Raw genomic sequence first — 138,433 nt, 5'->3', positions numbered from 1 at the left:
CGGTGCTTATGCTGGTTTCTGTGGCGTGAAGCGACAGAGTACGAGACTCTCCCCCCACCCCCAGATAGGATGCCAGTCTATCGCGAGGTTAACCCCCAGCATTTTGCCAGTACCCATTTTCAGCTGGGTGGACTGGAGCAGTGTGTGGTTAAGTGCCTTGCTCAAAGACACAACACGCTGCCTTGGCCGAGACTCGAACCCACGACCTTCAGATCGTGAACCCAACGCCCTAACCACTTGGCCATGCACCACACTTAAAGAGGAAATCTTGCGTGACAAATCTGTTGGAATTCTTTGAGGAAATAACAGGCAGGATAAGGGAGAGTCAGTGGATATTGTTTACTTCTCTTTTCCGAAGGCCATATATGCATACCACAGTTCACAAGGCGATATTGGATAAGTAACAGAAGAGAGTTAGAGTGGGGAGTCGATGCTTTGGCTCACGAGGCTTCAACAAAAATGGGCAAAGACTGCAACTAGTTTTTTTTTCCATTTATTTTTCTTTCTTTCTCATTACAGAGCAGTGGGATGCTAGACAGGATAGTGGAATGTGCCTCTTGCAGGATGTGGGAAGGCAGGGAGACCTTCAGTGTCCCTGACGACAACACCTGCAAGAAGTGCGTCCAGCTGCAGATTTTTACAGGCTGTATTAAGGAGTAGGAGTTGGAGCTGGATGAACTACAGATCATTCAGGAGGCTGAGGTTGATTGACAGGACATACAGGGGAGTATGACAGAGGTAACTGGGTGACAACCAGGGGGGGAAAGGAGATAGGCAACCAGTGTGGAGTTCCCCTGTGGCTGTTCCCCTTAACAGGTATACCTGTTTGGATATGACCTAGCAGAGGAAAGCCACAGTGATCAGGTCTCTAGAACTGAGTCTTGCTCTGCGGTTTAGAAGAGAAGGCAGCAGAAGAGGCGAGAAGACTGAGATTCCGGCTGGTATGTTTCATCCCGGATGCCAGGATCAGGGACATCTCAGAATTATCCACAGCTTTCTTGAGTGGGATGGTGAGCAGCCAGAGGTTGTGGTCTATGTTGGTACCAGTGACGTGGGTAGGAAGGGTGATGAGGTCCTGCAATGTGGAGTTAGATGCTGTTAGTTTAGGACCTCCAGGGTTGTGATCTCAGGATTGTTACTGGTGCCAAATGCCAATGAGGCCAGAAATGGGAAGGTATTACAGTTTAACATGTGGCTAAGGAGTTGGTGCAGGAGGGAGGGCTTCAGATTTTAGGATCATTGGGCTCTCTTCTAGGGAAGATGGGACAGTTTGCATCTGAACTGGAGGAGGACTAATGGCCTTGCAGGAAGGGTTGCTAGAGCTGCACTGGGGAAGGGAAGGGTGGGGTTTAAACTGGAGTTGCAGGGGATGGAAACTAAAGTGACAGAGCAGATAGTGGAGTAGTTGTGGGGAAAGGTATTGTTAAGCCTACATACAAAGTCAGGAAGCAATAGTTTGAGTATGGTAGGACTAATGTTCTGAGTTGTGTATATTTCATTGCAAGCAGTTTTAGATTAGATTAGATTATGAGGACACTCAGTCCTTGTTTATTGTCATTTAGAAATGCATGCATAAAAAATGGTACAATATTCTTCCGGTATGATATTACAGAAACACAAGACAGACCGAGACTAAAACTGACAAAAACCACATAATTATAACATATAGTTACACCAGTGCAAAGCAATACCGTAATTTGATAAAGAGCAGACCATGGGCACGGTAAAAAAAAAGTCTCAAAGTCCCGATAGCCCCAACATCTCACGCAGATGGTAGAAGGGAGAAACTCCCCCTGCCATGAGCTTCCAGCACTGCAAGCTTGCCGATGCAGCATCCTGGAAGCACCCGACCACAGTCCGACTCTGAATCCATCTGAAAACTTTGAGCCTCCGACACCGAGCACCGTCTTTGCCGAGCGCTTTGACCCCGGCCCCGACCGCCAAGCAACAGACAAAGCCGAGGATCTGGAGCCTTCCCCTCCGGAGATTTTGGATCACACAGCAGCAGCGGCAGCGAAACCGGCATTTCAGAAGTCTCACCAGATGTTCCTCCGTGCTTCTCACGTCCGTCTCCATCAAATCAGCATTGTGCACGGCCTCCCATTTGATAGGTTACAGATATTCATCGCTGGAGAAGCCGTGTGCGCTGCGTCATGCCGCCATCTTCTCCTCCTCTTGTAGGGAAGCTGGATTAGCAAGTGGATTCCGCCATCATAACCATTTGCTGAGACTTTGTTGTAGGAGGGTTGGGACTGGCTGTTCAGTGTTCTGTGATTCCATTGTGTTAGACGTGATAAGAGCAGGGGGAGTTGAAGGGGGAGGGGTGGCATTACTAGTCAGGGAAGATGTCATGGCAGTGCTCAGGCAGGACAGGCTGGAGAGTCGGTCTTTTGAGTCTATATGGGTGGAACTGAGGGATGACAACATTAATGGAATTATAGACGCCCAATAATCAGCAATATTTAGAAGAGCAAATTTGTAGAGAGATTGCAGACTGCTGTAAGATTGTTGTGATTTTAACTTTCCACATATTGGCTAGGACTCCTGTAGTGTAAAAGGGCTGGATGGGATTGTCAAATGTGTTCAGGAAAGTTTCCTTAATCAATACATAGAGGTGCCAACTAGAGAAAGTGTGATACTCCTATCAGGGAATGAGACAGAGCAAGTGACAAAAATTTGTGTAGAACACTATAGCTGGTGATCATAATGAGAGGCCTTCCAAGGTGAAATTTTGAGAGTACAGGGTTTGTACATTTCTGTCAGAATAAAAGGCAAGGATAACAGTCTTAAGGAGGTGCGTAGCAATTCCTTAGGCAGGAAGGAACAAATAAGGTACTTGAGGAGTTTAAAAATTGAAGAACACTTAAGAAGGAAATAAGGATGGCTAAAAGAAGGCATGGGCTGCTCGCAGACAAGGTGAAGAAGAATCCCAAGGGCTCTACAGAAATCTTAAGAGCAAAATGATAGGGAGGAACAAAAATCATTCTCTTGAAGATCAGAGTGATCATCCATGCATGGATTTGAAAGAGATTGGGGTGGGAGTGGGCAGAAGGAGATGTACACAAAGTCCATAGAAGTGAGGCAAAACAGCATGGAGGCCATGGACTCTACACATTACAGAAGTAATCTGAATACAGTCCATGAGGTGTTTGCTATCTTGAGGCATATTAGAGTGGATGAATCCCTGGGGCCTAACAAGTTCAGTGTTCCCTTGGACCCTGTGAGAGGAGAGTGCAGAAATTGCAGACTCCCTAACAGAGATACTTAAAACATTCTTGGGAACAGGTGAGGTGTGAAAGGAATGGAGGATAGCTAATAATGTTCCATTGTTTTAGAAAGACTCTAAGGATAAACTGGGAAATTATTGGCTGGTGAACCTAACATCATAACTAATTATTGGAAGGTACTCTGGGAGACTCGATATAAGTATTTGGATAGACAGGGACTGATTAAAGCTAGTCAACATGGCTTGTGTGAGTGGTAGGTGGTGTCCAACCAATCTTAATTTTTGAGTGAATTACCAGGAAAGCTGATGAAGTCAAGGCAGTGGATGTTGTCTGCATGGAGTTCATCAAGGCATATGATAAGGTCCCACAAAGGAGGTTGGTCAAGGAAGTTCAGCCGGTTGGCATTCATTGGTAGTAGATTGGATTAGATATTGGCTTTGCAGGACAAGTCAAAGAATGGAAGTAGATGGTTGCTTCTCTGACTGGAGGCCTGTGCCATTGGAATGCTGCAGGGATCGGTGCTAGGTCTGTTGTTGTTTGTCATCTGTATCAATGAGCTGGATGATAATTAGACCATAAGATATAGGAGCAGAATTAGGCCATTTGGCCCGTCCAGTCTGCTCTGGCATTCCATCATGGCTGATCCATTTTTCCTCTCAGCCACAATCTCTTGCCTTCTCCCTGTATTTGTTCATATCCTGACCAGTCAAGAATCTATCAACTTCTGCCTTAAATATACATAAAGACTTGGCCTCCACAGCTGCCAGTAGCAATGAATTCCACAGATTCACTACTCTGTGACTAAAGAAATTCCTCCTCTTCTCCATTCTGAAAGGATGCCCCTCTATTTTGAGGCAGTGTCCTCTGGTCTTAGACCCTCATAGTCAACATCCTCTCCACATTCACTCTGTCAAGGCCTTTCACCATTCGATAGGTTTCAATGAGGTCACACCTCATTCTTCTGAATTCCGGTGAATACAGCAATCAAACACTCTTCATATGACAAGCCATTAATCCTGGAATCATTTTCATGAAACTCCTTAGAACCGTCTCCAGTTTCAACACATCTTTCTAAGATAAGGAGCCCAAAACTGCTCACAATACTCCAGGTGAGGCCTTGCCAGTTCTTTATAAAGACTCAACATTACACTCTTACTTTTATATTCTGGTCCTCTTAAAATAAATGCTAACATCGCCTTTGCCTTCCTCACCACAAATTCAATCTGCAAATTAACCTTTAGGGAATCCTGCACAAGGACTCCCAAGTCCCTTTGCACCTCAGACTTTTGGATTTTCTCTCCATTTAGAAAATAGTCAACGCCTTACATTTCTTTGATCAAAGTGCATGACCACACACTTCCCAACACTATTCCACCTACCATTTCTTTGCCCATTCTCCCAATCTAAGTCCTTCTGTTGCCTCTTGATTTTCTCAAAACTACCTGTCCCTCCACTTATCTTCATATCGTCTGCAATCTTTGCAACAAAGGCATTACTTCCATCATCTAAATCATTGACATACAATGATAAAATAATTGATCCCAACACAGACTCCCATAGAACACCAGTAATCACTGGCAGTCAAACAAAAAATATTCACCTTATTCCTACTTTTTGCCTCCAGCCATTCAGTCACTGCTTTATCCTTGCTAGAATCATTCCTGTAATAGCTTGTAAGACATCCTCATTTGTGGCACCTTCTCAAAGATGTTCTGAAAATCCAAGTATTCAACTTCAACCGATTCTCCTTTGTCTACCCTGCTTGTTATTTCATCAATGAATTCTAACAGATTTGTCAGGCAAGATTTCCCCTGAGGAAACCACACTGGCTGTGGCCTATTTTATCAAGTGCCTTTAAGTACCTTGAGACCTCATCCTTAACAATCCAACATCCTCCCAACCGCTGAGGTCAGATTAACTGGCCTATAGTTTCCTTTCTTCTGCTTCTCCCCCTTCTTGAAGAGTGGAGTGTCACTTGCAATGTTCCCGTGTTCTGGAACTATTCCAGAATCTAGTGACTCTTGAAAGATTATTACTCATGCCTCCACAATCTCTTCAGCCACCTCTTTCAGAACCCTGGGGCATACACCATCTGATCCAGGTGAATTATTTACCTTCAGACCTTTCAGTTTCCCAAGAACCTTCTCCCTAGTAATGGTAACTTCACACATTTCATCACCCAACACCTGGAACTTCCACCATACTGCTAGTGTCTTCCACAGTGAAGACTGATGCAAAATACTATTCAATTTGTTCGACATTCCTTTTCCCCAATTACTACCTCTCCTGCATTGTTTTCCAGTAGTCTGATATCCACTCTTGCCACTTTTGTTTACACTTTATGTATCTGAAGAAACTTCTAGTATCCTCTTTAATATGATTGCCTAACTTACTTTCATATCTATCTTTACCTTCTTAATGGCTTTTTAGTTGATTTCTGTTGCTATTTAAAAGCTTCCCAATCTTTTAACTTTCCACTAATTTTGCTCTTTTACATGCTGTCTCTTTGACTTTTATATTAGCTTTGACTTCCCTTGTTAGCTATGGTTGTGTCAGCTTGCCTTTAGAAAATATCCTCCTCTTTGGGATGTATACATCCTCTGCCTTCCAGACTGCTTGCTGAACCTCCAGCCATTTCTGTTCTGCCATCATCCCTGGCAGTGTTCTTTTCCAACCAATTCTGGCCAACTCCTCTCTCATGCCTCTGTAACTTCCTTTATTCCACTGTAATACTGATGTATCTGACTTTAGCTTCTCCTTCTCAAATTTTAGGGTGAATTCTATCATATTATGATCACTTGTCCCCAAAGGTTCTTTTACATTAAGCTTTCTAATCAATTCTGATTCATTGCACAGCACCCATTCCAGAATACCTGATGCTTTAGTGGGCTCTATCGCGAACTGCTTTAAAAAGCCATCTCGTAGGCATTTTAGAAAATCTCTCTCTTAGAATCCCACACCAACCTGATTTCCCCAATCTACCTGCATATTGAAATCCCGCATGACTATTGTAACATTGTCCTTCAGGCATACATTTTCTATCTCTCGTAACTTGCCAACTACATCCTTACTACTGTTTGTGGGTGTGTATATAACTCCAATCAGAATCTTCTACCCTTGTAGTTTCATAGCTCTATCCACAACAATTCAAAACCTTCCAGCCCTATGTTACCTCTTTCTAATGATTTAATCTCCTTTTTTTTAACCAATAGAGCCACACCACCCCCTCTACCTTCCTGCCTATCTTTTCAACACAATGTGTATCCTTGGACATTAATCTTTTTTCAGCCATGATTCAGTGATGCCTACGTCGTCATACTTGCCAATCTGTAAGTGTGCTACTAGTTCAGTGACCTTATTCTGTATATTGCACACATTTAAATATAACTCCTTTAGTCCTGTATTCACCCTTTTCAGTTTTGTCCACCTTTTACATTGCAACTCATCCCGTGACTGTAATTTTGTTCTCTCATCAGCCTCTCCTTGCTAGGAGTCTCACTACACGTTGCCTCTGCTTGTATATCAACTACCTCATCTTCAGCACTAACTCTCTGGCTTCCACCCCTTGCCAAGTTTGTTTAAACCCACCTGAATTACTCTAGCCAACCTGCCCACAAGGATATTGGACTCACTCAGTCTCAGGTGTAATCTGTCCCTTTTGTATAAGTCACATCTTCCCCAGAAAAGATCCCAATGATCCATAAAACTGAACCCTTGCTCCCCGCACTAGTTCCTCAGCCACGCATTCACCTGCCAAATCATTCTATTCTTACCCTTACTGGCACATGGCACAGGCTGCAATGCCTAGATAACTACCCTGAAAGTCCTGTTTCTCAGCTTTCTACCTAGCTTCCTAAAAATCTCTCTTTAGGGCCTCCTCACCTTGTCTACCTATGTCATCTGCCAATATATAACCATATAACAATTACAGCATGGAAACAGGTCAGCTGGGCCCTTCTAGTCTGTGCCGAATGTTTACTCTCACCTTGTCCCACTGACCTGCACTCAGCCCATAACCCTCCATTCCTTTCCTGTCCGTATAGCTCTCAGCCATCATCATGATAGTGGTGTACATTCCACCTCAGGCCTGTGAGAAACAATCTCTAGGACACAAACTGAGCAACATAATCAACAGGTATGATACAGCACACCCTGATGCCTTCCCCAAGATCTTGAGGGATTTTAACCAGGCCAGATTGACAATGTCTCAAAATAATTATCACCAACATATCACTTGTGGAACCAAGGAAGCTAACACACAGGATCACTGTTATATTACCCACCATCCCATGCCAACACTTTGGAAAATCTGATCACTTACTCTGTATTGTTCATCCATCGTCGTCATTGGAGAAGACCTCGACACCATCGATGGTGTCGAGACTTGTGCATGATTTGGATTTAAATGAGGGAGAATTGCACAGTGTCAACCTCACTCTCTCTTCCCAATTCCCATCTGGATCCAGCAACAAGACACAGTATGAGGCTCTTGGCTGCTCACCCTTGCCTTTGGGAATGCCGTGAACACAACACTACAGTCCTTTCCTCTACTTTTCTAAATCATGGCACCAGACTCAGTGCCAGAGACCTGGTCACTGTGGCTCCCCATGGTAGGTCATCCCCCTCAACAGTATCTAAAGTTATCTGGTCAGGTCACTCGTCTGAGTGTTACTGGTACCACATAACCCAGTACTACCTGCCGCATGGTCGGGTGGTTGGCAATTAAACCGGCTCCCCCACCAGGCTTGCCTGGTGAGGAGGTTGGCCAGACACCCTGCAGGACGAAAAACAAGACCTGTCAAAGGACAGATGAATCCTCTTGTAGGGTCATTGGCCATCGAGCAAACACGTGCCATGAAGCGCGGAAAGGGCATCCCTTTCATCGAAGCTTGGTCTGGCCATTCAATGCAACAGAACTTTCCCCCAGCCGTCTTCGACCCCACCATGCCGCTGGATCTGGGAGGGGATGTCGAGAGGGTGGGTCTGGACCTGTGCAACCCCCTACTCACCAAAAATCCACTCACGCACACACTGTTCCTTTCTGAGGAGGGGGGTTACCACCCCACTAACTGACTGAAAGGAACCATCATCATCCTATTGGGATGGGTAGCCAGAGAAGAGAGAATCTAAAGTTATATACTTATTGTCGAGGGGAATGGCCATGGGTGTACTCTGTACTGACTGTGCAATTCCCCTCCTTCTCCTGACAGTCACCCAGTTACCTGTCTCCTGCAACCTATGGGTAACTACCTCCCTGTAGCTCTTGTCTATCACCTCCTCATTCTCCTATATGAGCCAAAGGTCATCGAGCTGCAGCTCCAGTTCCTTAATATGGTCTTTCAGGAGCTGCAGCTTGGTGCACCTGGTGCAGATATGTTTATCTGGGAGATTCCCAGACCTCTCACATCCCACACACAGTACAAAACACTGCCCCTAGATCCAGTCTGACTTACTGTGCACTAATAGATGAGGAATAAACAATTAAGAACATAGAGAGAGTAACTTACCGGAGAATCTACCTCATCCAAGCCTGATGAGCTAAAACCACTCTAAAAACTGGCACACTCCAAGACAATGGCCACTTGGCTTGTACCTGTGCTATTCTTATTTTCCCTTTCTAATAAATCCCTCTTGTTGATTGGTCGCTCAACTCAGAAGTTCTGCCTTTGAAATCTCAATCACTGTCTGGGTTAAAAAGTAGTTCTTTTCACAAACCCTTGCTGTGGATTGTCCAACTAAGAGAAAGCCGGCTCAAAGCTCTGCTTTTTAAATCTTGTGGTTAACTGGATCAGCAAATTTGTGGATGAGACCAAGATTGGGGGTGTAGTGGACAGCAAGGAAGAGCACCAGAGTTTGCCGCAGGATCTGAACCAGCTGGGAAAATAGGCTAAAAATGGCAGGTGGAACTTAATGCAGATAAGCGTGAGGTGTTGTACTTTGGGAGGACCAACCAGGGTAGGTCTTACACAATCAGTGGTAGGGCACTGACAAGTGCAATAGAACAGAGGGATCTGGAAGTACAGATCCATAATTCATTGAAAGTGCTATCACTATTAGATAGGGTCATAGAGAAAGCTTCTGTCCAATTGACCTTCATAGATCACAGTATTGAGTACTTAAGTTGGGATGTTATGTTGAAGTTGTATAAGACATTGGTGAGGCCTAATTTGGAGCATTGTGTGCAAGTTTTGGTCACCTACCTACAGGAAAGATGTAAATAAGACTGAAAGAGTGCAGAGAAAATTTTTAGCTATGTTGCTGGGACTGGAGGACCTGCGTTGTAAGGAAAGATTAAATAGCTTAGAACTTTATTCTTTTGAATATAGAAGATTGATGGAAGTTCTTGTTAGATGTATGCAAGATTGAGGGATATAGATAGGGTAAATACAAGCAGGCTTGTTCCACCGAGGTTGAGTGAGACTACAACTACAGGCCACGGGTTAAAGGTGAAAGGTAAAATGTTTAAGGGGAACCTGAGGAGAAACTTCACTCAGAGGGAAGTGTAAGTGTGGAACAATCTGCCAATGCAAATGGAAGTGCAATGTCTAAGAGCTGTTAACATAGGTACTTGGATGGAAGGGGTATGGAGAGCTATGGTCCTGGTACAGGTTAATGGGAGTAGGCAGTTTAAATAGTTTGGTACAGACTAGATGAGCTGAAGGTCCTGTTTCTGTGTTGTAGTTTTCGATGAGTCTATGACTCTGTAGGATGTGATAGGATGTTTTCTATAGCATGAGATAGGATGTTTTCTATAGTGTATTGTAAAAAATAAGTGAATTCATTGGAGCCAAGATGAATTTCTTTAGCCTCCTGAGGAAGCAGAGGTGCTGGGGAGCTTTCTTGGCCGTGGTGTCAATGTGGTGGTGCCATACAGGCAATTGGTGATGTTCACTTCTAGGAACTTTAATCTCTCAACCTGATGTAGACAGGAGCATGTGCACCTCCCACTTTCTTGAAGTTAATAGTCAACTTTTTTGTTTTGCTGACATTAACAGAAATGTTGTTATCATGACACCACATCCTAAGCTCTTCTCTCCAACTCATTGTCATTTGAGATGTGGTCCACTAAGTTGGTATCAACTGCAAACTTGCAGATGGAGTTTGAGCAGAATCTCTAACAACCTTGCACTCAACATCAGTAATACCAAGTAAATGATTGTAGACATGAGGGTATGGTCAGGGAGTTGGCATCTGCCATAGACCTATTTAGACAAAAGGAGAACTGCAGTGAGTTAAGGTTGTCTGGGAGGCTGGAGTTAATGCTACCATTACCAGCCTTTGGAAGCACTCCATAATGGTAAATGTCAAAGCCACCAGGCAGAAGTTATTAAGGCATGTTACCTTGTTTTAGATAGATAGATGGATAGATACTTTATTGATCCCAAAGGAAATTACAGTGTCACAGTAGCATTACAAGTGTATACATATAAGAAGAGAAGAAAGAATGAAAAATAAGTTGCCTCAAACAGTCTAACAGGAGGTCATCACTTAGCTGGCTGAAGGTTGACTCATTATAGAGCCTAATGGCCGAGGGTAAGAATGACTTCATATAGCATTCTTTGGAGTAGTGCAGTTGTCATACTCTGTTGCTAAAAGTGCTCATCTGTTCAGCCAAGGTGGCATACAGAGGGTGAGAAACATTGTCCAAAATTGCAAGGATTTTCCAAAGGGTGCTTTGCTCTACCACAGCCTCTAGTGTGTCCAGTTTAACTCCTATAACAGAGCCAGCCTTTCTAACCAGTTTACTGAGCCTGTTGGCATCACCCATGTTGATGCCATTGCCCCATCACACAACCAAATAGAAGATTGTACTGGCAACAATAGACTAGTAGAACATGTGAAGGAGAGGCCTGCATACTCCAAAGGGCCTCAGTCTCCTCAGGAAGTAGAGGCAACCCTGGCCCTTCTTCTATACAGCCTCTGTGTGGGTGCTCTACTCAAGTCTGTCATCCAGGTACTTGTAGGTCCTCACCATCACTAGTAACAGGGAGCAGTGCAGGCTTAGTCTTCAGTAGTCTCCTTTGTCTTACTGATGTTGAGCTGCAGATGATTCAGCTTGCACCATTTGACAAAGACCCCACCAGGTCCCTGTATTCATTTTCCCGTCCTCCTTTTATATACCCAACTATTGTTGAGTATTCAGAGAATTTATGCAGATGACATGACTCATTGTTGTATCTAAAGTCTCAGGTTGTCATGGTCCCTTCTGGCAATCCCCCACCTTGCTAGTTACCTCAGGAATTGGGCTTCAATCCCCTCGTTGAATTTCCAGTCATTCCCAGGTTCCTACACACACCTGCTTTCCATCAGAAAAAGCAGGATAAAGACCCTGTGATCACAACAAGGAGCTGCCAGTTCGTTGGTCAACTCTAGTGTGAGTAAACCTTGTTTCCTGATTCCTGAGAACTGTCAGTTCTAAATTCCGCATCATATCCTGGGTACTCTACGTGACCCCCATCTCTGTGTAAAGACTCTCCTGGATACTGGTTCCCCGTTCCCGGCAGTGCTAACGCCTTACGACTTTGCCTCAGCGTCTGTGTACAGGAAGGGAGTGTGTGGGGCTCCTTGTAGCCATGTCTGACACAGCTCAGATGCTGCACAAACTGTGGTTTGCCAGTTTAGGTATTGGGATGAAAGTGGTGAAGTAGGTGAGAACCTCAGACTTAAATTTGTCTACAAGCACCCCTGTGCAGGATCTAAGGTCACGGCCAGAGATACTGTACCATCCAGGTTAGATGCTTTGTGTGGATAGACTCTCTGGAAGACTGATCTTATGTCCACAACAGTGACTGTGGGTTTGGGAGCAATGCAGGCTGTCTGGGTGGGTTGTGGCACTCCTTACCATCTATAGAATGTGTTAAGCTGTGCTGTTGATAGCAATGCTGCCTGACTTCCTCTTGTACTCCATTACTGCATGCAATCTCTGCCACAATTGATGGGTGGTCTGGAATTCGATTTTGGACCGGCTTGTCTCTTGGAATCCTGATGGGTTTAAGAAGTATCTCAATTTCTTGCAAAGGTCAGGGCATCTTATTTTGAAATCAGTAGATCTAGACATCAGTAGGGTGTGGATCTCCCAGTTCAAAGTGCAACGTAAATTTATTGTAAAGTGAAAGTACTGAGAACACGAGTTGCAGAGCCCTTGGAAGAGAGACTGTAGGTAGCATAAGCAGGTCAGAGTTGAGGTGAGTGAAGTTGCTGGTTCAGGAGCTTGATGATTGTAGGGTACTAACCATTTCTGAACCTGGTGGTGTGGGACCTAAGGCTTGTGTATCTCCTGGAAGATGTTAACAACAAAAAGAGAGCATGGTCTGGATAGTGGGTGTCCCTGATGATGGATGCTGCTTTCCTGTGGCATCAAACCTTGTAATTGTTCTTAATGGTGGGGGATGGCTTTGCCTGTGATGGACTGGGCCGTATCCATCACTTTCTGTAGACTTTTCCATGCCTGGGCGTTGGTGTTTCCATTCCATGCAACCAGTTAGGAAACTACCTGTGTATCAACAGAAGTTTGCAAAAGTTTTAGATGACATGCCAAATCTATATAAGTAGAGGCACCGTCATGCCTTCTTTGTAATGGTACTTGCCTGCTGGTCCCAAGACAGGTCCTCCGATATGATCCACAGTTTTTAGTTTGGGAACACTGGGAATTTACTCTTTGGTACAGTTCCCAACACATATGATAGTGGTGACATATTCTCGTATGCTAGCAGCTGAGTATTTGAACATGAACCAGTCTACTGGTTTAAAGCTGTCATATAGCAGTTCATCTCTTTGCTCATACCAGCACTGTATGACTTTCTGTACTGGATCCTCATGTTTCAGCTTTTGTTTGTGTGCAGGGAGAAGCACAGTCCAGTGGCCTGCTTTAACAGTGGGAGGGAAAATGGCTCAGTACATTTGTTTGAAGTTTGTGTAGCAATGATCAAATGTGTTTGTGCCCCTTGGGGACAGATGTGCTGGTAGTATTTTGGTAACACACTCTTGAAGTTGGCCTTGTTGCAGTCACGAGCAATGATGAAAAGAGTATCAGGTTACCCTGTTTCAAAGCTGTTGATCACAGAATATCTTTTACTTAGTGCAGGCTTCACATCTGCCTGAGCTTGGATATAGATCGCTGTCAGAATAGCTGGTGAACTCCTGTGGTAGGTAATATGAGTGACACTTCACAGTTAGATGTTCCAAGCTGGATGAACAGAGTTGTACGGGGTTTTTTTGTATGTTAAAATTAAAATGGCTTCTTTGTTATGTTATACTTGGGAATGCTTCTTTGTTATGTTAAATGCTGAGAAAGCCCTCCCACTAGCAGTTTGTTGAATCACGTTACTGATAAGAAGGTGTTATGAACCAATTGGGATAGTTATGTTTTTGGTGTATCTGTAAGATATTGTATGCGCAGGGTTTTGGGGCAGAAGGCGGGAGAGACAGAGGATGGAGCAGGTGCTGTGAGTCCGCTAATGGGGTCGGACCCAGGCAGCTGGTCGAGGCGGTCCGAGGGGTCGCAGGGTGAAGAAGAAGGGTCTTGAGCTCCAATTTTTTTTTGTGCACGAAGAGATTGAACTTTGATAAGTGTGGCGCCTTTTATTTTCCTTTTATATTTTATTCTCTATTAATTATATAGTTCCAGTAATATCTATAAACTGTAAATCATTTAATGGTATCTGGTGTATTGTCTGTTATTTGGGCAGGGTGGGGTACGTCACACAGCATCCACACAAACTATTACCCAGTTTGGCGGGGCCGAGGGCTGTTTCCCTAGACGACAGCAAGCCGAGCAACCCTGACGGTGGCCGGGGGGCTACAGAGTCTAACCAGGATTATCACATCCGAGCACGATGAGATATTGATTCAGGAAAAAACCCGCTAAATTTAGCTTTACCCCATGACTCTACAGTCCATCCAGTGAATTATCTGTGGATTATTATCTATGTTATTATTATTATCTAATTATCTATGTTATCTGGAAATTGACCTAACTGATCCCCTATTCCATTCACCATTAAGTCTGATCACCTGAAGGTGCTAGGGATCTGGTTCAGAAGACCTGGTGTACATGCTAAGATGTGGCTAGAGTGGATTACCAAGGTAAACCAAAAACTGGGACCCTGGAAACAACACTGTTGATGGTGAGAAAGAACCCACACACCAAGTGCTGGGTGCTCCTGGTATTGCTGTATGTAGCATGGATGTGGTCCATGGCCCATACACTGCTCCTGCGCTGTAGATGTCATCCTTGAGGCCTTCCATTGATCAGGGTCTACTACAGATGTTGTGCCCAAGCTCTCTGTGATATCATACTCTGGCTTGCATATGAAGAGCAAATTATTGCTCATGTGTCTGGCTTCCCTCTCTCCATTTAGCTGATGAATCCAAAGGAACAGCAGAAACCCATACAGTTTGGTATCAGCGGCATCATCAGAATTGCCAGTCAATGTTAAAGTTAACATAGGACTGCCTTAGGGATCCCAGCTCTGGAATTTTCCTTGGGGTTTACTCCCAAGCTTTCCCCAGTAGTAGCTATAGCTGTAAGGCAGCAGAGGTTTCAGATCAGTTTTCCTTCTCCTAGATGAACTACCAACCACAGCTGACAAGCTCCATTGCCTAAGGCACCAGTAACTCACCTTTGCCCCATCTCCTGTCAGTAGAAATGCTTCTGCTGGGCTTATTAGCTAACCCACATGTGAAGGCCAGGAGCTGGACTTGGTTGTCAGAGGCTATTTGAGATGCACACCATTGGGAGATTTACAGTAATAGGTAGTGGGAGTTTATCCCCACTATCACCCCCGCTACAGCAGTCATCCAAGCCATCAAGACAGACAAACAACCAATCTGCAAAAGGTAACAAGTTGTGCAAATACGAAGGAAGAAAAAAGAAATTATTATAATAAATAAACAAACAATAAATATTGAGAACATAAAATGAAGAGTCCATGAAAGTGAATCCATAGGTTGTGGGGACAGTTCAGTGATGGGGTGAAGTTATCTTCACTGGTTCAAGAACCTGATGGCTGAGGGGTAATAACTGTTTCTGAACCCAGCGGTAGGTATCCCGAAGTCTCCTGTACCACCTTCCTGATGGCAGCAGCAAAAAAAAACATGGCCTGGGTGGTGTGGGTCTTTGATGATGGATGCTGCTTTCATGTGATAGTGCTCTGTGTACTTGTGCTCAATGGTGGGGAAGTTGTTACCTATGATGGACTGGGCCAAATCCACCACTTTTTAGGATTTTCTGTATGAAGGCATTGGTGTTTCCTACCAGGCTGTGATGCAACCAGTCAATATAACCTCCACCACATTTCCGTAGAAGTTTGTCAGTTTTAGATTATCATGCTGAATCTTTGCAAACTTCTAAGGAAGTAGGGGCTCTGCTGTCCTTTCTTCATAATTACACTCTTGTGCTGGGCCTAGGGCAGATCCTCTGAAATGATAACACTGAGGAATTTAAAGTTGTTCACCTTTTCCACCTCCTATCCCTCTGAATGAGGACTGGTTCATGGACCTCCGATTTCCTTTGTCTTGCTGACATTGAGTGAGAGGTTGTTGTTGTACCACTCAAACCTTCCTCCTTATGCTGATTCATCAACACCTTTGATTCAGCTGACAATGATTTCATCAGCAAATGTAAATATGGCATTGGAGCTGTGCTTAGCCTCACAGTCATAAGCATAAAGTGAGTAGAGCAGGGGCTTAAGCACACAGCTTGTGGTACATTTGTGCTGATGGGAGTGTGTGGAGATGTTGCCAATCCAAATTCACTGGGGCCTGCATGTGAAGAAATCGAGAATCCAATTGCACAAGGGTGCATTGAGGCCAAGGTCTTGAAGCTTATTGATTAGTTTTGATTGGATGATGGCATTGACTGTAGCTGTAGCTGATAAAGAGCAACCTGATGTATGCATCTGCTGTGGACCTGTTGTGCCAGTAGGCAAATTGGAGTGGATCTACGTCACTTCTCAGACAAGAGTTATATATTTCATCACCAACCTCTCAAAGCATTTTATCCCAGTGGATACAAGTGCTACTGGATGATACTCATTAAGGCAGATTACTACATACCATCAAAGTGATAGTTCAAAGATGTCGGTGGACACTTCAGCCTCTTGATCAGCACAGATCTTTAGTAGGCAGCCAGGTACCCCATTTGGGCCAGAAGCTTTCTGTGGGTTCACCCCCCTGAAGGATGCTCTCGCTCTAGTCTCGGAGACTGAAATCATAGGGTCATTGGGGCTGTGGGAGTTTGTGAAGGTTCCTCCATGTTTTGATGGTCAAAGCGAGCATTGTGCTGATCTGCACTGAAACCTTGTCATCTTCTATGTTGCTTGGTTTTAACTTTGTAAGAGTTAATAGCATTCATAGTTGTTGAGCATCCTTCAGCGATTCATTTGGTCTGGAATTGCCACTTTACACCTGAGATAGCTTTACAGAAATCATTCCAGGATGTTTCGTATCTTACTTGATCACCAGACCTGAATGCCACTATTCTAAACCTCAGCAATTTGCAGATCTCATGATTCACCTAGGGTTTCAGGTTGAGGAAGACTCTAAATGACTTTGTGGGGACACATTCATCTACAACCATTTTTATAAAAAAAAGTCTGTGACAACCAATTCAGATCCTCAAGTCTTTAAATATGGCCCAATCCACTGACAAGCAATCCCATAGCTGCTGCTCTGTCTCCTGCAATCGTTTTCTCTGAAGCTTTGCTCCTTCGCCTCTGCCTATAAGCAGGTAGAACAGCCAAGTGTTCAAATTTTGTGAAATGCAGTCTAGGTGTGGAATGCTAGGCATTCCTTATTGTAGTATAGCAGTGGATGAGTATGTGTTGGGTCCCCTGGTGCTATGCTGATCATAATTGGGCAAAGATTTCTTCAGACAAGCCTGATTGAAGTTCTGTGATTTGAAATGCATTGGGTGGGCTGTTTCTTGTTTGGTAATGGCAGTATTCAATATCTCGAGTGCCTAATTAATGTCAGACTTTGCCCGTTTGTAACCTGTGGTCAGGGTCAAGGAGAACTGCCTTGATAAGTAGAACATTTAGCACTTAATGCTTAGATGATACAGGTCGGGAAACAAGAGAACAACAAAACCATCACGTCTGAGCATCACAGAGGGTTTATCGTGAAACAGATTCCCTATCTTTTGCATTTTCTGAATGAGCAGTTTGATCCATTTTGTGTATCGAGAAGCCTTCAGGTCTTAGCACCACATTCAGAGAGTGAACCATGTCTTTGCGAAAAAATGAACACAGCAATTCCTCATTTCTGCCTAATATAGCAATCTTCCTCTCCAGCAACTGTACATTTGCTAACAAGGCGCTGGATAGAGGGAGTTCCATTCCTCTGCATCTTAGCTGGGCTCTGAGTCTTCCCCTCCTCCCTCTTTACCAGTTATGGTGATGTATCTTTGTCTGCTTAAAGGTGTCGTATCTGTATGCTTGAAAGCTAATTTTGTTGAGTCCTTCAGAAGATTGTGAAATAGCTAGTTCATTAAGACTGTCCAAAAGTATGTTGCTTAAAGGGAAATTACAGGCTGCAGATTGCAGCAAGAGTAATTCAGAAGAGGTATATTTAGAAACTTAGTAAGCAGATTGTAACATGTCACCATGGTTCACAGGTGTCATCTTGTAATCAAGACAGTTGGAGTCTATGGACTGAGACGACCATAAAGGAAATCAATTTACTGTGCTGATTTGTGGCTGGGATAGGAACAAAATCAATATCCTAGACTTCCCAGAGGCTTCAAATGAGTTCTGGGATAGAGAAGCATTCAGAAAGCCAGCATTAATGCTAACCTGTCAATTAAAATGCATAAGGTGACTCAAAGCAAAGTACTTTTTCCCCAGCCTCATGCATAGGATTACATGGAGCCACGACAGAACAACTTCCAGCCTAGAGGTGATATACACCAATGGTCTTATTGTTGGCTTTCATGGGAGCAATTGATGGCTTAGGTTTCAGTTGCATTGGAGTGCAAGCCATTCAAATTCCCTGCTTTTAAGACAGGATGATCCAAAGGGACACTAATTGTTACGAGGGAGGAGGCTTCTCTCCTCCGGTATCTGGAACTATTTTCTTCCTTTTCTTGTGACCTCTGTGCATACACATCTATGCACTTCATCTCTTAAATGTATGTCCCACTCTTGTGAACACGGTTTTGAGGGATCCAACTTCAATTTTGGGTCCCAGGGGAGTAGACAAATGGTTACCTTCAATCCCACTGTCTCTGCTTGTATGTAAAGGTCTTGATGAAATAGTTTTTAATAATGTCACAGCATATAAGCAAGCTTAAATATTAAAGCAAATTAATAATTTAATCAAAAATGAAATTTTTAATTCAAACTTGTACTCTTCTACATATTTCCTCAAATGGATCAAGATAAAACTCAACAACTCTCCAAATTTACTAGAAAATAAGTTACACAATGAAATTTCTAAATCGTTGAAACATTCAATCAACAAACAATGCATTTTTTATTTGGTAAAAAATATTTTGTCCTGGAAATATGCAAGTTAGCAATTGGTATTTGAACAAGTAGCTTTGCACTACAAAATCAAAAAAAGCTCTAAACACTAGAGCTCAGCTTTAGAAGTTTTAAGTTCATACTCTTTCATCATACTTATGTATTTATTACAAAAATAATTTTAACATATATTCTTGCCCATTAATCTGAGTTGTCTTTTGTGAAAGTTACCTTTTTGTTAAAATATGAGTCCTAGAAAAATGAATTCTGTGGATTCAAAATGTTATGGAAATAAATTTTTAGGATAAGAACGAAGAGATCCTTTACTGTGATTGTTCCATCTAATCTGTGTTTGAAGTTTTCGGATTGAACTCATCCTTGACACTATGCCTGTTACCTACTTCTGCATAGGTCTTAGCTAAATTTGTGCCAAGATTCCAGTGAGGAACAAACTGATCAGAATACACAGGCTCATAATTTAAGTAATTACACCCAAATTCTCAAATGATTTATACAAAGGATTGAAGAGGTTCAGAAGTAGACTTTATAAACACAAGCTCCTATTTACAGCATGCCAGTGCCATAACGTGTACATACTTTTTTTCAAAGCTTTTACCCTATGATAAAAATCTTAACATTGTTTATGGATCTCAACTAATTTTATATAAAAACAGGCAACTGAATTTGTTTTTGTTAACATATTGAAAAAAAATTAAAGGTGAATTTTTCATGCATCTGCACTTACGTCTCCCAGAGCTCCAGTAGACTTTCTACCTAAAGAGCAAGGTAACACTATTTCTTCTGATGTTATTAAGAACATTGATAAGCATAATTTGTAAATGTAATTTTAATATGTAGAATAACCATATACATGATTCTATACAAATTGCTAATTTGACATTGCAAGCTCTTTACTGTATTTTGTTCAGTTATATTTCTCCTCCACAGCATTTCTTGAAAACGTGTACTTTCCAAAGGCTTTCCTCAGCTCAAAAGTCAAAAATAGTAAAGATTTTCTTCCTTTTTTATACCAGACTGAAACCTTCATAATGATCTATGGCTTTAACTAGTTTGGCTTTAAGGATTTCCTTGTCTGTGTATTTTGGCAGATCCAGAAGATTAAAACAGGTGTGCGCTACTGGAAGGTAATCATCTCCACCTCCAGTTGGTTGAATGATAAATTTGAGGCTCTTCATACCAAGGATTGGAATTCGGTCACTACCTGTTAGAAACACTTTAGAATAAAAGCATTTTCAGATTTAAATGGAGCACCAAGCACATAAATACTTAAAAAATACAAAATCATACATAGTTAATGACCAGAATAGTTGAATTAATTTAAACTTACACAGAAAACGTTTCTTCTTTTCCAAAGGTAGTTCATGGAACACTTCCCAGAAGAATTTGATAGTAGGATGTTCTGCCCAATATTCTCCTTTATATTCAGTATTCTATATTAAAAAGTCACTTAAAATCAATAGGCTATAGATGAAAAAGTAATGTTTTGAAAATGAACATAACTTTTTATGGGAAATATCAGTATGAAAATTACTTGAATGCAAAATCCAGAATTATCTCTAAAACAGCTCTAATTGTACAGGATATGTGCTACAACAATGTGGTTTTATTAGCCAATAATGCTAGGAGTATCCTTAAGAATTTGCACAGATTAGGTAATTGAACACAGTGTTTGTAGTAAGAGTACAAATTAGATAATAAGAGTACAAATAAGAAATTAAGCAGGCAGTGGTGAAAACAGAAGTGGGTGGTTATAAAGGTTAATGTGTTAGAAATACTAAGGGATTTGGAAAAAAAAACACTTAGCCTTGAAGAGCTTCATTTTTGCACTACAGAAGGAACATAATGCAGTATATCTGCTCTAGCGCCAACAGATACACTGAATTTTAGCCAGGCATCACTGTGATGACCCGGTTACCAGTGTGGTAAAAGCCTAAATCACTAGTTCCACCACCCATTTTGTTGCCACAGTCTACCTCTCTAGTACTCTGATGACTCCTCATGGACTTCAGCAAGTATGAACTTTTAGGACAGGAATGAGGAGAAACTGGTTGCCCTAGAGTAGCGAATCTGTGGAATTCTCTGCCCAGGAAAACAGTACAGACTAACTCATTAAATATTTTTAAGATACAATTATATAGATTTTTGCTTTTCTTGTGTTTAGGTTAGGAAGTCTGTCTGCCAAATTTGTGACCAGTTAAACTTGGTGCAAGCACACCAATTTCCATTCAAATTAATGATATCAGCTCTAATTAAAATTGTGTTCTTTTCATTTAGTTTCAATTTTTAATGCTAACATTAATTTTTAATGTTTTAGTTCTGCAGGTTTTGAGTGTTACTGATTGTAAACACTGAAGATTTAGCTGCAATATTATGCCCCACGACAAGGCTCAGACATCACAAAACAAGGCCAGCTGCTGTCAGACAGTTGTTAGAAAGAAACAGACTGTCTATTTAGATACAGCATCTATACGCCGTTCTGCCATGTTGAGAGGCTAATAGAAATAGCAAAGGCTAGAGGAAGCTGCAGAACACCTAAATGCTACTAGATCGTATGCTCCAAAACTGTATCAAGTTGCCTCCGAGGATGTCCATGGGCAAGTTAGAAGGTTTGGAAAGTTGGACTTCTCTTGACCTCTTTTGTGGCTGGTTCAGAGGTCCAAAATAGGAGTTCACTGCCATATTTAGTCAATCATTACTTAGATCAACTCATGATATGATCTAGTAAAATGAAGTCACTTGGATGTTACGGTTGCAATGATGGTTAGACTTTTAGCAACAGCATTATTACATTATGAAACCCCATAATTATGGAGTTAATTATGCAAAAACATAAGTTGGCATCAGCAATTCTTTTCTCCCTCCATAGTCATAGTCATACTTTATTGATCCCGGGGGAAATTGGTTTTTGTTACAATTGCACCATAAATAATAAATAGTAATAAAACCATAAATAGTTAAATAGTAATATGTAAATTATGCCAAGAAATAAGTCCAGGACCAGCCCATTGGCTCAGGGTATCTGACCCTCCAAGGGAGGAGTTGTAAAGTTTGATGGCCACAGGCAGGAATGACTTCCTATGACGCTCTGTGTTGTATCTCGGTGGAATGAGTCTCTGGCTGAATGTACTCCTGTGCCCACCCAGTACATTATGTAGTGGATGGGAGACATTGTCCAAGATGGCATGCAACATGGACAGCATCCTCTTTTCAGACACCACCGTCAGAGAGTTCAGTTCCATCCCCACAACATCACTGGCCTTACAAATGAGTTTGTTGGTTCTGTTGGTGTCTGCTACCCTCAGCCTGCTGCCCCAGCACACAACAGAAAACATGATAGCACTAGCCACCACAGTCTCGTAGAACATCCTCAGCATCATCCGGCAGATGTTAAAGGACATCAGTTCTATTTTATAATATCCGCCATCATAACCCCCAGAAATTGGAAATCATATTAAACACTTACAAAGCATCCTCACTGTAAAAAAAAATCTGAAAATGTTATGCTTTGTTACATGAGGTGCAAGTGATACTCTACTAAATCATAAATACACGTTTATTATTCTCTCAACTATGTCAAAGTTAAGCATATTTAAAATCAATCTTTTTTCTTCCCTATTCTCAACTGAATCTTCCACATTTTTGTTAAGTTCACCGAAAATGTTAGTTAAAATTGTGCTGCTTACTTTCTGCTTTCACGACTATGAATTTTTCAGTATGATTGATGCCATCTCAATTTTAGAGATCCTCAGAAATTGAAATTTGACACCAAGTGACACCAGGAAGGGTGAAATCCACACCACAGAGAACTTGGGCAACTTTGTTACTTTGTAATCAAGTTGGCAGAATAGAGTATGATGTAAAACCAAGAACATGTTACATTTAACAATATTTTGTGTCATAACTCTTAAACTATTTTAAACTATTATGTTAGCCCGTCAAAGAATTCTTCATTAAGTGTATCATACTACCAAAGCTATAAAACCACAGGCCATCTGGTCCATCAAGTCTGCTCCGCCATATAATCATGGTTAACTTAATTTTCCCTTTTGACCCCATTCTCCTGCCTTTTTCCCCAAAAACCCCTTACTATTAGTGCTATGTGGTAGCTGGTAGCCATTTTCAAAGCTAGAAGCCTATAAACTTGTTTTGTTCTTCCTTCTACTATCCTTTGTTATCCAGTTTACTTGTTCCTTCATCTGTTGTGTGGTTACACTAACCTTTTCCCATTCTTTCCAATCATAATTTGTATTTCCTGTAACCATCGCCTGCAGTTCATTAGGCTGGAAGAGTTGAAGTACTTTCCCTCCACATACTTTGTGAAAGCTTTCATAGAAAGCGTCAAATAATGGAGCAATTGACTGGTTGAACAAATAGTCGACATATGCATCCACAAATTTATGTCTGGAAAAATACAAACAAATTTTTTTGTTAACTCACATAAATATAGACACAAGAATGAACACTTAACCATTAAGTCACTTCTTACACATTTTTCCCTCAAGTAACTTCTAATAAAGTAACATTTTAATCTGTGAGCATTTTCAGCATGATACCGAAGCATTATGCTGTCTCCAGTAGAACATTAACGAAGTGCAAGTTTCACAACTGGATACTCAACTCCATCATTGCCAAAGTTAAGTGATTATTAGTGATGATCTAGTAACTTAACAGAAATCTGCATTAAGTTTTTCTTTAAAACTCAAGATCAAGACAGTGGTGATGCACAGACAAATCAATGTGTCAGATTAAAGGTGGTGTTGAACAAAATTTACTGTAACAACTGACACTAGAGATTATCTATGCAGATTGGAAGACTGCTAGAATGCACCGGACTAGATACCTTTCAAATGCCCACACACCACTTTGACTGAAGACTCTCCTGGCCTTTGGATCAGTGGGAAAAGTCAAACTAAGTAAGAGCTGCTGGAAAAGAGTGGATTTCTGTCTTAATTTGGGATTGTGGAAGAGGTGGGAAAAACAGCTTTTGATATTTTTTTTGCAAACAACAGGAATTCTGCAGATGCTGGAAATTCAAGCAACACACATCAAAGTTGCTGGTGAACGCAGCAGGCCAGGCAGCATCTATAGGAAGAGGCGCAGTCGACGTTTCAGGCCGAGACCCTTCGTCAGGACTTCGGTAGTCCTGACGAAGGGTCTCGGCCTGAAACGTCGACTGCGCCTCTTCCTATAGATGCTGCCTGGCCTGCTGCGTTCACCAGCAACTTTGATGTGTGTTGTTTTGATATTATTTATTGTTCTTGAGACAGTTCACCTTGGGATGAAGTAGACGTGTGTAATGGCTTCTCTGTATTGTTAACTGCTAAAGCTAATGTAATGGCTTCTCTGTAATGTTAACTACTGAGGTAATGGTTTTTCTGTAGCAGCAGTGTTTGAGATATAACTACAGATAACGGGTGGATAACCAATGGGAGAAACGTTATTCTTTCTTGTATGTCTGGGAGCCAGGGTTTTTGCAGGCTTTCGTTCAAGAAGGAAGAGGAAGGACGTGTGGGGAGCGCTGGTAGACCACCAGATAGTGGAGACTGAAATCCGAGGGTCCGGCGGTCGGTGACGTTTTGGCAGGGTCATTTATGAAGGAATACCTGAGGCGAGAGCTCCAATGATTTTGTGCACGAACTATTTAATAAAAGTGGCGCCTTTTTCTTTGATATTTTGTTTCTCTACTAACCACATAGCTAAAGTAAGAGTTGTAAAGTGTAATCATTTAATCGCATATTGTGTACTATCTGATATTTTGCGTTATGGATTTGTACGGGGGTATATCACACAGTATCCACCCAAACTTGTTTGGCAGGGCCGAAAGCTGATTCTCCGAGACGAACTTGAGCGGCAAGCCAGGTGGGCTACATTTGTGGCGGCTATGTCCGGGATTTGATCCCGTTGGATGCCATGTGATCGCCCTGTTTAAATTAGATATGGATGTTGCTGGGGTAGATATTTGTACCCCAGGTGAATTGTTAATTTGACAATTGAGTATGGTTAAAGCTGTCAGCAAGGTTGAAATCATAGCGCGATAGTTTGATAAAACAGCGAGCTCAGACCTGGTGTTAGTGCAGACTAGCATTGACTTAATGGGGGTGGAACTGTCAGAGTCTACTGGTGACCCAAGGGAGGCGGGACCATGGCATGTTCATATTGTCAGGGAGGGGACACGAGCTGAGTTGCTAGCAGTTAAGGGCGGAGATTTTAGAGAATGGGTTCTCTCATTACTGAGGGATGAGGGGAAAGAGTGGTCGGATTTGGAAAGTTTGATTAGTTCCCGTCCCCCAGTGAAGGGTGAGAGTTCTGAGGTGGCATCCGCCATTACCTCCCTAGTGAGTAAGGCAGCAGGGCCTCACCAGAAGCTAAGAATTTTCTAGCGAATAACGCCCACCCCCGAGGGGGAGGAGGATTATGAGATGTGGGTGGAGAAAACCTCTCAGTTGTTAGGTGAGTGGCATTGCTCTGATGATGAAAAGCGACAGAGATTGGTTGGAAGTTTGAGGGGGTTGGCAGCTGAGGTAGTAAGAGACATGAACGTTAACCAGCCCTCTGCTTCCCTTGCTGAGTACCTGGATGTAGTCGAGGGCACTTTTGGTCTGACAGGGAGCTTCTGGGAAGGTTTCAAAACATGCGTCAGGAGAAGGGGGCAAAGCTTTCCGCATACCTTTTTTGGCCTGACAGACAGCTAAATGGTTTGCGGTGCCGGGGGGGTCATTCGGGTGGCTGAGGTGGATCAGTTAAGGATGGACTAGGTAATTAGGGGCGCCCAGCCCAGGATTGCTTGGAGTCTTCGGCAGTCCCGTAAAATGCACCCCCCCTCCCCCGCCCCGTCCTTCGTTCAGCTGATCAGAGAGATGCAGGAGGATGAGAATGTGTTGGGGCCACGAGAGGACTCTGTCAGCAGGGCGCAGTCCTCGGCAGTAGCCCCTTGTGGTGAAGTGACCGGGACCAGCTCAACCCAGGTAGTGGCAGAGCTGAGAACTGAGAGGTCACAGGGGTTCATGGTGGGTGTGGACTCTTCGTATGATAGGACTGGTGGAGAGGCCCCACACCCTCAGGGGACAGACAGCGCAGAGGGCTGCGGGTGGCCGGTGTTCTGCGAGAAGAGGGGCGGCCTGTAGTGTGTGCTATAACTATGGGGAAGAGGGACACTTCCGGCAGGAATGTGAGTGGCAGCAAGCCCCCGGGTATTCAAGCAGGGAGGGGTGTCAGGAAACTTAGAGGAGACCCAGTGAGGGAACAGCCTGGTGTCTCTGGGGGAACAAGTTCCCAGCAATGTACCAAGGAACCCCTGAAAGCAAAAGGCCCTATTCCTGAAGGATTAGTGGGACCCCATTCCAGCGTGGCGCTACAGATAGAGGGAATCTATACTAAAGCCATCCTCGACACCAGGTCGCAGGTCACATTACTGTACCATTCGTTCTACAACCAGTATCTGAAGCATTTGCCCTTGACCCCATTTAGAGCGCTGGAAATTTGGGGTATCACTGCTGGCAATTATCCATATGATGGTGATTTGTCAGTGGAACTGGAGTTCTCGGAGGCTGATGTGGGAGTAGCTGAGGTTCTTGAGACGTTAGTGCTGGTTTGCCCGGATCCGGTTGAGACGGGTGGTGTTTCAATACTGGTGGGGACCAACACCCCTCTTGTACGGAGGCTCATAGGGGCCCGCAAAGAGAAGGCGGGTGAGAGCTTTTTGGGGACTTTGTCTGTGCACCCAGTGTTTCAAGCTGCGTTTGAGGAAGTGTGTGGCCGCATGGGGCCGGATACTGAATTTAAGCCAGGGACTGTGTGGTGCACCCAGTCGAAGCCTAAGGTGATACGGCCCGGGGAAGTAGTGAAAGTGATGGGGACCCCTAGATTTCCTGGAGCGCCTGAGGACGAGGCCCTCTTAGTGGTCTCTCTGGAAGACCTCCAGGGGGAGTCGTGATTTCCGGTGGGGGTGCTGGTGAGGCCCAAATTGCAGAGGCCCTCGGTTGTACAGGCGAGCAGGATGGCTGTGATCGCCAGGAACACTATGAAGAGGGAGGGCACCTTTGTTCCAGGTGATCGTAATGTCTAGTGCCCCCGTGAGGTCCGCTGTGGAGAAACTATTGGGAAAAAGGGAAAAGTTGACCACTGAGGCATTTAACTTCGGGGACTCTCCTGTGCCGCCGGGCTGGAAGAGGAGGCTGGTAGAGAAGATGGTGAAGCTGGAAGGTGTCTTTTCCATTGGCGAGTTTGATGTGGGTTGTTCCAAGAACACTTGTCACACCATCCAGGTGACCAAGGACACCCCATTTAGAGAGAGGTCGCGGCAACTGGCACCTGCAGACGTGGAAGATGTGTGGCAGCATCTGTGTAAGCTGAAGGAAGCTGGGATCATCACTGAGTCCTGAAGCCCCTACGTGTCCCCAGTAATAATGGTCCGGAAGAAAAACGGGAAGGTACGCATGTGTGGGGACTATAGGACTTTGAACAGGCGCACCGTTCCTGACCAGTGTACAGTCCAGAGGGTTGAAGACGCGCTAGCCTGTCTGAGTAGGGCGAAGTGATTTAGTGTGCTGGACTTGAGGAGTGGATATTATCAGATCCCAATGAGTGAGGCCGATAAAGAGAAACCAGCATTTATATGTCCCCTGGGATTCTTCCAGTTCGAAAGGATGCCCCAGGGCATATTGGGAGCCCCTGCCACCTTCCAGAGGGTCATGGAGAAGATGTTGGGGGATGTGAATTTGCTTGAGGTGTTGGTATATTTGGACGACTTGATAGTATTGGGATCCACCTCGGAAGAACACGAAGCGAGGCTACTGAAGGTGCTAGACTGCCTGAACGATGAAAGGTTAAAACTTTCCCTGGACAAGGGCCAGTTCTGCAAGACGTCTGTGAGCTATGTTGGGCATATAATTTTGCGAGATGGAGTAGCTACCAACCCGACTAAGATAGAAGCGGTGACCACTTGGCCAAGGCCCCACACTGTGAGCGCTCTGCGCTCGGTCCTTGGGTTCTGTGGTTATTATTGGAGATTTGTGAAGAGCTATGCCAAAGTGAGTCACCCCTTAAATCAGCTCTTTTGTGGTTACCCTCCCTCGGGGAAGAAAGGGAAAGGAAAAAAAGGACGGGAAGTTGGAGAATATCTAAACTCGTCGGAGCCCTTTGGACAGAGGTGGGATGCAAATTGTGAGGAGGTTTTTCAGTCGCTGACCCGGGCACCGATGCTGGCTTTTGCGGACCTCTGATTGCCATATGTACTACATACAGATGCCAGCTGAGAGGGATTAGGGAGCGTCCTGTATCAGGATCAGGGCACCGGGTTGGGGCCTGTGGCGTTTGTCAGCCGGAGTTTGTCACCCTCCGAGAGAACTATCCCAATCACAAGTTGGAATCTCTGGCATTGAAATGGGCGGTGATGGATAAGTTGAGTGACTATCTCTAATTGGCCAAGTTTAAGGGCGGACTATGTGAAGACGGACAACAACCCTCTAACTTATATCCTGACCTCGGTGAAACTGGATGCCACAGGCCCATCAGTGGTTGGCAGCATTGTCTGCAAATGATTTCAGCCTGAAGTAACGGCCGAGAGTCCGTAACGTCGATGCGGATGCTTTGTCCTGACGGATGCATGAGGGAATGGACAGGGATGATGAGTGGGAGAGCATTCCTGCTCCCAGGGGTGAATGTCATGTGTCAGTTTGCTATCACCGTGTGGCTGAGGAAGAGGAGAGGCCAGATTGAGCAGTGGATCAATTGGGGGCTCCTGATGATGCCCTACCCCCAGTTTACCTGACTGCTCTGAAGACGAAGCAGCTGCCAGAATTGAGTTCTGGGGAAGTGGCAGCTGCTCAGAGGGATGACCCGGGCATTGGCACTATTTGGTATGCGGTTGAAAAGGGGGATATAGCTCAGGCAGAGAAGACAAAACACGCTTCGGTGCCTCCATTACTCAGAGAATGGCCTCGGTTGAAGTTGAAGAACCAAATCTTATACCGCCACCCCTGGACCGACCTTGGCGTTGCCAGCTGGTCCTGCCTAAGAAGTATCAGAAGATTGCGTTGAAGTCACTTCATGATGATTCTGGACATTTAGGGGGTGGAAAAGACCTATGGATTGCCCAGAGACTGGTTTTACTGGCCCCGAATGAAGTCGAAGGTTGAAGAATACTGCAAGTCATGCATTCGCTGCTTACACTGGAAGACACTGCCTAAGCGGGCAGCTCCTTTGACCCACTTGCAGAGTGCAGGGCCCCACGACCTGGTGTGTATGGATGTCTTGGTCATCACGGACCACTACACCAGATATGCTCAGGCTTTTCCTACGAAGGACCAGAGCGCGACTACGGTGGCAGAAGTGTTATGGGAGAACTATTTTGTGCATTATGGCCTTCCCAGGCGGATACATACTGACCAGGAAGGGGACTTCAAGAGTAGACTCATCTGAGTTACTGGGCATGCTTGGAGTTGAGAAATCAAGGACCGCGCCCTATCACCCGCAGGGCGATCCTCAGCCTGAGAGGTTTAATTGGACCTTGCTAGACATGCGGACCATGGAGATTAGCAAGAGGAGTACATGGAGTCAACATATTGAGCATCCGGTTCACTGTTACAACTGTACATGCAATAAAGCTACTGGGTACTCGCCATATTATCTGATGTTTGGGTGTGAGGCGAGGTTGCCCACTGACCTTTGTTTTGGGACTAACACGGGTGACTTATCACTGAAGCCTTATCTGAAGTATGTGTCTGATATGAGGAGAGAGCTGAAAAGGGCTTATGAATTGGCTGGGGTTGCGGCCGGCAAGCAGAATCGAGGAAATAAGAGGAGGTATGTCAGAACGTGAGGTTCTCCCAACTCCTGCCGGGAGACTGAGTCCTCAAGGAATTTGGGACTACCTGGAAAGCACAAGTTGGCTGACCGCTGGGCGGCCACACCCTATGTGGTGGAGTATCAGATGCCAAACCTACCGGTTTTCCAGGTGAGACTAGAGGAGGGGAAGGGGCCTGTCAAGATTCTCCATCGGAACTACCTGTTGCCCCTGGGACAAGAGCTGCAGGTAGACCAAGAGCCTGACTTGGCGCCGACACCTAGTAAGAGGACTCTGCGAAAATATGGGGCAACTGCAGGGCCCACAGCGGGAGAGGCTGGGCCAGACCCCGCCCCTGAGAGGGATACTGATTCTGAGATTGAAGATCTGGATGTGTGGTACATGCTGCCTTTCGCTCACTCCCCATTGATTGAGGACGAGACTCCTGGCCCACTGAGTCAGGTGAGGTGAGGGGGGCTATTGGTGGGCAGCCTGGGGTACAGCAGGACTCTGAAGGAGAGGGGGCAGGGCCTGGACATGAAACAGGGGGCTCTGAGAGATAGATCGCGGGAGGTTTCGCCAAGCAGACCCGAAGTATCCCCAGTAGCATCTGAGCTGGAAGAGTTAGGTGAGGAGGTACGGAGGTCTCAGAGAATTAGGAACCCCCCCAAATAGATTGGTCTGTATAGCGCCTGGGGAACAGGGCGTAATTTCTACTGTTTTGGGGAGCTATGTCACTGTTTTCTGCACCTGGATTGGGCTTTGTGTTTTGCAAGAAAGTTTGGCGAATTATCTCAACAACATGAGGGCATGACTAAATTCGGTGGGGGGAGAATGCAATGGCTTCTCTGTAATGTTAACTGCTGAGGTAATGGTTTTTCTGTAGCAGCGATGCTTGGGTTATAACTACAGAAAATGGGAGCCTAACCAATGGGAGAAACATTATTCTTTCTTGTATGTCTGGGAGCCGGGGTTTTCGCGGGCAAGTTCAAGAAGGAAGAGGAAGGTCACGTGCAGGGAGCACTGGCGGACCACTGGACAGCAGAGCCTGGAATCCAAGCATCCAGGGGTCAGCGACATATCGGCAGACGTTGTTTATGGAGGAATACCTGAGGCGTGAGCTCCAACGATCTTGTGCACGAACTATTTAATAAAAGTAGGGCCTTTTTCTTTGATATTTTGCTTCTCTACTAACCACATAGCTAAAGTAAGAGTGTACTGTCTGATATTTTGCATTGTGGGTTTGTACGGGGGTACATCACACAGCATCCACCCAAACTTGATTACCCTGTTTGGTGGGGCCGAAAGCTGATTCCCCTAGATGAACATGAGCAGCAAGCCAGGTGGGCTATACGTGGGATTATAAACAGCAGGGGTGACAGAAGATGGCAAAGACTGTTGTCCACTTAATGTTATATCCCCTTCTCAGAGCACCCTTACTATTCTGAGTGGATACCATGTGAACTAGGAGCAGCATCTAGGAATGGAAGGAACCTTCTTACTGACAACTATCAGGACTCCTTTTCCCACCAGGCCCGGTCTGATCTATCAATACAACTTTACAGAATCCTGGCAACCAAATTTCTCTCTTCTCATTCATGCCTATTTCATATGTCACCAAACAAAGCCTGCAAATGGCAGGGTTGCCACAATAAGTACTGCAGTGATGGCAGTAGGGTAACCACAGTATGGAGCAAATCAGGACTATTAAGGACACTTGGTTTGTCTCAGGCCACTAACCACCATTCAACTAGTTGCCATCATAGTTGGAAAAGTTTCTTGTATTCAGTCAAATTACAATTTCCCTGTATCATCTTAAACTTACAATTGCAACTCACATCATAAAGAGATGGCAATTAAAACCAGGACTTGACTGTTTTCACTATCAAGACTATAATCATAACATTTCTTTTTATGGCATTTACACTCCACATATGTATCCCTCTAACGATAAACTTGAACTTGACTAACTAAATACTGCCTTGAATTTCAGTACTATTTTCAGTTGACGAAATCAGCAAGATGTAGAATTTCCTTACACTGACCTATAAACTTGCTGATTATCCCGATTACCCTTCTTCACAAAGGAACAAGCATGTTTATTCTCTAGTCTTCTGGAGCATCTCCTGTGGTTACGGATGATACAAAGACCCCTGACGAGGCCCAAGCAATCTTATCCTTTTGTCTCCTTCAAAATCCTGCACTAGATCCCATCATTCCTCAAGCACCCAACATCTTCACCTTCTTATATCACTGCACTCTAGTATATCAAAACACCCCTTCCTGATCTCACTATTATCCAGGTCCTTCTCTTTGAAGATTACTGATGCAAAGCACGCATTTAGAACCTCAACCATTCTCTCTTCCTCTAGGCAAGAATTCCATCCAGTGCTTGAGTGAACCTACCTGTTTCCTGGCTACCCTCTTGTTTTTAATAAATAAATAAAATGCTTTGAGATTTTTCTTAAACAAATGAGATCCAAATAAAACCATCTTAAAAACCTTTCATTACCCTGGAAATCAAAAGGATTACTCTCTGCATCACTTCTCAAAACAAAACCAATTTTTAACAAAACTAACGTCTTCTAAAAGTAACTTATACAACTAACAAGAAATAAATTGCAGCACAGGGAAAGATTAATCAAGTAATGCAAGAGCAATAGAAGTTGGAAGGAAGCCAGATTTAGAAGAGCTACTTTTACATATAGTTTACAACTGTTAATTTAAAATTTTTACTTAAAATATCATTGATTCATACAGCACAGAAATGGGATCTTCATCCCACCATGTCCATGCAGACTATCAAATACCCTATTATCAGTACTTCATCCATAGCCTTCTATGCAATGGCGATTCAAGTGCTTGCCTAGATTCTGCTGACATTTGTGAGTTTTTTCCCCATTATTACCTTCTCTGGCAGTGCATTCCAGATTCCAACCCCTTCTGGGTAAATAAAAATCCTTCTCAGATCATCTCCAAGTTTATGTCTTTTAGTTTTGGATCCATGTGTTATGAGGAACTGTTGCCTACCAGCTATGCTTTCTATGTCTCCCATAATTTTAAACATTTCTAATAGGTCCTTTTACGTGTTACTGTATTATTTATACATCACATGAAATAACTTTAGTTTTAATTAAACAACTGGAAGTAAACATGGAACAAAGGACAGTACAGCACAGTAGAGGTCCTTTGGCCCACAATGGAGTGCCGAACCTTTAACCTGTCTAAGTCTCTTAACTAATCCTAATGTTTCTGCCTCTGCCACCACACCTGACAGAGGGTTCCACAAGCCTACCACTCTGTGTTAAGAACAAATACCCCTCGCACCTCCCGCCACAATTTTCTCTGAACACCTAAAAGTTATATCTCTGTCGTACTAGCCATTTCTGCCCTGAGAAAAGATGCTGGCTGCTCACTCCATCTATTCCTCTTATCATCTTGTACACCACTATTGTCACCTCTCATCATCCTTCATTCCAAAGAGAAAAGCCCCAGCTTGTTCACCTATCCTCAAAAGATATGCTCTCTAATCCAGGCAGCATCCAGGTAGATCTCCTCTGTACCTTCTCTAAAGTTTTGACATTTGTCCTATAATGAGGTACCTGAACTGAACACAATACTTCAAGTGTGGTCCAGCCAGAATTTTACAGACCTGCAGCCATGGCTCTTGAACTCAATCCCCCAACCAATAAAGTCTAACACACTGTACACCTTAACAACCTGTATGGCATCTTTGAGGGATCTATGGCTGTGAATCCTAAAATCCTTCTATTCCTCTACACTGTCAAGAACCCTGCCATTAACCCTATATTCTGCCTTTAAATTCAACCTCTTCTCTTCACACTTTTCTAGATTGTACTCCATCTGCAGCTTCTCTGCCCAGTTCTGCATTCTATTTATGTCCTGTTGTAACTTATGACAACCTTTGTGCCATCTACAAAGTTAATATCTCATCCTTCCACTTCCTCATCCAAGACATTTATAAAAATCACAAAGTGCACGAGTCCCAGAACAGATTCATTACTGAGCACCACAGATCATCAGCCTCACCGGCTATCTTGTCATTCTCCGGAGCCTTCTTGGCAAGCCAACTCTGAATCCACAGAAACAAGCTTTCCTGGGTTCCATGCCTTTTACTACAGGGAACCTTGTCAAAGACCTTACTAAAATCCATATGTATCACATCCACTGCCCTGGCATCAATTTGTTTTGTCACTTTCTCAAAGAATTTAATCAGGCTTGAGAAGCATGATATGTCCCTCACAAAGTCATGCTGACTATTCCTATGCTTTTCCAAATGATCATAATTCCTGTCTCTAAAAATTCTCTCCAATAGTTTGCCCACCACTGATATAACACTCACTGGTCTACAACTCCCAGCATGTAAAGATCATCACCAAAGGGCAGCAATCACATTCTTCAATTCCTGTAGTAACATGGGTAACTTATGTTCTCAATAGAGTAATTGCTCCCTTCCCCTGACTTCCACTCACTGACTCAGTAGATGGTCCCTCCATGACATCTTCCCTTTCTGCAGCTGGTGATATCACCTCTCATTAGCCATACAACAGCACCCCACCCCCCGTGTCTTTTACTCCCTGTCCCTTTTGCAAAAATCTAAACTTCAGAACATCCAGCATCTATTTCTGCCCTTGTGGCAGCCAAGTCTCTGTAATGACTATAACCATGAGACATAGGAGCAGAATTAGTCTATTTGGCCCATTCAGTTTGCTCGGCCATTCAATCATGGCTGATCCTTTCCCCCCCTCAACCCCATTTTCTGGCCTTCTCCCCTTAACCTTTGATGCCATGTCCAATCAAGAACCTATCAATCTCTGCCTTAAATACACCCAATGACCTGGCCTCCAAAGCTGTACGTGGCAACAAATTCCACAAATTCACCACCCTCTGGCTGAAGAAATTTCTCTGCATCATCGTTTTGAATGGACGCCCCTCTATCCTGAGGCCATGCCCTCTCCTCTTAGACTCTCCCACCATGGGAAACATCGTTTCCACATCTACTCTGTCTAGGCCTTTCAACATTCGAAAGGTTCAATGAGATCCCTCCCTTATCCTTCTAAATTCCAGTGAGTACAGTCCCAGAGCCATCAAACGTTCCTCATATGATAACCCTTTCATTCCTGGAACCATCCTTGTGAACCTTCTCTGGACCCTCTCCAATGCCAGCACATCTAAGATGAGGAGCTCAAAATTGTACACAATATTCAAGGTGAGGCCTCACCAGTGCCTTCTAAAGCCTCAGCATCACATCCTTGCTCTTGTATGTTAGACCTCTCGAAATGAATTGCACATTGCATTTTCCTTCCTGTCCACTGACTCAACCTTCAAGTTAACCTTTAGGTAGCTGCACAAAGACTTCCAAGTCTCATTGCATCCAGATTTTTGGATTTTTTTCCCTGTTAAGAAAATAGTCTACACATTTATTTCTAATACCAAAGTACATGACCATTCATTTCTCAACATTATATATCATTTGCCACTTTCTTGCCCATTCTCCTAATCTGTCTAAGTCCTTCTGCATCCTACCTGTTTCCTCAACACTACCTGCCCATCCACCAATCTTCGTATCATCTGCAAACTTGGCAACAAAGCCATCTATTTCATCATCTAAATTACTTATATACAGCATAAAAAGAAGTGGTCCCAACACCGACCCTGCAGAACATCACTAGTCACTAGCAGCCAACCAGACAAGGATCCTTTTATTCCCACACGCTGCCTTCTTCCAATCAGCCAATGCTCTAACCATCTTAGTAACTTTCCTGTAATACCATGGGCTCCTAACTTAGTAATCAACTTCATATGTGGCACCTTGTCAAAGCCCTTCTGAAGGTCCAAATATACAACATCCACCGCATCCCCTTTATCTATATACTACTAAAACTCTCATGCTGTTTGTGACCTCCAAAACGGTGCATTACAGCAGCACTTTTTTTGGCTAAATCGAATTAAAATGCACTAACTTACAGAACGCAGGCAAAGTTCGGGATAATATATTTGTATAAAATTGCTCATTTGCAAAAATCAACAGGCTCCCTTTCACTTGAGAGCCGATCAGCCATCATGGAAATTGGGACGCGACAACCCGACGCATGTGCATGGTCAGCCTCAGCAGCGACACCTACTGGAGCAAAAGGGCAGGGCAGCTCTATTTCGAAGGGTCACATTCTGCTAATCACCATCAGCATGTGCAGGATTGGGACAGATCTAACCGCCACCCATCAATAAGAGATAATTAAATTTTATTGTAATGGCGTACTTTGAGACACCCATAAAACCCTTTGCTGCAGTCAAAGGACAGCGGTGACTATATCACGTTCATTTAGGAAAGTGCCAACCACATCATCAAGAATAATCAGCATCCTTTGGTGTTATTGCTTCGTATCTTCTATCCAGCATTAGGGTTAAAAAAGAAAATGGTCAGCCTAATTATGCCGCGTGGAAAGGGAAGGGGGACATTATGGTCAAGAGATGATGCCAGACATCGTCAGGAAGTGGCAAGGAGAGGGAGAGAACAAGAATCGGATGAGGCCAGGGCCACACGACTCCAGGATCAAAGAGTCAGGACAAAAGCAGATGAGAGAAGAAGAGACAGAGGAGGAGAGGCATGCACGTCTCCAGACAAACAACAGCAGAAGAGATGAAGAAACGGGGGATGAATGGACTGCACTCTAGAATGACAACGAGAGGCACAAGGATGACAGATAAACTAGAAATGACGCCATCAGAGGTGTCCTTCGTTAAACGAGGAGGAGCTATATTTGCTTTGCTACGTGTCATTCTCCTTTAATAAACTGAGGTTTTCTACTTTAGTTTCCAAAGCAAAGTGATACCAATAGCAATCAGGAAAATTTAATGTTCATTCTGGTCACATCATACTGCATTACCCTTCTCTCAAAGGGTGCCCCAATGGGTCACCCCATTGTCTAGTCTATCCCACTTGTAATCTCAAAGAATTCCAACAGGTTCGTCAGGCAGGATTTTCTCTTAAGGAAATCATGTTGACTTTGTCCTATCTTGTCCAGCGTCACCAAGTGCTCCATCACCTCACCCTTAACAAATGAATCCAACATGTTCCCAACACTGAGGGCTAACTGGTCTATAATTTCCTTTCTGCTGCCTTTCTTCTTTCTTAAAGAGTGGAGTGACATTTCTAATTTTCCAGTCCTCTGGCACCATGTCACAGTCCAATGATTTTTGAAAGATCATTCCTAATGCCGCCACAATCTCTAAAGCTACCTCTTTCAACACCCTAGGGTGCAGTTCATCTGGTCCAGGTGACTTATGTACTTTTAGGTCTTACAGCTTTTTGAGCATCTTCTCCCTTGTAATAGTAACTGCACCCACTTCTCTTCCTTCACACCCTAGAAAATCTGGCACAGTGCTAAAGTCATGTTCTAAGTTATTTGCCCTTGCTCCTGATAGTTCTTGCATTAAAACAGACACATTTCAACCCATTCACTTTCTACAATTTCCACCGCTTATCCATCTTCAGTCTCTCTAAACACTTTTACACTTATTACCCCATTTTCTATCACACGTTTCCATTCCCTTCCCAAATTTAAACTCTCCCCAGCAGTTCTAGTAAACCTACTTGCAAGGATATTGGTCCCCTTGAGTTCAGGCATAACCTGTCCCTTTTGTACAGGACATAACTTCCCCAGAAGAGATCCTAATGATCTAGAAATTTGAAACCCTTCGCCTTACACCAATTCTTAAGCCAGACATACATCTACCAAATCATCCTATTTTTTACCCTCACTGGTGCATGGCACAGGCAGCAGTCCAGAGGGTACCATCCTTAAGGTCCTGCTTTTCAGTTTCTTATCTAGCTTCCTATATTGTCTCTTCAGGACTTCATCCCTTTTCCTAATAAAAGTTATTGGTATCAATATGTACCAGGTTCAAGTTCAATTGTCATTTAACCATACACGAATACCCAATAATACAGCCAAATGAAAGTGTTACCCTGGGGCCAATGTGAAGACAGTAGTAAAATACAGTCACTATAACTTCCTGAATGAATGAATGTTACAGTAGTCTACCGCTGAACACAATACATCATCTTCTGTCGAGCGAACATGAAGAGTAACACCGACACCAGCATGGATGCCGCGCCACACTACCCCTAGCACTCCAGTAGAGTGCACTGACTCCACTGCACCTCTCCTGGGAAGCTACAAACAGTTGACACCATGGTCTGCGGCCTAGTCCTGGCAACGACAGTCTATGCAGCTCCCTCGCTATTCGCTAATAAACCAGTGAATCGGACTTGCAGCAGCATTCCATGTCACCAATGTCCAATAGGATCTTGCAGATGTAAGGAAAATGACTAAAACAATCACTCACTGTTAGACTGCAAACTGCCTTTGTACACCAACTCCTCTCTGTCAAAGACAGCTGCAGAATCCACACCAAGTCTAGTTGCTTTACCTTCTTAGCCAACAAGCAACTCACCAATGGGCTAGATCTGTAATGCGCAGTAGGGTCTTTAGATTGTAAAAGAATGTTTAAGGACAATAACACCTTTGGTTGTCTCATTATAAGCCACTGCATCTGAGCACATTGCCATCTTACTAGACATATGGCTTAGCATGACTTCTTACCGCTCAGCCTCTCCCTTAAGACTGCTGTGGATCTGGGCCATAGGTCATCCAGCTCCAGTTCACTAACATGGTCTGTAAGGAACTGCATCCAAATGCACTTTGCCAATGTAGCAATCAGGAAGACTGGAGATCTCCGAGACCTCCCACATCTTGCATGATGTGTACACCATTGATCCAGGATCCATTATCTCTACTCTAACCTGGTAGTAATACGCAAAGAAAAATTGACAAGACGCCTGAACCTAGCCTTCACCTCTCCTCACCAAAGCCTCTTGAGCCAAAGACTCCACTCCTCACTCTAATTCTGTTCTACAAACACCATGGCTGCTCTGTTTAAACCTTTCTTACTCTTATTAGCCCTAGCCAAATGCCTAACCCAAATGACCTTGGCAATAAGTCCCAAAAGGCCCCAGTTGTTTTTTCCCCCAAATTTGGCAGTTAAATGCCATAAGCATTTGTCTCTGAGACGGCAATCTCCAAACAACCTTCTGATTAAGTTCAAAGTAACTTTTATTACCAGCACCTTATAAAGCCTCAGCATCACATCCCTGTTCTTGTATTTTGGACCTCTTAAAATGAATACTAACATTGTAATTGCCTTCCTCCCTACCAAATAAACCTGCAAGTTAACCTTTAGGTTGTTCTGCACAAGGACTCCTAAGTCCCTTTGCATCTGATCTTGTGGATTTTCTCCCCATTTAGAAAATAGTCTGCACATTTATTTCTTCTACCAAAGTGCATGACCATGCATTTTCCAACATTGCATTTGATTTGCCACTTTCTTGCCCATTCTCCTAATCTGTCAAGTCCTTCTGCAGCCTTCCTATTTCCTCAACACCAACTGCCCCTCCACCAATCTTTGTATTCTTCTGAAAACTTGGCAAAAAAGCCATCTATTCTATTGTCTAAATCACTGATAAACACCATGAAAAGAAGTAGTCCCAACACCAACCCTGTGGAACACACTAGTCACTGGCAGCCAACCAAAAAGGTTCCTTTTATTCCCACGTGCTACCTCCTACCAATCAGCCAATCCTCTTACCATGCCAGTAACTTTTCCTGTAATACCACGCGCTCTTAACTTAGTAAGCAAACTCATGTGTGGCACCTTGTCAAAGGCCTTCTGAAAGTCCAAATATACAGCATCTTCTGCATTCCCTTTATCTATCCTACTTGTAATCTCCTCAAAGAATTCCAACAGGTTCCATAGGCAGGATTTTCCCTTAAGGAAACCATGTTGACTTGTCCCATCTTGTCCCGTGTCACCAAGTGCTCCATAATCTCATCCGTAACAATTCAATCCAACATCTTTCCAACCACTGAGGACAGGCTAACTGGTCTATAATTTCCTTTCTGCTGCCCTCCTCCTTTCACAAGGAGTGCAGTGACATTTGCAATTTTCCAGTCCTTTGGCACCATGCCAGAGTCCAATGATTTTTGAAAGATCATTAATAATGCCTCTACAATCTCTTCCACCACGCTACCACTTTCAGAATCCTAGGGTGCAGTTCATCTGGCCCGGGTGACTTATGTAAAATAGGTCTTTCAGCTTTTTGAGCACCTTCTCCCTTGTAGTAATACTGCACTCACTTCTCTTCCCTCACATCCTTCAACATCTGGCACGCTGCTTTGTTGTATGCCCTCTCTTTTGCTTTTACATTAACCCTGACTTCCCTTGTCAACCACTGTTGCAATATTTTGCCATCTGAGTATTTCTGTGTTTTTGGAATGATTCTATCCTGCACCTTCCTCACTTTCCCTAGAAACTCACGCCATTGCTTCTCTGCTGTCATGCCAGCCATCATCTCCTTCCAATTTACTTTTGCCAATTCCCCTCTCAAACCACTGCAATTTCCTTTACTCCACTAAAATACTGCTTTGTCAGACTGTACTTTCTCCCTATGAGCTCAATCATATTGTGATCACTGCCTACTAAGAGTTCTTTTACCTTAAGCTCCCTTATCACCTCAGGTTCCTTACATAAAACCCAATCTAGTATAGCTGATCCCCTAGTAGGCTTAATGACAAACTGCTCTAAAAAGCCATCTCGTAGGCATTCAGCAAACTCACTCTTGAGATCCATTACAACCTGATTTTTCCAATCAAGGTGCATATTGAAATCTCCCATGACCATCATAACATTGCCCTTTTGACATAACTTTTCTATTTCCCATTCCATTTAATATTCCATATCCTACCTAAAACTCTTTTTGTAAGCTATAGTAATTTTTCCCAACAATAACAATCTTTTCAAAAACACATGCAGAGTCTTTCACTAACACTTTGCTGCATTGGAGACTGTTTCTCACCTGTTATCTTTGGTTACAGGAATATTGCTGCCATCCGGAATCAACTCTTTAACTTCGGTTAGACCAAACGTTTCTACTGTAATCTGATTAAGAATTGAGGAAAATTAAAATCACAAGCAAAAATCTTAAAATATTATCTGAACCATTGGTTAGCTTTATCAAAGACAAGAACCACAGGATGCCAAAATAAATCAGAGCTAGCAGAGACCAAAAATTCTAAAAATTCTTTTTCTAGAGTTTCTCCTTTGTTTTTTTCAGCTCTTTCCTCCTTTTTGGGATTATAAGCATATCAAAAATACACAGAAGGATATTGTTTTATGTACTTAATACATTGTCATTTGCTTTTTTACGTTTGTAGATTGATTCAGAGGTATCTCTCAGAAAATCCCTTTAAATACCAGGATTAAACAGTCCCACAAAACTTCAGCTCAGATGACTAGTTCAATGTTAAACATCTGAAAGACTGAATACATACAAGGTAAGCATTATTTGTCAAAAGGGGTGAAAATCAGGGATAATTCCAGTCAAGATGGTGTGTGCATACAATGCTCCTTTGGTCGACACCTCTTAGATACTACCTCTCTTTTATATCTTTGACATTTTTTTTTCATCTTTGATGTGATTCTGGAACTCTTGGAGCCTGTGATTTGCTGTTTGGAGATCATTTGGGTGTTCCAGTGCTCTGCAATCTTCCAGAGGATTCTGGGAGGCAGAGGCCGTGTGCGGGAACTTCATGGTGAGCAGGCTGTGAGCTGATGTTCGACTTCATCTTGCCAATTAAATCTTCCATTTTCGCCAATTAAAGCAACGAGGAAGATTTGAAACATTGAGCTGAATGTAGAAGCTTGGATATTGTTTGGGTGTTTTGGTGCTCTGCAGTATCCAAGAAGATTCCAGGAAACAGACAGTGTGCACAAACTTCATGGCAGGTCAGCTGCTGGATGTGTCTAGACCCCATTTTGCTGATTAAAGCTTCCATTGTTTGTCAATTAAGATGATGAGTGAGAATGAAGCAGCAAGGCGAGTGCAGAGGGTAACTTTTGATTGCTGTGTACCGGAAAGGGAAAGATCTGCCACTGGGCGTAGAGTATGTTCCCCAGGTTTTCTGCATTTTGGCTGTGGATTTCTTTTTAATATTCTGTGTCTTTTGCCCGAACTCTCCTGATTTTTTTTTTGTGCTGGGCGGAGGGATGTGAGGGTTGATATACCTGTTCTGCTTTTGTTATTTTTTTTGTGAGGGAGGAGGGATTTGGGGGCTGAGGTGCCTATTCTCTTTCTGTTTGTTTTTTGTGAGTAGGGAGGGGGGAATTTTGGGGGTTGATGGTCGTGCTGCCTTTCTTTTCTTTCCTGATTTCATCGCTACCAAGTAACAATTCCAAGTTGTATACTTTGGTAATAAACGAACCTTTGAACATTTAAATACCATATGGCACCAATACAGGAAGATTACCTCATTGTACTATCAAAAACAGTAAAAAGCAATATCATAAGTTTATATTCAGCACTAATGGAAATGAAAATGTTTCAAATTTGAGGAATAAATTTGAAAATAATTCATTGAAATATATACACTTCCAAAAATTTATCCACACACAAGACCGAACTATTTATTTAAAACAGAAATACAATCAGCTCTGATCACTAAACCTTTCCACTTTTTACTCAAATATATTCCTACTAACTTTCTGCCTTTATCTAATTTATTCCTTCCTTCAACATGCAATTATAGACCCATACAAATATATCATCAATCCTTTATCTATTAAAATCAGGTACTAAAACAAAGATATCACATATGACTTATAGAGTTGTACAGCATAGATACAAGCAAGCTGACCAAAATGCCTATCAGAGCTGGTCCTATTGCCTCCAAAACATTCTATCCATGTATCTGTTCAAATGTCTTTTAAATGTTGACAGCAATTCATCCCACATACCCACCATCCTTTAGGGGGAGGGGGAGTTGCCCCTTAATCCCTCTTAAATATTTTCCCTCTTACCTCAAATCTATGCCCTCTGGTTTTAGTGTTTACAAGAGACTGTGACCATCCACCTTATCTGTATCTTGTCAGGATTAACTGAAAGAAGAGATAGTAAGAAATTTTTACTATCTCTTCTTTCAGTTAGTCCTGATGAAGGGTATCGGCCCGAAACGTCAACTGTACCTCTTCCTATAGATGCTGCCTGCCTGCTGCGATCCACCAGCATTTTGCGTGTGTCATTTTGCATCAATGCGAATTTCACAGAGGTCAAATATTAAACTACATTGATCAAACTTACTTTAGTTCCTCCCTCAGATTCCTGACACCTACTGACAATCACTATATTTAAATGCGCTTTCAGATTCTCCTTTCGATATTGACTTACTGTGAAGTTGAGGGAGAACATGTCTTCCACATCATCTTCTGGGTAATCAAGTAGCTGCTGCATACTCCTAAATAAAAATTCACACATTGATAGAGAAAAACTGATTTGATGAAAGCTGAATACACGCTCAAAATCCGTGTTTTCAAAGATGTTACTTATTATAAAAATTATTACCATAATAATAATCAGCAGTGATTCAACAGTTATCAAGCAGGTTGCATGTACACTTTTTCAACTTTCAACAGGAAAATAAACATTTAAATTTAAACTGCAAATATTCTTGAAAGACTTATTTTATTTAGAGATATAGTGCAGAACAGATCCTTCCAACCCACTGAGCTGCACTGCCCGGCAACTCACTTATTTAACCCTAGCCTAATCACAGGACAATTTACAATGACCAATTATCCTACTAACCCATATGTCTTTGGGGTGTGGGAAGAATCTAGAGCGCCTGGAGGAAACTCACATAATCACAGAGAGTACATAAAACTCATTACAGAGGGTATTGGAAACGAACACCAGCGCCCCGAGCTATAATAGCATCGTGTCACCTGCTACGCTAACAATTTACATGGTTGGAAAATTGTAAAATTACTAATAATTGTTGATGATGAAACTAAATAATGCAGTTAATTTCTGAAACCCATATAGAGATTAGTTTGCAAATGTTGTCATTATTTATTTTGTTTATTTTATCCAAAAGGTGAGTAAGAAAGACCAAAAGTTGGAAGGCCAGAATGTGAAGGGTACTTGAATGAATAAAATAATGTTATATTAACTAACCTGCCAACAGTAGGCATTAGTTCCTTCAGATCATCAAAAGTAGGCTTCTGATTTAGGAGTTTCTTATACAAAGCCAATGGAAAATGCAGATCAACGATTGTGAAGTTGTAGATGGCAAGACCACAAACGACACCAATCAAATGAAATAAATCAATTTCTTCAAAGGTCTAAACAACAAAAAAAAAACAGAATTGTGATTGCATCATTGTAATGCTTAAATAGTGAGGCATTGCACAGATCCAAAGTTAATTATTCACAATAAGGATATCAATCATTAATATTGCAAAACTGGTAATGGTAACATTTTAATGATAGATCACTAAAAACACTCATTTTCAGAAGATAACTATATCCGTATCATACTCAGGCATAATAGCCAATAATCTGCTATTATTTGCTTTTCTCACATTAGTAGTTGGATTTTACTTTTGAAGCCTTATTTAAAGCTGACTTTTAATAGTAGAATATACTCAAAAAAAACATTGAGCACTCCTACTGGGTAGCCAAAAGTAGGAAGCAGCAAGGCCAAAACATTCAGAATTGACTCATTTTTTTTGACTAGCCGATTTCATTAGATGAAAATAAAGAGCAGGAGTAGGCCACTTGGCCCCTTCAAGCTATCTCTGCCATTCGATAAAATTCAACTCCATATTACATCAACATCAACTGCATAATCGCACTTACTCTTGTAATTTTTTTCCCATTCCTGTTTAACAACGAAAAATTGTTTTAAAATTATTCATCTGCTTTAAAAATGTTTATACACCTTGACCATGATCCTCAGAGAAATTTCAAGACATTTTACTATCAGAGAAAAATATTTTGCTTCACCTGTTTTAAATTGAAAACAGCATATTAAATATTGACTCCCAGTTCTAGATTTCCCAGAAGAGAAAACTTCAAGACCCTTCATGATCATATACATTTCAAACAAGTTCTTGTTCTTTCCTCTAAACTCCAGTATACAAAGTACTGTCCAACCTTCCTTCATAAAACAATCTGTTCATACCTAGTATCAATCTCTTAAACCTTCTCTGAAATGCTTCCATACACTAACATCTAACCCAGACATGTAATTTCAGTACTCCAAATAGGGTCTCACCAAAACCCTAAAAACTGAAGCATAATCTACCTATTTCTCCAGGCAATTTTCCTTCCAACAAATAATAACATTGCTAGCTTTTCCAATTACTCGTTGTAATAGCATTTTTTACGCATGTGTCAGGATATGCAGATTCCTCTGCATCTCAGAGCTGAGCACTCACTCACCACTTAAGTAATACAGTTTTTTCATTTTTCCTACCAAAATGGCCAATTTCACACTTTCCCCACATGATACTCCATTTGCCAGATCTTTATCCACTCATTTGGCCTATTAATATCAATGATCACTTTAGTCTATTTATGTGCTCTTCATAACTTTATTTGCTATCTTTGCATCATCAGAAATTTGAGCTACTACAATATTGATGCCTCATTCAGGAATTGTCAATAAATTGTAAATAGTTAAGGCCCCAGCATTGATCCCTTTGACACGCACTTTTTTCTTGCATCTTACCTATTCTGGAAAAAATCACACTTATGCCTACTGTCCTTTTTCTGTTAGTCACTCTTCTATTCATGCCAAAAATATTACCTCCTGCACCATGAGCTTAATTTTTTTGTGTAATAACTTTTGATGATATCAAATGCCTCATGTCAAGATTTCCAGATACGCTGTTTTCTCTTTATCCATAACAGATTACTTAAAAGAATTATCTTCTCATTTGCATCATCTGCTTCTTACAACCCAGAGAGGCTCTGGTGACATTTAAACAGTAGTAACTGGTAGGGAGGAGATTTTAAAACTTTTTATACCTGATATGAAAACCAGATAAGCCTGGACTCTTCATAATACTGAAACATGCCATACTTAGGATCCAATAAATCTCTCATAATCAAGAGGAAAAATTCCTTACGGACTCCTCCAGCATCCACAGCTTCTTCTCCAACAAAAATAACCTGTGTGTGAAGAGATGCTCATCAGTTTGCTACAGACTGTTAAAAACTATTTGATTTCACTGAAGAGAAATTGGTGACCTGGGAAAACACAAAATTCCTCCATTAATATAATAATTTTCAATTGTTGTCATCTCCTCTTTAAATTTCTTGGGTTTTCGCAACCTGTACTAGCTCTACAGTCATGAACACATCATGTAAATTTACAAATATTACTAGGTCACAATGGTGCTACTTCAATAAGGCAGATCATATAGTTCTGTAACACTGTTATTGTGCAAAGAATAAAAAATATAGGGCCCCAAGGGATGATAAGATTAATTAGCCCCCTGTAAATTATCCCGAAAGTATAGTGAATGGCAGAATTTGGTGGGGATTGTTCAGAACGTGGGAGAGTAAAGAAATGGCATTCACATAGGCTGGTGCAAATGGGAGGATGATAGCTGGTATGGACTCGATGGACCTAAAGGACTGTTATGTGCATTATGACTCATTTAGTGACTAAATCAAATTTCAATTTTCGTAAGTGGCTTTTTGGAATTTTTAACCATTGCTTTGTAACTTGTACAAATCTGCTATTTCTTCTATGTAAATCCCACGTCTATTATAAAACCTAATTAAAGCCAAGCACAAATATAATGCAAAGTACATTAGTTGGAATTTGATGCTTGGACACCAACGCAGAACTCAGTTTGATATCATTGGAAGTAACTGAGGTTTCTCTGCATGTGCGAAAGGTTCAGTTTTAATAGCATTAGGTGGGATACTATAAATGCAACTGAGGAGGGCCCTGGTAACCTTTGCAGTACTTTGTGAGAGTGGTGGTTGATGGTTGGCATTGTAGTTTGATTACCCAGTGGATCTCAAAATGCATCAATGAACCATAACAATGGATAGAAGTGCTTAGGTCTGTAAGGTAATGAAAAAGTTATAGAATAAGGTAATAAAATGCTTTGATTGTCTTTTGGATATGTCCTGTGTTTTAAAATGATCATTCCTAGTTGACATAGACAGCCATGAATAGCTGGCTTGCCCTCAAATGGCAAACCATATTCTTGAACTTCTGCAGTCGTATGAGGTTAATTAGTTAGAATCTGGATCCACCTAGTACATTACAGCCAAACATACTTACTTCCTACAAATCAAAGTGAAGTCATGGTACCTGCATGAGTCCTAATATGCCTGCTTGCTGGCTGAGTGAAGCAGTCATTCTTCTATTCCTTCTCCAGGAACACTCCTAAATCATTCTCTATAATTCCAACTGTATTGTATCTGACCATAAAGCCATATAACATCAGAGAAGAATTAGGCCATTCAGCCATTTGGGTCTGCTCTCTCATTCAACCATATTTTCCCTCTTAATTCCATTCTCGTTTTCTCGCTGTAACCTTTGATGCCTTTACAAATCAAAATATCGCATTACCAAGTAATTTGTTCTCCACAGCCATCTATGCAAAACTTATCAGTATTATCATCTTCACCACGACTTCCACTCTGCTCTCAAACTCATGTGGATAATTTCTGACGTTCTCTCCCTTTTCTAGATCTTTACATCTTCATCTCAGGAGACAAACTATCCACAAATATTTACTATAAACCCACCAACCTCCATGGCTACTTAGACTATACCTCTTCACTTTGTCTCTTTTGAAAGGATGCCCTTCCTTTCTCCCAGTTTTTCCATCTCTACTGTATCTGCTCTCAAGATGAGGATTTCTGTTACAGAACATCTAAACTGTCCTCTTTTTTCTGGAAGTGTGGTTTCCCTTCTGCTGTGGTTGATGGAGACCGATTTTGTATCTCCTCAGTTTCTTGTACTTCTTTGCACACCCTGTCGCCCCAGACAGAACAGAGATATAGTTCTAGTCCTTACTTTTTGTTCTATGAGCCTCTGCATCCAGCACATCATCCCTTTTTTTCCCCCATTTCTGCCAGCTGCAATGAGATCTGCAACCACAAGCTATGTAATCTCCTCCCCATCGCTTTGTCTTCTGTACTGACCACTTCCTCCACGACTCCTTGGCCAGCTCATCCTTTCACACCTATCCATTCCTGACCCCCAGCACATTCCCCTGCCTTCAGAGTAGATGGACCCTTGCCCTTACGCCTATTCCCTCACCACCATTCAGGTAACTAAGAGCTCACCTAGGTGAAGCATAGGTTCACGTGCACCTCTTCCAACCTTGACTACTGTATTTTGCGCTCCCATTGTGGCCTACTCTACATCAGTAAGACTAAGTACGGACTGGGTGGCTGCTTTGCAGAGCACCTGCACTTAGTCCTCAATGGCCATCCCGAGCCTGCAGACCATTTCAGCTCGCCTTCCCTTTCCCACACAAACTTGCCCATATAAGGAATAAAACCTTATACTCTGCCTGGGTAGTCTACAACGCAATAGCGTGAATACTGAGTTTTCCAATTTTAGGTAACCCCTCCTTTTTTTTTAACCTGCCTAGCATGCTCCCTTCTGATCCTCCTCCAGTGCTCTCACTTTTGTCCCTTTTACTACAATCCTTTTAGCTCTCCTTCACCCATCATCACCCCCTTCCGGTTCCCTCCACACATTATACACACTCCACCCAATCTGGTTCCCACTGCTTTTCACCTCTCCTCTAATGATTCCTATTCTTACCTTGATTATTTTAACTGTATCCAGCATTATGTTAGCACTTTATGTTATTGCTCATCTCCCTTTACAGCTGTCACCTCTCTTCAGACCTCCTTCCATCTTTGTTTTTCCTCTGTCCACCTCCATCTATCACTCACCTGCACATTCCTTTGCTAACCTGCCTATCTGCCTGGTATCTAGCACCCTTCCTCAGTCCACCAATTGCCTTGAAATTCTTCCTTGACACTCTCCTTCTCCTCTTTATACTGGCTTTGTTGCCTTTCCAGTCTCAGTGCTCATACAGGGTTTCCACCTGAAATGTTGACAATTCCTACCCCCCACCCCAAAGATGTTATTCTATCAGATTTTTTGCTCCTCCAGATTCCAGCATCGATAGACTCTTGCCTTCATACAATGGAAGTCACTAATTTTGGGTTCATAAAACATTGTTCAAAAGATACAATAAAGAAATCATAGAAATGAACTACCAAAATTAGACAAGGTGCATTCAGACTATTATTCACAGAAAACATTACCTTTAATGGTTTCTTGAAGTCAACGTTCTTGCTTTTTCTCAATACTTGCACAGCATCTTCAACAATATGGTCCCTTCGTACAATCAGCACAAGACAAGGATTAACTGTATCAGCCACAGGCAAGAAAAAGGATGAAAAGTTTTGTCTGTGTGCCTGGTCAACTGCCATCTGAAATGTGGAAAAAGTTAGGAATTGGTTTAATGTTCAATATATTTTAAAAAACACTAAGATAAAAGTGGAATGATTATCAGAAAACCAGGATAAAAACATCTAAAGGTACGCATTTTAAAATAATTTCACAAAGCAGTAGAACATTTTCTATGGCAACAACACCAAAGCAATTCATATTTTAGTAATTCAATTTGACTGCCAGGATCTAGATCTACTGTTTAAAAAAAATCTCCAAAAATATGCACAACTTTCCCACCTTTAAATGAGATCTTGATAAAATTTCATGTCTCAGAATAGTTCTTAGCATTTCAAAGATGCCAAGACATTGCCCACTATAAAAAAATTCCACCTCAAGTTACCCAGATTTTCTTGGAGTGTGGCATGTTTTTAACAAAGAATTTATATCCAAAATCAAAATATAGTAAGGACACGGTTAAAAGCAAAACCTAAAGACTTCCTATTATTATCACCCCTAAGTAGCTATTTTACAATTTGATCATGAAACTTTGGGTAATTTTCATCCCACTAGGGAGGGGAATGAAAGAACACATTCGTCTACTTTAGTTACCTAAAACCTGATTAAAGCCTCATATAACTTAATGAGTCTTCATTCTTGTTACACTTATCTAAATACTAACTCAGGGATAGGTTTCTTCCATGCGTGAGGTGCATAAATGAAACTTGGACTTTGGTTTTACTGGAAGCTTAGACAAAACAGATGAAAGCAACTTTAACTACATACAAACATTAATAAGCTTATCTTTTAGAACAAGATTCCAACTAAGATATCAAAGTGTGTAAAGGCAAATGATGGTAAGACATTTAGGACCAAGATGAGGAGAAACTTCTTCACCTAAGAATGGTGAACCTGCAGAATTCTCAACTACAGAAGGCAGTACTGACCACGTCACTGAATATAGGTAAAAAAACAGTTCTAGACAAAAAGGCTTCAAGAGTAGAAAAAGTAGGAATTTTAGTATTGAGACAAGAGGATCAGCAATGATTATACTGAATGGCACAGTGACTTGAAGGGCTAAATCGCCTTTTCTTTTTGTTTTTCTAAGTCTGTGTTTTACCATCATAAAAATAAAGCTGGTTTATAAATGTTCCAACATTAGCTTCCATTGTGGTAAGTTACTCCACTTGCATATGAAATAACAGATTCTGAAGATAATCAATTTAGCTGTATAATCATGTAACTGGGTTGATGCTATTCCCAATACACAATCACGGTGTTTCCCTACCACCATCATCAATGCTGCTTTTACCAGCATCTTCAATATTTCCCACACATCTGCTGCACCCAGTCGTAACAAGGATAAGGCTCCCTTTGTCCTTATCTGTCATACCACAAGTACATGGTACATGGAGCTTTGAAGAATAGAAGGCTATGGGTAACCCGAGGTAATTTCTAAAATAAGGACATGCTCGGCACAGCTTTGTGGGCCAAAGGGCCTGTATTGTGCTATAGGTTTTCTATGCTTCAATGTTAAGTCTCCTTATCTAGCACATTATTCTCCTTAACTTCTGCCATCTACAACAGGATCCTCCCAATAAGCACATCTTTCCCACCGCCTCTCCTGCTCCACTGTCCATGGGGATTGCTCTCCATGTGACTTTCTTGACCACTCATCTCTCTGCACTGGTCTTCCTCCTGGCACTTATTCCAACAATCAGTACAAGTGCTACACCGGCCCTTGCATCTCCTTCCTCACCGCCAGTCAGGGCCCCAAAATGTCCTTCTAGGTAAGGCAAAACTTCACCTGTGTGTCTGACTGGGTCATCTACTGTATCTGGTGCTCCCGAATGCAGTCTCCTCTACATCAGCGAGATCCAATACAGATTTGGGGGCTGCTTTGTCGAGCACCTTCACTCTGTCCGCCGCAAAAGGCAGGATCTCCCATAACTACCCATGGTGACATCCCATTTTCATTCTGACATATCTACCCATGACCTCTTCTACTGCTACAATGATCTGGATTTAATTTATTACACTGGACAGCAAATTATTTTTTGAAAATGTTGCTTCCTCAGAAATGTTTTGTGGTTATGATAGACTGCTTGAAGCAGAACACAAATATAGTCTCAGACTACCTAGGAATTTGGAGAAATAAATTAACTTTTATTGAATATAATGTATTTCATTGTATAACAGTGTTGATGCTTTGCAATAGTTCAACTAAGATAAAAATATTTTGTTGATGATTTTCATTTGTACTCAGTGTCTACGGCTTCTCACTCAAGTGCCCAACAATAATCAGCCAGCATCGGTGGATTCCAGTTGCCCTGATAGTGTTTCTCCAAGACAGTAAAGGCGATAACTTTTCACCATGTTCGTCACTGACAGTGCCAAAATTTACAGGGAAGTAGTCTAAATGGGAATACAGAAAATGAATCTTTAGTGATATATTACACTTCATGGTTTTGTATGCTTGAAGTATGTTGTTAACCAGTTGCATGTAACTTGCTGCTCTGTAGTTGCCAAGAAAATTTTCAACAAAATCCTTGAATGTGTTCCATGCGATTTTCTCTGGTTCAACTAGAAATTCTTCAGGTTAATGACCTGTTTGATTTGTGGACCAACGAAAATACTTTCCTTAACCTTGGCATCAGTTAGACTGGGAAGCATCTGTCTCAAATATCAAAGTCTTTAATGGAAATTTTTTGTGTCATTTTGCCATCCTGATGATACGAGAGCAAAAGGATCATGTGACGGACTGGTACTTCTGTCTGATCATTATCCAGTCTCCGTTCAGCCATGAGACCTGTGCCACATGATGAAAGCCTTCCAGTACTGAAGCTACCACAGACATGGAGTCTAGAGGAGGTGGACAAAGATGCCATGAAGCTCAAGGCAAAATGGAAAATGACACTTGTACAGATACAGATTTTGAACCCTTTATGTCGAGTGTGCCTAATCTGATAACTCAATCTGTTGGAGGCTGTGTTTTTGGCGAGTTGTGCTTTCTCTCACTCTCTCATTGGTGGGCAAGAGATTGTTGCCAATTCTTGAGCCACAGAACTCAAAAATAAAGCGGTGCAATGGACTTTTAACACTGTAAATTAGTGAGTTGTTTTGTTACGTCTCTCCTCTCGCTGTGAAAGGGAACACCTCTTTTTCCCTTTAATAGGGAGAGAGAGCTTGTGACATGTCAAATTGTCAGGTGAACAGTTAGTTTTTGTTGGTCTGCAGATCATGGTGTTCAGTGGGGACTTAGCTATTGTATGCTTGGTGGGTGGAGGGTGCAGATGCTGTTTTGCAGAAGTGGATGAGGCTGAGTCATTGATTTGCTGCTGTTTGTGCATAGGAGGGGGAGCAGGGGGGCTTTGGTGTTCTAGCATCTTAATTGTCACTCATTCTTTGGGGCACTCTTCTGTTTTTGTGGATGTCTGCGACAAAAAATATTTCAGGATGTATATTGTGTATATTGTATACATTGCTCTGATATTAAATGGAACTATTGAAAAGTTCACTATCACAAATACTTCTAAAAATAGTCAAACAATATGCTATGTAGAGTATGCGCGTCAACTTGAATATATATATGCAAATGCAATGCATAGAAGTGTGTGTGTGTGTGTGTGCGCGTACGTGCATGTGAGAGAGATGCTTTTATAGCCTTTCTAAAACTGGTGTTGCCATGCAGCATCTGTCCTGCCAAAGCATGCCTGGACAAGATAGAAAATTTTCAGCTTACATTGTTGGCAACATTTGAATTGATTTGAACTATGAATTGAAATGACAAACATAGGTGAGTTCAGAGAAAATGGTGTGTGAAAGGGAAATTTCATGGTGATTTTCATGACCAGCAGCCCAAAATCCACACCCAAAAGTATTCAGGAAGCAAGTACTTCAAATTCAGTGTATTGATCACATGTACATTGAAACTTACAGTAAAGTACATCATTTGCATCAGCAACCAACACATTTGAGGATGTGTTGGGGACAGCCCACAAGTCTTACCATAATTTCTGGCCCATAATGCTCAGCAGAACAAGGTGCAGCTGACATTCTACAAGCAAGAAACCCCTCTTTCATCCCCCCCCCACCCATGGGTCCTGCCATCCCAGGAAAGGCTGCCTCCAGGCCTCCATCCTCCAGACAGTGGTGCCGGACTTACAGACACTGGGCTTTCGACCTCCAGATTTGCTGACCTAGAGGATTCAACCTTCTACCTCCAGACTTGCCAACTGTGAGCTTCCATATCCGGACTCAGATTGTAGGAGTGATACCTTATATTCCGTAGGAGTCGCATCCAAACAGATGGCATTAATATTGATTTTTCTCCCCCTCACTCCTTCACTCTTTTCCCATCCTCACTCTGGTAACTCTCTCACCCCTTTTCTCCTTACCTGCCCATCTCCTTCCTCTGGTTCTCATCCTCTTTCCAGGGGTCACTTTCCTCTCCTATTAGATTTTTCTTCTTCAACCCTTTACCTCTTTCACCTCCCAGTTTCTTTTATGATGTTGCCAACTGCTTACACAAATAACTTGCAATTTTGTTACAAAGAAGATAGGCTGTACATAGAACATTGGCTTATGACCAGTAGTGAAAACAATTATGTGGATTTAAAGCTTTCCCAATATCAACATCACAGTTAAGTGACACAAAATTCTATGTAATTTTGACCACAATCATTCATTGTAGCACCCTGGATCAGAGAAACATTTCTGCAACACCCACCTTACAGGAATTCCTGTGCTAAGAAAGGGATTTTTATCATCCTTTGAGTTTGGACCTCAGAATTATTTGCCAGTAAATTGGTGAAGTCTAAAGCAGAATTCACCTTCTGGAAAATTATGCAACTGAAGATCATCAACAGCTGGAAAGGATCCCAAACGTTTAAATATTTTTAAACTAAGCCATAGCAGCAACCAAACAGAAATTTTACCATTTGTTTAGTCTCCAAATTATAAAATGAAGGATGTTTACTAAGGTAGCTCTTTTTTTTAAAGAAAAGGTGGTACCTTGACAATTTTAAATATCAATATTTACATGATAAAGTTGTAGAGGCTGTTTTTTAAAACCATAATTTATAACGTCAATCTAGCATATAAAACAATAAAAACTGAATGGTACTAAATTACAATTCATTGTTTCTGATGAATATATAAATTAGAAGCAGAAATACTTCATTCAATCCTTTAAGCCTGCTTCTGTTTCATACGTCAGTGAAGTTGTGGCTGATATGAATACAACTTCAATTCCCCATTCTCTCAAAACTCTGGTAACCTTTCATCTCATTTGTCAAGAATCTATTTACTTTTGTTTTAAAATATCCGGAGTTTGACCTGTTCTTTGATGAAGGGAGTTCCAAAGTCTAATGTACCTCAGAAAAAAATTCCGTCAACTGCCTCGAACAGATGATCTGAGTTTTATGTTGTTTCCTAGTTCTAGAAACTCCCATAAGATGAAACACATCAAGATTCCTCAGGAGAATCATTCAGATATGCTCTCATTTTTCTAAACTTCAGCTAACAGAAATCTAGCCTGACCAGCACTTGCTCAAAATACAGCAATTTATTCTAAGTATCAATTTAATAAGGAAACCTTGAACTACTTTCAACGTATTAATATCCTATCAAATAAGGAGACTAATATTGCACACAGTTTAGGCAGTCCCCAGGTTACAATTGGGATCTGTTCCTGACAACTGTACATAACTGTAATTGTATATACATTAGAAATGAATAAAAACAATATGTGGAAGATGATCACAGAAACAGCTCTGTCATGAGAGCAAGCAGGTGCAGGAAGAGCAGCTGACGGCCAGCTGTACTGACTTAGTAAGTAAGCAAGTGAATTTGCTCGCAATCAACAGGAATTCTGCAGATGCTGGAAATTCAAGCAACACACATCAAAGTTGCTGGTGAACGCAGCAGGCCAGGCGGCATCTGTAGGAAGAGGTGCAGTCGACGTTTCAGGCCGAGACCCTTCGTCAGGACTAACTGAAGGAAGAGTGAGTAAGGAATTTGAAAGTTGGAGGGCGAGGGGGAGATCCAAAATGTTAGGAGAAGACAGGAGGGGGAGGGATAGAGCCAAGAGCTGGACAGGTGATAGGCAAAAGGGGATAAAAGAGGATCATGGGACAGGAGGTCCAGGAAGAAAGACAAGGGGGGGGGACCCAGAGGATGGGCAAGAGGTATATTCAGAGGGACAGAGGGAGAAAAAGGAGAGTGAGAGAAAGAATGTGTGCATAAAAATGAGTAACAGATGGGGTACGAGGGGGAGGTGGGGCCTTAGCGGAAGTTAGAGAAGTCGATGTTCATGCCATCAGGTTGGAGGCTACCCAGACGGAATATAAGGTGTTGTTCCTCCAACCTGAGTTTGGCTTCATCTTTACAGTAGAGGAGGCCGTGCATGGACATGTCAGAATGGGAATGGGATGTGGAATTAAAATGTGTGGCCACTGGGAGATCCTGCTTTCTCTGGCGGACAGAGCATAGATGTTCAGCAAAGCGGTCTGCCAGTCTGCGTCGGGTTTCGCCAATATATAAAAGGCCACATCGGGAGCACCGGACGCAGTATATCACCCCAGTCGACTCACAGGTGAAGTGTTGCCTCACCTGGAAGGACTGTTTGGGGCCCTGAATGGTGGTAAGGGAGGAAGTGTAAGGGCATGTGTAGCACTTGTTCCGCTTACATGGATAAGTGCCAGGAGGGAGATCAGTGGGGAGGGATGGGGGGGGACGAATGGACAAGGGAGTTGCGTAGGGAGCGATCCCTGCGGAATGCAGAGGGGGGGGGAGGGAAAGATGTGCTTAGTGGCGGGATTCCGTTGGAGGTGGCGGAAGTTACAGAGAATAATATGTTGGACCCGGAGGCTGGTGGGGTGGTAGGTGAGGACCAGGGGAACCCTATTCCTAGTGGGGTGGCGGGAGGATGGAGTGAGAGCAGATGTACGTGAAATGGGGGAGATGCGTTTAAGAGCAGAGTTGATAGTGGAGGAAGGGAAGCCCCTTTCTTTAAAAAAGGGAGACATCTCCCTCGTCCTAGAATGAAAAGCCTCATCCTGAGAGCAGATGCGGTGGAGACGGAGGAATTGCGAGAAGGGGATGGCATTTTTGCTCAGTGTTCCTAGTTCTGCTTGGCTTCACACAGGAGATTCTGCTGATGCTGGAAATCTTCAGCATATAAACACAAAATGCTGGATGAATGCAGTAGGTCAAATAGAATCTATGGAGGCGAATAAACAGTTGATGTTTTGGGTTGAAAACCTTCATCAGAACTGCATGTTGTGTCTGCTTGGCTTGATCTAGCCCAAGTGTTGTGGCTTGGAGCCATAGTGGTGGGGGTGGGGGAGGGGGCAGAAGGCACACAGAAATGCTCCATTCCCACCTAGCAGCATCCCATCCATCCTGAATGCTCATTTGTACAGGCTGTCCACAAGTTAGGCATTCCTGTGGAGGGTCTAAACACCAAATACGGTTTCATCAATGCCCAAATAATTGGAGCACAATTTCCTGCATTTCCTCCTTCCCAACAATAAGTGATAACAGTTTTCAAACTTTCCTAATTACTTGCTTCACCTGGAAACTAGCTTTTGTGAAACATTCACTTGGAAATAGTCTTTTGTGACACATAAAAGACAGTGATATGAAACATTGTTTCTCTAAAAATTATTGCTCTCTGCTGAATTTTTTTTGGGATATTCTGATTTGCAACACTTGCTCTGATAGACATGTCTAATATTGCAGCAATGCTTTCTCTTACATAAACTTCACTTTAAATACATTATAATAGGTTATTGTTATGACTTTAATGATTGACAGACAACATACTCACCTGCATTTGTAACATGGCATCGGTCTGCAACAATGTGGTTTTTGCTTGAGCATCAAATACAAATGGGTAAGTACAGATTGTAATCGGCATATCCGGCAACTAAAACAATGTAAATGAATAAAGTTAAACGCATTAATCTGGAGTCAAAAGATAGATTTCATCAGGTCCTGGAAATGAATCATTGAACAACAAACAATTGCATGCAGCAAACAGGAACTAGAAATTGACCATCGATATTAATTGAATGAATTAATGGAGGTCTCATTTACTCTCTGTCAAAATAGCATCATGAGATCATGACACCCACTTGACAGTGCACCTCATCTGTAGTATGGCACTGGATTGTTAGCCTAGATATTCTATGGAAATCTCTGGAATGGAACATAAACCAAATCACCAAATGAATGAAGATGGAACAGCAACACCATATAGGCATCTCAGCATCAATGTCACAAATGTACATTTTTGTAAAACCTTATTCAAGGTCTTACTAAAACAATTCTGTTCCAATTATTATTGGTACATTTGTTATTTTAAGTTTCATGACTATATCTGCTTTTAGATCAGCTTAAGTTGTCTAAACTTACTCAGTACAGAGTAACAGTAGAAGACATTGTAAAATGATTTGTTATTTTAAAAATGCAAACACGAGGAAATCTGCAGATGTTGGAAATTCAAGCAACACACACAAAATGCTGGTCGACGCATTTTGTGTGTGTGATTTGTTATTTACTGGCTTGTGAATGGCAAATCTAAAGAAAAGAGTGCAACCAATCCTTTGAAACTTAGGGATTACTTATTTTGGGTTGTTTGATAATATTAAATGGCTGAACCCCATCTACAAGCCACAAAGCTGACCAACACCTCCAGCTATTAACCTAACCACCCACTATCGCTTATCATTTCCTGTCAGAATCACTTTGCACTTGGATACTCCTGTCACGTTATGTACGTACAATTAGTCTATGTACACAGGTAACCTTATGTATTTATATCTATTGTGTTCTTTATGCTTATTGTGTTTTCTTTTTAATGCTGCATCTGATCCGGAGTAACAATCATTTCATTCTCCTTTACACTTGTGTATTGACAATAGACAACAAGCAATATTTGTTAAACTGCACTTCTGAAATGCAGCATAGGTCTGTCATCCAGAATTGCAGCTTGTATTTCAGGTGTGAAATTATGGATAGTTGCAGCTGAAGAACTTATACCATATAATTTTTTTCTAGTCAACTTTTTCTTTTACTTGACATTAGTTAATTAGGTTCAGTTAAATTGATCTTAACATTTAGTTTCACATGAAGTCCATAGAAACATTATTCAGAACTTTTAAGTATAGACAAAAATCTTTTACTTACTACTCCATATACTTGACGTTGAAGCCAATTTACATAATCATTTCTGATGTCTATTAAGTCTTGTATTTCATGGATATAGAATTTATCATACTGGATTATCTGCCCAGCTTTCTCATTCACCTGAATGAAAAGAATTGAAACACTCCAAAATAAGTTTTGAGAGCACTGTTTTTAAAGTAACAAAGTAAAACTGAAGGACAAAGTCAAATACAACATCAGTTATCAAGTATATGCAAATACAGTTTGCATGAACTTACCCTATGAAGAATAGCCAATACTTCCAGAGAAGTTTTTAGAAAATTATTCCATGTTATTTGCTCAGAATTAGGCATGCCAACCTCAGCCAATTTCAGAAGAAATACTACAACATCCTTATAAAGTTCCACAACCTTCTTAAAGAAAGCAGGTTCCAGTGCTGCCCACCAATTTTCTAGGACGGATGGATGAATTTGAATGGGTAAATGGCATTTCAAAAGACATAACACACATGTACAAGTATTATAATAAACCTCAGGCAAGTCAGGTATCATCAGGAAAGAGAAACAGTTAACGTTTTGGATCAGAATCCTGTGCCACACTGGGAAAAAAGAAAATCAAGTTAGATGAGAAGATGGGTAGAACAAAGGGAATCTCTGATAGGGAGAGTTCAAAAGTTAAGGAGTCTCTTTCTATAGGTACAGCCTGACCTGCTGTGCGTTTCCAGTTTTGCATTTACACAAAAGCTCAGCTGTTGTTGTAAAATACAAGATAGCAGCTTCCTGATTTAGATGTCTCAATTTTTTTAAAATCTGAACTGTCAATCAGGATATTTTCAATTAGTTTTCATATATATAGGGAGCTTAAAATTAAGCAATATTAGGAGACAGTGATCATATGATAAAATTCACCCTGCAGTTTGAGAAGGATAAGATACAGTCAAATGTATCAGTATTACTGTAGAGTAACGGGAATTACAGAGGCATGAGAGGATCTGGCCAATTTTGATTGGAAGGATACACTAGTAGGGATGATGGCAGGATGGCAATGGCTAGAGTTTCTGAAGGCAATTAGGAAGGTGCAAGATAGATACATCCCAAAGATGAGAAGTAGTCTAAACCGAGGATTAGGCAACCATATAATGGTTGACAGGAGATGTCACAGACAGCATAGAAGGAATAAAAAGCCAGAAGGAGAAAAAAGATGAAATATCATGATAAGCTAACTAATAATATGAAAGAGAATACTAATTTTTTAAAAAAAGATATATAAAGAGTAAAATAGAAGCTAAAGTGGGTATCAGACCACTGGAAAATGACGCTAGAAGGGTAGTATTGGGGGAACAAGAAATGGCAGATGAACTTAATATGTATTTTGTATCAGTCTCTACTGTGGAAGACATTAGAAGTATGCCTGAAATTTGAGAATGTCAGGTGGAAAAATGAGTTACTGCTATTACTAAGGAGAAGATGCTTAGGAAGAAAAGTCTGAAGGTAGATAAATCACTTGGGACCAGATGGACTATAACCCAGGGTTCTGAATGATGTTGATGGAGGCATTAGTAAAAATCTTTCAAGAATCACTAGATTCCAGAATGGTTCTGGAACAGTGGAAAATTGCAAATGTCACTCCACTGTTTAAGAAGGGAGAGAGGCCGAACAAAGGAAACTATATACCAGTTAGCCTGACTTCTAATTAAGAATGAGTTTTTGTGGTACTTGGAAGTACATGATAAAATAGACCAAAGTCAACATGGTTTCCTTAAGGGGAAATCTTGCTTGATAAATCTGTTGGAATTATTCAAAGTACATTTATTATCAAATTATATTATTGTTATATTGTATCCAACCTTGAGATTCGTCTTCTTGCAGGCAGCCACAAAGAAACACAATAGAAGCCATTAAAAAACCCACATATCAACCAACAAACATCCACTGTGTGAAAAAAAGAAACAAATCATGCAAACAATAAGTTAAATAACACGCAAAACATTAACTTCAGAGTCCCCGTGTTCTTTGAGGAAGTAATAGGCAGGATAGACAAAAAAACTCAGTGGATATTGTTTACTTGGATTTTCAGAAGGCTTTTGACAAGAAGCTGCACAAGGTTGCTTAACAAGATAAGAGCCATGGTATTACAGGAATGGATATAAGATTGACTGGCAAGAGGAAGAGTGGAAATAAAGGGGGTCTTTTCTATTTGGTGCCAATAATTAGTGATATTCCAGAGGGGTCAGTGTTGAGACTGCTTCTTTTCACATTACATATGTTAATGTTTTGGATGAGGGAATTGATGGTTTGTGGCCAAGTTTGTGAATGATACGAAGATAGGTGAAGGGGCAGTTAGTGTTGAGAAAGTAGGGAGTCTACAAAGACTCAAGACAGTTTGAGAGAATGTGCAAAGTGGCAGATGCAATATAGTGTAGGGAAGAGAATGGCCATGGACCTTGGTAAAAGGAATAAAACCATAGGTTATTTTCTCAACAGGGAGAAAAATTCAAAAATCAGTTACAAGTGGACTTGAGTTCTTGTGCATTATTCCCTCAAGGTTGAGTCAGTGGTAAAGAAGGCAAATGCAATGTCAGCATTCATTTCAGGAGGACTAGAATGTGATGCTGAGGCTTTATCGGGCACTGGTCAGATTGCAGCTAGAGTACTGTGAGTAGCTTTGGGCCCCTTTTGTAAGAAAAGGTGTGCTGACATTGGAAAGGGTACAGAGGAGGTTCTGGAAATGAAAGGGTTAATGTATGAAGATCGTTTGACTTCTGGGCCAGTACTCGCTGCAGTTCAGAAGAGTGGTGGGGGGGGGGAGAATCTCATTGAAACCTATCAAATATTGAAAAACCTAGATGAGCAGAGAGGATGCTTCCTGTAGTGGGTGAGTGTAGGGCCAGAGGGCATAGTCTCAAAATATAGAGACATCCATTTAGAACAGAGATGAGGAGGGTAGGCATAGAGTAGTGAATCTGTGGAATTCATTGTCACAGATGGCCATGGAGGTTAAGTCATCAAGTGGGTTTAAAGCAGAGGGTGATAGGTTCTTGATTAGTCAGACATCAAAGGTTATGGGGAGAAGGCAGGAGAATGGGGTAGAAGGGGATAATAAATCAACCATGATGGAATGGCAGAGCAGACTTAGGCCATTTGGCCCAATGTCTTATGGTCTTACACAACTAATTACTTCATATTTTGATTTAAAATATCAACACGATGGCAAATACAATGATACTAACACAAACTTAAACTGAGCAGAAGTAACAGTCAAATTTCTGCACCATTAGCAATGAAACAATTTTCCTGTACTTCAGAAGTAAACATTTCAACACAGAATACTGGGCAATTCTTGTCTAGATATTTATTTCCCTGAATTGCCAATAGTTTTATAAAATATATTTACCAAGCACTTTCAGTGGAATTTTTTCCAATTTTATAATAGCCATTGCGAATGGAATAGCTAATGTCACATAATTGTTGGCGTCATTCATGGGAGGGCACTCTGGAAGAGTAATGTAGATCCTCAAGGCTTCTATATCAGGTGGGGATTTGGAAAGATTTGGAATTAAATTTTTCTCCATGCTAGCTGCAATCTAGAGACAAAAGACACATAGATCAACACTTGGAAACAGAAAATTAATTTAGAAACAGTCTTATTATTAAATCTTCTTTGAAGTTAAGTGTTTGCAAAAATCAGATAAATCTATGAGGATAAACCTTGCAAGGTCAGTATGAAACCATTTTGACTAAGGCGACTGTTGCTTTAACTCAAATTGGAACATTAATTCTTATAATGATAAATTGCCATTTCCCATACTTTAAAAGGATAATCTCAGCTCCCCACACTCTTTGTTCCATTTAATTCTTAATTTCTAGTAATTCTACAACCATATGTGAAGTTTGGGTCTGCATATTTCTGCAGGAATTCCTCAGGGTAGTATCCTATGCCGACTATCAATGATCTTCCTTTATTTGCATGGTGGAAAGTAAGGGTGTTTGTTAAAGATTGCATAATGTTTAGCATTAATAAATCCTCAGATAATGAAGCAGTCCAATACCAAACCTGGCAATATCCTGCCTGATAGGTAGCAAATAATGTTCCTGCCACACAAGTGTCAGGCAATTAAAATAATCAACAAAAGAAACTCCAGCAGTCAACTCTAACATTACCATCAGTATCCTGGGGTGGTTTGCCATTTACCAGAAATTAAAATGAAGTAACCATGTACAGAAAGAGGCTGTAAGAACAGGTAAGAGGCGAGGAATTCTGCAGCAAGTACTGTAACTCACTTGATTTCCCAAGCCTGTCCAACATCTACTGGGGGAGAGGTCTGTGCCAGGTGCCCAGCACAGTAGCATTTTCAATAACTTACTTCTCTATACACAATGCTATAATAAACCCTTTTAGCACCAGCTCCATAAGCATTTTAGTTCTCAGCAACGGATCTTTAAAGTACTACATATGTGAGGTAGTAATACACAAGCAAATTTGTCACGAGTTTTATGTTATTTTATTGAAGCATACACTCAGTGACCACTTTATTAGGTACCCCCTGTACCCCACCCACTTTAAGGTCCGATGTGTGTTCAGAGGTGCTCTTCTGCACACCACCATTGTAGCATGTGGTTATTTGAGTTGCCAGTCAGTCAGGCCATTCTCCTCTGAGCTCTCTCATTAACAAGGTATCTTCACCCACAGAACTGCCACTCACTGGATATTTTTTGTTCATCACACCATTCTCTGTCGTCTCTAGAGACTGTTGGGCATGAAAAACCTAGATCAGCAGTTTCTGAGATACTCAAACTACCCTGTCTGGTATCAACAATCACTTCATAGTCAAAGTCACTTTGATCACATTTCTTCTGCATTCTGAAATCTGGTCTGAATAAAAACTGAACCTCTTCAGCATGCATGCATGCTTTTATGTGGCAGTAACTCAACGCATAAATGGCTAATTAGATATTTGCATTAATGAGATGTGCACATATACAGGTGTGCGCCACTTAACGTCCGATCACATATACGTCCATAGTCCCGATCGGAGAACTGACGTAGCGGACATAACCAATCTGGTGTATCGCGCGTCTCTTGAGTGTAGTGGCGTTATCTCTGTTTAATTTTCTTTTGAAAATGTTAAAGTGCATCATGGCTTCCAAACGCAGCAAAACCACTCCTAGTGATAGCAGCAGCAAGAGGCAAAGGAAAAGTATTGATTTGCAAGTGAAAAGGTTATTAAACAACATGAAGGTGGAAAACCAGTGAATGCTATTGCTTGGGATTTAGGCATGTCGCACTCAATAATCACGACGATTCTGAAAAACAAAGAAAAAATTCTCGAAGCTGTTAAAGGATCGGCTTCACTGAAAACTACAAGGCTCACGAAAATGCAAGGGGGATCTATATCGAATATGGAGAATCGTAAACACAAAATATTCTGCAGCTGCTGGGGTCAAAGCATCACACTACAAGCTGGAGGAACTCAGCAGGTCGGGCAGCAACGATCAGTCAACACTTCGGGTCAGAACCCTTCATCAGGACTGAAGAGGGAAGGGGCAGAGGCCCTATAAAGTAGGTGGGGGGAGGGTGGGAAGGAGAAGGCTGGTAGGTTCCAGGTGAAAAACCAGTAAGGGGAAAGATAAAGGGGTGGGGGAGGGGAAGCAGGAAGGGGATAGGCAGGAAAGGTGAAGAAGGAATAGGGGAAAGCACAATGGGTAGTAGAAGGAGGTGGAACCATAAGGGAAGTAGAAGGCAGCTGGGGGAGGGGGCAGAGTGAAACTGGGATAGGGGAAAGGAGGGGGAGGGAATTACCAGAATTTGGGAGAATTCAATGTTCATACTAAGGGGCTGTAGACTACCCAGTCGGTATATGAGGTGTTGCCCCTCCAACTTGAGTTTAGCCTCATCATGGCAGTAGAGGAGGCCATGTATGGACATATCCGAATGGGAACGTGAAGCAGAGGTGAAGTGGGTGGCAACCGGGAGATCCTGTCTGTTGTGGCGGATGAAGTGGAGGTGCTCAACGAAGCGGTCCCCCAATCTGCGTCGGGTTTCACCGATGTAGAGGAGGCCGCACCAGGAGCACCAGATGCAATAGATGACCCCAACAGATTCACAAGTGAAGTGTTGCCTCACCTGGAAGGACTGTTTGGGGCCCTGAATGGTGGCAAGAGAGGAGATGTAAGGACAGGGGTAGCACTTACACTTACAGGGATAAGTGCCGGGTGGGAGATCCGTGGGGAGGGACGTGTGGACCAGGGAGTCGCAGAGGGAACGATCCCTGCTCCCTGCAGAAAGCGGAAAGAGGTAGAGAGGGAAAGGTGTGCTTAGTGGTGGGGTCCTGTTGAAGGTGGCGGAAATTGCAGAGGATAATGTGCTGGATCCGGAGGCTGGTGGGGTGGTCGGTGAGGACAAGGGGAACTCTGTCCCTGTTGTGGTGGCGGGAGGATAGGTTGAGGGCCTCAGTGCGGGAAATGGAGGAGATGCGGGTGAGGGCATCATTGATGATGGCAGAAGGGAAACCATGATCCTTAAAGAAAGAGGACATTTGAGATGTCCTGCAACGGAAAGCCTCATCCTGGGAGCAGATGCGGCGGAGACGGAGGAACTGGGAATAGGGAATGGTATTTTTGCATGTGGCCGGGTGGGAAGAGGTATAGTCGAGATAGTTATGAGAGTCAGTGGGCTTATAGAAGATGTCAGTGGACAGTCTGTCTCCAGAGATGGAGACCAAGAGATCGAGAAAGGGGAGAGAAGTGTCCGAGATAGACCAAGTGAATTTGAGGGCTGGGTGGAAGTTTGAAGTAAAGTCGATGAAATTGACAAGCTCAGCATGGGTGCAGGAAGCAGCACCAATGCAGTCAATGAGCTCAGCATGGATGAGCCTCTGCCCCTTCCCTCTTCAGTTCTGATGAAGGGTTCTGGCCCGAAACGTTGACTGATCATTTCCACGATGCTGCCTGACCTGCTGAGTTCCTCCAGCTTGTAGTGAGTGCTGCTCGGATAAGGAGAAATTGCTAATGACATGGATTTAGTCAATACAGGTACACTACAGTACTCCAAATAGGTTTGCTAAATATATAATATGGTGTTCGCACAACATCCAAATCACAGAATGTCCGATTTCACAGAACGTATCGTTGACGTCATGCGACGCATACCTGTACCTAATAAAGTAGCCACCGAGTGCATATCAAAAGATCTGTTATGCAATAAGCACACGCAAAGATACAGGGATAATATACTGTAATGCAGGACAATACAGGCCCTTCAGCCCACAATGTTGTGCCAATTCATTAACCTACTCCAAGATCAATCTAATCCTCCAACCCACATACCTCTTCATTTTTCTTTTATCCATATGTCTACCCAAGTCTTTTAAATGTCCCTAAAATACCTGGCTCTCTCAGCAGCACATTCCATGCACTTACCACTTTCCGTGCATAAACTTATCTCTATGTTGTAGGGGAAAGAATTGAGAAGACTAATAACTAGTAAATTGGAACGTGTATTCTGCTAAGCCTAGGAAAGTGAGAAAAGGAATGCAGCAGCAACATCAGTTTTCAGGAATTTCACTAATTATATAATACTGTGTGTGTTCATTGTTGTAAGTCATAATAATTATCATTTTTAAAATCAGGACCCAATCTGTTACCCAAGTCTTTTTGTACCCATTATTCTATTATCAAAATATAATTTAACTAGCAATTTTGTCAACTGAGAATGAAAAGGCTGTACCAAATTCATGCTCAGGTACAACAGCTTTCGTTTCCTGGTTTTTAGTAAATCAACTATTACTTCAAACACCAACTCTGTGTGGCCTTTTAGATTGCTCCTACACTGACATCTCCCAATGACCTTAAAAGCATGTCCCCTCATATTCCCTATTGCAACCCTGGGGAAAAAAGTGGTGGCTGTCTACTATCTGTGCCCCTCAACTTTTACACTTATGCAATTAGACTAGGTAACAATGCCCTGGGAGAAGGAACAATTAAAAGGTTTCAATTTTCTTCAGGAAAGAGCTAAATTTTACCTGTCACCCTAGTGTTTAAATGGTTCCTTGACTAGCGCAAAGAAATTTATCATATTAGCTATTCAGAATATACAAATACAAAATTTAAAATTATCAGATTAGACTTTTACTGAGTGGCCAAATAGATGGGTGACCACCAGAAGGAAGTTAACAGTTCCTGCAGAGTGCTCCTGTGGCCATTACCCTTGATAACAGATATACCCCCCTCAGATACTTTTTATCTTCTCCAGGGCAAAGCAATGGGCTTTGAGGCTCAAAAAGAAACAGTATAATCAGACAGGAAACAAGTGATAGTATGAGAAACAGGCAGAAGATTTTATGCCTGTAGAACAGTTAGCAGTATCATGGCTTTAAGATAAGGGGTGGAAAGTTCAAGGGGGATTTTAGAGGAAGGTTTTTTTTTAAACTCAGAGTGGTCGGTGCGTGGAATGCACTGCCTGAGTCAGTGGTGGAGGCAGATACACTAGAGAAATTTAAGAGACTACTAGACAGGTACATGGAGGAATTTAAGGTGGGGGATTATATGGGAGGCAGGGTTTAAAGGTCAGCACAACATTGTGGGCCGAAGGGCCTGTACTGTGCTGTACTATTCTATGTTCTATGTGTTGCCTCCCCAGTTCCAGGGTCAAGGACATCTCTGAACAGCTACAGAAAATTCTTGAGAGGTCATTGTACATATTTGTACAGATGACAAGGGTAGAACCTGCAGAATGAGTTATAGGGAATTAGGTAAGAATAAGACTTTTAGGGTAGTGATCTCCAAATGCCTCCTGATGTCACGGGCTAGTGAGGTCAGAAACAGGATAGGCCAGGTGAATGTGCAGCTGAGGAAATGGTGCGGTGGGCAGAAATTCAAGTTCCTGGACTACTGGGATCTCTTCTGTACAAGAGGAACAGGCTGCACTTGAATCAGAGAGGGTCCAATATCCTTATGGAAAATTGATAATGCTGCATGGGAGGGTTTAGATTGGCAGGAGGATGGGACCATGAGCAAGAGCACATCATAGGATAAAGCAGTAGCCAGTGAGAGCATGAGTAGAAATTAGGGTATCCAGGGCCACAGAAAAGGTAGGGAAAGGAAATCTCGGTTAAACTACAGTTATTTCAATGTTCAAGGTTTATAGGTAGGCAGGCAAATTCAGAACATGGATTGGCTCTGACCACCGGCTGAGAGAAGTGCAGGATTGGCAGTTCAATATTCCAGAAGACAGATGTTACAGGTGTGACAGACATACAGGTAAGCAGAAGAGGGATGTAGTCTTTTTGATAAGCGAGTACATACAGTATGTTCTACATTAGAGATTTTTTAAGATATGTTTAGGTATGCATATGAATGTGAGGAAAATGGAAGGATATGAACATTGTACAGACAGGAATTATTAGCTTACTTTGTGGTCCAAAGGCTCTGCTTCTGTGATGTACTGTCCTAAGTTCTATAACAGCAGTACTTAGATTTTTACAAGTATCATGCAGTGGGGCGATATGGGTAGAGCTTAGAAACAGAAAGGGGAGGGTTACACTAGTTGGTCTGTATTAAACCACCACCCCCACACCTACTAGTTAATGGGCACTTGAGAAGCAGATGCATAGAGAAGTTGCTTAAAGTTCCAAGAATAACAAAGTTGTATTAATAGGAGATTTTAATATCTCCAGTATTAACTGGGCCACTCAGTGTTAAGGGACTAGACAGGGTGGAATTTGTGAAATATATCCGGTAAAGTTTCTTAGTTAATAATACTTACTCAGGTGGTTTCAATACTGGAGCTCCCCTTAGGAAATGAGGCAGGGCAAGTAACTGAAGTGGCAGACAGGGAGCACTTCGGCTCTAATAACTATTAGTTCATTAGTGACCATAGTGATAGAAAAGGATAGGAGAGGTCCACAGGTTGGGGCTTAAATTAGAGTAGGGCTAATTATCGGCAAATTGGGCAGTACCTAGCAGAGGTCAATTGGGTGAGCCTGTTTGAAAATAAGGCAACAAATGGCAAGTGAGAGGCTTTTAAGAGTGTGATATCAAAACTCTAGGAGCAGCATGTTCCCACTAGGTTGAAGGGCAAGTCTGCAAAGTTTAGCGATACTTGGCTGATGAGAAACATTGAGGCTCTGGTCAAGGAAAGCAAGGGAGAATATATTGGGTTTAGGAGGTGGGGGACAAGTAAATCCCTAGATATCTATAAGATTTACTTTACTTTATTGTCGCCAAACAATTGATACTACAGCATAAATCATCACAGCAATATTTGATTCTGTGCTTCATGCTCCCTGGAATACAAAGCAATAGTAAATATTAAAAATTTATATTATAAATCATAAATAGAAAATAGAAAAGGGAAAGTAAGGTTTGTGCAAAAAAACCGAGAGGCAGGTCCGGATACTTGGAGGATATGGCTCAGATCCGGGTCAGGATCCGTTCAGCAGATCTGTAGCTGTTCCCAAATCTTGTTGTACAAGTTTTCAAGCTCCTGAGCCTTCTCCCGGAGGGAAGAGGGACAAAAAGTGTGTTGGCTGGGTGGGTCATGTCCTTGGTTATCCTGGCAGCACTGCTCCGACAGCGTGCGGTGTAAAGTGAGTCCCAGGACGGAAGATTGGTTTGTGTGATGTGCTGTGCCGTGTTCCCGATTTTCTGCAGCTTCTTTCGGTCTTGGACAGGACAACTTCAATACCAGGTTGTGATGCACCCTAGAAGAATGCTTTCTATGGTGCATCTATAAAAACTAGTGAGGGTTTTAGGGGACAGGGCAAATTTCTTTAGCTTTCTCAGGATGTAAAGGCACTGGTGGGCCTTCTTGGCAGTGGACTCTGTCAGGTCATTTGTGATATTGACCGCGAGGAACTTAAAGCTCTTGACCTGTTCCACTTGTGCACCACCAATGTAAATAGGGTCGTGTGGTCCGCTACTTCTTCCGAAGTCAACAACCAATTCCTTCGTCTTGCTGACGTTGAGGGATAAGTTATTGTCTTTGCACCATGCCACCAGGTTCTTAATTTCCTCTCTATACTCAAATCCATCATTACCTGAGATACAGCCTACAATTGTGGTCTCATCAGCAAAACTTATATATTGAGTTCAATGGAAACTTAGCTACACAATCATGGGTGTACAGTGAGTACGGCAGGGGGCTGAGTACACAGCCTTGTGGGGCATCGGATTACTCTGAAGAGGAAAATCAAGAGGGCAAAGTGAGGGTATGAGACAGATATGGCAGATAAGGTTAAGGGCAATCCCAAGAAGTTTTGTAGTTTATATTAAGCGTAAAAGATTGGCTAGGGGAGAGTAGACACTTCAGAGAGCAGCAGAACCATCTATGTCTTGAAGATACACTGCATGCTATGGGTGGGATCTTAAATGACTATTTCTCTTAGCTGTTAATGGAGGAGAAAATAATGGTTGCTCAAGAGATAAGATAAAGAAATGGAGATGTTTTGGAGGATATTCGTATCACCATCGAAGAGGTATGTACCACCTTACAGTGAGAACATAATGTAGATAAATCCCAGGGTCTGACTAAGTGCATGCTTAGACTTTGTGGGAGGCTAGAGAGGAAATTGCAAAGGCTCTTGCATAGATATTCACTACATCATTAGCCACTGGTGAAATTTCTGAAAACTGGAAAATGGACATTGTTATTTACATTTGAGAACCGTAGCAGGTAGAAACCAAGGAAGTACAAGTCTGGCAACCTGTCATCAATAATGGAAAAGTTACTGGAAGGCATTCTGAGGGACAGAATCTACCAGCAGCTGGATAGATAAGAGTCTTATTAGGAGACTGTATGTGGGAAGTTGTGTTTATTTTGGAATATTTTGAAGAGGTAGCCAAAAGCGTAGATGAAGGTAAGGCAGTGAATGTGTCCATTTGGACTTTAGTAAGGCCTTCAACAAGGTTCCACATGGTATCTTGGCTTGGAAGGTTAGGTCCACGGAATACAGAGATAGCATCTTAGGCAAAATAAAAATTGGCTCAGGAGGTAAATTGCAGAGGGTAGGGGTTGAAGGTTGTTTCTTGGAATGCACGCTAATGACTAGTGGTGTTCTGAGAGGGTCAGTGTTGAAATCCTTGTTATTCAGTCTGAACGGATCCTGACCCGGATCTGGGCCGTACCCTCCAAATATCCGGACCTGCATCTCGGTTTTTTTGCACTACCTTACTTTCCATTTTTATATTTTCTATTTATGATTTATAATTTAAATTTTTAATATTTACTATCCATTTGTAATCCAGGGAGCGGGAAGCGCAGAATCAAATATTGCGATGATGATTGTATGTTCTAGTATCAGTTGTTTGGTGACAATAAAGTATAAAGCATAAGTATATAAATAACTTGGACGCAAGTACATTAAGATTGATCAGCACGTTGCAAATGACAATATTTGGATGTCTAGTTGACAGTAAAGTTATTATAGATTATAAGAGAATCTATAGGAAGTGGGCCGTGGAGCGGTAAATCGATTTTAATACAGGCAAGTGCAAAATGATGCATTATGGAAAGTCAACCCGGCATAAGACTTACACTATGAATTATAGGACGGAGAATGAAATGGGTCAGGGACTTGTGAGTACAAGCAGTGTCATAGGTAGACAGGATGGTGAGAAAGGTATTAAGCATGTTGGCCTTCATTGGTCAGGGTAATGAGTATAGGAGTTGGAACATTATGTTGCAGTTGAGTAAGCTTTTAGTGAGGCCACACTTGGAGTACTATATAGTTTTGATCACCCTGTAATAGAAAAGATGAGGTTAAAATGGAGAGTGCACAGAAGACTTACAACAATGTTACTAGGACAAGAGGGCCTGAGTTACAGGGAAGGGTTGGCTAGGCTAATTCTTTATTCCTTGGAACACAAGAGGATGAGGGATGACCTTATGGAAGTCTTTAGAATAATAGGAGGCGTAGATGAGGTGGATAGCAAGTCTTTTCCCTATTCAAAAACAAGGTTTAGAGTGAGTGGGAAAGATTTAAAAAGAACCTGAGGGGTAGTTTTTTCTACAAAGAATGGTGAGTATATGGAACATGCTGCCAGAGGAGGTGGTTGAGGCAGGTACAATAATATTTAAGAAGCACTTAATTAGGTACATAGACGGGTTTCTCAAGGGATATGGGGCAAACACAATAAACTGAGACTAGCTGCATGGACACTATGGTCAGCATAGATTCATTGGGCCAAAGGGCCTGTATCACTGCTATATCCTCTAATGACTTTATAAATCCTAACCAAAAATTACTATGGTAGTTGATTGAATGTTAGGCTGTCAACATTGTCAAGAGGCTTAAGAGTTTCTGTGTACTTATCAAGAAGTACCTGAAACCTTCCATCTTGCTCAGGGGTATTCCACTCCATTGAAATGAACAAGGTCTAGTCTAATCTGGCACAGGCTCCAAATCCAGAGATCTGTGTAAAATACATAGGAAACTGAAGGACTTTGGTGGACTCCAAATGCCAAAGATCTCCAAGTAAGTTCATTCACTTTGACAGGATTCAGATGGCTAATTTGTTTTTACTGACTAAGCAGTTCTATAGCTACCACATCTGTTTCTGAGTCTTTCTTGAGTAGACTGGAACCATTGCCACTCCATTGGAAATTGCTGTTGCCTTCATCCTGAAGTTCCCACTACCAATTTCCTTGGACAACAGTACAAATGACAATTGCTTGGCTGCTCTAATAAACCGACTAACACTTTTCTAACACTGTAACATCTCGAAAATGAAACAATAGGCTTAGTGTTCAATCTTCCACCCCAGAAAAGCTCTGAGCCAGGTTGAAAAGTTTGGATACAGGCTGAATTGAGGTGATGGAGTCCTGGGCCCAAGAGTGAGAAATGAGTCAATGTTCTTAACATCACAGGTAACATTTCCAAGTCACAAATCGTATAGAGATACATCACCAAGCCAGAGCCTTTTGCCTGTTGAGTCTGCAGCAACCACCAATCATCCATTTTATACTAAACCTATATTAGTTACAATGTTATTCTCCCTACATTCTCAATTCCCACTACTCACCTACAAACAAGGGACGATTTACAGCGATCAATTAACCAAATAGCTTCATGGCTGTGGACTTACCTTTGTGAACTTCATTTCTGAAAGTTTTTTTTATTTTATGCACAACTTATTTTTTTCCCTATACATTGGGTGTTTGATGGTCTTTTTTTGAATAGGTCCTATTGAGTTTCCTTCTTTTGTGGCTGCCTATAAGGAGACGAATCTCAAGGGTGCACATAGTATAAACAATTTGATAATAAATGTACTTTCAATTTGGGTCCATGGAATTGGCAGGCAGCAGTTCTATTAGCTGTATCATTTGCTGCCCTCAAGGGTGAATTAAGGAACCATAAAAAAGTCTCCATTACCTAGAATCATACTAGCATGAACTGGCTGGGTAAAAAGCCCATCCATCTATACACCAGTGCCTCTGTCAAACACTCAGAAGTGAAACACCTTCAGGTGCTTTACATGCAATACTTCACCCATAATAAGGCCAGAAGAGAGGTATTTTCTGATGATTGCAGCATTTAATTCCATTCTAAACTTCTAATATAATGAAGCAGACCGCAAAAGGAATTAAAGCTCTGTCATACAGGTCTTGGACAGAATATACCTATACATATTGTATTAAATTATGGGCTTCATAGGAAGCACAAATGGGATTACATAACATCAAAAAAAAAAGAGGGAAAGGTCATTAATCACATTACCACCATGTTGATGCACTAATGCTCCAGTTTGTAATTATTTTATTTTAATACACAAAAATCCAACAATCTCTGATGCAAGACATTGTCAGACTGTGTGCAGTTCTGCTACAGAACTGGCAGAAGGATATTAAACTAGAAAGAGTGCAGAAAAGATACAGAAGGATGTTGCCTGGACTAACTTACAAGGAGCAACTGGATAGGCTGGGACAGCTTTCCCTCGAGTGAAGGAAGCTGAGGAATGACCTTAAAGGTTTATAAAATTATTAAGTTAGGATGTGTCAGGATGATTTAAGATATAGACAATAAAATGAAACAAACATCAAGCTAATAGCAAATTTAAGGTTTATTGTCCGGTTAATAACTGACCCGAATTTAAAAAAATACAATAAAAAGGTCAAGCAAAGTGCATGAGTTTAGATTAGCTGCAAAAAGAAACAATTATGAATAGCAAAGGCAGTCAAAGGAAAGTTAAGGCTAAATAAAGACTAAGCAGGTAGTGCAGGATATATACATCCCAAAAGGAAGAAGTATTCTAAAGATAGAAAACAGGAGATAGAAAATGCATGTCAAAAAGGCAATAGACTATAGGGGATTTCAATATGCAGGTAAATTATGAAAATCAGGTTGATGCTGGATCTCAAGAGGGAGAATTTGTCGAATGTTACAAGGTGGCTTTTTAGAGTAGCTTGGAGATCAGTTGTCTGGACTGGGTGTTCTGCAATGAACCAGAATTGATTAGACAGCTTAAGGTAAAGGAACCCCTTAGGGGCCTGTGATGATAGAATTCACTCTTCACTTTGAGAAGGACAAGCAAAAGTCAGATACATCCGTATTACAATGGAGTGAAGAAAATTAGAGGCGAGAGAGAGGAGTTGGCCAAAATTAATTGGAAGGGAACACTAGCATGGGTGATGGCATAACAGCAACGGCTGGAATTTCTGGGAGCAACTTGGAAGGCAAGGATATATACATCCTAAAGAAGTAATATTCTGAAGGTAGGGTGACACAACCATGGCTGACAAGAAAAGCCAAAGCCAACATAAAGACCAAAGTCAGGGCATATAATAGAGCAAAAATTAGTGGGAAGTTAGAGGATTGGGAAGCTTTTAAAAACCAACAGAAGGCAACTAAAAGGTCATTAGGAAGGAAAAGCTGAAATATGAAGGTAAGCTAGCCAATTATATTAAAGAATGGAAAATTCCAATTGCCACTCCAGTCTTCAATAAGGGAGAGAGGCAGAAGAAAGAAAATTAGAGACCAGTTAGTCTGACCTCAGTGATTGGGAAGATGTTGGAATTGATTGTTAAGGATATGGTCTTAGGGTACCTGAAGGCACATGATAAAAATACAATAGTCAGCATGGTTTCCTTAAGGGAATATCTTGCTTGACAAATCTGTTGGAACTCTGAATAAATAACAAGCAGAATAGACAAAGGAGAATTGGAATGTGTTGTGGACTTCAAAAGGTCTTTGACAAAGTGATACACATAAGAGAGCTTAACAAGTTAAGAGCCCATGGTATTACAGCAAAGATTCTAGCATGGATAAAGCAGTAACCCACACAAAATGCTGGAGGAAAAAAGTATAGTTGGCGTTTCAGGCCGAAACCCTTCAGCAGGACTCTCTTCCAGATATGCCTACCCTGAAGTAGTTTAAATCTTCCCTTCAATGAGTGTTCAGTGAAACCCTCTCTCACTGCTTCCCTTCTGTGATTCCTGCTGCTCTTTTCTGCTGAGGTCCTCCACCATTTTGTGTGTGTTACTTAGATTTCCAGCATCTGCAGATTTTCTCTTGCTTATGAATGGATAAAGCAGTGGCTGATTGGCAGGAGGCAAAGAGTGGGAATAAAGGGAGCCCCTTCTTTTCATGTTGTATATCAAAGACTTGGATGACGGAACTGACAGCTTTGTGGCCAAGTTTGTGGATCATACAAAGATAGGTTCAGAACAGGTAGTTATGAGGATGTAGAGGTGCTACAGAAGAACTTAGACAGATTAAGAGAATGGGTAAAGACGTGGTAGATGGATTACGATGCCGTTAAGTGTATGGTCATGAACTTTGGCAAAAGAAATAAAAGCGTAGACTATTTTCTAAATGGAAAGAAAATTATGAAATCTGAGATGCACAAGAACCTGGGAGTCCTAATGTAGGATTCCCTAAAGGTTAATTTGCAGGTGGAGTTGGTGATGTGGAAGGCAAATGCGATGTTAGCATTCATTTCAGGAGGACTAGCATATTTAACGCAAGGATGTAATATTGAAGCTTTATAAAGCAAGGGTGAGGCCTCACTTGGAGTACTGAGAACACTCTTGGGCCCCTCATCTAAGAAAGGATGTGCTGACATCGGAGAGGGTTCAAAGGAGGTTCACAAAAGATTCAGGCATTGAAAGGCTTGTCATATGAACAGCGTTTGATGGCTGTGGGCTTGTACTCACTATAATTCAAGAGAATGAGGGGTGACCTCATTCACCTGGTGAAAGGCCTTGATAGTGGATATGGAAAGGAGGTTTGCTATGGTGGGGGAGTCCAGGAACAGACGACACCATCTCAAAATAGAGATTCTAAGACACCGTCTTAGGATGCAGATAAGGAGGAATTTCTTTAACTAAAGAGTGCCGTATTTGTGGAATTCATTGCCACAAGCAGCTTGGAGGCCAAGTCATCGAGTATATTTAAGGCAGAGGTTGATAGGTTCTTGACTAGTTTGGGCATGAAAGGTAGGAAAAGGCAGGAGATTGGGGCTGAGAGGGAAAATAGATCAGCCATCATGCAATGGTGGAGCAGACTCAATAGGCCAAATGGCCTAATTCTGCACATATATCTTATGGTCTCCTGGAAACCAACGCAGAGCTGAAGAACCAAAAGGGTAATTAGCATATCACAAACACAAGGGATTCTGCAGATACTGGAAATCCTGAGCCATACACAAAATGCTACAGGAACTTGGCAAATCAGGCTGCTGCTCCAAATCATTGGAGGGAAATAAACAGATGATGTTTCGGACTGAGTCACTTCATCAGGACTAGGAAGGAAACCAGAAACAGGCAGGTGGATGGAGTACAAACTAGATGGTAGGTGAGGCCAGGTGATGAGGAAGTCTGGGGGGGGGGTGCAATTAATTAAGAAGCTGGGAGGAGATAGATGGAAGAAGTAAACAGCTGAAGAAGGAATCTGATAGGAAAGGACAGTTGACCATGGAAGAAAGGGAAAGAGGTGCACTTTAAGGAGGTGATGGGCAAATAAGAAGAGAAGTGATGAGAGGTGAACCAATATAAAGAATGGAAAAATAGTAAGGGGAGGCAGGAGAAATGAACAAACATTAGAGAAATTGATGTTCATGCCATCAGGTTGGAGGCTACCCCAGGTGGGATATGATGGTTTGCTCCTCCAACATGAAAGTGGCTTCATCGTGGCAGTAGAGGAGGCCATGTACCAACATGTCAAAGTGTCGAAGCTGAAGTGAAATGGGTGGCCAATGTGGATGGAACAAAGGTGCCCAAGAAAGCATTTCTTCAGTCTATGTTGGGTCTTACTGATGTAGAGGAGGCCGCACTGGGAGCATGGATACCATAGATGGCCCCAAAAGACACTCAGGTGAAGTGTTGCCTAACCTAGAAGGACTGTTGGTGCCTTCAGTGGTGGTGAGAGAGAAGGTGTAGGGGCCGGTGTAGCACTTTCAGGGATAAGCTTCAGGAGTGAGATCAGTAGGGAAGGACGAGTGGACAAGGGAGACATGTAGAGACCAATCCTTATGGAAATAAGAGGTTGTGGGGAAGGGACAGATGTGTTTAGTGGCAGGATTTTGTTGTAGATGGTGAAAATTTAGCAGAATGAAGTGCTGGATCATTCTCCTAATGAGGCTTGAGGGGTGGCATGCAAGGATAAAGAAAATGTGATCCCTGTTATAGTGGCAGAAGGATGGGGTGAGGACAGATGTGCTGGAAATGGAGGAGATGCAGGTCAGGCAGCATCGATGGTGTTAGAAGGGAAGCACCATTCTGGGAAGAGTAAAGGTATCTCAGATGTTATGGAATGAAAAGCCTCAATCTCAGAACGCACTTGGCAGAGATGGAGAAACTAAGAAAAGGGCATTTTTAAAAGTGACATGATAGGATGAGATACAATCAAAATACCCGAGTCAGTAGGTTTATAAAAGATATCAGGGGATAGTTTGTCTTCACAGATAGAGAGAGAAAGCAAGATCAAGAAAGTGGAAAGAGGTGCTAGAGATGGACTAAGTAAATCTGAGGGTAGGTGGAAGTTGGTGAAGTTAATGAAATCGATGAACTCAGCATAGGTGCATGAAGCAGCACCAATACAGTTGTCAATGTAGAGCAGAAAGAGTTTGGGAGTGTGATCACATGGACTCGGTAAGTGGATAGCTGCATGTAGCCAACAAATATACAGCCATAGCTGGGGCTCACGTGGGGGCACATGGCTACACCTTGAGTTAGGATAAAGTGGGAGGAGCCAAAAGCGAAATTATTGAGTTGTTGAGGGTGAGAACCAGTTCTACCAGATTTAGAAGGGTGGTGGTGGTGGCGGGGAACTGGCTAGGTCTGTTATCCAGATGGAAGCAGAGAGCTTTAAGGCCTTTTTCATGGAGGTTAGAAGTGAATAGAAACTGGACATCCATATTGAAAATGAAGTGAGCAGGGCCAGGGAACTTAAAATGATTGAAGTGATCATGAGCATGTGAAGAATCACAGATATAGATGGGAAGGACTGAACCAAGGAGTATAAAATGGAGTTAAGGTGTGCAGGCACGAATTTAGTGGGGAAGGAGCAAACAATGGGCCTACTCAGACAGTCAAAGTTTGTCAATCTTGGGTAAGAGGTAGAAATAAGTAGTGCGGAGTAAGGGAACTAAGGTTGGTAGCAGTGAATGGGAGATCTCTACAGTTGAGAAGGTTGGTGATGGTGCAGAAGACAATGGCCTGAAGTTCCTTAGAGGGATCTTGTTGCAAAGATAAGTAAGGGCGCCAGGTCTCAGCAAGGTAAAGAATAGTCCACCAGACTACACCACCACCCACCTGGTCTGTGGGTTTGATGGTGAGGCTGGGATTGCTGTAAAGAGAGTAGAGTATTCAGAAGGTACGAGGTTCAAATAAGAGAGAGGAGTGAAGTTGAGATGGATGATGCCTCATCGACAGTTAAAGATGCAAAGATCGAGATCAGGCTGAAGACCACTTATCATCAGTAGGGGGTAGGAATCCTTGCCAAAGAAGTTGGCTTGGAGGCGGAGGTAATGGAAGAAGAGCTCAATGTCATGAGAGGCACAGAACGCACTTTGCGCAAGTGTAGAGGCACAAAGATAAGGCTGCTGCTGAGGACAGAACACTCTGCTTCAGAGAGGGGAAAGCAAAGACATGGCAGGGATTAGAGCTAGGGTCAGGGGAGGGTAGAGAGTTGGCAGGTTCGGGAGAGGGAAGATTGGTATGGTTCAGGGAAAGTGGGTGAGAGGAAGGTGAGGACTCAGAGCAATAAAATGGGGACAAGGGACAACAGGTGACTGAGGGACCTGGGGTTGGTGAGGAGTAGTAGTGGAAGAAGAGGACCCAGCAGCAGTGAAAAAAGTGGAGGTGGAGACAGAGGTTGGAGCTGGAGATTACTGGATCTGCAGTCTGAAGGTGGCCAGGCAGTGTCAAGATCAGAACCACTGGAGCAGTGGGTCTATCATCTCAAGATGGCTGGGGCTGAGGTTGGAACTAGAGCGGGAGGAGGCAGAACCATGGCCTGCAGGAGGCAGAGCATGACAACGGAAGAATGTTCTATTGTCCCAATAAAGAAAGAAAGATTTTAAAATGGAGTTAAAATAAACAAAAAATTAAAAAAGGTACTAAGTAATTAAACTTAAAAGCTTTGATGGAAAATGAAAGAATTAATAAGCATCAGGATTCATAGATTAGTCAACAGTTCATCTGTCCATTCAGAGCTGAATGAAGAAGATTAATGCAAATTGCACCCAAAATGAAGATTAGAAAGAAATTTCAAAGAACGATTGTCCTTGGGATATCTGCATTAGACTCAGAACCTGTCGTGTGGTGTAAGGTAATAAACTTATCACACTGTGCTTCCTAAGCCACTGAAAATAATTGCTGAATTTCACCACTGGAAGACTAATCCAGAAGATTAAAGGTGTATGGACTCCATGGTGAATTGGCTGTTTGGATTCAGAATTGGCTTGTGTATAGAGGACAGAGGGTACTGGTTGAAGTGACTTAATCGAGCTGGAAATCTGTAACTAGCAGAGTTCACGAGGACTGTGCTGGGACCCCTGCTGTTTGTAATATACATAAATAACCTGGATGAAAATGTAGGTGTGTAAGATAGTACATTTGCTGATGATACCAAGATTGGTGGAGTTGTGGATGGTGTAGAAGACTGGCAAAGAATACAACATGATATAGACCAGTTGAAGATATGGGCTGAGAAATGGCAGATTGAGTTTAGCCCAGAAAAACGTGAGGTGTTGCACCTCGGTAGGGCAAATGCAAGGGGACTGTACACCGTTATGAGCAAGGTCCTTCAGTGTCGCAGAGCAGAGAGTTCTTGGGATCCAAGTTCATAGCCCTTTGAGAGTGGCTACACAGGTGGTTAAGGTGGCTTATGGAATGCTTGCTTTTATTAGTTGAGGTTCTGAGTTCAAAGGTCAGGAGGTTATATTGCGACTTTATAAAACTCTGATTAGGCCACATCTAGAGTATTGCATACAGTTCTGTTCACCCCACTATTGGGAGGATGTTGAGGCTTTAGAGAGGGTGCACAAGAGATTTATCAGGATGCTGCCCGGTTTAGAGGGCACTGGCTATCACAAAAAGCTGGACAAACTTAAGATGTTTTCTCTGGAATGTTGCAGGCTGAAGGGAGATCTGATAGAGGTTTACAAGGTTATGAGATGCATAGATAGAGTGGACAGAGTATCTGTTTCCCAGGGTTGAAATGTCTAATACTAGAGGCAGACATTGAAGGTGAGAGGGGGTAGGTTCAAGGGGAATGTGAGGGGTAGGTTACTTAAAGTGGCGGATGCCTGGTATGGTGGTAGAAGACAAATAAATTAGAGGCTTTTAAGAGATGGTTGGACAGGTGCATGGTTGTAAGGAAGTTTAAGGAATATGATCATGGTGTAGGCAGTGTTCAGGTGTTTTCGATTTGCTTTTTAGCTGGTTCCACACAACACTGTGGGCCCAGTGGCCTGTTCCTGAGCTGTACTCTTCTATATTCTAAAGAAGATGAATCAGTTGCATCTAGAGCTGTTGGTTAAATGTTAACACCATTGATGCAAATCAGGCTCACTGATGTTTTAAAAAAAGGGAGAAAACAATAAACTGAGTGTTATTTAACATTCCCAATTATCACCTGAAGGATAGTCAGTTAATAAGCAAAATATACAATTAATAACACCTAATACAGGCTTTTAAAATGCAAATACAAACTCATTTTCTTATGCTTCTGAAAAAGTGCTTTCTGAAGCATCTCTCAGCTTGGAAAATAAGACTTAGTTACATTATTCTGCAATGCAGCCAATTAGTCAATTCAGTCACAAAGACCATATTTCTCAGCTGTTAAACCAATGAAAAGTTGTTCCTTTACTTCAAGTTAGATACACTATTAACATGCTGTATACTTTCTAAATGCTGACAAAATATACACCAGGTCAATTCAAGTTACTAAAACATGACTAATAGGCAATGAGAAAAAATACATCTGTTTTTCTTAGTTTCAACTAACATGCTGACAAAATAAAACAGTGAGCACAAAATACCTGTTGACAAATACGAGGATGATCAGACTGTATCAGTCTATGGAATAGTAATCTAGCTGCATTCATGTCAATCCCTGAGTACTTGGAACTGGTTTTATAATGATCATCATTGCTGAAACAAAAATACTACCAATTAGTTGATAGACATCCAAATGTCATGGCTTTATATTTAATTACTAGATGAATTTGATTGCTAAATTTTATTTTTCTTCTTATCCATCCACTACTGACCATAAAAAATGCTGCACTATGCCACAGTTAAAACTCTCAAATTACTTCTGAATGTCTTATAGGTTTCAGCCAAATATTTGTTATATATAATTTCAAAATGCACCAACTGTAATGAAAACAGCTTTTTCAGTATGGTTTTGTAGATGTTCATTTAATGCAATACAAATGATCTAGTCAAGTATAATTTAATCAAAATTTTGCATTTTTAATTTATGGATTGTAAATCAGGAACCCAAGCACAAGAATTTTAGGAGGCACATATTTTTGGTTGCCAAAATCATTATTTCCTTTGTTTATTAAAATATTTGATGCATAGATTCAGTTGCTTCTAAATGTTGACTTGTCACCAAGAAACATGACATTTAGAAGTATAAGGAGTTAATTCTTCTCTAGCAGAATAATCTAAGGTACAAGTGACAAGAGCTATAAAAAAAATCCTAAAACAAAATCATGTTTTGGTATTTGTTATTTGATTTTCTTTTAAGTAGGGGCAAGATATAATTAGGTCACAGGTAATTGTGAAAGGACAATTGATTGAAGACTTCTAATAGAGGGTTTGAATATTTTAAGGTGAAGATGCAGATATTTAACACATATTGGGGTGATAAGTTCTATGGGTAGATGCATCACATGATTGTGGTCACATTCATTTCAATCAATACTTTGCTAGTGGTGCAGTGGATGAACCATTTCAGCTATTAATTCATATAAAAGGAGAAAAACAATTAAATTAAATTAAAAATATCCCCAACTTGAAGATACCAAAGGTGGTCTAAAAGGATGATGAACTGCACATGACCAGTGAAAAGTCATGGAACTATTTGGTTTAGAGAATAGGCCCTTTCTGTTGACCAAGATTTTCATCTATGCTAGTCCCATTTGCTCATTTTCCTTTGAAGTTTTCCTATCCATGTACCTGTCTAAGTGTCTTTTACATCAGGTTAATGTACCTGACTTAACCACTTCCTCTGGCAGCACATTCCATATAAAATCACCTCTAAAAAATGTTTTAAATATTCCAATAAATGTTGCCAGACCATGAAGTTAAGATTCTAAAATGGGTGATCCGAACCAGTCCTCTGGGGGTAAGGGGACTGAAGGAAGAGGAAATGCAAAAGATGTGTGTAACATTTTGGAGAATGGGTTACAATGTCAAAATCATTTTAAAGGTTACAACTAATACTATTAATTTCAGGCCAAGACAAAATCCCTTCTCTGAAAATTTAATTTGAATACCTGGAAATAAAAACTGAAAAACTGTCACGACATACATAGTTGTTCCCCTTATTTGGTGTTTCATTGCTGAATTTATTAAACGTGTCAACTCCGTTTTGGCCACTTCGCTTGACTTTGTGGTACAACCTCAACATGTGCCTCGTCAAATAGCAGCTATTAAGTACTGCAAGATGAATACAAGATAAATGTAGTTTCACTTAGAACACAGATGGTTTAAACACTGGTGCTCAAACTTGTACAAATTTAACACAGCTCACTTTAAAGTTGCAGTGCATTTAGGAAACTATATTAATCTCAGTATTTATAACATTGTATTACCTATAGGCAAGAAAGCTTCCATTTAGGCAGCCCTCTGACGAGAACACAGTATCGATTTCACTATGGTGAAAAAGAGACACCACATAAGTTACAAATGTTCCAATTTAACCATAACAAAAGTATTTCTCTACTCCTCAACTGAATCTTAACGTCTGCATTGAATGACATATCTCCGTATTGCACGAGGATGGAATTACATTTACTTTATGGTTAAAGTTAAATGGTAGTCATGCATTCCTGTAAAACAAAATTCTGATACAACTCAAAATACAAAGAAATTCTTCAAGAATACGAGTAATATTTCTTATAACAATGTAATGATAATTCAGGGAACAATATACCTCGAATAAAGGCTATTTAGCCATATTTAAGCAGTACAGAATTTTTGGAACTGGCTTATTATGTACTTATTTTTATGTGGACATTAGCCTGCCTTTGGACGACTTCTTTATGTATTTTTTCCATAGTCTTTCATGAGACACCCAAGTGGTCAGCTATATTCCTGGGTACAACACATTGATGCAGTTACAAAGGCAGCACAACAGTGGCTAAACTTCATTAAGAGTTTCAGGAGATTTGGTACGTCACCAAAGACACGAGTAATTTTTTTTAAAAACAGATGTACCATCGAGAGCATTCGAACTGGCTGCATCACTGTCTGGTATTGGGGAGAGGCACCACACTACGGAAGTGCACGGCACAAGGTTGGAATAAGCTGCAGAAAGTTGTAAACTCAAGTCAGTTCCATCATGGGCACTAGCATACAAGACACCTTCAGGAGCGATGCCTCAAAAAGGCAGCATCCTTCATTAAGAACCCCATAACCTAGGACACATCCTCTTATTGCTACCATCAGGGAGGTACATACATACATTGTGTGTGTGGGGGGGGGGGGAGTGTGTGTGTAAATTCCATGACATATACCGGTGATATTAAACTTGATTCATTGTGTGTGTTATTTTGATGATGCGTTACCTCCGTCAGGCAGCAGCTCCTATAAATACTATCAGATGGTGATGTCCAGGATTGGTGCTCACGATGTATTGGGTAGCTTCTTACACTCCTGTGCATTGGAACTGCTGTACCAGACTGCAATGCAGCTACTCAGGTTACGTTCTACTGTATATCTGTAGATGCTCATTACAAGTATTCAATGAGCCAAACCTGCTTAACCTCACAAAAAGATTCCTGCATACTTTTGTCATTGTATCTGTCTAACTGGGCTCGTTAGCTACCTCTGCGAAAAACCACGTGACTCAGCAGTGAGAAGGCCACCTTAATAAAAATATACGTCAAGGGTCGGTTTGACTTGGGGTTCAACCAAACAGGAATGTTGCGACATTCCAATTAAAGAAACCTCAATTTGAGCGAATGCTGTGTAAATACTGCCCACACACAATTATCAGTCAGCAAAAAATAACAGATAGTACACTGCATAAAATGATAAAGAAAGCATAATTACTAATTTCAGCTTTATCAAACAGTTATTAAAAGAAAGAAAAAAATAAATAAATAGGGCCCATTACAGTTCGACCCATCTAAATGAGCACATGACCACTGGAGTCCATCTCTTCCAACGATGGGTATAACAGGATTTCATGGCACTGAACCCACTGATTGTGTGAAAGCACCTGCCACAGTCCAAACTTCCCTCCAAGTCCATCTCGAACTGGCTCTCTGTCTCACGCACACAAGAATATTGGCCTTCCACCTTGTAGCCATTCATCTGCACAGAGCACTTTGTGTAATGGGGACTCTCCTTCCAACAGCATTCTGTGGCATCTTTCCTTCCGTCTTGCTCTGCAACTGCAGCCAAAAAAGCCCAAACCAGACTACTGTCTGTTTCAAATCTCTCTCCACTATGCTCTCTCTAGAACTTTCTCCAGATCTCACCATCGTGATTGCTTGACACAACATTCCCAAGTTGAACAGCAGGGCTTTTTATCTTTAGCTGAAACCAAGATATTCTATCAGGACACACTGCTTTTGCAGAAAACTGCTAAAATGAAATACCTACAGCATAGCTGTAGAAATCTCAATCAGGACAATACATCCTCCCCCCATCAAAAACAGTCATGTCCTCATGACTATGAAACTTATTAAGCCATTATTAATAACACTGTATTCAAATGAGTTTTGTGATTTTAGGACCCCCCCTGAATCCAACTGTAAATGGAAGTAACACATCTTGCCATGGGAATGGATGTTTCAATGTTTCCCAGGTGCATCCTCTGCCGGCGTAGCTAGGGGTTTCCTGACTTTTTGAGACCTTTCCTGTCTACTAGAGGATGCCTCCCCATCTATCACTCGTGCCTGCTGGCAGCTCATGTCCCCTGCCCCATGACTGATTTAAGCTTCCTTCAGCCCAAGCAAGTGTTGCTGAATGTTTCAAACCTTTGCTGGTGCTAACCGGCAAGACCTCTCCTGGAAAAGTGTGTCCTCGTTCACTCCAATAGTGTGGCAAGTACCCTTGTAGCAACTAACATCCGACTCGTCAGTAGAAAAGACATCTTTGCACGCCATCTCCGCACTCCGACATCTCCTCAGCCAACTGCCTTTTCCGTTCCTCTAGCATCGGTGAGTCACTAAAGTTGCATGACTTTGATGTCAACTTCCTTGATCCAAGAGACTGCTTCTTTTCCGTCTTCCCTGGAATACTAGACACTACCATCATAGAAAAAAGAGGGGTAATCGGAATCCTACATCTGAGGGTGACATCTCTTCCTGATGCGTTCCTAACAATCACTACTATTCTGTTTGCATAAACAGCCAAAGATCTCTGCAGATCAGGCCTCACCAACAGTCCCGCAGGTAAACATGATTCTTCCTGATGATCATTAGCATCCACCTGGATGGCTGAGTCGTTGGGCATTCCAGCAAATTTGCAAGTTCCCATCACTCTAGCTACTCCTCCAGGATGTAACATGACAGGTTAGGAGGAACTTGCACCTTCTCAAAAGCAGTTCTGAACACAGGGTGAATGAACAAGGTTTTCAAAAAGTTCTCTCCACTTCTCTCCTTGCATGCTCCCATGAGCCTTCTCACAATGCAAGTATCTGTTCCTACATGAATGGAAGCTGTACCCTTTTCAACTGGATCCGGGCAGTCCAACAGTTGGTCTCAGTTATTCCAACTTCTGCTTCCGAAAACTCCAGTTTCAATGATAAGTAGCCATTGTATGGGTATTCATCAGTACTAAGCTCCTGAATCTCAAGGGCACGAAGTGACATCAATGGTAAATGCATCAAAAACTGGTTGTAAAAGTATCTATAAAGCAAAGTAACCTGTGTCAAGTGTGGCTCTAGTATAAACACCTTAAATCTACATAAAATACTTCAGAGCCCAGTCCCACTTAACATTTAGGAATAGTGTTTTGCACTTTATTATTTCCCTTGATACACTGATTGGAATGCACCCACTCTGAGATGCCAGCCTGTTCCTTTATTGTATACATCTGTAGTTTTGCCTTTTTCCTTCACTGTTTGATTAACCGCTGACTTGCTTTTTGAGCCTTTCAACCTCGCTTGAAATGCCCACCTTCTCCACAGTGGTAACAGAAAATACCAGTTCCCTCTCTAGTCAAGAGATCCTTTTCAGCAGCAGTCCTGTCATAAATCCTACAGGTGGGTCGGGTTTCCCAGCCGACGTATTACTTTTAGCAGAAACACAAGCAGACATCCATCAAATCAGCTCAGCTTCAAGGTTTTCCACCTCATTCCTCAAAAGCTCTATTTGTGTCATCAGAGGTCACTTTACCAGCAAAGGCTACTGAGAAGAAACCTGGCTCTGGAAACATTCCGCTTCTCTATCATGTTTTCCTCCTAACTTCTGAGTAATTCATTAAAGGATGGAGGAGGGTACATCTTGGGTTATTCGAATACAGAGCAATCATGTCACCTAACAGTGCGCCCTTCACAAGTTGTTCCATCCTCAAGCAATTTCTCTCAGACAGTTGAATGCCCCCTTTGTGATACAAACAATGCAGCCATTTCACCAATCTGAAAATGTAGGCAGACAGCTTCTCTCCCTCCTGGAACGTGTGGCTAAACTTCATCTTAAGATCAGCTGCACCTGCAAGCTCTGGAAGATGCTTTTGCCTTTGCTGAAAGTAATTAGCTGATGTGACTAATGGATCTTCTGCCTTTAGGAACCTTATATCAGCTGCCACTTTAAACTCTCCAACAGTCTTTCTTTCATATTATCTGAGCACTGCCACTCATCCAGTAACTGAGATGTCTACTCCACCCAAACCTCATATTTTTCCTCTCCATCGGGTATGGGCTTGACTCCAGAGAACACTCCCAGCCTACAATAACTTTGGCTCTCCGCAGGTACACTTTGGCATTTATCAACCAGTGATGTAATAGCCGAAACCAGCTCAGAATTTAAATCAACCATTGAAGAACCAATTAGACCTTTCACATCAGACAACTCTCCTCCCTCATCTCACAGAAATGAGAACAAGGTCTTCACCCTTGGCTATCTTCCCCACTTCTCTAAAAAAAATGTGGACTGCCCATGGCCCCACCTCTCCAGGGTCTCCTAGCATATCGGGCAGCGCAAATTCAGTCCCGTCAATGCAAGACTGGACTAACACGTCATCCTTACCAGCTGATTAGTCAATGTGCCGTTCAATCAGCGCAACTTTACCCAACACTTTTACAGAACCTCGCACTCTAATAAGCAGATCATCAGGGCTTCAGATACCCACTCCACTCAGAACACAAATGTTATTTGCGGATCACCTCTTTGAATCACACCAAAGCTTAATCCCTGCAGTGTCCATAATAAAGTACCTTAATCACTTCTAAACAGCAGTCACACAGCATCAAAGGAATCCAGGATGAGACCCCACAAATGTAACCCTCTCACTGAGCTCACATGTAAACTTGGCTCAGTTGCTCCTCTGCTAACACTATCATGACTCAGAGGTGAGAAGGCCACCTTTGATAAACAATATATGTCTAGGGTCGGTATGATTTGGGGTAATTCAACCAAACAGGAATGTCATGATGTTCCGATTAACGAAACCTTGAGTTGGGCGAATGCTGTGTAAATACTCCCCATACACAATTATCAGTCGGCAAGATATAACAATCGTACACCGCATAAAATTATAAAGGAACTATATTTTCTAATAACACACATCAAAATTGCTGGTGAACGCAGCAGGCCAGGCAGCATCTCTAGGAAGAGGTACAGTCGACGTTTCGGGCCGAGACCCTTCGTCAGGACTAACTGAAAGAAGAGCTAGTAAGAGATTTGAAAGTGGGAGGGGGAGGGGGAGATCCAAAATGATAGAAGACAGGAGGGGGAGGGATGGATCCAAGAGCTAGTCAGTTGATTGGCAAAAGGGATATGAGAGGAACATGTACCCCTTGCCCATCTTCTGGGATTTCCCCCCCCTCCCCCTTTTCTTTCTCCCTGGGCCTCCTGTCCCATGATCCATCACCTGTCCAGCTCTTGGCTCCATCCCTCCCCCTCCTGTCTTCTCCTATCATTTTGGATCTCCCCTCCCCCTCTCAAATCTCTTACTAGCTCTTCTTTCAGTTAGTCCTGACAAAGGGTCTTGGCCTGAAACATCGACTGTACCTCTTCCTAGAGATGTTGCCTGGCCTGCTGCATTCACCAGCAACTTTGATGTGTGTTGCTTGAATTTCCAGCATCTGCAGAATTCCTCGTGTTCGTATATTTTCTCATGATAGCTTTATCAAACAGTTATTGAAAGAAAAAAAAAATGGCCCATTAGTTAGACCCATCCAAATGTGCACATGACTATTGGAGCTCATCTCTTCCAAAGCTGGGTATAACCATTACTCACGGTGCCGAACCCACAGTCCATGTGAAAGCACCCACCATAGTCCAAACTGCCCTTGAAGTCCATAGAAACATAGAAAACCTACAGCACAATACAGGCCCTTCGGCACACAAAGCTGTGCCAAACATGTCCTTACTGAGAAATTACCTAGCCCTCTATTTTTCTGAGCTCCATGTACCTGTCCAGGAGTCTCTTAAAAGACCCTATCGTATCCACCTCCACCACCGCCACCAGCAGCCCATTCCACACACTCACTACTCTCTGCGTAAAAACTTACCCCTGACATCTCCTCTGCACCCTTTCTATGGTTTCCACATCCTTCCTGTAGTGAGGTGACCAGAAATGAGTACAGTACTCCAAGTGGAGTCTGACCAGGGTCCTATACAGCTGCAACATTACCTCTCGGCTCCTAAACTCAATCCCACGATCAATGAAGGCCAATGCACTGTATGCCCTCTTAACCACAGAGTCAACCTGCGCAGCAGCTTCCAGTGTCCTATGGACCTGGACCCCAAGATCCCTCTGATCCTCCACAATGCCAAGAGTCTTACCATTAATACTATATTCTGCCATAATGTTTGACCCACCAAAATGAACCACCTCACATTTATCTGGGTTAAACTCCATTTGTCACTTCTCAGCCCAGTTTTGCATCCTATCAATGCCCCGCTGTAACCTCTGACAGCCCTCCACACTATCCACAACACCCCCAACCTTTGTGTCATCAGCAAATTTACTAACCAATCCCTCCAGTTCCTCATCCAGGTCATTTATAAAAATCACAAAGAGTAGAGGTCCCAGAACAGATCCCTGAGGCACACCACTTGTCACCGACCTCCACGCAGAATATGACCCATCTATAACCAATCTCTGCTTTCTGTGGGCAAGCCAGTTCTGATCCACAAAGCAATGTCCTCTTGGATCCAATGCCTCCTTACTTTTTCAATAAGCTTTGCATGGGGTACCCTATCAAATGCCTTGCTGAAATCCATATACTGTACACTATATCTCCTGCTCTACCTTCAATGTGTTTAGTCACATCCTCAAAAAATTCTATCAGGCTCTATCACGCTTTTCATAAAGCCATGCTAACTATTCCTAATCATATTATGCCTCTCCAAATGTTCACAAATCCTGCTTCTCTGGATCTTCTCCATCAACTTACCAACCACTGAACTAAGACTCACTGGTCTATAATTTCCTGGGCTTTCTCTACTCCCTTTCTCGAATAAGGGAACAATATCCACGACCCTCCAATCCTCCAGAACCTCCCCCATCCCATTGATGATGCAAAGATCATTGCCAGAGGCTCAGCAATCTCTTCCCTCCCCTCCCAAAGTAGCCTGGGGTACATCTCGTCCAGTCCAGGTGACTAATCCAACTTGATGCTTTCCAAAACCTCCAGCACATCCTCTTTCCTACTTTCTACATACTCAAGCTTTTCAGTCTGTTGTAAGTCATCCCTACAATTGCCAAGATCCTTTTCCATAGTGAATACTGAAGCAAAGTATTCATTAAGTACCTCTGTTATCTCCTCTGGTTCCATACACACTTTTCCACTGTCACACTTGATTGGTCCTATTCTCTCACTTCTTATCCTCTTGCTGCTCACATACTCATAGAACGCCTTGGGGTTTTCCTTAATCCTATCTGTCAAGGCATTCTTATGGCCCCTTCTGGCTCTAATTTCTTTATTAAGCTCCTTCCTGCTAGCCTTATAATTTTCTAGATCTCTATCATTACCTAGTTTTTGAAGCTTCCGTAAGCTCTTCTTTTCTTCTTGACTAGACTTACAACAGCCTTTGTACACCATGCTCCCTGTACCCTTCCATCCTTTTCCAGTCTCATTGGAATGTACCTATGGAGAACTCCACGCAAATATCCCCTAAACATCTGCCACATTTCTTCCATACATTTTGCTGAGAACATCTGTTCCCAATTTATACTTTCAAGTTCCTGCCTGATAACCTCATATTTCCCCTTACTCCAATTAAACGCTTTCCTAACTTCTGTTCCTATCCCTCTCCAATGCTATGGTAAAGGAGATAGAATTGTGATCATTATCTCCAAAATGCTCTCCATCTTGAACAGACTGGCTCTCTCTCAGGAGTACTGGACCTTGCTCACTGGAGCATTCATCTGCACAAAGCACTTCATGTAACGGGAACTCTCCTTCCAATGGCATGCTGTGGCACCTTCTCTTCCATCCCGCTTTGCAGCTCCCACCAAAATAATCCAAACCGGACTGCTGTCCATCATAAAACTCTCTCCGCCCTGCTCTCTCTTGAACTTTCTCCAAATCCCACCACCCTGATTGGCTGACAAAACATTCCCAAGTTGGACAGCAGGGCTTCTTATCTTTCTGCCATCAGGACACACTTCTTTTGCAGAAAACCACTACAATGAAATACCTACAGCAGAGCAATAAAGATCTTAACCAAGGCAATACATTATGATTGCAGCTATGAGTTGGGCTCAGGGCAGACCATCTGCTATGTTAACATCCAGGAATTTGAAGCTGCCTACTCTCTCCACCAAAAATTTCCCAAAGTAGATTGGAACATGTTTACTCTTTTCCTTCCTGAAGTCAAGAATCAGCTCTAATTTTACTGACAATGAGCAAGAGGTTCACTTTGTGATGCTACTCAACCAGTGTCCTGTCTCCAGTACGTGATTCATCCAACACCAGAGTCATTGCAAATTTGAAGATTGTCTTGGAGTCATACGCAGACGCACAATTATATGTGTACATAGATTAGAGCAGGGTTCTCTAGTGACTGCATAATGTACAAACTTCTTATAGGCAGCAGTGGGAAATGAACCCAGGTCACCTATTTGGTGAAGCATTGTGCTAACGCCTATGATACCGTGCCCAGGGTCTAATAAGGAATAGTCAGCATGGCATTATGAATGGTAGGTTGCATTTAACCAATCTTAAGAGTTATGAAATAGATAAAAGGAAGGCAGTGGATGTTGTCCACATGAACTTCAGCAAGAACTTTGACAAAGTCCTACATTGGATGTTGATAAGGTTAAGTCACTTAAGTAGTAAATTAAGATTCAGAATTGGCTTAGCAGGCGATGATAGGAATGGTAGTGGATGGTTGTCTCTCCGACAGGAGGCCTGTGACAAGTGATGGCACAGGATCAACAAATTTACGGGTGAGCTCCAAGATTGGGGTTATTGTAGACAGTGAAGGATGAGTATCATAGCTTGTAGTGTGATCTGGAAAAAATGGGCTGAGAAGTGCAGTGGAACAAAAGGATCTGGGAATACAAAATCAACAATTCCTTAAAAATGGCAACATACATAGATAACGTTGTAAAGAGAGCTTTTGGCACATTAGCCTTCATAAATCAGAGCACTGATTATAGCTGTGGAGATGTTACTTTGAAGCTATGGTTGGTGTATTGGAGTACTGTGTGCAATTTTGGTCACCTACATACAGGGTGCAGAGAAAATTTACAAGGATGTTGCTAGGTCTTGAGGATCTGAGATATAGAGGAAAAATTGAATAGGTTAATAGGTTAGGACTTTATTCCTTGGAGCTTAGGAGAATGAGAGCAGATCTTACAAAATTATGAGGGGTATAATGCAAATAAGTAAAAGAATGTTATAGGTGAAACCTGCATCCATCTGCATCTTATGAATCAAAACAGTGCGGGGCAGAGCAAATAAAGAATGCAGAAATTAATTAATCCTTGCTTCAGGCCACAGTTACAGCAATGGACCACCTGATAAAGCATAATGCCGTCTCCTACATGGGGGCTTGAACAGACAGAAGCATCTCTCCACTACAGAGAGCTTCTGCTGTCTTCACCTACATGTCCTTCTCTCCCGCAGCAGAACCTAATGTAATAGGGTTTTTTGCAATATGCTTGTATGACTAGCTGGCACTGTGATTGCAAAAGCTTACGAGTTCTATGAATGTAAGAATTTGATGAAACAAATGTATGAGAGCCTTGAATCCTGAATGACAGATTGTTACCAGGTAAGTACTAGCACGCCATTTTGGGCCCCCAAAGATGCATACAACAAAATATTGAAGTTTGTTGTGGCTCCATACTGCAATCACAATAGAGAGCAGGCTCCACTGAAAGGCTGCAAAAACTGTTATTCCCAGTGTGATGACCTAAACTTCAAAACTAAAAAGTAGAAAAACCATTGCTTATAACAAAAACACTCTGGGGCTTCCAACTACAAATTTTACTACATTAGTTTTATATTTGTAAGGTTTAACTTTTTTTTAAATTAACAAAATGATTCCAGGATGCAATTTAAAGAGAAGCTACAATTGATACCATAAGCATATGATGGCTAAATTACACGGAAAAGAGAATGAGGCAAGCACGCAGTCCACTAACTATGTACCAGCAGCAAAAGGAATGCCATGGCCAAGAATCTAACCAGAGACTACAAATCAAGGCAAGGTGCATAAGGACTCCCAATTGCTTCTAATAAATTTGGATATAATGAGGTTTCCTGATGAAATATCATTGACCAGAAATACTGTGGGATGCTACAGGAGCATAACGGTTAGTTTAACTCTGTTACAACTCAGGGCATTCGATTTAGGAATTCAATCCTGACATCCACTGCTTGTGCATCCTCCTATGGAATGGGTGGGTTTCCTCTGGGCTCTCTGGTTTCCTCCCACAGTCCAAAGATGCATGGGTTAGTAGGACAATTTGTCATTATCAATTGTTCTGTGATTAGGTCATGGTTAAAAATTGGTAGGTAGTTGGTGGTGCGGCTCAAAGGGCCTCCTTTTGTTGCCAAGTTTGCAGATGATATGAAAATTGGTGGAGGGGCAGGTAGTGTTGAGGAAACAGGTAGGCTGCAGAAGGACTCAGAGTAAGTGAATGGGCAAGAAAGTGGCAAATGAAATACAATGTTGGAAAATGCATGGTCATGCACTTTGGTAGTAGAAATAAATGTGCAGACCTTTTCTAAATGGGAAGAAAATGCAAAAATCTGAGATGCAAAGAGACTTGGAGCACTTGTGCAGAACACCCTAAAGGTCAACTTGTAGGTAGAGTTGGTGGGGAGGAAGGCAAATGCAATGTTAGCATTTATTTCAAGAGGTCTAGAATACAAGTGCAGGGATGTGATGCTAAGGCTTTATAATGCACTGGTGTGGCCTCACCTTGAGTATTGTGAACAGTTTTGGGCTCCTCATCTAAGAAAAGATGTGCTGGCATTAGAGAGGGTTTAGAGAAGGTTCACAAGGTGATTCTGGGAATGTAAGGGTTATCATACGAGAAATGTTTGATAGCTCTGGATATGTACTTGCTGGAATTTAGAAGGATGGGGGCGGGTGGTGGAATCTCATTGAAACCTTTTGAACATTGAAAGGCCAAGGCATGGTAGATGTGGAAAGCATGTTTTCCCATGGTGGGAGAGTCTAGGACAAGAGGGCACAGCCTCAGGATAGACGGGCGTCCATTTAAAACAGAGATCAGGAGGGATGCGAATTTGTGGAATTTGTCACCACAGGCAGGTGTGGAGGCCAGATTGTTGAGTGTATCTAAGGCAGAATTTTATAGGTTCTTAATTGGACATGGCATCAAAGGTTACAGAAAGAAGTCTGGGGAGTGTGGCTGAGGGGAAAAGCAAAAGGATCAACCATGATCGAACGGTGGAGAACAATGAATGGGCCAAATAGCCTAATTCTGCTCCTATGTCTTATGTGCTGTATCTCTAAATAAAATTACGTTCCTTTTCACTGAATTTTCCACCACACTTATTTCAGATTTCCAGATTCTGTAGACTTTACAGTATATATGAATAGTAAAGTGAAAAGAATGCATATCTATATTGAAGTAATAAAGACATTTTATGCTGTATAATCAATTAAATTTCTAAGTATTCAAGGAAACAGTTTTTAACATCATGCAATTTCAGATGTTTATACCTTTATTCACAAAATAAATCCCACCTTTGATACTATTCGTATCAGGTCAACGTGCCATTCCGATTCTTTCTTTCATTGCATATTACATTTAAAAATTTAGAATATTTTATAGAAACAGTAATACGGTGAACAAAATCAAATAACAATTATGCGCCAAGAATTTAGAAATGGATGGTGCACATCAAACAGAGGCACTGCTACTTACTTGGCTACCTCTGAAGGAATCCTTCCTGGAGGAAAGCTCATCCATTTCTGGATGACTGGCTCATTTATTGTTAGTATGTGTTTTGACGGATTAGGAAATCTGAGGTCATCTGGTGGCATGGAATTCTTGAGAAGAAACAACAATTAACTGGTGAAAAAGGATACTTGAATGAGGTACTAGAGAAATGTGAATAAACCTGATAAAGTGATTATTCTTGAAACTCAGCATTGGATCAACAAAATTAACCCTTGAACAAATGCTGGATTTGCAAAAGTTAATATTTGAACAAATAGGATGGTTGGTGCCAGTGAAGCTGATTCGTGGCAACAGGTTCACCACGCTGTTCTCAACTGAGTGGATTTTGCTGGCCTATCTCTTTCATTGACATTTTCTGAAGTCCAGCAGTTCCTCCAGCAATGAAGGCCCCATCGTCAAAATACTCTTGAAAATTTTAACAGCTAGCAAGGCTGTGGAAACAAGGCTTTGTTTGCATAAAAGGTTTAAATAATTTTTAAAAATATTTATGACACCAAGATGCTTAAAAGTAAAAGTAATAAAAAGCATTAAAATTTGTTATTGAAGCAAGTACACCAAAATATTTCACAAACCCCTTGAAATATAAAAGGAAGCAAAGTATTAAAACCCTGCTATTCCCAACTTTTTCCCTTATTGAAGTCAATGTGATCTTAAAATAGATGGCGCAGAATCAGAGAAAAGATTCTCCAGTGTGATGCAAGTTCAAAGTAAAATCTATTTTCAGAGTACATACATGTCACCACATACAACCCTGAGATTCTTTTTCCTGTGGGCATACACAATAAATCTATAGAAAAGTAACTGTAAACAAGATCAATGAAAGAGCAAGTAGAGCGTAGAAGACAACAAACTGTGCAAACGTAAATATGAAAAAAGCACTAAGTAATGAGAGCACGAAATAACAAGATAAAGAGTACTTAAAGTGAGACCACTGATTGTGGGAACATCTCAATAGATGAGTCTAGTTATCCTCTTTTGTTCAAGAGCCTGATGGTAGACTATTCTTGAACCTGGTGGTGCAACACTGAGGTGATTGTGCCTTCTACCTGATGGCAGCAGAGAAAACAGCATGGACTAGCTGGTGAAGATCTTTGATGATGGATGCAACTTTCCTACAGCAGCACAAAATCCGATGAAACTTGGCTCTGCTGTGAGATTCTAAGAGTCCAAGTAACCATCAAATATAATCTTCTGAATCAAATTTCTGTATTTGTTTGTATACAAGTCTATAACTTCAGGCTGATTTATACTTGTGCGTACTAGCTTACGCCGCAGCCTACGCAAGTGGGCTATGCCGCTGTGAGCATTTATACTTGTGCATTGGTGTGTCTGCGTTGCTCTGCAATTCACCGCCAAAACGCTAGTTGGTGGTGGGGTTTCTAAGCCATTGTGTTGAGTTTCTTCGTGTTGAAACTCAAGATGAAGAAACTCAAACTTCAAACAATGGTGACTAAAACTGAAGGAGAGTGAATTTTCTGTGCTTGTCTGGCCACTGAGAGACATGGACAAGGAAATGCATTTCAAATATTTTCAGATGTCAGCAAGTAGATTTGACGATTTGGTTCATCATCTCCAACCATTTATTTTACATCAGCGTACGCACAGTATACTCAGAGACTGGCAATCACCATTCGAGTTTTAGCTTCAGGTAGAAGTCAACAGGCTGTAGCAGCTAGCTACAGACTGGCATCAAGCACAGGATCCTCCATAATTTTGGAGGTCTGTAAAGCTTTATGGGAAGTATTGCAGCCAGAGTTCCTTCCCTGCCCTTCAGTCGCCCAATGGGAAGCTATTGCAGTATAGGAGGAGATGCGATGCTACCAAGCCGACCAATCACATCTGTTACATTTTTGGGGAGGTGCACGTCAGGCTACGGGGTAGGGTACGCGGCTACACCATACCTATGGCGTCGATTTGATGCATAAGTATAAATTGGCCTTCAGCACCAAGGAATTTTATTGCACAGGTGGCAGCCATTTACTTTTCTAGAGCTATCAAGCTGCTATGTTTTAGTAAACATCTAATTTTTTCCTGCAAACGAGAAAATCTGCAGGTGTGCAAAATCCAACCAACACATACAAAATGCTGAAGGAACTCAGCAGGCCAGGCAGCATCTAAGGAAAACAGTACAGTCAACGTTTCTGGTCAAGACCCTTCGAGACTTCCGGTAGCGCTCATGGAGTGAAGTCGCGTTCTTGACTCGCTCCATTACCTCTGAGTTTTTTTTTCCTCTATGGTCAGCTATACTTTAATTAACCATTAAGGCATCAATTTTTACAATACTTTGAATTAAACTGAATTCTCTGACAATTGGATGATACTTAGATCTGCTATGTCTAAGAACGGGAAAAACGGCAAGGATGGTAAACCTCCGGTTAAACCGAAAGCTACGGATCTCCCTCCGACTGAATCACCGGTGACTTTGAAAGCGATATCGGAGTTAATTCAGAGGGAAATTTCAACCTCTGTTAGGGAGATGATTCGTACGGAAATTGCAGGCTTTGTTAAAGACCTGATTCATACGGAAATCTCAACTAATTTCCAGAAAATTGCCGATTTAATTGATAAGATGCAAACATGTATTGCGGAACATCAGTTGGCTATATCTGATCTTCAAAAATTCGCGCAACAAAGTGAGCTTAAGATGGGGAAAATCGAAGAAACAATTAATGTAATGAAGAAGAAACTTGACTTTTTGACTTTTAAAAACTCTGACTTGGAATCTAGAATGCGACGGCAGAATTTACGAATGATTGGCGTGAGGGAAGCCGTTGAAGCTAACAATCCCATGAAATATTTCTCTCAACTTTTAAAAGATGCATTCCCTACTGTATTTCCTGACCAACCACCGCTACTGGATCGTGTTCACAGAATCCCATCATACTCGTCTAGGTCAGATAGACCTAGGCATGTTATCTTACGTTTTCATTACTTTCAAGACAAGGAGAGACTGTTTCGATTCGCTCGATCTAAAGGTTTCATTGATTTTTCGGATCTTAAGTTCCGATTCGTGGAAGATTTCAGTAAACCAATCTGGGACCAACGGGTCCGTTACAGATCCGTGATGTCGGAATTCTATAAGATGGATTTAAGACCAGCGCTGCTGTACCCTGCACGTCTAAGGATTCGCATGTTAGATGGAGCCCTTCGTTTTTTTGATTCTCCATCGGATGCCCAGAGTTATCTGGATCAACTTTCATCTTCAACATCTTAATTGCCTTTTTTTTAATTTTCTCCGCTGATCGGAGGCTGTGAATTGGTTGGTTTTAACTTTTCTGTGCCCTATTTGGGCAGAAAAGTTTACTTTTGATTTCTTAATATGGCTGCTAAACTTTCTTTTTAACTGCGTCATTTCTTTCTTTTCCCAGGGGATTCTGGGTGGTTACTTCCCTTTTGTCATCTTACGTATTTCCTGTGCGGCCTTAAATTTTGTAGTTTTTTTTAAAATTTTATTCTGTTTTGCTTTCTATAATCACTTTATGTTAATAATCCTATTTTTTTTTGTTGCTGTGTCTATTCATGAGTTTGAGGTTTATTGTGGGTTTTTTTAATATATATTTTCCGGCTTTTGTTCTGTTCTGTGTGTATTCTAATTGAGCTAACTTTTTTTTACTTATTTTTTTACTGTTTTACAATTAGCTGATCCTTTTCATATTTATACCTTTTTTTTAGGGAGCGTATACCGGAAGTCATGGGGGTAGTTTTAGCGCTTGCTTCTTTCTGGCGGGTCTGCTTTAGATTTTGCCTTGGGGTGGGGGGTGGTGGGAGGGGCTTCACGTTTTAGTTTGTTTTTCTTTGGGCTATATACATTATTGAAGTACTGGTTGCGTCCTTTTCCCCGGTATCTTTTGTATGTTCTGTTTCCTCTCCGGGTTTGTGGGTCGCGCCTATTGTCAATCCTCCTTGTTGTGGGTTGACTTTAGGATTTATGGAGTCTATTATTAATTTTGTCTCCTGGAATACTAATGGTCTTAATCATCCTATTAAAAGAAAAAAAGTTTTTAAAGTGTTCCGGAGACTTAAAGCACAAATTTTATTTTTACAAGAGACCCATGTACGGAGGGGGGACAGACTACGTTTTTTCAAATTCTGGAAGGGACAACAATTTCATTCGAACTCCAATGCTAAGATTCGAGGCGTCTCTATTTTTATAGATTCCTCAGTTACTTTTATACAACAGGATATTATCTCTGATCCGAATGGTAGATTTTTATTGGTTAGTGGTTTACTATTTAATAAAAAAGTAGTTTTGGTTAATGTTTATGCTCCTAATATGGATTGTCCGGAATTTTATAAATCATTGTTTGATCAGTTTCCGAATTTGAACGAGTTTTCATTGATTTGGGGAGGAGATCTTAATACCTGTTTATCTCCAGCTTTGGACCGTTCGGCTCCTTTACGGACTTTACCTAATAAATCTGCAAATTTGATTAATTTTTTCCTTTCTGATTCTGGGTCGACGGACATTTGGCGTTTTCTGCATCCTCAGGAAAAAGATTTTTCCTTTTTTTCACATGTTCATCATTCCTATTCAAGAATTGATTATTTTTTTATTGATTCTCGTCTCATTCCTTCAGTGATTAAATGTGATTATGATTCTATAACCATTTCGGATCATGCTCCACTTAAGCTTTCTATTAAAATTATGGCCAATATACCAAACAATAGACAATGGCGTTTTAATTCGCTGTTGCTTCAGGACTCGGACTTTGTTAATTTTATGAATGAACAGATTGAGCTTTTTTTTACAATTAACCATACAGAAGATATTTCGGTTAACACTCTTTGGGACACTTTTAAAGCCTATATTCGGGGTCAGATTATTTCGTATTCCGTTGCTTTGAGGAAGAAACAGAAGCAGGAGGAGATGGCAATTGTGGACAAGATTAAAGAAATTGATAAGAAATATGTTATGGCTCCTTCTGAGGAGCTATACAAACAAAGAACTGAACTTCAAATGGAACACAGTTTACTACTCTCGTCCTCGATTGTAAACCAATTAAAGAAAACAAGAAGTGATTTTTATGTTCACAGTGATAAAATTGGCAAGCTGCTGGCTAATCAATTGAAATCTAATTATGTTAAATCTCAAATCAATCAGATTTATAACCAAAATGATCGATTGATATTGGATCATGTGGGGATTAATCAAACCTTTTGTGATTTTTATTCTTCTTTATATCAATCAGAGTCTCCTCGAGATTCTAAATATATGAATGATTTTTTAGATAAGTTAGACTTCCCTCAGATTTCACAGGATATGTCTTCTTTATTAGATACTTCCATTACAATGGATGAGATTAAGAATGTTATTTTTTCTATGAATCTGGGGAAAGCTCCTGGCCCTGATGGGTTTACCGTTGAATTTTATAAATGTTTTGCTTCTTTATTGATTCCTTGGCTCTATAAGGTTTTTGAGGCTTCTTTGAAACTTGGTAAACTTCCGGAATCTTTTAATAGAGCATCAATTTCTTTAATACTAAAGAAGGATAAAGACCCTGCTCAATGTGCATCTTATAGACCAATATCTTTATTAAATGTTGATTCTAAAGTTTTTTCTAAGTTATTAGCAAATAGACTAGAAAAAGTACTTCCTTCTATTATTTCGGAAGACCAAACGGGTTTTATTAAAGGTCGTTACTCTTTTTATAATATTCGTACATTGTTAAATATCGTTTATACTCCCTCACAAAATGTTCCTGAGTGTGTTATTTCTTTAGATGCCGAGAAAGCTTTTGATAGAGTAGAATGGCCTTATTTATTTAAGGTGCTTGAAATGTTTAATTTTAGCTTGAAATTTATATCCTGGATTAAACTGTTATATCACTCCCCTGTAGCCTCGGTTCGTACTAACTCTTTAAACTCACCTTTTTTTCCTCTCTTTCGTGGTATTCGACAAGGCTGTCCTCTTAGTCCCCTATTATTTGATATTGCATTAGAACCTCTTGCAATTGCTATTCGAGAATCTTCAAATATTACTGGGATAACTCGGGGATTAAAGTCCCATAAATTATCACTCTATGCTGATGATTTACTTTTATATATTTCTAATCCTGAGAGATCTATTCCTGCTGTTTTAGAGTTATTAGCACAATTTGGTCTTTTCTCAGGTTATAAATTAAATCTTAGTAAGAGTGAACTTTTTCCGATTAATAAACATCTTCCCTTATATTATAAATTTCCATTTAAATTGATTAATAATTACCTTTCATATCTTGGGATTAAAATTACTTGTAAACATAAAGATTTATTTAAGACTAACTTTTTACCATTAATAGACCATATTACTCAACTTTCATCTAAATGGTTTCCCTTATATTTAACTTTGATTGGTCGTATTAATGCAGTTAAGATGTTTTTTTTGCCAAAATTTTTATATGTGTTTCAGGCATTACCAATTTTCGTTCCTAAATCTTTTTTTGATAAAGTCGACTCTAAAATTTCTTCATTTATTTGGCAGAATAAGAATCCGAGACTGGGTAAAATACATTTACAGAAAGCTAAGAGAGATGGAGGTTTAGCATTACCTAACTTTAGATTTTATTATTGGGCTATTAATATTCGACATATGAAATTTTGGTTACTTGACCAGGACATACTATCTATTCCTAAATGGGTAGCATTGGAATTACAATCTGTTCAGGGTTATACACTTGGTTCTATTTTAGGTTCATCTCTTCCTTTTGATTCGAAACGCCTTAAGCAGGTCTCTAACCCGATCGTTAAATATGCTTTGCGTATTTGGTTTCAATTCAGAAAATTTTTTGATCTTAATCAATTCGGGTTAGCGATTCCTATTTTAGGTAACATATTTTTTCCTCCCTCTTTTACGGATCGCGCTTTTCAAACTTGGAAGACTAAGGGTATTTTACGGTTTTTGGATTTATTTTTAGATGGTTCCCTTATGTCTTTTGAACAATTATCTAATAAATATAACTTATCAAGAATACATTTTTTTAGATATTTACAAGTTAGAAATTTCCTAAGTACTATACTTTCTTCCTTTCCAATGCTTCCTCCTATATATATTTTAGATTCGATAATTAACCTTAATCCATGTCAGAAAGGTGCATCGGCTATGATTTATAATATTATTATGAAACTTAGGAAAGCTCCATTTGATAAGATTAGGGTAGATTGGGAACAGGAATTGGGGCTTACCATTTCTGTGGATGATTGGGGGCAGATTTTACAATTAGTTAATACTTCCTCTATTTGTGCTAAACATTCCCTAATTCAATTTAAAGTGGTTCATAGAGCACATATATCCAAAGATAAGTTAGCGCGTTTTTACACGCATATTAATCCTTTCTGTGATAGATGTTCGGGGCAGATAGCCTCTTTAACTCATATGTTTTGGTCTTGCCCTACTTTGGAAACTTTTTGGAGAGATATTTTCAATATTATTTCTAAGGTATTAAATATAGATATCTCTCCTCACCCTATTACTGCTATCTTTGGACTACCTAAAATTTCTAGTAATCTTTCCCCTTCAGCCCGTAGAATGATTGCATTTCTTACTTTGATGGCGAAAAGATGTATTTTACAACATTGGAAAGAGCTTAATGCTCCAACTACCTTTTTTTGGTTTTCTCAGACGATTTTATGTTTGAATCTGGAGAAAATTAGAAGTAACCTTTATGATTCTTCATTTAAATTTGAACAGATTTGGGGACCTTTTATTCGATATTTTCATTTAATGTAATATTTACCCTTCTTGTTTTTTTTTCACTGTCTTAATGGAGGTCGGGATTGAGGACGTGATTTTAAGTTTAACTCTGTTTGGTTTCAAGTTAGCCCATTGCTTTGCTTTGCTTTTAGTTAGTTGCACGGTGGGTTTTTTTTGGGGGGTTTTTTTTTCTTTTTTTCCATTGATATATATAAAATTTAGTATACTATTATGTTATCTTGGTTTCTTATGCTTAAATTACATTGTTTGTAGTATTTTCTTTTTGGTATTGTTATCTTTTGGAATTTTATTATACTTTAACATTGTATTAATGTTTATATGGCTTACCTTTTTTGTATACTTACTCAATAAAAAGATTTAAAAAGAAAGAAAGAAGACCCTTCACCAGTCCTGATGAAGGGTCTCAGCCTGAAACGTCGACTGTACTCATTTACATAGATGCTGCCTGGCCTGCTGAGTTCCTACAGCATTTTGTATGAATTTGTTTCCGCAACTCAAATTTTACTCCTACATAAAGTAATGTGCACTATAATACCATTCTAATGAAGCCATTTTTGGTTTGAATTTTGTTTTGGATATACAGGGGATTCTGGTTAATTGGGCCCTCAGTCAACTGGGGCAGCCACTTATTTGGGACAACTCAAAGAACAAAACTAATTGAGATGCCCTTCATTTATTTGGAACACTACACCATTTAGCTGGGACAGGAGACTGCTGCTAAACATTATCTAACTAGTGTCAGTCACATGCACTTGTGTGGTCGTTAGACATAACACCATGCTTAGTGCAAACAATTTTAAGTAGTGTCAGTTGCGTGTACTTACGTTCAAACAGCAGTGATTTTTGGTGAGAAATAAGCAGCAAGACAATTCAGAATTGTTTTGCTCATTGCAGTTTTAAGTATGTAGGCTTGGAGATGCCAGAATCGGCTGGGAGTGAAAATGAAATGATTTCACTACTTCAACAAGTTAGGAACTATGAAGAATTTGAAGGAATTAACAATCACTTTGAATTTTACAACGAAAAAGATTTGGAGGATGCAATCATCGAAAACATTATAAGAAGGCAGTCCATTATCTGCACTAGGTATCTCAGCTGATTTTGTTCAGTCAAAAGAACACAGCAAAGAAGAACGAATTTTTCTGCCGATAACTATTATGAAGTAATACAGTTTTATAGTACTGTAGTAGTATTCAGTGTTCTAATTTGTTCTACATTTACTCAGTTAAACAGTAGTTTGTCTTTTCTATACCTTTTTAACTATTCCATGAAACTTCAGCTAATTGGTGTAGCCGCTTAATTGGGCTAGAATGTACCAGGCCTGATAGGTATCATAGAAACCATAGAAAAACCACAGCACAGAAACAGGCCTTTTGGCCCTTCTTGGCTGTGCCGAACCATTTTCTGCCTAGTCCCACTGACCTGCGCACTAACCATATCCCTCCATACACCTCCCATCCATGTATCTGTCCAACTTATTCTTAAATGTTAAAAAAGAACCCGCATTTACCACCTCATCTGGCAGCTCATTCCATACTCCCACCACTCTGTTTGAAGAAGCCCTCCCCCCAATGTTCCCTTTAAACTCCCCCCCCCACCCTTAACCCATATCCTCTGGTTTTTTTCTCCCCTTGCCTCAGTGGAAAAAGCCTGCTTACATTCACTCTATCTATACCCACCATAATTTTATAGACCTCTATCAAATCTCCCCTCATCCTTCTATGCTCCAGGGAATAAAGTCCTAACCTATTCAACCTTTCTCTGTAACTGAGTTTCTCAAGTCCCGGCAACATCCTTGTAAACCTTCTCTGCACTCTTTCAACCTTATTTATATCCTTCCTGTAATTTGGTGACCAAAACTGAACACAATACTCCAGATTCGGCCTCAATTAACCGGCCCCAGTTAACTGGAATCCACTGTATATTCAGTCTTTTTAAACTATTTGGGATACAGTTGGCAAGACCAATATCAAATATATTTGTGCTTCCATTGAAGAATTGCACCCAGATAACAAGTGTCTTAATCAACCAAAAAATGCACCCACAGACTAACTGTAAACTTGTTATTACTAAGACAATCTGCAGTGTCCAGATGTTACTAAAAGCTTCTAGCAAATCTGCTGGCTACATCCAATTTTTTTTTTTTGTCCTTAGTTCCATTATGGCTCAGCAAAGTGTATATGTTCATGCCATCTCTCTTAGGCAATTTAATGCACACTGAAGCAACATGCTGGCTATAGCTGTGCTCCATATTTTTTCCCAAACCAGGCTCAAGAGCATACTCAAATCCATTATAGGGTTCTCATGAATCTTCCGTTTTATTTATATTTTGCTCAACGTAAATTTTTCCTTGAAACTTTTCCTGTTTATCATTTCTAGTACATAAAGACACGAGATCTTGCAGATGCTGGAAATCCAGATCTGTATTGGTGAGACCTGATGAAATTTGTGGGGCAACTGTTGTGGTCCTCAGCTCCATCCACAAAAAAATGGTATTTTCTGGTGAACAGCAATTTCAATTTCCATTCTGACCTGTCGGTCTATGGCTTCCTATTCTGCTACAATGAGGCCACTCTCAAGTGGAAGAAGCAACACCTCATATTCCATCTAGATAGACTCCAGCCTGATAGCATGAACATCAATTTCTCCAACTTCCAGCATCTTTTCTCCCCTCTCCTTTCCCTCTTCATTTTCCCAATCTGGTTTCTTACCTGTTCTCCTCACCTGCCTATTACCTCCCTTGGTGCCACTCTGCCTCCCTTTTTCACCCCTATGATCCAGTCTCCTCTCCTATCACTCTTGCCTTTCCAGTCCTGTGCCTTTTCCCAGTTATCACCTCCCAGCTTCTCATGTCATCCCCTCTCCCCACCACCTACCTGGCTTCACCCATCACCTTCTAGCTTGTCCTCCTTCCCCTCCCCCAACTTCTTATTCTGGCATCTTCCCCCTTCCCTTCCGGTCCTGAGGAAGGGTCTCAGCCCGAAGCACTGACTGTTTATTCATTTCCATAGAGGCTGCCCAATCTGCTGAGTTCCTCCAGTATTCTGTGTGCATTACGCTACCATTTGTAATAGCTTATTTCATTTTCTCTTGAGTCTACTATCCCACTCTGTTTTATCCAACATCACTTAATTGCCTGTAGCTCTGTATGTGACAAGTCAAGGAAAAGAATAACCTTCAAATGAATCATGGTAAGGAAAGGTAGAAATCAACATTAACTTTATCTGATATTTATATTCACTACGTGGCTTCCATTTATCCTCCTCCACAAATTCGAACCTCCGCATCAACCTCTTCCAAATTCTCATCAACAGTGTCTGTTCCAACCCATTTTTGTAGTTTTGATTAAGATGTGCATTTCTAAGCATTATTTCTTAACATACAGAAAACACAAAATATATATTTTAATGTCATACTTTTGAGAATGAGTAAAAATTACTTGCTTTTGAAACATTTGGTCTCCCTGAGCTAAGAAAATTATGGATCATAATGTCAAAAATAGATCTTGATCAAGAAATATTTCAAATAAGGTGTTTTGTCTTACCTGCAAATATGCAAAACTTTGGTCTCCTCCAGAGTAAATTCTTTTCACAAAAAAATTGTTTTGAGCATCTGCAATATTAAATTGAAAGGATAAAATACTAACATACTACGTTTTCTATAGATGCTGATCATACCCTAAATACTTCCAACACCTAGGTGGAAGCATCTTCATAACTTAGCAAAATCATAGTTTTTTTTAGTATTGGTTAAACCCAGAAGAAAACCTGTATATAAATGGAACAAACGCAACATCATCTTAAACGTTATGATGAGTGAACAGGATATAATTACACTTTAGGCAGGGAAATGCTAATTAAATTGCTCAAAATTGTGTAATTTTAAAAGATTGACCTGATAGAGGTGTATAAGATGATAAGAGGCATTGATTGTGTGGATAGTCAGAGGCTTTTTCCCAGGGCTGAAATGGTTGCCACAAGAGAACATAGGTTTAAGGTGCTGGGGAGTAGGTACAGAGGAGATGTCAGGGGTAAGTTTTTTTTACTCAGAGAGTGGTGAGTGTGTGGAATGGGCTGCCGCAACAGTGGTGGAGGCGGATACGGATACGATAGGGTCTTTTAAGACACTTTTAGATAGGTACATGGAGCTTAGAAAAATAGAGGGCTATGGGGAAGTCTAGTAATTTCTAAGGTAGGGACATGTTCAGCACAACTTTGTGGGCCGAAGGGCCTGTATTGTGTTGTAGGTTTTAAAAAAAAATTCTATGCTTATATTTAGTTTGGAGCTGGCCTGAGGCAGCCTCTGAGAAAGTGGATATTAACTGAAAGTTAGTAATTTTAAAAATAGTAAAAGAAATAAAAGGAGAACATGCTGGAAAGACACAACATCAGGCAGCATTCATGGAGACAAAAAGAGCAATAACTCTTCCTCAGTTCCATTTTTCTTTCAGTTTTCTAGTATCTGCAGGATACAACTTTTACAAAAAAAAATCATTGTTATTCAGAAAACAGACCACTGTTGAGTTATACTGAAATGGCTAAAATAAAATTAAAAAGCAACAAATTTGGAGGAACTGTATACTGGAGAATTTAATACAATTTTTTTTAAAACAACAGCATATACCTACTGGGACTATAAGGAATCCAGGCTCCTCTCACTGTAGAAGGACTTTTTCTGTTACTTGTAGAACCAGTTCCTAGTTGACCATTTCCGCCAAGACCAAATGAATAAACCTTCCCAGAGGATGGAACAAATGCTAGTGTGTGCTGCCTTTTGTTTTAAAAAAAAGACAATTATAAAAACAATCATATTCTAGTTAACTGACCATAAAGGTAAAACAAAGTTCTTGTTAGGGCCATGAATTTACTAAAAAGAGAACAAGTGGATTTTCAACTTGTTATACAGAAATCAAGTATTTAGTGCATGAGCTCTTTGCATCGAGTTTAAATAAAGTAAAATGTTAATTCCAAAAGCATATTTTCTTTTAACATTGTTTTAGACAATCAAATTCAAAAGATGTGCCTTTTACCTTTACTGCCTAGTTTGTAACCTGACCAAGCCGACCACTCTTTCTATTTTTCACTTGGCAAATTCTAGAAGCAAGTGACCCTCCTAATCATATTACTATCAAGATAGAATAAAGAGCATCCTTTTGTCAGGTGGCAATCTGATTTAAACAATTCCAAACCTAAATACTGCAGATGCTGGAAAGCTGAAATGAAAACAGAGAATGCTGGAAATACTAAAGAGGTCAGACAGCACCTATGCAGAGAAACCACCCCTAAGGAAGAGAATTAATGTTTCTAGTCAATGACCTTCCAACAAAACAGAGGGGTGGGGGTGGAGTCAGGGAGAAATTCAGGCATCAAGCACTATTAATATAGTAGAGGGGATGAGGACTTATATAACAATAGGGAGGAAATCAGAAGTGATTCTGTGACGCATTGGTACTGGCATTAGCTGAGAGGTTGGTAAATGCTAGTGGTGAACAACAGCTATGCTTAGAGATAGCATTCTAGAAATAAATCACCTAATTTACATCTCCATTTCCCAATGTAAAGGGGAATGCAATACGATTACGAATGGCTAAAATGCAGCAAGTACAAATGCTGCTGTACGTTGAAGGAGTGTTCAGACATTTGAAGTACAGGATGGGTGTTACAGGGAAAATGCTATGAGAAGAGCAGTAGATGTCAGTAAAAATGAAAGAAGATTCAGTGTGTCAGTTAAAGAGGGGGCGATGGATGGATGAGAGACAGAGGTAAAACGCATCTGAGAATATTTATTTTATTTATTGAAATACAGCATGGAATAGGTCCTTCTGGATCTACGAGTCACACTGTCCAACAATCCTCCAATAATCAGGCCAATGTACAATGACCAATTAAGCTACAACTGGTTCTTCTTTGGACTGTGGGAGGAAATTGGAGCAGCCAGAGGAAACCCATGCTGTCACATGGAGAACGTACAAACTCCTTTTGAACCCTCATTGCCTACACTGTAAGGCACTGTGCTAACCACTATGCTACCATGCCACCCAGGGATGCATGAAATGTCAGAAATTGTGCAGAATGATCTGTTGCAAAAATCTCCAATCAGTCTGCACATGTAATCTTGAAATTCTAACCGTCCATTAATTCAGTTTGTAACTTTTCTCAATCTAATCTCCACTGTAACTGCCTCTAATTTAACTATTGTCTACAGATCCAATAAGGCTTAATTTGAGGAACAGCTTGAGCTTCCAACTTGCAGGATTCAACACTGACTTCAATAATTTCAGTGTTGAGTCCTGAATATTAGAAGTTTGTGTCTCAGAATTTTAGCAGCATTTTTCAGCTTTACTTCCTTTATTTGAAATTTTATGTTTTGCTTCCTGTGGTTAAATTATCAAACTAGTAATCCACAGGCCCAGTCTCAAATCACATCGTGACAATTTTAATTCCAGTTAAGACCTGGAGATTGCAAAAACTAGTTTTAGTAACGATGACCACAAAAATTACCAGATCACTGTAAATATCAATGTTCTTTGCAGGAGTAAATCTGTCAGTCTTACACAACCCGTGCCATGAGAGTGACTCTACAACACATTCTGAAATGTCTAGGAAACTGCTCTGCTATTATTGCTGCAAAGAAAGAAAGAAATAAAGTAGATGGGCCAGTGCGTATTGACCTGGACACCAAATTATGATTTGGAAAAGTCACTTTTAGCCCAGTCATCCTGTCAAGTCCTCTTCACTACATCAAGGGACAGGTATATACATAAAGACATGCTCACTGATTTATTAAGCAGCAGTTTGACATAATACTTCACACAGAATCCTCGATCAAAATTCCTGGTACGTACTGTCTGGACAGTAGGATTGATTAACCAGAGGAAGCAGCAGTAGTAATATAAGCAGGAGGTGGTAGCCTTTGGAGTCAATATTGACACCTGACCTCCACTCCCCTCAAGTCTCATGGTATCAAGTTAAACATGAGCGAGGGAAGTTCTTCCCGATTATCAGTGATCGTCATTCCTCAGCTGCACATTATAATCAAAAAATTCTTAGACAACAAAGGGTAAGGAACCAGAAAACATGCATGCTCCAGAACTATCTTCATTCTTAACAAATTGTTCCAATATAGTTGCAATGCTGGCACCTATCAACGAATTTAGTCACACTTCATATAAAAGAGGTAATTGAGAAAGAATGATATAGCACAAGGGACAAGTCTTTCTGCTTACTGAGTTTGCACTGACTATCAAGCATCCATTTTCACAGTAACCTTACCCCAATCTATTTTACAGTTCCTACATTCTCAACAACTCACCCTCATTCTCCCATTCATCTACATTGTCGGGGCAATTTACAGTGCTAAATTGTATATTTTTGAGATGCAAGAAGAAACCAGAATACCTATAGGAAACAGTGACCTTAGAGAGAACATGCAAGTTCCACAGACAGCAGCTCTGTTATACAACTAGGTTGTTGGCGATCAATTATCGCAGTTGTTTGACACCACTGCAGGAGCCGGGACTTAGAGCAAATACAGGAGTTTTTAAGAAGAGGTGAGTCTCAGACTTTCTCTGTGGTTTTAGCTAGCAGGAGCCTAGAAGAGGCAAATTTGTAAATTGTCCATTGAAAATTGATTGGTTAATTAGTTAATTGGCATCAGTAATTTAAAGTTAGGGTCAAGCAGAGGGGCCATTGTGGCCAGGCAGTTTTAAGTGGGTAGCTAATGCTTTGGCTCAAGAAGCAGAGAAAGCAGAGTTAGTGGGAAGTTAGAGAACTGGGAAGCTTTTATAAACCAAAAGAAGGCAACTAAAAAAAGTCATAAAGGAGAAAAAGATGGAAGACAAAGGTAAGCTAGCCAATAATATTAAAAGCATACCAAGAGTTTCTTCAGATATATAAAGTGTAAAAGAGAGACGTGAGCAGATATTGCACAACTGGAAAATGATGCTGGAGAGATAGTAATGGGGGACAAAGAATGATAGAAGAACTGAATAAGTATTTTGGATCAGTCTTCACTGTCAAAGACACAAGCAGTATGCCAGAAGTTCGAGATTGCTGGGGGCAGAAATCTGTGAAGTTTCCATTAGTAGGGAGAAGCTGCTAAGCAAATTGAAAGGTTGTAAGGTAAATAAATCACCTGGACCAGACTGTATACACCCAGGGTTCAGAAGGAGGTGGCTGAAGGGATTGTGGAGGCATTAACAATGATCTTTCAAGAATCAATGGATTCTGACATAGTTCCGGAGGACTGGAAAATTGCATATGTCAGTCCACTGTTCAAGAAGGGAGCAAGGCAGAAGAAAGAAAACTATAGGCCTTAGTAGTTGGAAGATGTTGGGAGTTGATTGATAAGAATGTGGTTTTGGAGGCACATGATAAAATAGGCCGTAGTCAGCATGATTTCCTTAAGGGAAAATCTTGTCTGACAAATCTGTTGTAATTCTTTGAAGAATAACAAGCAGGATAGACAATGAAGAATTGATGGATGTTGTATACTTAGATTTTCAGAAGGCCTTTGACAAGGTGCCACACGAGGCTTAAGAGCCAAATGGCATTTCAAGAAAAATACTAGCATGATTAGAGGACTGGCTGATTGGCAGGAGGCAAAGAACAGGCATAAAAGGAGCCTTTTCTGGTTGGCTGTTGGGGACTCGTAGCGTTCCACAGGGATTTGTGCTGGGACCACTTCTTTTTACATTATATGCCAATGATTAGGATGATGGAATTTGGTAGCCAAGTTTGTGGATGATATAAAGATAGGTGGAGAGACAGAGCAGAGAGGCTACAGAAGGACTTACATTAGTAGAATGGGCAATGTAGTACCAGAGGGAATACAGTGTCAGGAGGTGTATGGTCATGTACTTTGGTATAAGAAACAAAAGTGTAACTATTTTCTAAATGGAGAGAAAAGTGCAAAGGGAATTGGGAATTCTTGTGCAGGATTTCACAAAGCTTAATTTGCAGGTTGAGTCAGTGGTGAGAAAGGCAATGCGATGTTAGCATTCATTTCAAGAGGACTAGAATATAAAAGCTAGGATATAATGTTGAGGCTTTACAAAGCACTGGGGAGGCATCACTTGGATTATTTTGAGCAGTTTTGGCCCCTTATCTAAGAAACAATGTGTTGATATTGGGGAGGGTTCAAAGGAGGTTTATGAAAGTTATTCCAGGATTGAAAGGAGTAAGGAGCATTTGATGCTTCTGGGCTGCCACTCACTGGAATTCAGAAGTATGAGGGGTTCAAGACTGGGTATATTTAAGGCAGAGGTTGATAGATTCTTGATTAGCCAGGGCATGAAAGGATATGGAGAGAAGGGAGGAGGTTGGAGCTGAGGGAAAATGGATCAGCCCTGAAGAAATGGCAGAGCAATGTCAATAGGCCAAATGGCCTAATTCTGCACATATATCTCATGGTCTTATGGCTCTGACATATGCCATAGAAAAAAGGGACCTGGGAATACAGGTCCATAGAGCCTTGAATGTGGCATCACAGGTAGATAAAGAGACTTTGTGGCACATCGGCCTTCATAAATCAGGGCACTGAGTACAGGGGTTAGAATGTTATGTCGAAGTAGTACAAGATGCTGGCGAGTCCCAATTTGGAGTACTGTGTGCAGTTCTGATCATCTACCTACGGAAAAAATAAATAAGCTTGAAAAATTAGTAAAGAGAAAATTTGCAAGGATGATGTTGGTGGGACTTGAGAACCTGAATTATTGGAAAAGGTTGAACATTTTAGGGCTTTGTTCACTAAAGTACAGAAGAATGAGAGGAAATCTTAGGTGTACAAAACTGAGGTGTATAGATAAGGTGAACACAAGCCCCTCTCCCCTCAGGTTGGGTGAGCCAGGAACCAGATGTCACAGGTTTAGCATGAAAGGGAAAATATTTGAGGGGGAACTTCACTTAAAGGGTGGTATGATGGTGGAATGAACTGCCAGTAGAAATGGTAAAAGCAGATTTAGTTATAAATTGAGGAACCTGAATAGGTACATGGATATGAGGAGTTTGGACAGTCACAGTCTGACAGGACGAGGCAGAAGATCAGGTCAGCATGGACAAGGTAGGCCAGAGGGTCTGTTTCAGTGCAGTAGGGCTCTAGGACTCTTCAGCTGTTTGAATCTGTGACCATCCTTCCACAAGAGAAAGTCTGCTAATGACTACTCAGATTAAACTCCATTCTCAGCTGCTTCATCAGATAAACCAGCCCATATCTGCCTGCAGTGAGACCTAAAAGACATTCATGGGCTGAGCTGTAATTGGCAGGTAACACTTCTACCATAAAACAGCCCTACAATGGGCATCTTCAAATAGAGAGAGTCTTAACACCTACCCTGGATATTCAATGCCATTACCATCCCAGAGTCCCCATCCTCAATATCCTGCAGGTCAGCCTGACCAGAAACGCAAATGGACCAGCACATTAATACTGTTGCTACAAGAGCATGCCTGGGGTTGGGTGTTTTGAACCAATGACTCATCTTCTGACACCAGAGCCATTTCCCCCATCTATAAAACATAAATCAATAGCATGACGAATTACTTTTCACTTGCCTGAAGGAATGCAGTGCTAAAAATACACAACTGGATAATACTAAGAACAAAGCAGCTCATTTGACTGGTATCCCACCTGTCAGACTAGACAACTCAGATGCATTAATGTTCATGGTCTTCTGCTGCAGTAGCCCATCCAATTCAAGGTTCAACAAGTTGTGCCTTCAGATACGCTCTTCTGCACACCACTGTCATAACGTGTTACTGCCACCTTCCTGAAGGCTTTAAACAGGTCATCCTTCGCTGACCTCTTTCATTAACAAGGCATTTTCACCCACAAAACTGCTGCTCATTGGACATTTTTTGTTTGTCTCACCATTCTCTGTAAACTAGAGACTAGTGTGAAAATCTTCTGAGATCAGCAGTTTTTGAGATACTCAAACCACCCTGTCTAACACCATGGTCAAAATCACTTAGATCACATTTCATCCCCATTCTGACATTTAGTCTGAAGAACAAATGAACCTGTTGACCATATCTGCATGAATTTTATGCACTGTCATCGCCACATGATTGGCTGATTAGATATTCTAATTGACGAGTAGGTGTACATAATAAAAGTGGCCATTGAGGGTATACTGTCTACAGAATGCACTGTGGTTAATCATAGCTACTCCAACAGCACCTCCCATTCCTGTGAGCTCACAAACTAAGTAAAACAAGGGCAGCAGGTATGTGGAAATATCATATCCTGCAGGTTCAGAATCAGGTATATTCTGACTGATGTAGGTCCTGAAATTTGTTGTTGATTGAGAAATTGAATCACCATTTTACCATCATCACCAAGTCTAATTTCTGGAATGCCCTATCAAACAACACTGTCCGAAAGCTTTTACTTAAAAAAAACCAGCTCACCTCCATCCTAAGCACAGTAAAGCGTGGCCTTGCTAACCATGTTCAGATCACAAAAAGTAAACACAATTTACACTTCCTACGGACTTTCACTTTCTCTTCTTTCACTCTCCTTTATTACTCTCCCTTTGATTATCTCAACAAAAGATGTGTGTCGTTCAGTCTCTCCAGGTTTCTATCCTATTATAAACCTTTTCATTTTTTGTCTTTGCCTTTCTCCCTTTCTCTGTGATGTTGGTTCATTGCTAGCTTTCTCCCATTCCAATGCAAAGCCCTTGACCCGGAACATTAACTATGCTTCTCTCTCTGGAATTCTGCCTCTTCTGTATTTACAGCATTTCTGTTACTGTCCATATATCAAAAGTAGAAAGTAGAATTCAAGAAATTGGAGTTAGAATTATAAATAAACTGAAATAAGGAAGAAGGCATTTATTTTGATTATGGAAGTAGCTACATTGAATAGGTAGGCTGAAAAATTTTACGATGAGTCATAATGAGCAATAGCACAATGAGGTAAACTTGGTAAATTTTATCACTGGGAACTGTGAGCACTGAATTGTTACATCCAAGGCTACATATAAAAGTTATAGGAAAATCTGCTCCAGTGAAACAATAAGGAAATTCTGGCACATCACTGAAAATGAGGTCCAGCTTAGCAAACCTACTTTCTCCTACTGAAATTAGCCTTCCTCAAAAGAAACATATTTTTCCACTGATTGTGACCAGGCATGGGAGAGGAAAAGTCAACAGACACTCAATATAGTGGAGAAACAGTTTGATGCTATGTGAGCAAATACAATGTTCAAGAATTATATACATAGTAACGTGTTAAACAAGTATCAATGACAGCTCTAATATTTTGTATTTTTAACAAAGAGAATACAAACCTTCCACAGGCAATTTGTGTAATTACATATCCCATCAATTCAAAGACTTTCCTTGGGTTTATTTCATGGTTTGTGCTGTTGTGCCCCAATTGGCCATAGCCTCCAGCACCAAATGTAAACACTCCACCTTCCTGCAGAGGAATGCACAAGTTTTAACTATTTTTTGAAAATGGTACGCAATATTCAGAAACAGTAGGGCACATGGTGCATCAAATCTGTACTACAATATAGCAAGAGTTCTCTCAGAATAAGAGGAATATCAATACAGTTTCAGTGTTCTCCCCACTCCCACAATATTTCAAACAATGTAATTCCATCTTGAATGTCAGTAAGACCAAGGAATTGATTGTGGTCTCCAGGAAGGGGAAGTCAGGGGAACACACACCAGTCCTCATCAAGGGACCAGCAGTGGAAAAGATTAACAGTTTCACAAAGCTCCAAGGTGTCAACATTCTAAAGATCTATTCAGGGTCCAACATATTGATGCAATTACAAAAGCGGCACAACAAAGGCTGTACTTCATTAGAGTTTGAGGAGACTTGGCATGTCACCAAAGACTCTTGCAAATTACAACAGGTATACCATGAAGAGCATTCCAACTAGTTACATCATCATCTGGTATGAAGAGACTACTGCACAGGATCAGAAAAAGCTGAAGTTGTGGACTCAGCCAGCTCCGTCAGGGGCATTAGCCTCCCCAGCATCAAGGACACCTTCAAAAGGTGAGGCCTCAAAAAGACATCCATCATTGAGGACCCCATCACTCAGGACATACCCTCTTCTCATTGCTACCATCAAGGAGGAGGTATAGGAGGAGTCTGAAGACACACACTCAATGTTTCAGGAGCATCTTTTCCCCTCTGCCATCAGGTTTCTAAATGGACAATGAACCCATGAATACTACCACATACATACACACACACACACACACACACACACACACACACACACACACACACACACACACGTTGTTTAAATTATGAGAACAAATTTCACAACATGTGAACAAGTGCCAGTGACATTAAACCCAATTCTGAATAAACTGAACAACCACACCACTGAAGTATAGAACTCCAAACTGACAGCCATCTAAGAATATCATGGCTATGGAAAAGAAATTCTCCTAAGTGGTCTATTCTGAATTGTTAGGGAGGCGAGTATAACTAGAAGGTGTAAAAGATATATGGATCAGAAAGATTTGGAGATGTATGGACCAAATGCTGACAAATGGGACTAGCTCAAGGAGACATCACAGCAAGCATGGATGAGGTGGTCACAGGCTTGTTTCCATGCTGCATTGCTCTTCAAGACTCCATGATGAGATAGCAACCAATATAAAGTTTGTAAGCTACTTTTTAAAAAATATATACAGGTTCCATAGTCTCCATTTTTTCTGATAAGCATTTCCCATGTTGCTGGAAAATGGGAAATGTGTTTTGATAATTTGTTGGAGACATAATGGCAAATTTAGCAATTGGGCTATGAAACAGAAAACTCATGTTACACAAGTCACTATCCATTCTGTTGATACAACTGAAAACCACAAGACCATAAGACACAGGAGCAGAATTAGGCCATTTGGCCTATCAAATCTGCTCCACCATTCAATCATGGCTGATCCTTTTATTTTAAAAATCTCCTCCTCAACCCCAGTTCCTGGCCTTCTCCCTGTAACCTTTGATGCCATGTCCAATCAAGAACCCATCAATCTCTGCCTTAAATACACTCAATGACCTGGCCTGCACAGCTGCACGTGGTAACAAATTCCACAAATTCACCACCCTTTGGCTAAAGAAATTTCTCCACATCTCTGTTTTGAAAGGGCGCCCCTCTATCCTGAGGCTATGACCTCTTGTCTTAGACTCTCCCACCACTGGAAAAATCCTCTCCACATCTACTCTGTCCAGGCCTTTCAACATTCAAAAGGTTTCAATGAGATCCCCCCAACCATCCTTCTGAACTCCAGCGGGAATAGATCCAGAGCCATCAAACGTTCCTCGTATGATAAATCTTTAATTCCTAGAATCATCCTTATGAGCCTCCACTGAACTCTGTCCAATGCCAGCACATCTTTTCTAAGATGAGGGGCCCAGAACTGTTCAAAATACTCAAGGCGAGGCCTCACTAGTGCCTTATAAAGCCTCAGTATCACATCTTGTTCTTGTATTTTAGACCTCTTAAAATGAATGGTAACATGGCACTTGCTTTCTTCACCACCGACTCAACTTGCAAGTTAACCTTCAGGGTGTTCTGCACAAGGACTCCCAAGTCCCTCTGCTTCTCAGATTCCTGGATTTTCTCCCTGTTTAGAAAATAGTCTGCACATTTATTTCTACTACCAAAGTGCATGGCCATGCATTTTCCAACATTGTATTTCACTTGCGACTTTCTTGCCCATTCTCCTAATTTGTCCAAGTCCTTCTGCATCCTATCTGTTTCCTCAGCACTAAGTGCCCCGCCACCAATTTTTGTATTATCTGTAAATTACAAAGCCATCTATTCCATCAACTAAATCATGTATATACAGCATAAAAAGTGGTCCCAACTAGTCAATGGCAGCCAACCAGAAAAGGATCCTTTTATTCCCACTCACTGCCTCCTATCAATCAGCCAATGCTCTAACCACGTTAGTAACTTTCCTGTAATACCATGGGCTCTTAACTTGGTAAGCAGCCTCATGTGCGGCACCTTGTCAAAGGCCTTCTGAAACCTAAATATACAACATGCACAGCATCCCCTTTATCTATCCTATTTGTAATCTCCTCAAAGAATTCCAACAGGTTTGTCAGGCAGGATTTTCCCCTGAAGGAAACCATATTGACTTTGTACTATCTTGTCCTGTGTCACCAAATACTCCATCACCTTATCCTTAACAATTGACTCCAACATCCTCCCAAACACTGAGGTCAGGCTAACTGGTCTATAATTTCCTTTCTGCTGCCTTCCTCCTTTCTTAAACCCCTCCACTATGTAAATTAAAAATACAGTTACTACCTTTGTAAGAGCAGCAGTGTGATCTTCACCACAGCAAATGTAGACAATCTTTTGTGTTCGTAGGGATTTAAGCCGGGCAGGAACATATCTGTCTGGGATTAAAATATTTCCAATAAAGAGGTTTGAACAAAAAGGAGGGTTCTGTTGCTAGGAACTTTGATTTCAAAATTTAAATTGAAAATCTGTAAATATATAAAAGCTCCAAACACACTTGAGAATTGGCTTTTCCATGAAATGTAGCTGATCCTAGTTTTGCTGAACAATTTCTTTTTAGTTTGAAATCTAGTCAATTAAAATGCATCACATCTAACTCTACCCCCCTCCCCCCAACATACCAATATATCAGGGTCTAATCTTTTGAATTTCTGTCATCAACTGAGACATCAAACTTTTAATTTTGATAATTAAACAAGTTCATAAGTCTAGTAAATAATAACATGAATAATAAACTGCATATCTGAAATTTTTAGATAAGAGAAGCCAGCTGGTTCCAGTAGATAACAATACAGTTAATTATAAAAACAACACTGTAGAGACACTAATTGTTTCCCTTCAAGTAAGAAGATTAGTGCTGCATGTAAAATGTACATATTACTAACATATTTAAGAGAAAATTTGACAATTAAAGTCCAAAACAAGATCTGGTTAGCCTTCCCTTTAGTCATTTTTCATTAAATTGTAGCAAATGTTCCATAACAATTATTTGTTGGCTTCTTACTTTATCACCGCTAAATTTCATAACACTCACCAATTTCATCATTCAGGCCAAGTTGGCCAAATTTGTTGGATCCCCAACCAAAAATAGCCCCTGAGATTGAGAGTGCAAAACTGTGCGCTCCACCTGCTGCAAGCTGAACAAAAGGAACACCATTTAAAGATCTAACTGGCTGCGGCGATGGTTGCTTTCCAATATCTCGACCTAATCCCAGCTGCCCATTCTTATTCTGTCCCCATGAGAAAACTTGACTTCCTGAAAGAATTAAGAACAAAATAAACTAAGAAAATATAATGCATTATATTAGTTACTTTCCACAACGTGCATTTAAACAATATAGTAATAGTGGCATGCATTTAAAATATATCGAACAGTATTGAGAAAGGTCTGGTTGTGATGTCTTACAAACGAGTAGTTATCTGTAATTTAACATGTAGAAACTAGCAACCATGTGCCAGACATCAAGTTTTCAACACAAAGATTTTGCTTTTTGGAAAGAGTATCACCAAGTAACAGAACTAATTTCCCTTTGTCATTAACTAAAACAGCATTCACAGTGGCATCTGAATTAATAAACAGTGTATGCTCATTACGAGAATTTTTGGTTAAGAGCAGTAATACACAAATTAAAAAAACAGTACCACTTATTAACACTATATACTTTTACTTAATATATACTGTATTGGTTTATTACTTTCACATACACCAAATACACTGAAAAGCATTGATTTGGAGAGAAGATGGCGGCGCGATGGCAGCGCGCACGGCATCTCCAGTGATGACTATCTCTTATCTGTCAAGTAGGGGACCATGCACAATTCTGATTTGATGGAGACAGACGTGAGTGCATAGCGGAACATCTGGAAAACTTCTGAAATGTCTGCTTTGCTACCGCTGCTACTGTGTGGTAACCGGAACCTCTGGAGCTGAAGGCCTCGAAATCCTTGGCTTTGCGTGTTTCAGCGGCCGGGGAGAGGTTGAAGGCGCTCGGCAGAGGATGGCGCTCCGGAGGCTGTATCGGAGAGGCTGCTCTGAAGCTCGGAGTTTTAGGACGGATGGACTCAGGGTCGGCTGCTTCCAAGTTATCGGCAAGTTGATGGTGCCTGGAGGTTTATGGCAGGGAGATTCTCCCTTTTGCCACCTGCTATTGGGAGTCGATCGACTCGGGGACGTTGAGACTTTTTTTTTTACTGTGCCTATGGACTGTTCTTCATCAAATTATGGTATTGCTTTGCACTGCTGTAACTATATGTTATAATTATGTGGTTTTGTCAGTGTTAGCCTTTGGTCTGTCTTGTTTTCTGTGATATCACGCCGGAGAAACACTGTATCATTTCTTAATGCAGGTATGCATTTCTAAATGACAATAAAAGAGGACTGAGTGTTCTCATTATCTAAAAAAAACAATGCAGGTCATAAGTACACTGAGATAGTTAAAAGGAAAATAGAACACTGAATAAAGTGCAACAGTCAGAGAGAAAGTGCAATGCAGGTAGGCAAATGAAATACAAAAGCCACCACAATGAGATCAAAAGTTTATCTTTCAGTGCATGAGAAGACTAATAAAGAGTCTGATAGCAGGACAGAAGCTGTCCTTCAGCTTGGTGGTATGTGCTTTCAAGCTTCTCTATCTTCTACTCAAAGAGGGGAGAAGAGAGAATGATATAATTAGGAAGGGTCCTTGAGTTTGTTAGCTTCTTTCTCAAGACAGCTGGAAGTGTAGACAGAGTCAATGGAGGAGGCTGATTTGGGCTGGTTTCATAACTCTGCAATTTCTTGCGATCTTGGGCAGAGAAGTTGCCACATGAAGCTGTGATACATCCGGATAGGATACTGCACAAATATTAATGCCAGTTACTATTTAATAATAAATAACATTTTTCTCATATACTCAAATGCTACAACAAAGACTCAAGTTGTAAGTACCTCTTCATTTACCATGAACCTGTCCTCTTTACCAGATTTTCATGACTTATTCTATTACTTCCTTTCGCCATACTATAGAAATAGAATGTGTTCCAAACTCCATGAAAACCAAGCAGATGATATTGCAGAGAAAAGGACAAATTGACAAATGGAGGTAATGATCCACATATTTTAATTTTGATGGAAGCAAGTAAACAGAATATTTATTTCTCAGCTACATTTAGCACAGAGGTAGGCAGTTAATTGATGTGACTTGGACTAACTGGCAAATAAAACTGACGAATATGCACTGCCAAAATCTTTCCTTACCTTTCGATAAAGCAAGAGAATGATGATAACCACAGGCCACTTGTACTATCTGTACTTCTACCAAAGCCTTTAAAGTCCTAAAGGAAAAAGACTAATATAAATGTTAAAGCTCGAGCTATTCAGGACACCGTGGCTGGGAGCAGTTGCTCACAACATTATGCTCATAAAAGCTTGTGAAATAAATAAAGCAAAGGATTTAAAAACAAATACTCAGTCGAAATACATGGCCAAGCATAATCAGGAGATAAATAATGGCAAAATAGTTGGAAGAGCGGAGTGGCAATAATCATAACAAATGCTACAAAATAATTAGAGCAGTGCAAATAAAGGAGATATAACTAAAAATACAGAATAGTAAAGATTACAAAATTCTAGCTACAGATTTGTTATACAGTACTTAATGGGGAGCTGGTGTAGGAAATAAAAGAAATATGTTATTCAGAGATCAGGGATGGAAGTTAGAGAAGAATAAAGTTAAAATAATAAGCATAGCAGTGGAAGCAATGAATCTCCATCTTACACTTAGGGCACTTTTCTGGAGTGATATTCTTTAGAACCAAAGGGATAAGATTTGATAATGAGTAACAAACTAGCAGTGGTTAACAATTAGGCTGTAGAATAGCATCAAGTATCTTTTAACCTGACTCCATTCAAACTAATACTTCAAAATGACTAACTTTAAAGGAATGAAAAACAGCTGAAGGGGTCAAATGCTTAATTTTTTTTTAAGGAGTGAGTGAGCGAGTGCGCGCGCATGCGCGCGCACACACACACACACACAAAACTGCAAAAGCCTTAAGGCACGCTAGATTTTTTGTTTTTAATGTTTAATCTTTTGCATTAGTGTATCAGTAGAAAAGAGCAAACTTTAGGTTTCCAAACATTAATTTTCCAAAAAAAGGTTAGAGAATTTTTTGTATTTCATCAAAAGAAAGTAACATATTAATACACCACTTTTCAATAAAAAAAATTTGATTACTTTGTAGGTATATAGTCCAGTGCACAATTAAACAAAAATAACATACAGGTGCTTATGATCTGTGACATAATGAGTTGAATGAAGTAAACTGATTAACTGAAACAGAAACAGGTATAGAAAAGTCAAACTAGGCTAAGGACGACCAAACTGAAATGCAAGGGTGTGGCATATGTGACAGTTTAACCTTCAGATCATTAATTCTTATACCATGGCAAAAGTGAGGACAGCAACAAGACACAAAGCGGTCACCCTGAGTCAGCAAGGTCTCTCCCAAGCAGAAATTTCAAGGCAGACAGGAGTTTCAAGATGTGCTGTCCAAGCTTTTCTGAAGAAGCACAAAGAAATGGGCAAGGTTGAGGACTAGGAAACTGAGTACAGCTGACGAGAGATGCACCAAACTGATGCCCTTTCTAAATCACATCACCTCTAAACTCACAGAAACCACTGGAACAAAGTACACCCATCCATGGTCAGAAGTGATCTTGAGTTGCTGCCAAAAAACCACTTCTCCAAAATGGAAACAAAGCCAAGAGACTCACCTATGCACAAACACACAAGAACTGGGGTGCTGACCAATGGCAGCAAGTGCTCTGGACTGATGAGTCAAAATTTGAAAATTTTGGTTCAGACAGGAGGCAGTTTGTCCATAAAAGAGCTGGAGAGCGTTACATGGAAGAGTGTCTGCAGCGAACAGTGAAGCATGCAGAGGCTCCCTGCAGGTTTGGGGCTGCATTTCTGCTAATGGAACTGGTGATCTGGTCAAAATTAATGGAATCTTCAATGCTGAGAAGTACAAGCAAATTCTCAATCACACAATACCATCAGGGAGATGTCTTTTCAATCCGAACTTCATTCGCAGCAGGATAAGGACCCCAAACACATGACCAGGATTGTAAAAGAACTAACTTCTATGAAAAGAACATGAAGAAGCTCTGCAACAGATGATGGCCTCCACAGAGCCCCGAGGCTGTCTGGGATTACCTGGAGAGACAGGAACAAGCGAGACAGCCAAAATCTGTAAAGGAACTGTATCAGATTCTCCAAGATGCCTGGAACAATCTACCTGCCAATTTACTCGTAAAACTGCACAACTGTGTACAGGATTGATGCAGTTTCAAAGGCAAGGGTGATCACACCAAATATTGATTTTTTTTTAACTGTTTACTGCTCTTCATAGTTTTTTTGATATTTGGAGATATTTCATTTTGAAAGCAGCTTTGCTTTACATAATTTTTATATATATAGGTGCCCAAGACTTTCCCCACAGTACTGTACATATACACACATCTAGAATGGAAACTTAAAAACATTTTGCTAACATACAAAATTAATATACAATTAAAAGGGCAAATTTCAATTGTATAGCTAAGTAATTTTTTGTTAATTGTTAATTGTGATCATTTTATTTTGAAGCTTTTTTTATTATTAAAGAGGAGATTAATTTATCCACTGTTAACAGAGAAAAGAACTGAAAAGAACACAATTTAAATCTCCATGACATTATTTCTATTTCAGGATACTGAAATAGGTGATGTCTAATCATAAATTTTCATAATTCTCTACACTGGGGGACTAAGTCTTTGCAGAGGAATTGTTATGTTATTTAAAGTATATATCAGGAAACTACTGAGTTGGTACTTGCTGTTAAAAAAGGTCTTATCTAAGAAAGTGATCAAGGAGTTAATAACTCCATAAAATTGAATTGTACTAGACTCCTTACCTGGGAACTCGGACAAATTCTTCTGTTGTAATCAAACCCAACTGACCATCTTTGGCAAGGCCCCAAGCGAATACTTGGCCATTATCATTTAAAGCTAGAGTATGCATCTCACCACATGAAACAGCAGTAATATTCTGAGCATCCAAAGCGACAACTTGTTCTGCACATCAGAATAAAATGTAGGTTAGCAATCTTTTTTGTGCAATTTTAAAACTCATCTAATCATATTTTGTTAGAATCTGAACGAAATGCAATTCCAGTTAGTTCAGATTCTGGCAAAATATACGATTACCTGGGATTTATACAAAGATCACCTCATTAACACAAATTATTTTTCAGCCACGTGTAATAACAATTAGTAACTTACCCAGGATGTTTCTCTTCATTAATTGATACTATCCATTATCCTAGCATAATTGGCTTTTTAATAAGCAAATTATATTTCTAACTTAGACAACATTTTGCTTTGTCAAATTGATGAATCACTTGGAAAAAGTCAACATGCCTGCCTTTTCTACTTCAGTGAATAACCTTGCAATGTTTTTCCACACCTTCCACTTAGTAGCCCTCTCATACAGCTTAGAAGCGTGTTTCAGTACAGCAACACGCCCCTTTGGCCCATCTTGCCCATGCCAATGATGATTATGTATACTAATCCCACTTCTCTGCATAAGGCCTGTATTCCTCTACATCCTTACTATCTAAACACATTCTAAATGTTGTAACAGTTTCAGCCTCCACTACGTCCTCTGTCAGTTCAGTCGAAATAATTAACACCCTCTGTGTGAAAAACTTGCCTCTCAGATCTCCTTTAAATTTCTCCCCCTCCCCTTAAACCTGTGCTCTATAGTTCTGGATTCTTGTGCCCTGGAAGGAAGTTATTGATTATCCATCCTATCAATGCCCCTCAATTTTATGAAGCTTTATAAGGTCATCACTCTGCCTTCCACATTCTAGTGAGAATAAACCCTTATCCAATTCCTCCTCATAGCTACATCACTTATTCCTGACAACATCCTGTTGAATCTCTTCTGCATACTCAATTTTGTTACCATATCTGTCCTGTAATGATACGACCAAAACTATACACAATATTCTAAGCAACACACATAAAAGTTGCTGGTGAACGCAGCAGGCCAGGCAGCATCTCTAGGAAGAGGTACAGTCGATGTTTCGGGCCGAGACCCTTCGTCAGGACTAACTGAAGGAAGAGTTAGTAAGAGATTTGAAAGTGGGAGTGGGAGGGGGAGGGGGAGATCCGAAATGATAGGAGAAGACTGGAGGGGGAGGGATGGAGCCAAGAGTTGGACAGTTGATTGGCAAAAGGGATATGAGAGGATCATGGGACTGGAGGCCTAGGAAGAAAGAAAAGGGGGAGGGGGGAAGCCCAGAGGGAGAAAAAGGAGAGAGAGGAAAAGAATGTGTGTATATAAATAAATAATGGATGGGGTACAAGGGGGAGGTGGGGCATTAGCAGAAGTTTGAGAAGACAATGTTCATGCCATCAGGTTGGAGGCTACCCAGACGGAATATAAGGTGTTGCTCCTCCAACCTGAGTGTGGCTTCATCTTTACAGTAGAGGCGGCTGTGAATAGACATATCAGAATGGGAATGGGACGTGGAATTAAAATGTGTGGCCACTGGGAGATCCTGCTTTCTCTGGCAGACAGAGCGTAGGTGTTCACTGAAACGATCTCACGCACATCTGCTCTCACTCCATCCTCCTGCCACCCCACTAGGAATAGGGTTGCCCTTGTCCTCACCTACCACCCCACTAGCCTCCAGGTCCAACATATAATTCTCCGTAACTTCCGCCACCTCCAACGGAATCCCACCACTAAGCACATCTTTCCCTCACCCCCACCCCCCGGCTTTCCGCAGGGATTGCTCCCTATGCAACTCCCTTGTCCATTCGTACCCCCCCCCCCCATCCCTCCACACCGATGTCTCTCCTGGCACTTATCCTTGTAGGCGGAACAAGTGCTACACATGCCCTTACACTTCCTCCCTCACTACCATTCAGGGCCCCAGACAGTCCTTCTAGGTGAGGGGACATTTCACCTGTGAGTCGGCTGGGGTGATATACTGCGTCCGGTACTCCCGATGCAGCCTTCTATATACTGGCGAGACCCGACGCAGACTGGGAGACTGCTTCACTGAACACCTACGCTCTGTCCACCAGAGAAAGCAGGATCTCGCAGTGGCCACACATTTTAATTCCACGTTCCATTCCCATTCTGATATGTCTATCCATGGCCTCCTCTACTGTAAAGATGAAGCCACACTCAGGTTGGAGGAACAACACCTTATATTCCGTCTGGGTAGCCTCCAACCTGATGGCATGAACATTGACTTCTCAAACTTCTGCTAATGCCCCACCTCCCCCTCGTACCCCATCCATTATTTATTTATATACACACATTCTTTTCCTCTCTCTCCTTTTTCTCTCTCTGTCCCTCTCACTATACCCCTTGCCTATCCTTTGGGCTTCCCCCCTCCCCCTTTTCTTTCTCCCTAGGTCTCCTGTCCCAGGATCCTCTCATATCCCTTTTGCCAATCAACTGTCAGCTCTTGGCTCCATCCCCCCCCTCCTCTCTTCTCCTATCATTTTGGATCTCCCCCTCCTCATCCCACTTTCAAATCTCTTACTAGCTCTTCTTTCAGTTAGTCCTGACGAAGGGTCTCAGCCCGGAATGTCGACTGTACCTCTTCCTAGAGATGCTGCCTGGCCTGCTGCATTCACCAGCAACTTTTATGTGTTGCCTGAAATTCCAGCATCTGCAAATTTCCTCGTGTTTGCACAATATTCTAACCAAAGTTTTGTAAAACTGCAATATGATGTCCCAACTCCTATACTCAATGTCTCAGCCTATCAAGACAAGCATACCAAATGCTCTTTTCAGTACCTACCCATTAGTGAGATCACTTTCAGGGAGCTGTGGACTTGCACTCCAAAGAACCTATTTACTCTATGTGTCCTAATAGAATTTGACATTCCAAAGCATATTACCTCACATTTGTCTGGATATTATCACACTTGCCACAGCTCCGCCTGATCTTCCAAATGATCTATGTCCCACTATATCCTTAGACAACCTTCTCTTTACAAAATTTATCATGTCGCTGACATTTTCATTCGTCTTTTATATATTCATTTACATCCTCAAAGTCTCCCTCTATCACTGAGTGTGATGTCATTGACATAATTGTTCCCTCAGACAAATCTTTGATGTAAATTTTGATAACAGAGGCCCAGGCACCAATTTCTGCGGTACTTACCGGTCATATTCGTATTTTATGGTTTCTATCTGATAATTTTTCAATCCATGCTAGAATAGTAACTCTAGTGTTTTATACTCTTTGTTCAGCAACCTCCCACCTAGCATCTTATCACATGCCTGAGAATCCCCTTCATCTATTCCATTAGATAAAGCCTCAAAAAAAAACTCCAATATATTAAGTAAATGGGATTTCCCTTCCATAAATCCATGTTTACTCTTTTCAAATATGTTATTGTTTTCTGTGCATGTTTCATATGAAATGTTGCATTTTGGGAAATCAAGTGTCAAAGGAGAGCACTTAGCTAATTGCAGGATCATTAACTGCACTGATATACAGAACGATCCACGGCTCCTTGAAAGCAGCTACACAATTCCATAGTAATAAAGGCAGCATATGGCATGTATTCCTTTATTAATCCAGGCTGCCTGGAATAGAGGACATGCGCAGAGAGGAGAGGTTGAACAAAGTCAGATTGTTTCTTCCGGAATGACAGAGGATGCAAGGAGACCTTATAAAAGATTACACGGGGTGGACAGCAAAGTGATTTTCCTCAATTATAAAATGTCTAAAACAAGGATGCATATTTTCATTTATTGTGAAGTGAGGTAAGTGCAAAAAGATACACAGGGCAAGTCCCTTTCCCCCACCCCGCAATGGAGAAAACAGAACAATGAGTGCTGAGAAAGCACAACCAGCAGTAGTGATGGAAGCAATTTTGAAAGGCTCTTAGACAGGCACACAAATAAGCAGAGAATGAAGGGATCTTGTTTAGGTAGAAGGGACTAGTTTAGTTAGGCATTTATTTACTAGTCTAATTAGTTCAGCACAGCATCATCGGCTGAAGGACCTGTTCCTGTACTGTTCTATGTACTGAAATGATAACACCTAGGAATTTAAAGTTGCTGACCCTCTCCACCTGATCGTGCGATGAGAACTGGCTCATAGATCTCCTCTTGAACTCAAATATCAGCTCTTTGATCTTGCTGACATTGAGTAAGAGGCTGTTGTGGCACCACTCAGCTAAATATTCAATCTCCTTCCTATATGCTGATTCGTCACTACGTTTGATTCCACTTATGACAATGGTTTTCCCAGCAAACTTAAACATGGCATAGGAGGTGCACTTAGCTTTATAGCCTTACATGCAAAGTGAGTAAAGGAGGTGGCGAAACACATAGTCTCGTGGTGCACCCGTGCTGATAGAGATTATGCTGGCAATCGGAACTGACTGATGATGAAATTGTTCCAATTTCCAGGCATCAGACCTGCAAAACAGTCACTGTATTCACAACTCTTTTGTAATAAGAGATTATAAAATGAACAGACGAAGAACAATAATCTCACAGCCCTAATCATGGAAACCAGCAACCTGCCCCTGGGTAGTACAGCAGAACAGTGATTAGATCAGCCTGAGGGCACTGAGACTGGATGGTCTGTCTCCCTTTGACATTTTGCTTGACCTAATAGCCACTGCAGCACAGGCCCATCAATAGGTCCTCAAACAGAGAGTTAGTGCCACCTTCTAAATGCAAGGAAAACCTCTGAGATAGGTGGGAAATGGACTCCTCTACATTCCGTCCCAAATAATATAGTCAGTAAGATAGGCCTAACAAAGTATCTGTCACTTCATTAAGCATTTGCACCAGCCTTTTCATAAATGCCTATCATGATACAACAAGGTGTAGTCATCTATGCCCTGATGATTACATCTGCAGGAAATGCATCCAACTGCAGTTCCTGACTGACAAGGTTAAGGAACTGGAGCTGGATATACTCAGGACCATCTGTGAGGATAGAAGTGTCATAGATGAGAATTTTACTGAGGTGGTCACACCCAGAGTGCAGGCTTCAGATAATAGAAGGGTGGCCACTAGAAGTAAAGGGATTAAGCAGCAAGTGCTTTCTCTATACAATATTTGCTCTCTTGTAATTTATTGAAACATCTTTATACTTTATTGTCACCAAACAATTGATACTATAATGTACAATCATCACAGCGATAATTGATTCTGCACTTCCCGCTCCCTGGATTACAAATCGATAGCAAATATTTTAAAAAATATATAAATTATAAATAGAAAATAGAAAAATGGAAAGTAAATTAGTGCAAAAAACTGAGAGGCAGGTCCGGATATTTGGAGGGTACGGACCAGATCCAGGTCAGGATCCGTTCAGTAGTCTTATCACAGTTGGAAAGAAGCTGTTCCCAAACATCTTCTGAACTCTCTCATGCAACTGAAGATTTCCATCAGAACAAATAGGGTGGTATTAGCCCCATGAACCTTACAACAGGGAAACAGTCCCTTTGACTTATTCAGTCACTGCCAACCTTGATGCACATTTAAGCCAGTTGGCCCATTTCCTACTACCTATCCATGTACTTGTTCAAATGTCTTTTAAATGTTACGTATATTGCCTCAACCACTTCCTCTTTCTACATACAGGCCACCCTCTGATTACCCCTATGGTTCCTATTAAACCTCTACCCTCTCACCTTAAACCTATGTCCGCTAGCTTTTGATTCCTCAACCTTGGGAAAAGGATTGCGTGCATATCTATGTTCTTCATGATTTTATACACTCATCTCCTGCACCAATGAATAACGTCCAAGCCTACTCAATCTCTCTATAACTCAACTACGAGTATTGGCAACGTCCTCAAATCTTTCCTATTCTTTCTAGCTGCATCAAACTTTATTCACTCATAATTTAATTCTTAGGGTTTCATAAATGAAAACACTTCATTTCAGTTAGATTCAATCCACCCATCTACAAGTAACTTCACCTATGCAAAACAAGTAACTGCTGCCAGATCACATGACAGGCCTCAAATCGCAAAGGCTAACACTAAATACTCTGCAGATGCTGGGGTCAAAGCAACACTCACAACACGCTGGAGGAACTCAGCAGGTCGGGCAGCATCCGTGGAAACAACACCTCATATACCGTCTAGGTAGTCTTCAGCCCCCTGGTATGAACATAGAATTCTCCAACTTCCGGTAATTCCCTCCCCCTCCCTTCCCCTATCCCTATTTCACTCTGCCCCTCCCCCAGCTGCCTATCACCTCCCTCATGGTTCCGTCTCCTTCTACTACCCAGTATGTTTTCCCCTATTCCTTCTTCGCCTTTCCCGCCTATCACCTCCCTGCTTCCTCTCCCCTATCCCTTAATCTTTCTCCTTACTGGTTTTCCACCTGGAACCTTCCAGCCTTCTCCTTTCCACCCTCCCCCCACCTTCTTTATAGGGCCTCTGCCCCTTCCCTCTACAGTCCTGACGAAGGGTTCCGGCCCAAAATATTGTCTGATCATTTCCACGGATGTTGCCCGAGCTGCTGAGTTCCTCCAGCGTGTTGTCAGTGTTGCAAAGGCTAACAGCTTGGCTCAATTTGGAAAAGCACTGGCAGATATCTGGAGATCCTAGTCAGCCAGACAGTGAGAAAGAAAAGACAGAGTACTCAAGACTCCAGACTTTCTCTGCACAAGGCATTTAGCTGCAACTAGGACCAACAACTTTCCTATCATTTCAGACGTAGCACACGCAGTTTGTGCAAATTCTCCCAGGACATGAAGATGGCAAAAGAAAGATAGGTCACCTGGAAATCCCTGTATTGCTTCTGCTTCCAGGCGGCTGTTCAGAGGTAGATTTATAAAAGCAGTATATTTCACCAGACTAGAGACGTGATGATAAGAGGCAATCTATGGGGAAAAGTTATTGTTTAACAGCTTTTTACCAAATAATATAGGGAAAAGTGCAAGAAATCAAACATAATAAAGGCTAATGTAATGGACTGTGGATCAGTAAAGGATAGAAAACTAATCACTGCTATAAACCTAATGTATAGTAGAAAAAAAACAAAATGCAAAATAATAAAAGCAACCAATAGAACACTGGAAATGTACAGGTTACATTGCAAGTGTACAGAGTCCTCAATCAAGTATAGCTGATAATCTTAAGAAGAAAGCACCACAGATATACCAGAATATCTCCACATAGCCTTGGATCACCTGGACAATACAAATACCCATGTCAGGATGCCATTTATTGGCTATAGCTCAGCATTTAACACCATCATTCCTACAATCCTGATTGACAAACTACAGAACCTAGGTCTCTGTACTTCCCTCTGCAACTGGATCCTCAACTTCCTAAACGGAAGACCACAATCTGTGTAGATTGGAAATAACATCACCTCGCTGACGATTAACACTGGCACTCCAGAGGAATGCGTGCTTAGCCCACTGCTCCACTCTCACTACGTCCATGTGGCTAGGCATAGCTCAACTATCTATAAATTTGCTGATGATACAACCATTGAAAGCAGAATTTCAAATGGTGACAAAAGTGCATGCAGAAGTGGGATATACTAGTTAGTTGAGAGGTATTGCAGCAACTACCTTGAACTCAATGATAGCAAGACCAATGAGCTGAGTGTGGACTTCAGGAAGGGCTGGACCAGGGAGTACAAACCAATTCTCAAAGGGATTAGAAGTGGACAGAGTGAGCAATTTCAAGTTCCTGGGTGTCAATATCTGTGAGGGTCTAACCTGGACACAACATATTGATGCAGTTATAAAGAAGGCAAGACAATGGCTATATTTCATTAGGAGTTTGAAGTGATTTGGTTTGCCAACTAAAACACCCCAATGGTATGGGGGGGGGGGGGAGAGGCTACTACACAAGATTGAAATAAGTTGCAGAAACGTAAAATTAGTCAGCTCCATCATGGATACCAGCCTCTGTAGTATTCACGACATCTTCAAGGAAGAACGGTGCCTTAGGAAGGCAGTGTTCATCATTAAGGATCCCCACCACCCAGGACATGCCTTCTTCACACTGTTACCGTTGAAAGGAGGTACAGAAGCCCGAAGGCACACACTCAGTGATTCAGGAACAGCTTCTTCCCCTCTGCCATCCGATTCCTAAATGGACATTGAACCATTACTTTTTTGTTATTTTGCACTATACATTTCAAACTTAACTATTTAATCTTTAAAAATTATATATACACAAAAAAACACTTAATGTAAGCAACACACATCAAAGTTGCTGGTGAACGCAGCAGGCCAGACAGCATCTCTGGGAAGAGGTACAGTCGACGTTTCAGGACGAAGGGTCTTGGCCTGAAACGTCGACTGTACCTCTTCCTAGAGATGCTGCCTCCTGCTGCGTTCACCAGCAACTTTGATGTGAGTTGCTTGAATTTCCAGCATCTGCAGAATTCCTCGTGTTTGCATACTTAATGTAACTCAGTTTTTTCTCTTTATATTTCATCATACTGCTGCCGTAAAAGTTAGAAAATTTCACGAAAAGTGCTGGTGATATTAAATCTGATTCTAATAGACAGTTGTCAGAGGTCAAACTACAAGGATGATTATACAAATTCCCTGCAATTTAGAAAGCTGCAATACAATTTGATTTTTTCCAGGGATACTCAGGATAATTCATGTAGTGGGCTAGAACGAAAATTCTTGTCAGTTATGAAGTTTAGGACTGGTAGGAGTTACGGCAGAATGAAAGGTCTAATTGGAGCAATCCCTGTTAGGTGCAAAACTAGAAACAATTAACTGTGCTTAAAGACTGATACAAGTCTTGAGTTCAGGGTCACTGACAATTTATCAGATCTGGAAAAGCAAGCAAGCTGGAAAATTAAAGAGACAGGCCACTGGAATTTCTGCGATTTCATTGTTCTCCAATCCTCCAGAATCTACTTCCATCTACAAAACCAGGGCTCCATGAGCCAGTGTTCAGAGGATCAGTAACTTTAAATTCCTGTGTTATCATTTCAGAAGGCCTGTCTTGGGGCCAGTACGTAAGCGCAATTACAAAGAATGCACGGCAGTGCCTCTACTTCCTTTAGGAGTTTGTGAAGATTGGACGTGACATCTAAAACTTTGACAAACATCTATAAAAATGTGGTGCAGAGTATATTGACTAGTTGCATCACAGCATAGTACAGAAACACCAATGTTGTTGAATGGAAAATCCTAAAAAGTTGTGGATATGGCACAGTCCTGCACGGGTAAAGCTCTCCCCACCACTGAGCACATCAAGATGGAGTGCTGTCGCAGAAACGCAGTATCCATGATCAGGGACCCTAACCACAACAGGTCATGCTCTCTTCTTACGGCTGCCATCAGAAAAAAGGTATATCAGCCTAAGGACTCACACCATCAAGTTCAGGAACAGTTTTTACCCCTCAAGCATCAGGCTCTTGAATCAAAGGGGACAACTTCACTCACCCCATCAAACTGTTCCACAACCCACTGACTCACCTTCAAGGACTCTTCATTTCATGCTCTCGATATTTATTGCTCATTCATTTATTATTTCCATTTCTTTTTGAGTTTGCAGTTTGTTGTCTCGGCCCGAAATGTTGACTGTACTCCCCCTGCACCCCACCCCCCACATTGATGCTGCCTGGTCTGCTAAGTTTCTCCAGCATTTTGTGTGTGTTGCTTGGATTTCCAGCTTCTGCAGATTCTCTCCTGTTTGTGAAAAGAACTGATGGGATTTACTCTGGTGAGACCTCACATGGATATAATGGGCTGAATGGCCTTCTGTCACAGCAAGAAGAATCCTCATCTTCTAGGGCAGTAGGAGAGGGCACAGTTTTAAGGTGCTTGGAAGTAGGTACAGAAGGAGATGTCACGGATTGTTTGTTTGTTACGCAGAGTGTGGCGAGTGCGTGGAATGGGCTGCTGGAGACAGTGGTGGAGGCGGATACAAAGGGTCTTTTATGAGACTCCTGGATAGGTACATGGAGCTTAGAAAAATAGAGGGCTATGGCTAACCCGAGATAATTTCTAAGGTACGTACATGTTCGGCACAGTATTGTGGGCTGAAGGGCCTTTATTGCGCTGTAGGTTTTCTATGTTTCTATCTGGAAAGTGTACAGTGAAACAATATTACAAAAAAATAAGAGACATCTTGGGATTCAAAGTTGGTGGTGAAAGCATCAATAATTTCAGATATGCAGGTGACACTGTGTTAATTGGAAGTACTACAAAACTTAATTGATATAATTGTTGAAGAAAGTGCAAAAATGGGTCTATCTATCAATCGCAAAAAGACGGAACGTATGGTGATATCCAAAAAGAAGGAGAATCCTATCTGCAGGCTGAGAATAAATGGGGAAGACACAAAACAAGTAAAGAACTTTTGCTACTTAGGAAGCTGGGTGACATCAGATGGCAGGTGCGACTTGGACATCAAAAGAATAGGGATGGCAAAAGACACCTTTATGAGAATGAGGAGTATACTGACGAATACTAAACTAGGCATGACAACCCGCCTCAGAATACTGAAATGTTACGTTTATCCAGTTATGTTATATGGCTCAGAATGTTGACAATATCTAGTAACACGAGGAAATGAATTGAAGCAGCAGAGATGTGGTTTTTGAGGAGGATGCAAAGAATATCATGGATGAAACAAATACCCAACGAGGATGTCATGGACAGAGCAAACACAAAAAGAGAAATAATGTATGAGATCATGAAAAGGCAACGTAACTTCATTGGACATGTGATTAGGAAAGAGAAGTTAGAATGCAGAGTAATTATGGGAAAGATTGAAGGGAAGAAAGCAAAAGAAAGGCAAAGACAAATGATGATGGAGACAGCAGCCAGAGAACTGGAAATGAATACCAATGAATTGATCCACTTGACCCGAAACAGGAGTGTGTGGGCCATGGCAGTCAAAGCTCAAACTGGGCATGGGACCTGATGTTGATCATGATGATGATCATCATCATCTGGAATGCACTACCTGGAAGAGTGGCAAAGCAAAGTTGCTAAAAACATTTACAAAGTGTCTTGATAAGCAGCTGATCCAGGAAAGAATAGAAGCTTATAGGCCAAGTGCAGGACATCAGCATTGAATCAGTGGGCACTCCTACTACTCAACTCAGGATAGGTGCTGCTGTTAGAAGATATGATATAGAAACTGACAAGAGGCCAAGACTTAGCTGCTAGAAATAGCCATTACCAGATACTGCTTGATGTGAATTTTACTTTCAATTTCGCTTTTAATAATATTCAACACCTCCCCCTTGAGTAAATCCAGCCCTTTGCAATGTTTATCAGAAACTCCTTTGGGTTTGGATGATATACACAATCAGTTCCAAATACTCTTTTATAATTTGGATGTAAGGAGCTCTGTCAAAATCAAAACTTGAGCATCAGTGAGCAAATTTTTTAAAAAAAGGGCACTTGCCAACAATATTCACAATGCCTCCCAAGACATTCCTTATGACTTTGGTTTGATTTGTCAAGTTGGATACAGATGTCTTTTACTTTATTTGAACAAGTGTAACTGGAATATTTCCCCACATTTCCCTGACATGTTCAAATGTTGTAGATACACTCAGTGGCTACTTTTATTGTACATGAAATCCCAGGAGATCAGCTGTTTCTGAGACTCAAACCATCATTCCACAGCCAAAATCACTTGGATCACATTTCTTCCCTATTCTGATGTTTGGTCTTACCAAATCCACATGTTTTCATGCATTGAGGTGCTACCACATGATTGTCTGATTAGATATTTGCATTAACGAGGTGTAGAGGTGAACGCAAAAAAGTGGCCACTTAGCGTATACTAGATCTGTTCTTTGTTGTGTCTGTGCATACCTTGATTTGATGTGGAGTTGAAGTGAATGAAAAATGATTTTTCAAATGACAGACCAAGATAGGTCACTGTGTGCTACCTTGGCCAGAGGACTGTTAGCAATAAATCAGCTATTACTTGTGCATTCATTTGGTGTGGATCTCTCACATTATTGAGGACAATTGAATAGCTCAAAAATTCTACTATCATTCATTACAATTTAAGACTAAATGGGGCAGAGCTGTAGAATTTCAAATTGACCTGTTTGTTAGTGGGATTGCATGGCTTTGAAAGTAGTCTTGAAAGTAGCTTTGCTACAAACAGCAAGGGCTAGTTTTTGAGGTCAAAAATAAACATAGCTGGAACCCTGTCTGGAACTGCTAGGTATACTCCAAACCTATCCCATTTAGCAGAATCATGTTATAGAATACAAGGAACATGGAACTTCAAAGACTGTGTGATAGCCACTAATATTGTCATATTTCAGATGCACCTTTGACAAGCAGATTGGTGAGAGAGACTCCTCTCCTACTGGTTCCCCAATTTGACAAGCCAGATCCAGTGCTTCAGCTATACCCTTCAAGATTTAGGCTCCCCATTCCAATGTTGATGGATTGCTGCTGAGGATGAGCATGCAAGTCCCCACTTCAGAGTACATTCTGTACTCTCACTACTCACCTGAAATTTGACATCAAGAATTACTGATTCACCTTCTGAGAGTGGACAGTTGGCAGTAACTAGCAAGAAGTTTCCTTGCCTATGCCTGATTCAGATCAATGTTGAAGATCTCCATTAATGCAATATATCTAAATTTAGTAGTTCTCTCAAAGATAAAGGATTTGACACCCAATACATACCATGGTATACCAAGATTATTCATTGGATTAAAAAAGACTAATAGAAATTCCACCAATGCTGATACAAGTGTTCTTAGAATTGCACTGATGTAGATACAAAAACTTCCTTTCCTTTCACATTAAGAATCCAACCATTAACCCTGCATTCAACCTTACAAAGTGAATCATTTCACACTTTTCCAGGTGGAAACTCCATCTGTCACTTCTCAGCCCACATCAGCACTTCTGTCAGCGTCCCATTATAACCTATGACGACCTTCTGCACTATCTATAACACCAGCCTCCATGTCATCATTCCACTACCTTATCTAAGTCATATATATTATATGAAATCACAAAGAGCAGTGGTTCCAGAACAGATGCCTGTGGAACACCACAGGTCACCAACGACCAGGCAGAATGCACTATCAACTAACACTCTCTGCCTTCTGCGGGCAAGCCAATTCCGAATCCACACGGCCAAGTTTCCCTGGATCCCACGCCTCCCGATTTTCTGAACGAGCCTAACGTGTATAATTTTGTCAAATGCCTTACTAAATCCCTTCAATGTTTAGTCAGTGCTTTCTTACACTGATTACTGCACATTCGCAGTACGCCTCTACTAATTTTTCTCAAAAGCAAAGCAAGCTTCAATTCTTGCGCTGCATTTAAAATGACAGCTGGAAAAAAGTCGTTAGACAAGCATTACACGGGACCTGTATATTGAAATTTAGAGACTTACCGGGTCGTTTTCTTCCTTTTTCGTGTCCTAGCTGGCCCTGATCATTGCAGCCGCATGTATAAACAGTACCATCATCCAGCACAAAAACAGTATGCCTACGACCACATCCTACATCTTGAACCCTTCTGCTCTGGAAGAATTTACACGTCCTCGGTTCCAAAACCACTTCTTCATCGATGCCACCCAGTCCAAGCTGTCCGAACGACGTGTTTCCCCAACACAACATGGCTCGGTCAGCAGGGAGACACCTCTGTAGCTTCAGTCGACTTCCACCTCAGTAGTCGTACTGACACCTGCACAGATTTTTAACATACATAAACATATTAGTCAGCACCATGCAATGGAGATCAAACACAAGAAACACCCCGCCCATGAGAAGGTACCGCCGGGTCAACCTCCGTCCAGCAGCCAAGCCAAGCAGCAAGTTGCCCCACACAACTTTCCCAATGCAAAGGCCCAATGCGGCCTCAAAGAGCAAAGAAGACCGAACGTCCACCGCAAACGACCTCCACTCCACCACCCTGCACATCTGTAACAGCTTAGTTCTGAAACAGACCCAGCTCTCTCAGATCTGCTCGGCACTGCACTGACCTGACACAACAGCTCTAAGCAACTGAAACCCTTCCGAAAGCACTAGAAGAACCTCCTCCCGCCGACTCAAACGACCGGAAGTGACGCCACAATTTACCGGTCACACCACGCCGGCGCAAAACGATGATAGCGCCCGACAGTCGATGTCCTTAGTGGGCATGCGCGCCGCGGGCGGGCTCGACCCGCTTGTACCTCACGGACATGCGCGCCGCGAGGGGGCTCGAGCCGTTTCTACCTCACGGGCATGCGCGTCGCGAGCGGGCTCGAGCCGCTGGTACCTCACGGGCACGCGCGCCGCGAGCGGGCTCGAGCCTCTTGTACCTCACGGGCATGCGCGCCGCGAGCGGGCTCGAGCCGCTTATACCTCACGCTCATGTGCGCCGCGCCCGCGAGAGGGCGTTGGCTTTCGACGGTTGTGGTCTAGATTGTGAGTTGAAGGTGAGATTGGGATATGTACGGGAAGAAATTGCAACGTGTGAAGAAGATTTGTCGGAATTATCAATTATTATTAGAAATTAGTAATTTGTTAGTAAATTCTACTGAAGGTGAATGAAACTGGGCAGATGGTGAAAGCTACTCTGTTCAGACACCAACTACTCTGTCTAAAAAAAACTCGGGAGGTGGTGGTAGGAGATGCGATATCAATTTTTTTTGAGATACTGAGATAGGCCCATGGACAGGCAGGGAATGAATGCCACATGTGGCAGATGGCAGTAGATTAAATTGGCATTACGCATATAATTTTACAACTTGTATCAGTGACCTACATCCACATCCATGCGGTTTGTATAAATCACAAACGTGAAAGGTTTCAGCACCATTTCAGGTAGTGCACTAATGGTCACCAACTTCTAATGAAAAAGCAACCCTCCACCACCAACCTTTGCACTCGATTGCCGAACCATTTCCAGCTCTCAACCTGACTGTGTTTTTTGTGCTTACAATTTTTTTCTTTGGTCTGACTCACCATATTAAATACGCATTAGGGCTCTCCAGAGTGGCTCTCCTTTCCTTCAATATGGGCGATACATGGAAATTGAGCATGCTTAGAATTTAAAATTAAAGTTCCTGGGAGGAAAATTATCTAGCAGAAGTTCAGACTTTGAGAGAACTTGAATTAAAATCTTTAATGAAAATATTGTAAGGTGGGGTAAAGTAAAACATTGAGAAGATTTCATCTTCATTTTATGCAACATTTTAAATAATTTCATTTCAACTGTTTTTGAACATATTAACCTGGATTTTATGATCAGCAATGAGGAAGAAGTGCTTACTGTGGAAATGGATTTGACCACTTATAATGGTACTTTTTTTTGTGTGTGCCATACTCTGCCAGAGCCTTGGCGACCACTTTTCAAGTGGTTGTCTTGGAGGAAAGATTCTGTGAGTGGTCCCCCATGTCCTTCTCACAGTGCAGTTTTTTTTTATGAGGCCAAGTTGCGAGCTCAACGCTCAACCTGGCACGGATGGAAAGCATGCCTGGGAGCGGCCCAAC

General features: G+C 41.3%; 1 protein-coding gene across 2 annotated transcripts; it reads right to left on the bottom strand.

Annotated features, from left to right (window-relative positions):
- Window positions 1-18,551: 18,551 nt before the first annotated feature.
- On the bottom strand, window positions 18,552-137,010 carry herc4 (HECT and RLD domain containing E3 ubiquitin protein ligase 4). Of its 2 annotated transcripts, none has more exons than XM_063071529.1 (24): window positions 136,939-137,010; window positions 136,348-136,640; window positions 122,881-123,040; window positions 120,182-120,258; window positions 117,980-118,201; window positions 117,232-117,323; window positions 114,238-114,368; window positions 112,278-112,453; window positions 105,493-105,560; window positions 94,223-94,347; window positions 82,285-82,344; window positions 80,500-80,611; window positions 61,415-61,604; window positions 58,300-58,472; window positions 58,043-58,162; window positions 56,682-56,780; window positions 48,724-48,891; window positions 45,439-45,582; window positions 43,582-43,748; window positions 42,796-42,862; window positions 40,429-40,511; window positions 22,927-23,110; window positions 20,037-20,139; window positions 18,552-19,922 (listed from the first exon to the last, which is right to left on the bottom strand). In XM_063071529.1, exons 2-24 carry the CDS (start codon window positions 136,571-136,573, stop codon window positions 19,714-19,716), a joined length of 3,156 nt encoding a protein of 1,051 aa, XP_062927599.1. In that variant the 5' UTR covers window positions 136,574-136,640; window positions 136,939-137,010; the 3' UTR covers window positions 18,552-19,713. The 2 variants fall into 2 exon arrangements, with proteins under 2 accessions (XP_062927599.1, XP_062927600.1); XM_063071530.1 differs by lacking the exon at window positions 112,278-112,453 and adding an exon at window positions 106,576-106,718.
- Between the last annotated feature and the right edge of the window lie 1,423 nt (window positions 137,011-138,433).

Source organism: Mobula hypostoma, chromosome 19 (genome assembly GCF_963921235.1).
Source record: "Mobula hypostoma chromosome 19, sMobHyp1.1, whole genome shotgun sequence".
Taxonomy (NCBI): domain Eukaryota; kingdom Metazoa; phylum Chordata; class Chondrichthyes; order Myliobatiformes; family Myliobatidae; genus Mobula; species Mobula hypostoma.
Note: the sequence above shows the minus strand (reverse complement) of the source record. Positions and strands in the feature narration are given on the sequence as shown.

What these genes read in the sequence shown, in the direction of transcription:
- herc4 (XM_063071529.1), bottom strand. Translation starts at nt 136,573, where the DNA reads ATGTTGTGTTGGGGAAACACGTCGTTCGGACAGCTTGGACTGGGTGGC. An exon ending in TGGCCTGAATGATGAAATTG is followed by an intron (nt 117,324 to 117,979) that starts GTGAGTGTTATG and finishes TTTTAATCCCAG; the next exon opens with ACAGATATGTTCCTGCCCGG. An exon ending in TATTGGCTATTCTTCATAGG is followed by an intron (nt 58,163 to 58,299) that starts GTAAGTTCATGC and finishes CTTTTCATTCAG; the next exon opens with GTGAATGAGAAAGCTGGGCA.